Source organism: Neltuma alba, unplaced genomic scaffold, assembly GCF_004799145.2.
Source record: "Neltuma alba isolate B1F8T4 unplaced genomic scaffold, ASM479914v2 tig00011988_pilon, whole genome shotgun sequence".
Classification (NCBI taxonomy): domain Eukaryota; kingdom Viridiplantae; phylum Streptophyta; class Magnoliopsida; order Fabales; family Fabaceae; genus Neltuma; species Neltuma alba.
Window position 1 is genome coordinate 339,578 of NW_021636561.1, and position 144,179 is coordinate 483,756.

A 144,179-nucleotide genomic window follows, 5' to 3' on the forward strand; every position below is an offset into this window, starting at 1 on the left:
TATCGCGAGCCTAGAGATCATACGTCGGGGCATGTGGAACTTCTTCAGGTAAGAAAAACTGAAAAAGCTTAATGCTTTGGATTAATCCGATTTTTTTGAAGTTGAAATGAATGATCAGTGGGTTGCCACAATTCAAAATTCCAGAGTGGAGAATGAGCATTTGAACAACGTGGGCAAGTACCGGGCTTTCAACTCCGTGCCCCTTCCTTTCAACTACGACGAAGCTGAAAGCGAGGACGAGTAATCCGCGACATCAGCGGCGCAGAATTATCACGAGAGATCACGGAAGGGTCACAATCCCCCAAACGCTCGCGCGCGCTCCGCAAAATATGGAATACAGCAAAAAGCATCCAGTTTTTTTTTTTTTTGCCAACTCAAAAAGCCTCCAATTGGGACTTGGGAGATGGTAGTAAGGCACCTATGGATCAACGAGTAGGGCGTTGAATTTGTATTTTAGGATGTTTAAAATTTTGATTTTTTCGAAAAATAACAAACATTTTTCCGATCAAAATATTTAAATAAATTTAAATGGGAATTTACTAATCTGATGCCCACAATTTGACCGTTTAATAATAAGTGGCAACAACAAGCATGTGACAATGGGCGGAAAAAAATTAAGGGGAAATACAATGAAATTCTTAAAAATATATATATAAGGACTAATATAATATTTGGTCCTCCAATTTACAGAAATTATGATTTTAGTTCATCAAATTTCAAATCATAGGTTTTGATCATTTAAGATGCAAAATAACTCGAATTTTTATTAAATTATAAGAACCAGTATTTTAAATGAAAAAAATTTGAAGACTAAAACTGAACATTTAAAACTTGAGGAATCAAAATTAAAATAAGAGTAAGTTTGACTGACAAAAAATTATATCAACTCAAAATATAATTATTAAAAAAGTCTCATTAACTATTAACGAGTGAATCGGCATAAATTTTATTGTCGTTTTCTGTTCTAAAAATTTTTATTTGCTTATTATAGAATTTTTTTGGTAAATACAATTCTTCTTTGAGATCAGACAACGATTTTCCCAAAAATTAAACTTAATTCCTTTTTCATGATTTTTTTAAGAAAAAGCTTATAACATTAAGCATAAGTTTTTAAACTCACATTAGAGGCTGCAATGATGCAGAGATATTTTAATTGACGATGTGACTTGATCTGTTTCTTTGCTGCACGGCTCTTTTGGAATAAAATATTTAGCTCTAACTGTAAACAAAAAATGTCCAAGTATAACAAGAAAAATGTCTTAAGCATTATTTTAAAAAAAATAATAATAAATTTAATTTGTCTTTCTTGCTAATTAAAACCCACTAACCAATAATCTTGATATCGTATAAAAATCAACAGCATAATTATACGTGTTTGGTATTTCTGCCTAGATTACATTTACAGTGATTATTTTCCAAAGGATACGTGAAACTTATGTTTTTAGCCTAATTTAAATTTGCTCTTCTAAATTAACAAATTGTTGATTCTAATAATTTTATTTAATGTCACTTGAATGATTATCCCATTCCATTTTATCCTAAACTCTCAAACCCACTTCATTGATTTCTAGTGGAAACATAATAAATACTATTTTTGATTTTAAATATAAGATTCAATCTGTAATATGTTCATTTTACATTATAAAATCAATCTTACATTTAGATCAAAAGGCAGCTAGTAATAAAATTTTTAACTCGACACTTGGTATTTTGATTTGGTCTTTTGAAAAATTACCTCATTTTTATTTTAAAAAAAATCTTAATGAGTGATAACCAAAGATTTTTTTTTTTTTGGGTGTGGACGTGTTAACCCATGGATAACCTATTTATTTGTTATCAGCATTAATTAGGAGCTACAAATCTTCAACTTTTCCCTCGCGGCGATTTTTGCTGATGCCACCCATCCTTTATAATAAATAACAATTTCCAATTCAGCACTGGTGTAGTAGTTCAGAACTAAGCTTTCTTGTGGTTTTTTTAATTTGACACAAAGCAAAAGTCTATTGAAAGTATCCCAAGCAATGTGTTGGATAAACTACTCCACCTACTAAAACCTTTTCTCTTCCAGGAGAGATAGTGGGAATTACTCAGCCACTCCTCAGTGACCTTGTAGTTTAGTAGCATAAAAATTTTTCTGTAAAAAGAATGTTGCAGATTCGATCTCACCTGCAATGTAATCTCAGGAGGTTAATACCAGCCCTTCTAATTTAAAAGAATTACTCAGCAACTCAGGTGAACTTTATGTTCTTGTATAAATGCAGATAAACATTCTGGATTTAGATTGTTATTCTCAGTGACTAGATTTAATGATATATGAGCTAATAATTTTCAGATTCAATCAATTCCTCTCATTAATGCAGAAAAGATGCTCAACCGTGGTCCCCAATAGTGGACTTTTTCCTATTTATTGGAGCCACCTTGTCAATTTGTCAATGATGGCTCCTTCCAGACAGTGTCCTACTTACTTTATTCATGAAATGAAGAATTTCTGTTTCCGGGAATCACGCAAGAACCAAACAACACAAGGACAAAACTCTCTCTGCCATACAGCACTATATGGATTGGGAAAATTTTTAGCTCAAGAATCTTATAAGATCATGCTTACACTAAATACAAATATAAAATTAAAAATCCATCAAAATGATCTAAGTTACAATGCTGTTCAGGTTATGATTTTGATAACAATTTCTTTGTGGTTACTATTGCAAAATTATTTTAATATTATTGCTTTAGGAGACATTAGTGATAATATGAAATCGTATGGCCCACGTTGGCACATAAGCAGAAGTTTTCTTTTTTATCTTTCCGCCATACCAGACTCACCTTTTACCTCTTATTGGATCTGAAAATCTGTTCATCGCTTATTCGCTTTCTATCCTATGGCAGAAACATTCAACTTGCAAACATGATCTGAAAGAATCTTCCTCCTGTTACTCCGATGAAGCTATTCATATAAGCAGATCTTCCTTTCAGGAACTTTCTTCACGGGGCTTGTCAGTTTGATCATCCAATATTTCCTTTTCCGTTCTAACTCTAATTCCTGTACTCACTCTGTTTTCTGCAAGAGCCAGGGAATCATTATCAGATATCAAATAGTTTGCATTGCTTGCAAAGGCCAAGAATGAAGTTTGGGAAAGAATTTGAAGCACAAATGGTGCCGGAATGGAAGGAAGCATACATGGATTATAATTACTTGAAGACCCTTTTGAAAGATGTCCAACGCTATAAGCAGAGAACCAAGCCACCACCTGCAACTCCAAGAGGCCTAAAGAGAAAGCTAACACTGTACAGGGCCTTCAGTGGTCTCATTCAGAGACATCCCCAGCATACGATCGATCCTCATGAACATGATATTGAGAGCCAACCCATTATGGTGAACTCAGTGCAACGAGATGGATCTGAAAGCTATCAAACTACCTTTCTAATGGCTGCAGAAGAAGGTGGAGAATTTGAGATGATATACTTTAAGAGGCTGGATGATGAGTTTAACAAAGTGGACAACTTTTATAGGTCTAAAGTAGAAGAGGTGATGAAGGAAGCTGCTACGCTAAATAAGCAAATGGAAGCTTTGATTGCTTTCCGCATAAAAGTTGAGAAACCCTCTCACTGCTTCAATAGCTCTGTAGAGATGACTCATCTTGCTTCAGATGTAGCTAATTCAGCAGCTGCATTATCATCTTCTACACCCAGAGGGACTAAATTGCACGGTAAGCTTTGATACATCTTGGTTCCATATAACTCGCTATCCATCCATGTCTTCAAGTGCTATAGCCTATAGGTGCACTGAATTCATAAAATTTAGTGACATACTAGCTAACAATGTTTTCGAAATCAGATTAGTAGCTGCTGGCTCAAAGATTACTGGTTCGATTGTAGTGAGGGCTATAATTAAATTAAATACATCATAAAAAAATATAAGACGATTTATCAATTCATGACTGGTCTTAACCCTTGCCTTTCAGAAACCATTGGACAAGACTAGGGTCTAGTGTGCTGGATTTTCTACTTAAAGTAATTGGTCCAATCCGATTTTAGTAACATTGCTAGTTATGAGAAGAGCCAGCATCTATTCGCAGGCTTGATCATCTTATAGCTTGCAGAACAGTCATGGAAGGTTACTTAACTCATTCGATCTTCTTCAACTTCCTAAATAGGAAGAGTTTCCAAGGCCATGGAGACAATAAATGAGGACAGCCTAGGTCATGGTCAACCAGATGACTCTGAGAGCAAAGATGATCAAATTCAACTTAATGGCCAAAAGTTTCAGACAGACAAGGAAAAAGATAGCAGGGGTACCCAACCAGCTCCTGTGGAAGTCCTTAATCATGTTCGACTGAACAACACCCTTGAGACTCCTCGCTCGACCATTAAAAACCTCCTCAATTACACTACACAAACAGAGCTACAATTCAACAGAAAGAATTTGAAGAAAGTTGAAGAACAACTCAAACAGGCTTTTATCGAATTCTATCAAAAGCTTCGACTTCTAAAGAACTACAGGTTATATCTGCTCGCATTCTTTTTTGTAAATTTGCCAAGTATGCTTTCTTTCATATTTCTTCTTCATAATTATTTGTGTATTTGTTAACTAAGCAGCTTTCTGAACACATTGGCATTTTCAAAGATAATGAAGAAATATGATAAGGTACTCCTCAACCTTTCTACTATAAGCTGGCACAGAAGACAACCAAGGAAAGTTTAATTAGCACTAGCACCTCACCTTGTTACACTATATGATGTAGATTACATCAAGATGGGCAGCAAAAGCTTACGTGAGCATGGTTGACAACTCCTACCTCGGTAGCTCTGACGAGGTGTGACTTTTACAGGGAAGGAAAATCATAAAACTCAATATCATCATATTCTAGAGCATGTCAATAGCAATTAGCAAATTTCTAACCTCCTTACGAGTTATGATTGCTTGACATTCCTATACAGGTCACAAGACTTATGGAGAGGGTGGAGAGAACATTCATTAAGCACTTCTCCAACTCCAATCGTACTAATGGATTGAACCTTCTCAGACCAAAACCAACTAGAGCAAGACATAGAATAACTTTTTCCACGGGTAAGAATCAAGATTTACTGTAGTTCAAAAATCTTCAGCACAAGTACATATATAATCTTTCGTAACTTTCCCCTGCCATTCTCTGCTGTTCAAACTTTCAGGTTTTTTGGCTGGCTGCACAGCAGCGCTAGTTTTAGCACTCGCTCTGATCATCCATGCTCGCAAAATTATGAATCACCCAGGGAGTACTCAGTACATGGAAACCATGTTTCCTCTTTACAGGTAACCTTGTACAAAATACAACGTGGAGCTCATAGCTTAATCCAATGAACAAAAACTTACACGTATGCATTACCATGTAAAAAACATTTCCTGCAGTTTGTTTGGATTCATAGTTCTACACATGCTTACGTATGCTGCTAATATATACTTCTGGAGGCGATACAGAGTGAATCAGTCATTCATTTTTGGTTTCAAGCAAGGATCTGAGTTGAGTGATCTTGATGTTCTCCTCCTAGCTTTTGTGCTTGCAGCATTGGCACTAGCCGGTGTCCTAGCGAACCTTGACATGGAGATGGATCCAAACACAAAAGATTACAAAGCCTTCACTGAACTTATTCCTCTGCTCTTGGTTCTTGTAAGACATATATACTTCCACAGAATTCGTTGCATCTTCATTTAGCTTCCAAGCTTACATGATGACTTCATTTCTTCCTCCCCAGATTGTGATTGCCACTTTATCATGCCCATTCAACATCATGTACCGTTCAAGCCGACTTTTCTTTCTCACATGCCTATTCCACTGTATCTGTGCCCCTCTCTACAAGGTAAAAGATATGGAAGAACACTAAATTAGCAAAGACACCTGGTAATTGAACTCTATATTCTTCTCGGGAAATCCAACCTATGCCATTTCCAATGTTCCTTAGGTCACACTCCCAGATTTCTTTTTGGCGGATCAATTCACTAGCCAGGTTCGTTATATGTTAGAAGTAAGAATGATATCATAGCGCCGTAGCACTTTACATATCCCATTTGATTTCTTCTCGTGCATCCAGGTGCAAGCTCTAAGAAGTTTAGAGTTCTACATTTGCTACTACGGCTGGGGAGATTTCAGGCATAGACAAAACACTTGCAACTCAAGTAGCATATTCAGAACATTTTCCTTCATTGTTGCTGTCATTCCATATTGGTGTCGTTTTCTTCAGGTACCGACTCTCGCATCTCGAACACTTCATACCATGCTAATTAGAACTTTTAAGAGATGGAATAAAGCAGAATTTCATGTTTTTTGGGACCTTCAAAGTAGTTAGCAAAGACTCTGTTTTGGTCGTGGAATGGGCACAGTGCAACAAATCAAATCACAACCAAATTCTTTAAATTGTGTTGTGTTGCAATGCCAATATTTATGCTTCATAGCTCCCAAATAATATTTGTCATTTTCCGAGTAGTGCCTCAGGCGATTCTTTGAAGAGAAAGATGCAATGCAAGGATATAATGCGGTCAAATGCTTCCTCACAATAGCAGCTGTTTGCCTTAGAACAGCTTACAGCTTTGATATAGGAATCAGTTGGAAGGTGCTTGCTTGGGTGTTCTCAATATCTGCGGCAATCGCTTCTACATATTGGGACCTTGTCATAGACTGGGGCCTCCTGCAAAAGAAATCCAATAATCGCTGGTTAAGAGACAAGCTTATAATACCTCATAGAAGCGTGTATTTCACAGCCATGGTATGAAAATTAACATAGAAATCTTCATAAAGAATTCAAAATAATTTTTGCTTCATCTATGCATCGTAATGCTTGGGAATCGCTGACAAATTCTACCATTGCAGGTGCTGAATATCTTGTTGAGATTTGCGTGGTTGCAGACAGTATTGGATTTCAAGGTTAACTTCCTGCATAAACAAGCAATGATTAGCATTATTGCGAGTCTAGAGATCATACGTCGGGGCATATGGAACTTCTTCAGGTATGAAGGAGAGCAATTGTTTGGAGTAAAAAGCCAATTTTGTTGAAGTTAAAATGACTAAGCAGTGAATTGCTGCAATTCAAAATTGCAGAGTGGAGAATGAGCATTTGAACAATGTGGGCAAGTTCAGAGCTTTCAAGTCTGTGCCCCTGCCTTTCAATTACGACGAAGCTGACGACAAGGATGAGTGATTCGGATCCACCATCGACGCGCCCACGTGCAGATAGCATAGTGCGAATGCCTCACTGTGTTCTGGGGAGTTTGCGCGTAATGATTTTTTGGGACCTGATGTAATGTCAACTGTAAAGGTCTTCCTTCTTCTTTTCAAACTTCTTTTTGGGGAAAAAAAAAAAACGCACCTCAATGTGCACAGTTTTTGACAGAATTGTAAAAAGCTCCCAACATATTTACAAAAACTTTTGTAATAACGAACAGTTTGTAATAATAAATCAAGTCTGTGCCCCTGCCTTTCAATTACGACGAAGCTGACGACAAGGATGAGTGATTCGGATCACCATCGACGCGCCCAGGTGCATATAGCATAGTGCGATGCCTCACTGTGTTCTGGGGAGTTTGCGCGTAATGATTTTTTGGGACCTGATGTAATGTCAACTGTAAAGGTCTTCCTTCTTCTTTTCAAACTTCTTTTGGAAGAGGGGAAAAAAAAAAAAAAAGGCACCTCAATGTGTACAGTTTTTGACAGAATTGTAATAAGCTCCCAACATATTTACAAAAACTTTTGTAATAATCGAACAGTTTGTAATAATAAATTTTAAAATAAAAAATGATAACTAGTTTCAGTTACTTGTTTGTTATTAAAATTTTTAATAATTATTTTTTTGAGACCTTATTATAACTTTTCTATAGTTTTTTGTGAATGTGGGCAGTCAATTTAATAATTTTTAGAGTAATATGCTGGCAAAAAAGAATTATACTAAAATTATGTAAATTTTTTCTTTCTATTTTCAGGACCTATGTTTTACTTAAATTTTAATCTCATTAAAAATATTTCATTAAATATAAACATTTTACTAAAGCTTGAAATTAATTAACATAAATTACATTAATCGATTAATTTCCATTATATTAAATTTCTAACTGATTAAATCTTTTTTTTCTTGTCTAAATTTTCTTTTTTGGTCAGATTGTCTAAATTATTTTCAAAATCAATGGATTTGCATGAGTAATTCATTTCAAGTTAAAATATTATATTTTTACATCTTTAATCAAATTTTAGATATCTCCAATGCAAAAATCATGGAGTTGGACTTATAAACACTTCGAATCGTATTTTTAGGTCACTGACTTTTTTAGTAGGAAAGAAAACAAAATTACTGACTTTTTTGCATGCCTAATTCATTTTCATGCATGCCCGGGCCTGGAAAGCAGAGAGCCAAACTTTGAGCATTGCCACCGATCGGAGTTGAGGAGTTTAATTCAAATATATACTCGATCGATTTTTAATATAAAATCTATTTAATTCGTTTGATTAGATTAAAAAAAATTAAATAAGTTAATTAGTTATAAGAAAATATGACATGTTTTTCTTTCTTAATATCCATCTTCCTTCTCTTATTTAATTATAGTTGAGAGAATATCAATAGGAATAATTCAAGAAAACTGATAAATATGAGAAATAATCTACATTTTGGACCAAGATTAACTTAATAATTAAGTTTATATTAAGGACAGGAGGAATAACATATACCTATGGTTCTTAATATAAGACCTTGTTTGATTTTTATTTTGGTTCTAATATAAAATTCTAATCTACTTTGTCTCTCATATTTATGTATTTTTTTTAGGTAGTCCTTTAACAATAATAGTTATAGCCATACACTTGATTAGCAAGGATATTTAAGAAAGATAATACATAGTTATTACAAACAACTAACTTAGCTTCTTTTCTTAATTTTCTCAAATGAGTCAACTAGTTTTTATAATTAGGACTGGAAGTAAATATTAAACCAGAGAACCAAGTGAAAATTACTGGAATATCGTGTGTAGAAAGAAACTAACAACACGAAAACTAGAGTAGAACTTTTCCTTTTATCCTTTACTATATCAAACACGACTTTTACCTCTCATTAGCTGATTTGAAGATATTCTCGTTGCTTTCAGTACTGTGACAGCTCCTCTATCTGAACTTTCAACTTGCAAATATGAAAGTCTTATTTTTCGGTGTGTGAAGCTATTCAATATTCATATAAATAATCTTCCTTTCAGAAGCTTTCTTCACAGGGCTTTCCAATTTGATCAATTAATATTGCCTTTCCATTCTTAATCTACTTCCCGTGCTCAATCTGTTTTCTGCAAGAGCCGGTAAATTATTATTACTAAATATCAAATAGTTTGTGTTGCTTAGAAAGGACAAAAAATGAAGTTTGGGAGAGAATTTGAAGCACAAATGGTGCCAGAATGGAAGGAAGCATACATGAATTATAATTACTTGAAGACCCTTCTGAAAGATGTTCAACGCTACAAGCAGAGAACCAAGCCACCTGCAAGTCGAAGAGGCCTAAGAGAAAAGCTAACACTCTATCGGGCTTTCAGTGGACTCATTCAGAGACAACCCCACCATTCCAACAATCCCAATGAACAAGATATTGAGAGCCAACCCATTATGGTGAGCTCAGTGCAGCTAGACGGATCTGCAAGCTACCAAACTGCTTTTCTGATAGCTGCAGAAGAAGGTGGAGAACTTGAGTTCATATACTTCAAGAGGCTAGATGATGAGTTCAACAGAGTGGACGAGTTTTATAGGTCTAAAGTGGAAGAAGTGATGAAGGAAGCTGCCATGTTAAATAAGCAAATGGAAGCTTTGATTGCTTTCAGGGTACAAGTTGAGAAACCCCCTCAATGGTTCGATAGCTCTGTGGAGATGACTCATCTTGCCTCAGATGTTGCTACTTCAGCAGCCGCATTGGCATCTTCTACACCCAGAGAGGTCTAATTGCACGGTAAGCTTTTTCTTCATCTTGGTTTGAGAAGTTTATAACAAGCAATCTGTCATTCTAAGTCTTCAAGTATTTCATAGCCTACACACTCATTGAATATGTAAAATTATTGACCCGCTAACTAACAATGTTTTCAAATCCTGCTATGATTGAATTAAATATGATTAAATTTATATATGGAAAATAACATTTTTTTATCAGTTCTATTCTAATTTTATCGGTTCTTAAATCATGACTTTGAGAAATCACCGGACTAGACAAGGGCCTAGTTTGCTGATTCTCAACTTAAACTATATGGTCCAATCCGATCTTAGCAAAATTGCTAGTCATGATAACACCAGCATCTATTTGTCGGATTGATCATCTTAGAGCTTGCAGCACAGTCACGGAAGTTTACTTAGCTGATTTAGTCTTCTTAACTTCCTAAGCAGGAAGGGTTCCATGGCCATGGAGACGATCACTGAGAAACAGCAAACGTAATGGTCAACCAGATGGACTCCATGAAAACAAAGATGATGAAATAAAGTCCTCCTCAATCACTCTACACTAATTGAGCTAAAATTCAACAGAAAGAATTTGAAGACAGTTGAAGAACAACTCAAACGAGCTTTCATTGAATTCTACCAAAAGCTTCGACTTCTAAAGAACTACAGGTTATATCCACGGGCAATTTTTTCTTTAACTTCGCCAAGCAGTTTCCTTCATATTTCTTCTTAACTTGTGTCCTTTTTAATTAAATAGCTTTCTGAACACATTGGCATTTTCAAAGATAATGAAGAAATACGATAAGGTACTCTCACCTCTCTAAAACTACAAGTTGGAACAGAACGCAACCCAGGAAATTTATCTTGTCCCTCAACTTCTTTCACTATACATTGCAGATTACATCAAGAAATGCAGCTGAAGCTTATGTGAAAATGGTTGACAACTCCTACCTCGGTAGCTCTGATGAGGTGTGACTTCTATAGGGAATGAAAAACCATAAAATCCAACTTCATCATAATCCAATGCATGTCAATAGAAATTGCCAAACTTCTAACCAAAACTAGACTAGAGCATAGACATAACAATAACCATTAAACAACGGTAAGAAACAAGATTTACTATAGTCCAAAATTTTCAGCACAAGTACATATTTAGTCTTTGATATGCTTCCCCTGACATTTTCGGTCGTTCAAGTTTTCAGGTTTTTTGGCTGGCTGCACAGCAGCACTAGTTTTAGCACTCACTCTGATCATCCATGTCCAAAAAATTATGAATCATCCAGGGAGTACTCAATACATGGAAACCATGTTTCCTCTCTATAGGTAACCTTATTATTCAAAATACTATTTGGCGATATTTTATTTGAAAACCTCACTAATAATTTTTTTTTTTTTAATAAAAACCATACAAGTATTCTTTACCATGGAAACAACATTTCTTGCAGTTTATTTGGATTCATAGTTCTACACATGCTTATGTATGCTGCCAATATATGCCTCTGAAGACGATATAGAGTGAATCAGCCATTCATTTTTGGTTTCAAGAAAGGATCTGAGTTGAGCTACCTTGATGTTCTTCTCCTAGCTTTTGTCCTTGCAACATTGGCACTAGCCAGTGTGCTTGCAAACCTTGACATGGAAATGGATCCAAACACAAAAGACTACAAAGGCTTCACAGAACTTATTCCTCTGATCTTGGTTCTTGTAAGATAATTAAACTTTCACAGAATTCATTGGATCTTCGCTTAGCTTCCAAAATTATATTATGAATTCATTTCTTCCTTTGCAGATTGTCATTGCCATTATATCATGCCCATTCAACATCATGTATCGTTCAAGCCAGCTTTTCTTTCTCACATGGCTGTTCCATTGCATCTACGCTCCTCTCTACAACGTAAAGAATATGGCGAAACAAGCTGCTAACTGAACTCCGTTCTTTTTTGGAAATCCAACTTATTATGCGATTGCCAATGTTCCTTAGGTCAGACTTCCCGATTTCTTTTTGGCGGATCAATTCACTAGCCAGGTTCGTGAGACATAAAAATGATATCATAGTGCCTAAGCACTCTACAAACCCCATTTCATTTCTTTTCTGCGCATTCAGGTGCAAGCTCTGAGAAATTTAGAGTTCTACATTTGTTATTACGGTTGGGGAGATTTCAAGCAAAGACAGAACACTTGCAACTCAAACAGCATATTCAGAACATTTTCCTTCATTGTTGCTGTGATTCCGTACTGGTGTCGTTGTCTTCAGGTACCAAGTCTCTCATCTCTAACACTTCATGCCATTCTAGTCAGGGCTTGTAAGAGATAGAATAAGGCCGAATTCTCGGATTTTGTTGACCTCCAAACAAGAAATCAAAGAAACTTATAAGCAGAAGTCTTGTACCTTTTTGAACAGACAAAATAGCTGATTTGAACCTTAGCGAACAGCCTGAATACAGTATGAATCAGCCTTGGGAATCAGTTGGTATGTGCTTGCTTGGGTGTTCTCAATATGTGCAGCAATCTTTTCTACATATTGGGACATTGTCATAGACTGGGGCCTACTGCAAAAGAATTCCAACAATCGCTGGTTAAGAGACAAACTCATAATGCCTCATAAAAGCGTCTATTTCGCAGCCATGGTATGAAAATTAACATAGAAATCTTCAAGCAGAATTTGAAATGATTTCAATGTTCTTTGAAAGCATTTTACATTTTTGGAATTGCTGACAAATTCTACCATTGCAGGTGCTGAATATCTTGCTGAGATTTGCGTGGTTGGAGACAGTATTGGATTTTGAGGTTAACTTCCTGCATAAACAAGCAATGGTTAGCATAATAGCGAGTCTAGAGATCATTCGGCGGGGCATGTGGAGCTTCTTCAGGTAAGAAAGAGAATAGTCGTTTGGAGTTATCCAAATTTTTCTTAAGATGACTAAGCAGCGAGTGAATTGCTGCAATTCAAAATTGCAGAGTGGAGAATGAGCATTTGAACAACGTGGGAAAGTTCAGAGCTTTCAAGTCTGTGCCACTACCTTTCAACCACGACGAAGCTGAAGACAACGATGAGTGATTCGGATCCGACGTCGACGCACTAATATATCGATACTTGATTGATTTTTACTCGCAACCATCAATCTTATTCTTTTTCTTTCTCCTTTCTGTTTTGTGTAAATTACATTGGGGTTATTCTTAAACAGTAAAAGCAATGATATATAAGAGGAATATAATCGCTAAAAGTTATATATATATATATATATATATCTCTAATTACAATTACATAAAAGGAGTCCAACTTCATTTTAGAATTTGTCACTTTGTGCATGGTCTCTGTTATCAAATTGTGAAATGATTTATGTGAAAGTAAAGGCGAGTTATTGTTTTTTTTCTCTAAAAACAAAAAGATAAGTTATTGTTTATATATATATATATATTTTTTGGTAGAGAAGTTATTGTTTATATATATTCTCACATAGAGTAACAAGTTTAAAATAAAATAATTTTTTTTGGGATCAATACACTTTTTAGTCCTTATAATTTATTTTTATTTTGGTCTTGGATTCTATAATTTTTTTTTTTCCCGTGGCAGTGGCTTGGTCCGCATAATTGAAAATCATATATATTGGTTTTAAGGGGCAAAATGATTCAAATACTTATTAAGATATAGGAAATAACATTTTAAAAAAATGAGGAATATTGTATTAACGTTACTCCGGCCAAAAAAAAAAAAACATTGTATTAACCCTTTTCATATGTATATGATAATCAATTTATATTTTTTTTGTACGTATGAAAATAACAAATTTTTAAATCGAAAAAGTAGTTTATATTTTAAAATAAAACAAACTGTTTATATCTTTTGTATGCAGAATAATAAGGAAAAGAGTATAACTTTTGTTGTCTAAAATTTTAATTTACAAAAGGTGATAAATTCTAAAATAATTTATACGGGAGTAAAACAGGTTGTTATTTAACGGAGCTAAAAAAATTTCATATCAAACAAGTTGCTAGTACAATATTGAAGAAGCAAATTTTAAAACAAAACATGTATATAAAGTTTTTAATTTATTCATATACTCCTTTGGTCATTAATATAAGACCTAATTATTAAGTTGATTTTGATTTTAAATATAAGATCTATTTCTCATATTTATTAATTTTTTCTAAATTACTTTTATAGATACTCCCTCAATCATAATCAAATAGAAAATGGAGGGGGATATTAAAAAAGATGATTATAGTATTTTAAGAAAAACATATCATATTTTTTATAATTAACTAATTTATTTAACTTTTTTAATATAATTAAATTAGTTAAATAGGTCTTATATTAAGAGCAGGAGAAGTATTATCTATTTTCTTTATATACAGTTTTTATTCGTTCTTATGTTACATGTACAATTGGCTTAAAAAAAAAAAAAAAGAAGACTGAAAAAACATAGACTGCACATCCTTATCTTGTTTCATTCTGACTGGAATAGGTTAGGGAGATTTCGGGATAGAATTGTTCTAATCCCCTCTTATTCCATGAACATTCTTATTAAATACTAAGCTTTAAGATTATATTTGGTACGGAGTATTGAAAATGAGAGATAAAAATTGAGATTGGAGCTGAAAATATATGTTAAAAGGATACTTATCATGAGTGATTTTTTATCGTGTGGGATTAAGCAATCCCATATAGATAAGATTGAAGAATACCACATCCCCTCATGGTATTCCCCAATCCCACATATATAGATTTGTCTAATCCCAAATATCATATAATTACTCATACAAAATACTTTTTTAATATAGTTTTATACTTTCAATTTCAATCACTATTCTTCATTTTTAATATTTCGTACTAAACGGGATCTAATTTATTTGAAATTAAAAAAAAAAGTGATTAATTAAATGTAAAAGAGTTGTTGGAAGAACCTTGGAATAAAAATGTGGAGATTTGTTAAACATAATAAACTATTAAATAAAAATAGATTATCTTCAACGCATTCCCACCTTTACTTTAATAAGGCGACAACCCCTTTTATTTTTAGGTAAAAAAACCCTTTTATTTAATCAATTAAAATCACTTTTATTCTCTTATTTTAAACAAACAGCGTGTCAAAATAAAATATACGAAGAGAACGGCCACAAGCAGTACACAAATTTGAAATTTTCATCATTCCCCACCCTCGATAGCGAATGGTGGCGGAGGATAAAAACGTAGGCAATATAATTAGCTTATTTGTACAAAAACAATAAGAAAAAATTAATTTTTTTCTTATAATTTTGACTAAGTATAATTCAATTTTTAATAGGACAACCAAATCCTTATAATTTTGATTTAACTATAACTCAGTTCTTAAACTTTAACTCATTGCAACTTAAAGAGTGTTTGGATAGAATCAAAACTATGGTTTTAAAAGTGTTTTTACGGTATACGAAATAAATATGTAAAGGAGTTTATCTCGATTTACAAAAAAGTGTTTTTCTGAAGCACTTTTGGTACTATCCAGACACCCTTTTAGTTCCTATGGTTTAATTATTTAAAATATTTGCTCTTATATTTTAAAAAAGAGAATTATATATTTTATGAAATTTAGAGACTAAGCTTAAATCGTTAAAACCATAGGAATTAAGTTACACCAAGTTAAAGTTTACAAACTAAATTATAACCAAATTAAAATTATAGAAACTGAGTCAAAGTTTATAATTTAAGTTACAATTAGGTTAAAAATATAGGTATCAAAAATTAATTTTCTCCAAAAAAAAAATAGATGCATTCTAATTCATATGAAAAAAAAGGAGAAAGATCAGTAGCGTATAGTAAAATGTCCCGGGACCTTTTTTTTCCCATTGAATTCATTCCTGGTCCATTTGTTGAGTTGGATTGGCAAATCCCTCCCACATTTCTGGCTCGATGACTTGTTTACAGAGATCTTGACCGGCCTACCTGCCTGGCAATGATCTCCAACTACATGCATACTTGTTTCTGAATAGGGTGACCAAGTCTTATAAATTTCATATGAATACCACTTACTCCATCCTCACTTTTGTATACAGAATCTGAAAGAGATTGGTATGACTTTCACACAGAGAAAGAGAGAGACAGTTTTGTGTGTGCGCATGCACATTGCACTATAAATAATTTTGTTGCAGTCATGAAAGTTTATTTGTCTCGTTTTTATTATTAAATGTTCAGTTAGATTGTTGGATAATTGAAGTCAAAGCGTGTTGCCTAATAATATAATTAAAGGATACTAATCTTCAATTTTTAAATTATAATCAAATCGCCGACCTGTTTATTTTAATGAGCCAAAAAAACCTTCAACTCGGAACCATCGACCAATCATGAATTAATCAATGAATGAAAACAAGTTGTGTTCTTTTGGCTGGGATTCATGCAGCTTCTTGTAAAGAAGGGGTACGATATTGCTTAAATAAAAACCATTATATTGATTAGATATATTCAACTTGCTTTTGATTACGCGTTTAACAAACTCTAGTAGAGCTCAACTCTTACTTCTCATTGTTTCTGAAAATATGTCCGTTGCTTTCTGCTCTATGACAGATTCTTTATCTGAACTTTCAACTTGCAAACATGATCTGAAAGAGTCTTCTTTTGTTTCTGTGGTGAAGCTATGGATATAAATAATCATCCTTTCAGAAACTTTGTTCACAGGGCTTTTGAGCTTAATCATCCAACACTTCTTTTCCCTTCTTACTCTACTTTCTGTGATCAGTCTGTTTTCTGCAAGAGCCAGTGAATTGTTATCAACTATCAAATAGTTCTTGTTGCTTAGAAAGGCCAAAAGATGAAGTTTGGGAAAGAATTTGAGGCACAAATGGTGGCAGAATGGAAGGAAGCATACATGGATTATAATTACTTGAAGACCCTTTTGAAAGATGTCCAACGCTACAAGCAGAGAACCAAGCCACCACCTGCAACTCCAAGGGGCCTAAAGAGAAAGCCAACACTGTACAGGGCTTTCAGTGGACTCATTCAGAGACAATCCTACCATTCCATCAATCCCAATGAACATGATATTGAGAGCCAACCCATTATGGTGAACTCAGTGCAACGAGATGGATCTGAAAGCTATAAAACTACTTTTCTGATGGCTGCAGAAGAAGGTGGAGAATATGAGTTGGTATACTTTAAGAGGCTAGATGATGAGTTTAACAAAGTGGACAAGTTTTACAGGTCTAAAGTGGAAGAAGTGATGAAGGAAGCTGTCATGCTGAATAAGCAAATGGAAGCTTTGATTGCTTTCCGGATAAAAGTTGAGAAACCCTCTCAATGGTTTAATAGCTCTGTCGAGATGACTAATCTTGCTTCAGATATTGCCACTTCAGCAGCTGCATTATCATCTTCTACGCCCAGAGGAGCCAAATTGCACGGTAAGCCTTTATTAACATTGCTAGTTAGGATAAAAGCCAGGATCAATTCAACTGCTTGATCATCTTAAAGATTAACTTGAGCTCGCAGAACGGTCATGGAAGTGTAGTGAACTGATTTAATATTCCTCAACTTCCTAATTTCATAGCCATGGAGACGATCAATGAGGAAAGTATCCACAATAGTCAATCAGATGACTCCACTGAGAACAAAGATGATGAAATTCAACTCAATCGCCTAAAAATTCAAACAGATAAGGAAAAAGATAACAGGGGTACCAAACCAGCCCCTTTGGAAGTCCTCAATCATGTTCGATTGAACAACACCCTTGAGACTCCTCGCTCAACGATAAAAACTTCCTCAATCACTCTACACAAACAGAGCTACAATTCAACAGAAAGAATTTGAAGAAAGTTGAAGAACAACTCAAACGAGCTTTCATTGAATTCTACCAAAGCTTCGACTACTAAAGAACTACAGGTTATATTTGCTGGCATTCTCTTTTGTAACCTCGCCAAGTATTGTTTCTTTTATATTTCTTCTTCATAATCATCTGTGTTCTTGTTAATTAAGCAGCTTTCTAAACACGTTGGCATTTTCAAAGATAATGAAGAAATATGACAAGGTACTCCTCCCATTTCTAAAACTACTGGCACGGAAGACAACCAAGAAACTTAAGTAGCCCCTCACCTTCTCTCACTCCATATCACAGATTACATCAAGAAGAGCAGCAAAAGCTTATGTGAGCATGGTTGACAAATCCTACCTCGGCAGCTCCGACGAGGTGGGACCTTTATAGGGAAAACCATCAAACTCAATATCATCATATTCCAAAACATTTTAATAAAAATTAGCGAACTTTTAACATCCTTAGTTCCTTACCGGTTTTAATTGTTCAACTTTCCTATACAGGTCACCAGGCTCATGGAGAGGGTGGAAAAAACATTTATTAAGCATTTCTCCAACTCTAATCGTGATTACGGATTGAACCTCCTCAGACCAAAACAAAGTAGAGCAAGCCATAGAATAACATTTTCCACGGGTAAGAATCAAGATTTACTGTGGTTCAACAATTTTCGGCACAGGTACATATATAGTCTATGTTATCTTTCCCCTGACATTTTCCTTTGTTCAAATTTTTAGGCTTTTTGGCTGGCTGCACAGCAGCACTAGTTTTAGCGGTTACTCTGGTCATCCATGCTCGCAAAATTCTGAATCACCCAGGGAGTACTAAGTACATGGAGACCATGTTTCCTCTTTATAGGTAACCTTATTATTCAAAATAAAAGTGCTGAGATTTGGTTTCAAAAGCCCATAGTTTCGTCCAACGAACTAAAACTTACACGTATTATTTAACGTGTGAAAAACATTTCCTGCAGTTTGTTTGGATTCATAGTTCTACACATGTTTATGTATGGTGCCAATATATTCTTCTGGAGGCGATACAGAGTGAATCAGACATTTATTTTTGGTTTCAAGAAAGGATCCGACTTGAGCCACCTTGATGCTCTCCTCCTAGCTTTTGCCATTGCTGTATTGGCACTAGCCGGTGTACTTGCGAACCTCGACATGGAGATGGATCCAAAGACAAAGGATTACAAAGCCTACACTGAACTAATTCCTCTTATCTTGGTTATTGTAAGACAATTAAACTTCCACAGAATTCATTGGATCTTCGTTTAGCTTCCAAACTCACGTTATGGATTCATTTCTTCCTTTGCAGATTATGGTTGCCATTTTATCATGCCCATTCAACATCATGTATCGTTCTGGCCGGGTTTTCTTTCTCACATGCCTGTTCCACTGCATCTGCGCTCCTCTCTACAAGGTAAAGAACATAGCGGAACACATATATAATAAGAAAATGCTCCCACTTATTAAACTCTAATCTTCACTAGAAATCTGACTTATGCCATGTCCAATGTTCCTTAGGTCTCGCTCCCAGATTTCTTTTTGGCGGATCAGTTTACTAGCCAGGTTCGTGAGAAATAAAAATGATATGACAGCGCCCCAGCATTTCACATAACTCATTTCATTCCTTTCTATGCATCCAGGTGCAAGCTCTCCGAAGTTTAGAATTCTACATTTGCTACTATGGTTGGGGAGATTTCAAGCAAAGAGAAAACACTTGCAACTCAAGCAGCATATTCACAACATTTTCCTTCATCGTTGCCGCGATTCCATACTGGTGTCGTTTTCTCCAGGTACCAACTCTCTCCCCTCCAACGCTTCATACCATGCTAGTCGGAGCTTTGAAAAGACAGAAGATGGCAGAATGTCCTTCTTCTTTTGACCTTCAAACTAGGAAGCAAGGACGCTTCTAAGAGAAAACCTTTATACCTGTTGAGCAAACACAGTGCAACACATCAACCACAACCGGATTCATTCGGTTGTATTGTGTCAAATGTCAATGTTCAATTTTAATGTTTACTGGCTCCCAAATGATCTTTCTCTTTCTCCGATTAGTGCATCAGGCGACTCTTTGAAGAGAAAGATGCAATGCAAGGATATAATGGGGTGAAATACTTCCTCACAATAGTAGCTGTTTGCCTCAGAACAGCTTACAGCCTTGATAAAGGAAGCACTTGGAAGGTGCTTGCCTGGGTGTTCTCAGTATCTGCAGCAATCGTTTCTACATATTGGGACCTTGTCATGGACTGGGGCCTCCTGCAAAAGAATTCCAAGAATCGCTGGTTAAGAGACAAACTCATAATACCTCATAAAAGCGTATATTTCACAGCCATGGTATGAATTTAACACAGAAATCTTCAAGCAGAATTTGAAATCATTTTTATCTTCTCTATGGATTGTATTCTTGGGAATTGCTGACAAATTGTACCATTGCAGGTGCTGAATATCTTGCTGAGATTTGCATGGTTGCAGACAGTACTGGATTTCAAGGTTGACTTCCTGCATAAACAAGCAATGATAAGCATTATAGCTAGTCTAGAGATCATACGTCGGGGCATATGGAACTTCTTCAGGTAGGACACAGAAAATTTGTTTGGAGTAATCTAATTTTTTAAAGTTAAAATGACTGAGCAGTGAACTGCTGCAATCTAAAATTTCAGAGTGGAGAATGAGCATTTAAACAATGTGGGCAAGTTCAGAGCTTTCAAGTCTGTGCCCTTACCTTTCAACTACGACGATGCTGAAGACAAGGATGAGTAATTCGGATGCAACGTCACGCAAGTATATACGGTCGACTCTGTGGTTTGATGGTTGCAAAGCGTAGAGAAGTAGGGAAAGTGTAATGAAAATTCATGAACTTATTCAAGTCTATTGATTTGCATAAACCCATTTACTGTGTCTAATCATTTTATGTGAGGCTGGTCGTGTTTTAAACCAATCCTAAAAGTTCTGTATATCCTCAATGTCGCCCCCCAGCGTCACGGCTATCTTAACCACTGCCTCGCCCCCTTCTCTGCCGCCCTCTCCATTCTCACGTTTGCCAAGGGCAGAAATGGTCCAATGGAAGTCAAGACCCTTGGAAATGGGCTTGCAGCGCGCCAAAATAACATTTCTCTGACTCCCACGTACCAAACGCGACGGAGGGTTAACAATCTGGGGTTAGTGAGAGCATGAGCGGGACGGATGCAGTAATATTAGGCTTCTCAGAGAGTTTATTCACTTAGCTGGACTTGGGCCTACTTCTCCCTCATACTGGCCCATTTCATGCACAGTCTTTTATGAGGAAGGGCCCATAGAGGATCATAACACTTCGTTACCCAAAATTCAATGGCCTAACAAAAGAGTTAGTTCCTGATGATTTAAATTCCCGCTAAAAAAGTACTAATATTTAGTACCTAAATGTATCTTGAATAAGATTATTTTACACAAGAATATACTTGTGCTTAGGAAAAACCATTATCATAACAAATACTAAAGTATTTTTAACAAAATGCAAAAACAGAAATTAAATAGGATGGGGACTAATTCCCAAACTCTCTGTTTCCACAATTGCCTGAAGATCAAATGGGCAAACATCAAACAATAAGGACTCAGCCATCCTTTTCTTTGCCAATGCGTCAGCAACTCCGTTACAATCAGCGGGAACTTTTTGAAGTTTCACTTCCCAGTCATACTTGAGCAAACTCTGGATTTGTTTAAGGGATAATTAATTTATAGCTCCTTATAGTTTCAACTAATTTTGAATCAAGTCCTTATAGTTTTTTTTCTTTTTATCAGGTCCTTGTATTTATTTTTCTTTTTATCAAGTCCTTATAAGTTCACCTTATTTTTAATTAAGTCCCTGAATTTTTTATTCTTTATTTTATAAATTCTAATAGTACTATTATATAAACATAAAATAGTATATATTATTTAATATTAGTTTATAAATAATAATATTCTAAAGATATTGAATTATTATAATGATTTTAATTTTTTCAGCAAAAAAATTAATTGTGCTAGAAATTTTGCCTGAATTAATTAATTCTGTTACTTTTTTATTACATAATTATTAATTTAATTTTATATTTTATATTTCAGTATTAATCTATTTAATTAAGCTTATATTTAATTAATAAATAAAAATTAAAACTACATGGACCTGATTAAAAATTTAGTGAAATTATAAGGACTTAATTAAAGAAAAATAAATACAAGAACCTAATTAAAAAAAGATAAAAGTATAAAGACCTGTTAAAAAGAAAAAAAACTATAAGGACCTAATTCAAAATTCGTTGAAACTATAAGGACTTGTGGATTAATTAACCCTTTGTTTAAATACCAAACTACTCTTTCCGTCCCTTATTATAAGATTTAATTTTTTAAATATGTTTGTTTCTTTTTATAAGATCTCTTTTGAGTTTGTTTGAACATTTAATGTATTATTACCTATTTTATCACTAGTTTAATACATTTAATACATTCTCTTTCCTCATTTATCTTACTACTCCCTCCGTTCCTTATTATAAGAGACATTTGATGCTTATGATATGTTCCCATATATAAGAGAACTTAAAAGTTGTTTCTATTTTTTTGTATTGATTTCTTATTTTATCCCTATTTATTTTGTCTCCAACTCATACTCTCTCTCTCCCACTTTTCTTTCTTTTAATAATTTAAGTGTTCTCTCTCATACTTTCTCTCCTTATTAATGGGGGCATTGTTGGAAAAAATATTATACTTTTTACATATTAATTGTCCTCAACTAATTTTAACTGTTTTTTTTATCAACGTAATTTGGTTATTTGTCTCTTATAATAAAGAACGGAGGGAGTATTATTCTCCCATGTCTACCCATTTATATTTAGGAGTATATTTGAAAAAAATTACATTTGTTACATATTAATTTTTTTTAACTAATTATAATTATTTTCTTAAACCATGTAGTCTAATTAAAAAGATCTTATAATAAGAAACGGAGGAGTAGAAGCTGTATTGTCAAAGATGCTCTTTTGTCAAGAAATCAATAACATTATTAGCATCCGAGTCATTCATAACCTGTCTGAATCCGCATTGTCAGGTGAAGATTAGGCCCTTGTGAATGGTCCATTCCTCAGCCTCATGAGCACTACAGATGCCGATGTTATGAGTAAAACCAAAAATCCAGCTCCCACTAGCATCATCGACATTGATTTTGTACCAACCCGAAGATGGGCGTACACTGCACATTCATTGCGCCATTTTCTTCATTTTCTTATTTAAGGCAGAAAAAGGAGTTGGCCCACAACTATTACATTCAAGGAAAAAAACAAGAGCCGACAGCTTGTTCCGTTGGAGGGGAGGAAAAATAAACTCATTTCCTCTTGTTTGCTTAGAAATTTTAGAACGGTGAAAAACCAAAATATCTCCTCTTCTTCCCTGTCCTCATTTTAACTCTTTGAAATTGATTTTTTTTTCGGGGAAGGGAGCTAAACTTTTTGACCATTTTGTCTTTATAATTTATTTTGGTAATATTTCATTAATACCCATAAAATATATTATTGTAAAATTTATTTCAAATAAAAAATATATAAGTATAATTAAAATAATATATTTTAATAAAAATCAATTTAAAGCAAAAAAATTATTACAATGAAAAATCATATTAAATTATAAATTAGTTAATTTTTACAAATATATTATTTTATTGATTAAAATATATTTAAAAAATGGAAAGAAAAAACATAACCGAAAAAATTTCATTTTTTCAGAACACATAAAATTTTTTAATTCGATTATTTGAATGTAGTATTATATTAATTAAAGTAAAAAATTATGATACTAATTTTTAAATACACATATTAATATGAAAAAACCAAATATTTGTTGAATTATGTAAATTGAATTAAGATGTAAATTAATTTATATAATATATAAAGATAAAATGATAAATTAAGTTTGCTGTCTCTCCCTTCTTCAAATATCCCCCTTTTAGATAAGGCTAAAACCTTCCTGTTCCCATCCTCACCTGCCCGCCTTTATCCAGTCGCCCCACCTTCCTCTCAAACCAGAAAGGTCCGTACAAAAGATAGGCTTGCCAGGGCATCATCTGCCCCCCTCTATGGAGGTAGGGGCAGTCGGGCAGAATTAAATTGACTTGGTCATCACATTTAGACCATTCCAATATTGACTATTCACTATTTAGGAATGTTTTTGGACGTTCTTTTGGGTATTTTGATTTTCATAATCCCATTATTTTAACTTAATTTTCTTTTTTGGTGACCAATTTGTGTAGAGACTCGTTCATATTCCCCTTTATTCTTTCAATTAGCTTGAATAATATTATCAATGATTATTAGGGTTTCTCTTCTTTACCGTCCTATAATATTATTATATTGAAAATGTTTATAAAATTAATTAGTGGTCATCATTAAATGAAAATGAAGTATTTCAAAAATAAAAAAGGCCTTAATAATTTGAGCTTTTAGCCAACTCGACCTAAATTATTAAAGTCAGGTTTCATTGTTTGAGTTTTTTCTTAAATAAGTCTGACCTAAATACGATTTATCAAAATAAATCCAACTGAAATTACCGGTCTTATGTACCATTTCAACAACATTGCCATTCTAAAATGATTCGCAAGGTGCAAACATGTGATGAATTGAAGGACATAAAAACTAATAATTGATTTAATTACCATTACACCCCCCCCATATACACGAGGGCATAAGAAATTAATTATAATCAAATATAAAGTAAGCATTCCTAATTTATAAATTTTTTTTGAAACCAGCTATGAAAGTATTTCAGAGAAACAAACACACATTTATTACAAAATAACTAATTTATCAATACTAAACTATTATTATTTGTTATTTTCAATTATTTTCATTAATTTCTTACTAACTCATAGTGAATCAAATGATTTGTGATGGCTAATTCGTTCCAAGTTGAGATATTTTAATTTGACCGTTTTGTTTCGTTATCAAATATCTTCAATACAGACACAATGAATTTGGACTTGTGAATCCTTTGAACAATAGGTTCTACTTTACTGACTCAAGATTTCATAATTTCCAAAGCGTTTGCTCGCATTCATTGAGGACAAAAGACTGAGGAAGTCCACCACAATCAGAGAACCAAAACTTTGACGTTCTCCCACAGATTACTTGGAAGGGGTGGAATATTGTTCATATAAAAACCATTATAGCTTGTTGCTTTTGATCACACGACTCTTGAACTTCGCCTGTAATCAACTTGAGATGCAGCTGTTACATTAAGATTCTCCAGTAATGATAAATGTGAGTAGAACTTTTCCTTTTTATCTTTCTGCCTTGTCAAACTTATCCTTTAACTCTCATTGGCTATGAAAGTTTGCTCATTGCTCTCCGTCCCATGACAGCTCGTCTACCTGAACTGCGTGATCAGAAAGAATCTTCTTTTATTACTCTGGTGAAGCTATTCATACAAGTAATCTTCCTTTCAGAAACTGTCTTCACAAGGCTTTACATTTGACCATCCAGTATTTCCTTTCCATTCTAACTCTGCTTCCTGAGCTCAGTCTGTTTTCTGCAAAAGCCAGTAAATTATTATCACATATTAAAAAGTTTGCTTCGCTTAGAAAGGCAAAAGATGAAGTTTGGGAAAGAATTTGAAGCACAAATAGTGCCAGAATGGAAGGAAACATATATGGGTTATAATTACTTGAAGACCCTTTTGAAAGATGTCCAACGCCACAAGCAGAGAAACAAGCCACCTGCAACTCCGGGAGGCCTAAAGAGAAAGCTAACTCTGTACAGGGCTTTCAGTGGTCTCATTCAGAGACATCCCCCCCAATCCATCAGCCCCTCAGAGCAGGATGTTGAGAGCCAACCCATTATGGTGAACTCAGTGCTCAGTGATGGATCTGAGGGCTACCAAACTACATTTCTGAAGGCTGCTGAAGAAGGTGGAGAATATGAATTGGTATTCTTTAGGAGGCTGGATGATGAGTTTAACAAAGTGGACAAGTTTTATAGGTCTAAAGTGGAAGAAGTGATGAAGGAAGCTGCTATGTTAAATAAGCAAATGGAAGCTTTGATTGCTTTCCGGATAAAAGTTGAGAAACCCTCCCAATGGTTCAATAGCTCTGTAGAGATGACTCATCTTGCTTCAGATGTTGCTAGTTCAGCAGCTGCATTATCATCTTCTACGCCCAGAGGGGCCAAATTGCACAGTAAGCTTTTTTTAACATCTTGGTTTCACAATAACTTGCAATCTATCCTTCTATGTCTTCAAGTAGTAGTATTTCGTAGCCAACAAGTGTCTTAAATTCGTAAAATTTAGTGACATGCTAGCTGACGATGTTTTCAAAATCAGATCTGTAGGTACTAACTCAAAGTTAACTGGCGTGATTAAATTGACTCCCCCTCCCATTCAAAAAATATAAGATATATTTTGTTGGAGAATTTTTTTTTTTTTTATAAAATAGATTTCAGTGTAGTCTCATAGTTTTTTTTCCTTCTAATTCTATCCCTAACACATTCTCTCTAACATTACATTTACCTCCGTATATTCTCTTTCCTCTTTTTTTTATTTATTGCTTTTTTTACTTACTTTCTTAGTCAATAAGAGCATATTTATGGGGGGGGAAAATACATGCCTTATATATTTATTATTTTAAATTAATTTTAACTAGTTTCTCGATAAACTTAAATCGATTAAATGACACATATATTAACGGAGAGCAAGTATATGATTAATTTTATATATGAAAATTTATCACAAAAAATAGAAGACTTGTTTTATCAACTCTTGACTGATTTTATCAGTTCTAACGCATGATTTAAGAAGACAATTGGTCCAATCCAATTGTAGCAACATCACTAGTTATGATAAGAAGGAATTAAGGAAAGATCTTTTTATTGGCTTGATCATCTTAGAGCATGGAAGCTTACTTAACTGATTTCAATGTTCTTCAGCTTCATCAACAGGAAGAGTTTCCCTGGGCATGGAGGCGATCAATGAGGATAGCATCCGCCATGGTCAATCAGATGACTCTAACGAGGACAAAGATGATGAAATTCAAGTAAGTGACAAGAAGTTCCAGACAGATAAAGAAAAAGATAACAGACGCACCAGACCAGCTCCTCTGGAAGTCCTTAATCATGTTCGATTCAACAACAGTCTTGAGACTCCTCGCTCAACCATAAAAGGCTTCCTCAATTACTCTGCACAGAAAGAGCTACAATTCAACAGAAAGAATCTGAAGAAAATTGAAGAACAACTCACAAAAGCTTTCATTGAATTCTACCAAAAGCTTCGACTTCTAAGGAACTACAGGTTATACCCTACTCTTTGGCATTCTCTTTTCCCTTTATTTCACCAACTAGATCCCTTCACATTTAATCTCTTCTTCAACTGTGTGCTTGTTAATTAAGCAGCTTTCTGAACACATTGGCGTTTTCAAAGATAATGAAGAAATATGACAAGGTACTCCTCATCTTTCTAAAACTACATGCTGGCACAGAAGACAACCCAGGAAATTTAATTAGCCCCTCACCTTTCATTATACGCTGCAGATTACATCAAGAAGCGCAGCAAAAGCTTACGTGAGTATGGTTGATAACTCCTTCCTGGGCAGCTCTGATGAGGTGAGACTTTTACAGGGAAAGAAAACCATTAAAATTCAACATCAACATATTCCAAAGCTTGTCAACAAAATTTAGAAAACTTTAACCTACTTATGAATTATAATTCCTCAACTTTCCCATCCAGGTCACCAGGCTTATGGAGAAGGTTGAAAAAACATTCATCAAGCATTTCTCCAACTCCAATCGTGATAATGGATTGAACCTTCTCAGACCAAAACCAACTAGAGCAAAGCATAGAATAACATTTTCCACAGGTAGGAATCAGGATTTGCCATAGGTCAAAAGAATTTTCAGTACAAGTACATATTTAGTCTTTGATTTCTTTGCCCTGTCATTTTCTTCTGTTCAAATTTTCAGGTTTTATGGCGGGCTGCACAGCAGCACTAGTTTTATCACTTATTCTGATCATCCGTGCCCGGAAAATTATGGATCACAAAGGGAGTACTCAGTACATGGAAACCATGTTTCCTCTTTATAGGTAACCTTGTTGTACAAAATACAATTTAACGAGATGTTATTTCAAAAGCTCATTGCTCAATCCAATGAACAAAAACTTACACGTATGCATTACCATTTACAAAACATTTCCCGCAGTTTGTTTGGATTCGTAGTTCTGCACATGCTTATGTATGCTGCTGATATATACTTCTGGAGGCGATACAAAGTGAATCAGTCATTCATTTTTGGTTTCAAGAGAGAATCTGAGTTGAGCTGCCTTGATGTTCTCCTCCTAGCTTTTGTCCTTGCAACTGTGGCACTAGCCAGTGTACTTGCGAACCTTGACATGGAGATGGATCCAATGTCAAAAGATTACAAAGCCTTCACAGAACTTGTTCCCCTGATCTTGGTCCTGGTAAGACCATCATACTTTCAAGGAATCCATTGGATCTTCATTTGGCTTCTAAACTTACATGATGACTCCGCTTCTTCCTCTGTAGATTGTGATTGCCATTTTATCATGCCCATTCAACATCATGTATCGTTCAAGCCGGCTTTTCTTTCTCACATGCCTGTTCCACTGCATCTGCGCTCCTCTCTACAAGGTAATATGGTGGAACACTAAATTAGCAAAGACTCCTGCTAACTAAACTCTATTCTTCTCTGGAAGTCCAACTTATACCATTTCCAATTTTCCTTAGGTCACGCTCCCAGATTTCTTTTTGGCGGATCAATTCACTAGCCAGGTTCGTTATAAATTAGAAATAAGAATGATATCGTAGCGTCCTAGCACTTTACATATCCCATTTGATTCCTTTTGATGCATCCAGGTGCAAGCTCTAAGAAGCTTAGAGTTCTACATTTGCTACTACGGTTGGGGAGATTTCAAGCATAGACAAAACACTTGCAGCTCAAGCAGCATATTCAGAACATTTTCCTTCATTGTTGCTGTCATTCCATACTGGTGTCGTTTGCTTCAGGTTCCAACTATCTCGTCTCAAACACTTAATTCCAATTCTGTTGCTCGCAATGCCAATATTTATGCTTACTAGCTCCCAAATGATCTTCCTGTTTTTTCAATAGTGCCTCAGGCGATTGTTTGAAGAGAAAGATGCAATGCAAGGATACAACGGGGTGAAATATTTCCTCACAATAGTAGCTGTTTGCCTCAGAACAGCTTACAACCTTGATAAAAGGATCACTTGGAAGGTGCTTGCCTGGGTGTTCTCAATATCTGCAGCAATCGTTTCTACATATTGGGACCTTGTCATAGATTGGGGCCTCCTGCAAAAGAAATCCAAGAATCGCTGGTTAAGAGACAAACTTGCAATACCTCACAAAAGTGTATATTTCACAGCCATGGTATGAAAATTAACATAGAAATCTTCAAGCAGAATTTGAAATAATTTGCATTTTCTTTATGCATTGCATTTTTGGGAATTGCTGACAAAATTTGCCCATTGTAGGTGCTGAATATCTTGCTGAGATTTGCATGGTTGCAGACAGTACTGGATTTCAAGGTTAACTTCCTGCATAGACAAGCTATGATCAGCATTATTGCGAGCCTGGAGATCATACGTCGGGCCTTATGGAACTTCTTCAGGTATGAAATAGAATAACTGTTTGGATGAATCCAATTTTCTTTTAAAGATAAAATGACAAAGCAGTGAATTATCGCAATTCAAAATTGCAGAGTGGAGAATGAGCATTTGAACAATGTGGGCAAGTTCAGAGCCTTCAAGTCTGTGCCACTACCTTTCAACTACAACGAAGCTGAAGACAAGGACGAGTGATTCAGCTACGCCATCGACACACACATATGTACTAACTACTTTGTCTTTTTTTGGACATGCATAAAAAAAAAAATTTATGCACCTTTTTCTATTTTTCTCATTCAATGGAAACTTATATATTACTACCTCCTATTCTTTCTCAACTGAAGTGCTACTTTACTATTAAATTTATTTCTGAATAGAAGATTTCAATTTATTCTATTTCCTAAATTTATAATTTTATTTTTCAAATTATCTTTATTGATTTACACATATTAATAGTGTTTTCTTCCAAGAGCAATTATGATTGAAAAGGGTATTTGAAAAATTAGTTCATATTCGTTATAAATAACTAACTTAATTAATTTTTTTAATGTAGTCAAATTAGTTAAGTAGGTTTTGAATATATGAAGGTAGTATTAAGAAGGATCTTAAATTTTTAAAATTAATTCAAAAAACCTTAATCCTTTTGAATAAACAAAATAATATATATATGGATTAAAATTCCCTGTAATCATTTTTTGAAAAAAATTCCATCATCCCTTCCTCGGTGCCATCACCGGCAATAGTAGCGCCACCACTGCCAGCGACTTTTCCAGATCTGGTGCCATCATCGTTAGGGACTTCCCAATGTTTAAAAAAGTAAAATTTTATGCAAGCTTTTTTCCGCCAAAATATTTAAAAGTGAAACAACGGAAATTTAATGGTGATGGTAAGATAATTTAGCACAATCACAAAGCGAATTTTCACAATGAACTTTTAACTCAAATAAAAAATGTTTTATGTTGAAATTAACAGAATTTAACATTCAAAGAACGCATATACACACGTCAAAGTTTGAGTAGTTAGCACTTGGAGAACGCAAAATTTTATGTGTATATAAGAGAATGTAGCACCCAGTGAATACAAATTTACAGGTCTAGGTATAAGAATTTAACAAAACAACAATAACAACAAACATTATCTCACTAAGTGAGGTTAGCTACATAGATCGTATAATGCCATTATACTTTATCAACAATCAAGTCTTTAGATATATTGTTGATGAGAAAGTCTCACTCAATAACTTTATTGAGCATTCTTCTTGGTCTTCTTCTATCTCTTCTTATAGGACTCCAAACTGTACGATCTACCCTTCTCACCAACGCCTCCAATGACTTTCTCTACACATGCTCAAATCACCTCAAATGATGTTCAACTATTTTCTCTTCGATAGAGACCATACCTTACTCTAATATTTTCATTTCAAATATTATCTTTTCTTATATGACTATACATCCATCTCAATATCTTCATTTCTGCTACTCCAACTTTACACTCTTGTTTTTCCTTTAAAGCTCAATATTCGCTACCATACAACATACCTGGTCTTATAACAATCCGGTAGAATTTTTTCTTAAGCTTCTCAGGTATATTATTATCGCAAATAACTTCAATAGCCTTCTTCTACTTTCACCATCCAGCTTATATTTTATGAAAAATATCTCTATCAATTTCATTATCCTCATATATAATGAATCTTAGATATTTGAATTTTGATACTTGAGGAATGATTTGATTTCATGTCTTCACCTCCAAATCACTATTGATTTGCCTTCCTCCAAAATTGTAATGCATATTCTATTTTGTTCTTGCTTAAGCAAAAATATTTCGACTCCAAGATCCTTATCTATAACTCCAATTTAGAGTTAATTTCTTCTCTTGATTCAGCCATGAGAATTATGTCATCTGGAAAAAGCATGTATTTAGATATTTCTTCTTGAATAAACTCAATTAAAACATGTAAAACAATATTAAACAAGTAAGGGCTTAAAGAAGACTCTTGGTGCAGACCAACTTTAATAGGGAAGTCCTTTGTTTCACCTGTAAGTATTTTTACACTAATAGTTACCCCCTTATAAATATTTTGTATGGTTTTGATATATGCAACCCACACATCTTTCTTTTTCAAGGCTTTGCAAAGTACTTATCTTGGCATATGATCATAAACTTTTTTCAAGTCAATAAAAATCATACTACCTCCGGTCCTTAATATAAGACCCCGTTTGATTTTTATTTTGGTCATAAATATAAGACCCCAATCCATTTTGTCTCTCATATTTACTCAAATTTTTTCAAGATAGTCCTTCTAATAATTATAGTTCTAGTCAATACACTTGATTAGTAAGGATATTTTAGGAAAGACAACACCTATTTAGGACAAATAACTAACTCAACTTCCTTCTTTAATCTCTTCAAATTAGTCCACTGGCTCTTATAATTAGGACCGGAGATAGTATATAAATCCCTTCTTTTACTTCTATACCTTTCCATTAACCCCTTCAGTAAACAAATTGCTTCTGTTGTGGGTCTCCCCGAAATAAATCCAAATTAATTCTAAAAAATAGAAGTCTTCAACCTCAACCTATGTTCAATCATTTTTTTTCTACAACTTTATCGTATGGCTCATAAGATTTATATCTCTGTAGCTTACAAAGTTTTGAATATTTTCTTTATTATTGTAAATATGAATTGAAGTGTTTTTCTTCCATTCATCCGGCACAGTCTTGGAATAAAAAATTTCTTTAAAAAACTTGGTGAACCACAATTCATCCTTTTATCCTATACTTTAAAGGTTTGAGAATTTAAGCCAGCACAAATTTTCTTGTGTTTAAAGCTGAAATGCAAAACAAAAAATCGAAGTGTGAATTGATAAACTCAGATTGAGATAGACAACCAAAGCACTACCCATTTTATGGTTGTCTTTGAAACAAACAAAGGAATAAGAGCTGTCAAAAAGAAGGAATCAGGGGTTAGGAAAAGCTAGGAAGCATATATCAGGTCGCTCAATCAGCCTAAAAGAAGCGAAGTTCGGGAAGAAGCCATCAAATGTAAGGAGGAAAAGAAGAGGGTAGAGACAAAAACGATATCACTTTGTTGCTCTATTTCTATATATAAATCACTTGTATCATATTCTCACATAATGCATTAAATTAATAAAAGTTCTCACATATGCCCCTATTAAGAAAAGGGTTTGGGAAAAAAATACATGCTGCATATTTCCTCACATAATTTCTTTATTATACTCAATAGAGATAAGATTAAAAAAAAACATTAAATACCCTACAAATAACTTATGTTTGGGAATAATATTTTTTCCCCTACAAGTGACTTGCAAGGGAGAACAAAATTCTAAGGCGGTGGTGAAGGATAAAGGAAAAGACGGCGGGAACTAAGGAAGGAACAAGGAAGGAAGCAAAGCAATGATTAGAGGTTGTGGACAGTCACGTGGTGGAGGAGAACATGGAGGGAGTAAAAAAGATAAGGCACACCAAAGTAGAACAACGGAAGAACTACAGAAGTAGCGAAAGACTGGGGAAAAAGAAAGTGCGACACGGCTCACCAAATGAGGCGAAGTTATTGACGACAGAGGGAAGAAGCGGTGGCACATCAGCAACGAGGGGCGAAGAAGACGAAGGAGAGAAGAAACCTCCAGACAAAGCTCTCATATTAAAACCTTCATTTTAAATACTGGTGAAGTTCAATATGAACTTGATTTGCACGACCAATGCATTCCAATTTAAAAATTTTTTAAATTTACCTTTTTTTTGAATTTGGACTTGTAAATCCTTTGAATAGTAGGTTTTAACTTTGTTGACTCTGAAATCTGAACAACCCATGCCAAGGGCTTGATTGTGTATCCATTCAGAAGGAAAGACTTGGGAAGGCCACAATCATAATAGGAGTTCGACCATAGCAGACTATAATTCTCATTGCTAACAAAGCCACTGCCTTACCACCCAAGACACACACAGAAGAGTTGTGCTCGTTTCGTTGAGATTCATGCTGCTGTTTATAAGGAAGGGGTGGGACACTGTTTATATAAAAGCCACTGTGTTGCTTTTGATCCCATGGTTTGAATTTCACCTGTAATCAACTTGCAATGCCGCTATTACAATAAGCTTCCGTGTCTAAGCTCCAATAAAATTGGAGATGGAGAACAATCGCCGTGTACCATATCAAACAACAGAACCACCAGGTGAAAATTACTAGACACAATCACGCATGCTCTACCAAGCCTGGAAATAGCATGCTGAAACTAACACAACAAAAGGTTAATAAATCCGCTTAATCGTCAAGGCCTCATAAACGCAATAAGAGATGCAAGCATGACAAATGCTGTTACATTGGTAAACATAAGAGGCACGGTTAGAGCAAGTCTCCATCACAAATCTATGCACCATATCACCTCCAATCCTTAATATAAGAGCTAATTTGGCTTTTAATTTGATCCTAAATATAAAACTCCAATCTATTTTGTCTTTCGTATTTATCTATTTTTTTCAAGTAGTTCTTGTAGATGTTTCATCAAATAGTAGTTTTAGCTAATATACATAATTGGCAAGGGTATTCTGAAAAAAACATCACATATTTATTACAAATAACTAACTTAACTAATTTTCTTAATCTCTCCAAATTAGTAAACTAAATCTCATATTACGGACCGGAAGGTAGTACATTGTATCGGGGGAGCAGAAGCATGGATTTTAGTTAGTGTAGAATAGCAAGAACTCAAGAATTTGTGAAAGGCCAGATAGCTTCACATTCCCCGGTAGGTTAGAAGAATACCCAAGATTAACAGCCACAAACACATTGGTCACAACACAGTAGCTAAGTAGCTAACTTGATAAATAGTCTAATTCGCATCCAATTCGAGCATGAAAGAAATGCAGGAGCATCAAAAAAATGATTTCATTTTCTATTAAGCCCCAGATTTGTCTGGGTACATCCATTTCAATGAAATGTATTAGATAAAAGAGCAACAAAACTGTCTAAACTCGAGGTTTTACAGTACAAATATATAAGGATTACACAGAAGCACAATAGCAACAGAAACAAAACAATGCATAACAGAAAACAAATCATAAACTTCATTATCCGGTTCACTTTTTGACAAACATCAGTATTGTAAATGTCAAGACAGAGCCATAGGTGCAAATAGCAAGATTAGTCAAAGCAACCTTGATCATTTCCTTGGAACTCAAGTCTTATTATCCACGACTCCACAATTCTATAGGTATTCCCAAAACACTGCCAAGCACAATGCAGCACACTCACCAACCATTTCACTACTCCATCCCCAACATTGTGTAGGAAAGAAGGGAAAGAGGCCGTCAGAACAGAACGAGACTAAACTTGAGATAAAACTGCTGAATAATATGAATTGGAACCTTGAAGTATAAAATCATTGTTCCAACAAGAGGAACAACAATGTCAAATTCCTAAAGCAAGCTAAACAAATCATCACACCAACTATCCATTTCAGTCTGTAAGCCAATCATCATGGTGAAATTGAAGTAGAGAAAAGCACAAATATGAAAACATTTAACCGATTACACACACATTATAAAATTCAAGGGGAATAAAAATAATAAATTGAAGTAAGTAACATTAATCATTCCAATTATTGGGAACAAAAAATGAGATTAGACTCTTTCTCTCTTTCTCTCGTAATTCATCTTGTTCAATAGCCTCTAGTCCGGCCACAAATCCGGAAAAAACGTGAATGTAAAACGTTCTCCTTTATCATTTTTGTTAAACAAATTACTATGAAAACACAATTTTCATTTCTGAACTAGCGTATTTCGCATGGACCTAAGACATTCTCACTTATCATTAGAAGCCGCTTCTTTCCCAGAATCCTTGGCCTCCTTTGACTGGGAAGCACTCTGATCTGCAGTCTGCTCCGCCGTCCCTGCTTCTTTTTCCAATTCATCGACGAATTGTTTCTCAGCCGCCTTCTCTGCCCTCAAAATAGGCTCGTAGTAGTCTGCATGAGCCTCCATACACAACTTCAATTTCGCAGTTACCTCAACGCACTTATCCACAACATCCTCCTGGTTCTTCTCTGCCTCTTCAATGCACTTCTCCCAATCGATAAAGCTATCTCTGCATCCACCTCCTTTCATGAACAAGCAAAATCCACACTCCCCCTCTTCTTCCTCCTCCTCCTGCTTCTGCTGATCTGACGGAGCATCTTCTGGCTTAGCATCAGCCGGGGAATCTGATTGCTGAGTTGGCGTTTGACTCGGGGGCGAACCGGAGTCAGGATTTAGGGGTTTAGTATCAGGCGGGGACATAGCGTTCAGATAGATTGGAGTTTTACAGGATGGTGAGGATCACGGCGGAGAGATGAGCCGCAAGAGGAGGAGCAGACGGTGCCTGTGTCGCTAGGGCTTCTTCTGATGGAAGGAGGAAGTTGCGTCGCCTGTTTCCGCCCTCCTTCGCTTAAAACCTCCTTAAACCCTTTGAACAGAATTTCGTGAAATTTTTTAATTAAGAAAATGCGTATGTTGCTTGAAAACTAGGTAATCTCAATTTGCGTGGTTCTTATTTAAGTTGATTTCTTATTCCTTATTTCCTTTAGTACTTTTTTGTCATTGATCTTTTCCAATACATAATTCAGAAACCGTACTAAATTTCATTTTATCGAAATTGACTTAAAAGATTAAAAACTTAAAATTATCCTAAAAATGTTTAAATTAATAAATTTATTAATCGCCTTGTCAGTTAATAACATGAAAACTCCCATATATAAAGTTAATTACCTTTTTTTTTTATTTTGTTATTATCATATAGTTTTAAATTTCATTTTATCTAAATCGATTTAAATCTAAGAAAAATCTCAAAGAAATCTATTAGAAGAGGTTGAAAACTCAAAATTATCCTAAGGGTACGTTTAAATTAATAAATTTATCAATGGTATTGTGATCTTGTACGAAAACTTTAATATATAAATTTAATTACCTAAATTTTTTTATTTTGTTATTATCATATGCTTTTTAATAGATCTAGTATTATTTTCTTGGGATTAGTCTATTAATTCACAATTCATATAAAGTTTATCAATGAAACCCATGGTATAAAGTATAACTTATTCACTATTTTTGCATACATGTTTTGTGCTGCAATGTTGCATAAGCCTTTGTAATAACACAAGATACTAATTTATTAATTTTATTGCAAAATATTATATCTCCATAGCGTATATGATGTATACCACATAATAATATTTTTTTAGTTCTTAATATATGACCTAATTAAAAAACTGTTTTTAATCCTAAATAGAAGACATATATCTTATATTTATTATTTTTTTCTAAACCATCCCCTAGTAATACTCCCTCAGTAAAATAGTGAGTTCTTCTTTTATAAGAATGATTGAAGTCGAAGGCTATCCAAGTAAAAGTGTTTTAAAAAAAAACATGATATATTTATTATAATTAACTAATTTAACTAACTTTCTTAATATAATTAAATTCTTCAAATTGGTCTAGAACGGGAAGAGCAATGAATTACTTTAGATGAACAATATCATAAATTATACAGGGCATCATTTCTGGCTTGGATTCTCCACTATTCATCCTTGTTGTTATCTTCCTCATTGTCCTCTCTGTAGTAACTGAAAGGAAGTGGTACTGACTTGAAAGGACGATACTTGCCTACATTGTTCAAGTACTCATTCTCCAACCTGATCAGTTTTCACATTTTCTCAAGTCAGCTCCAACAAGTTGAATTTTAATGGTTTGAAAATTCAATCTTTTGACAAGTCCAGCAGGAGACATTACCTAAAGAAGTTCCAAATGCCACGGCGTATGATTTCCAGGCACCCAATTACTGTTGTCATTGCCACTTTTTGAAGGGGGCGCCATGTCAGTTGAAGCACTGACTGCATCCAGATAAGTCTAAGCAAAACGTCAAGGCCCTGCAAATTTCAGAGAGATCAAATGAATCAGTCTGAAGAACAAAGCATCATTTTTTTTTCCTTCTTTTGGCTTAGTTGAAATTCTTCTTGTTACCATAGCAATGAAGTAGACACATTTATGAGGAAGAAGAAGCTTATCCCTCAAATATGGGTTCCTTGAGTGTCTTCTGAGAAGTCCCCAGTCAACAAAAATATCCCAATATGTGTTCTGTATCACAGTTATGGATGATGTTATTAGAGCCAACACCTTCCAAGTCACTCCTTTCTTCAGTTCAAAGGCCGTCCTACTGAGAAGGGCCAGGATGGTGAAGAGGTAATTCAAGCCATGCCATGCTCTGATGATATCTCCTTCATCATACAATTGACGCAGGCACTGCACAAATTCAATATGCTGTTCAATTTCTGTACTGCAATGGACATAAACGCTTGATCAACAGGTAAACAACATGATTACATTGGAAGAAACTTGTATGCTGCTATTAAATGTTTGCTATCACATTCTTTAGAAAGTAAAACCTTGGATTGTTAAAAGGCATATATGAAGGATAGAATTTGTGGACCTGTGCTAAGCGAAACCAGAAAGGAATGACACCGATGATGAAAGACAGTGTGTTATAGACACCACGACTTTGACATTTTTCTTGTCTTCTTGAGTGTTCTCCCAAGCCATAATAGCATATGTAAAGCTCAAAATTTCTGAAGGCTTGAACCTAAACAAAATAGCAGACTATGGATGCGGTCATTACCATAAGAAATAGATCAGTTTTTAGTTACCAGTAAACACCATGTGAGCATAAGACCTGGCTAGTTATCTGGTCAGCAAAGAAGAAATCCGGAAGCCTAACCTGCAAAAAATCAGAAATTGTGAGTGGCATTTAATCCATTTGCTTATGCCTTTCTTTTTTCTCCCCTATTTAATTACATTACCGGGCGGAAAGGAGCACATATGGAGCGAAATAAACACTTGATGAAGAAGAACCGGCTTGATCGAAATATGATGTCAAAAGGACAGAAAGTTATCAAAAGAACAAGCTGCACATGAAACATAAAAGGAGTTGAACATAATGATGGCACAATAATTTGGTTTTTCGTTAACAGCATGACAAGCAATAAGTCTGAATTTAAGGCTTTACTCTAACCACTCAGGCCTATCACCCCTAAACCATATCAAGAGGCTTGTTGAGTTGTATTTAAAAGCAATAAATAAATTAGGACAGTCAGTTAGATTAGAATATTACCATAAGCAAGCTCAAAGGAACTATTTCTGCTGCCTTCCTATGGCTTTGAGTCTTTGGGTTCATCTCTAGCTGCAGATTTACCAAGAAACCAAGTAACGCAAGCACTGCAAGACCAGTGCTCAGCAGGAAAATTTCTCTGCAACCCAATTCAGTTCCAGGCTTGAACCCAAATATGAATGGATAATTCACTCGATAGCGCCTCCAAAAATATGCATCCACGGCATACATAAGCATGTGTAGTGTGATAAATCCAAACAAACTGCAAGAAATATAGGAACCTCAATCAAAGGCATACACTGGATGCACAATTATCTACTTCTCCCACCAAGAGATAATTCCAATATATAAGCTAACATACATTTGTTACAAATAATCAACTTAATTAATTTTCTTAATAATCATAAATTAGTTACCTAGCTCTCATATAAAGACCAAAGGTAGTAAAAAGAATATCAAGTGATAAAGAGGGGAAGCATATAACACAGAAACAATGTTCCGAAAAAGACATTAATACCTGTACAGTGGGAAAATGTTTTGCATGTAAAATGACCCCTGCTTCTGCTTCATCAAATTTTGAGATATAATTCTCATTAGGGTAGCAGCTAGTAGAGCGACAAAGCATCCGGAAAAGAAGCCTATGAGTAAAAAGGCAAGGTAAATGTCATTCAATGAAAGTCTTCCAAGTGACGCTTCAAGTCAACCATTTTATCTGCTGTATTTGCCAAGCATTTTTGATAGTATTTACCTGTAAGAAATGTTATGCTGTGCTTTTCTCTGTTAGATTTTGGCCTCAATAATTTCCTTCCCTTCTTATGATTGGAGCGTGCAAAGTTTCTGGTGAAAGTAGACTCCACCCTCTCCAACATACAGGTTACCTAAAATCAGATCAAGTGAATCAACAAGTTTACAAAAAAATCAGCATAGCATCACTAAGATGGTTTAAGTGTTTCAATTAGCTTATTTTAAATGATTTTGCACTGTATGAGATAAGTATATGACATGAGTTGTCTCTTAAAGTGTAAAAGAGCCTCTTTTTTTTTTTATTGATTCTCTGATTTCCCAAACACTAATGCCACCAGATTGTATACTAGACTCAAAACTATCAACTAGATATCACCTGAAAGACATGATTAAAAGATATGATAAAATGCCATAATCAGGAACTTTCTGCATGAAATATTTGAATCATAGTCCTCCGGTCCTTAATATAGAACCTAATTCTTGAGTTGATTTTGGTCCTAAATATAAGACTCATTTCTCATATTTATCAATTTTCTCTAAATTACCCCTATGGATACTCCCTCAACCATAATCAATTAAAAGAGAGAGGGGGTAGTAAGAAAGATGATTATGATATTTTAGGAAAAATGTGTCACTTTTCTTATAATTAACTAACTTACCTAACTTCCTTAATCTAATCAAATTAGTTAAATGGGTCTTATATCAAGGACCGAAGGAGTATTACATTTTCTTATGAAGGATATTATAATAATCAGATAATTAGATGAATGAAGTCTGAGGCAGCGGCATAAAAGTCATAATTACGATCAGTACCCTAAATATGATACATAAATGGTTCAAAGTTAAAACAAACCTCATCAGAAGTGCCTATGTAGGAATTATCCACTACTCTCATGAATGCTCTAGACGCTGCCCTTGTTGTTGTCTTCCCAAATTAGCACATAAAAAAATGAAACTAATTAACTAACTAATAAAAATGAAATCAAGTTACAGAAGACCTTATCTGATTTGAGCAATTATTTTGCGAATTCCTCTGGTGCAATTTTGATTTCAGTGAAGAACAAGAAACTAATGGAACTGAAATTTGGAAGGAATCAGGCATGGATGTAACCTTTTCATACTTCTCCATGATCTTGGAAAAAGCTGAGAGGTTCATAAAACTGTTTCATCCATGTTTACAAACACAATCACAACCACGCACTGGTTAAGGGAAAAGAAGGCCATTTTACTCTGATCTATTAGAATGCAACAAGTCCCATCAACTTTCATCACCTGTAATTTTTCAGATTAAGTAGTTTCTGATAGAATTCAACAAACACAAGCCTCAATTGCTTCTCAACTTTTCTCAGATCTTCCTTGCTGAAACTAGATTCCTCTTTCTTGAGATCAGTAAAAACGCTTCTGATTGCTGACGTTGAAGTGTCAATTGTACTATCAATCTTCACTTGGTCCAGGATTTCCAACGGATTTCTTCTGTTATAATTACTCCGTCCTTCCTCCCCATTATGATCAGCATTTCCGTTTGTGACATCCATATCTTTTTGTTGATAATCATGATCCATTTTTTCCGCAGGTGATGAACTCAAATTCTGCATCTCTGCAAATTCAGTTCAAAATGAAACGGCTAGATAATATTCTAATTTTCTCTGTAAATTCATGTCTCTGAACAAAGACTTATATTCATCCATGAAATTCTACGTAATAAAATTCAGAAATTCAGGATCTCAACCAGATGAAACTATTGATAAAAACGCAACCATATATTTTGCATTTACCAATATCAGGGTTTTTCACCGTTGCCCGCAATGCAATTAAAGCCTCCATTTGTTTCTTCAAGAGATCTTCTTCATGCTCTAATGCTTCCACCTGTTCCTTGAAAAAGGAATTAACCTTGTTTAGCTCTTCATCAAGCTTCTGAAAGAGCCTTACCTCAGCTTCTCCTTCTTCATGGCTCTTGCGGAAATTGGTCTTATAGAGTTTCTTTGAAGAACCATCCTGCTGTAATTTCTTGACATCTATAACCTGATGCTCTTCGATATCGCCTTCAATCCTTCCGTGATTGCTATGTTGCAAATGAAGCCCAGAAAACCCTCTTTCAAAACTGAGCACGTGGCGCAAGGATTTGTCAGGTGGTTTCTGATTATTCTGACCCTGCTTACTACTTTTGATTTCTTTTAATATCTTCTTGAGGCCTTCATAGTCCATGTAGTTTCCTGCCCACTCATGCACCATTTGTTCCTTGAAATCTCTCTTAAATGTCATCTCTTTCTCTTCCTCCCTCAGAAACACTGCACCTGTGCTCTTGTGAAATCTGAGAGTGTATATAAAAAGGAAATAATACCCCATGAATGTTTAATTTGAAAATCTTCATGGAAGCATGACAGGTACATAGACAAACACTCAGGAACTAATGCACTATATGTCTGCAAGCTTAGCATGAAGAGGTAAAATAAATATAGATATAGGAGAAATGGCCAAACGGGTGAGTAGTCAGCAGAAGAATGAAGTTGTGAAAGAGAATGCAAGAGCAAACCTGGAAACACTGTGAGTAGACCCGCAACATCAACCGAAAAAATGGAGAGCACAGTATCTGAAGTTGTATATGACCAGAATGTATACATTAACAAGACCTTCTAGAAGTGGTGGAAAAGTACGTACAAGGAGGGGAAGGAAGAGAGAGAATGACTGAATGGGCATCTTAAGCTGGAAGTTAAGTGGTAAACATATCAGAGAGGGGAGAGTGAATCGTGTCCTGTGCCTGTGGTGTCTTCACTTGGCAGGGGGAGGGCGATAGGTGGGGGCAAGGGGAGAGAGGCACGTGGAGCGAAGGGAATGAGGGAGAGGTGTGAATATAAGAACGATGATATATAGTGATGTCATGACTCATCATGATTTAGTATCAGTTTTTATGTGTAGTGGACGCAAGTTCGCTCGGTGTCGGTGATAGCGGCCGCCGTATATGTCATCCAAATATCCAATCCATCCATCCATGCACCGGGTATCTCAGTGCGCTTTTTTTTTTTTTTTTTCCTTTTTTTGGATAAATTTTACAGAATATATCTTTTACAACCATTTTCAGCATAAATATTACATGGGCTTAAAAAAAATCATTTTAAATATTTAATTTAACGTTAAAAGTTTCTTATCACATGTTAAAATCAAATAGAAATAGTTTTACCTAATTTTAATCAAGTCCTTTTAGCCTCTTTTTTTCTCCCCCTTTTTAATCAAGTCCTATATGGTATTACATTATTTTTAACCATGTTCTTATAGTTCTTTTTCTTTTTTCTTTTCAGCCCCTGAAAGTTATAAGGAACTAATTGAAAATTAAGTAAAATTATAGAGACTTGCATATTAGTTTTTCCCATTTTTGACTCAATGAGGCGAATAAACAATTTTATTGATTTTTCCCATTTTGTTTAGGGTTTAGGGGAATAAAAAAATAGGATTAAGTTATAAATTTATCTCTGAAAAGTTTTCACTCAAGAAAATTAGACACCTCAAAAATTTTTGGGTTCAATATTCCCATAACAATTTTTCTCTCTACCTTTAAAAATGTTAGTTTTTTAATACTATGAAGTAAAATTGTTGTGATTTTAAACTTTTATAGATAACATTGAATTAAAAAAAACTTTTGAATACTCAACACTCCTAAACAGAAACTTTTAGAACAAATATATACTTCAACCCAATAAAAATATGAGTCACATTTAATACTCTTTCTATCTTCATGAAAAAGAGGGTATTTCAAATAAAGTGATATGCACATTTATTAGGAAAATTTAATTTGCAATCCCTATAGTTTCATAGGGTTTTTAATTAGACACACACACACACATATATACATATATGTCATGATGCCCTCCTAGTTTTACTTGATTTTAATCAAGTCTCGGAAGTTTTTTTTAAAATTTTATCAAGTCCTTATAATTTTACTTCTTTGTAATTTTTTCCTTCTTATTAGTCACCTGAAATTATAAAAATATAATTAAAATCAGATGGAACTACTACTTTTCGTCCTAATTTTAAGCCTCTTTTGTAGTATATCATATATTTATTGAATTATATGTAATGCCGACACTAATTTCCCAAAGAAATACTGGAATGTGAAACAAATGTCGGCATGGATGAATATAGTCAGGCACGGACTGTCACGATCCAATTATAAAAGGAATGATGTCAGTACATATAATTAATGCGTTACAAGAAAGAAATATAACAAATATAGTCAGCCTTCCCTCGTCCGCCACGTGGATTTAAGCCTTTCTCTAACCCTTTGAACCAAAGAAACTTGTTTGCTTCCATTGTTTCCCGCATTCAACGTACTCACTACTCCTCACTCACTCTTCCTTTCCAGTCCAACCCTCCATCGAACCTCCCTCTACCTATTCTTCTTCTCTGTATCTTTCGCATTTCCCTTCCTTTTCTCTCTTCAATGTTAATTGCCGTGTTTGAATTCGATTGAACGATGTTGCAGCAAGCCCGGCCGTCCGTCTTCTCTTCCATTATGACTTCCTATCAATTATCGACAAAAATCATCGCCATTTGCTTGATATCTCTTCCGCTTTTCGTCGCATTCAGACTCTCCCTTCCCTTCTCATCATTCTGGAATCAAACCCTGAGTTTGGCCGACGCAAGAGTTCTGGACAAAGTGTCTCGGAATGATTCCTCCCTGGCTCAAGGTACGATTCCTCCCTGGAATTATCGTTAGTTATATTTGTTAGTTTAATGCTGGTGTCTCAGTTTGAGTAAAGTAAAATGGTGCTGCATAAGTGGTTAGAATTTTCATTATTGATTGTCTTGGGGTACAAATTCATCATCCTGGTGGAATCCCATCGTCTTTTACATATATAAATCAGTGCCCGTATTAATTTTTGAATTCATGATGCTTGAGAATGAATGATCGGTGACTCTTCTTTGTTTCCGTGAATAGTAGAACTGTGCATATGAAGAACAGAGACTTGAGAATGCTAAGCAAGAAACATTGGAAAGAGCGTCATCGTAAACAATAATTACTGTTATTCAGACCCCATTACTTTAGTCAAAAGTTATATATGATTGAAATTATGTCGTACACTATGGAACTTTTTTCACCATAGTTTCGCTTGCTTTAAGACTCTGCATTCAATTGTCTATCTGCTAATTTTCTCTTCCGGCAATCTTTTCGTGGCCCTAGAGGATCAGCATAATCTGTTTAATTATTAATTTTCTGTTGGCTTTTTTTTTTTTGAATCTACAGGCTCAGAAGATGGTTACTCTCAGTCCACTAACGTGTCAGAAGACAAATTTCTTGGTGGACTTCTTCCTCCTGGGTTTAATGAAGGCTCTTGCGTAAGCAGGTACCAATCCTGGCTATATCACAAGAAACCTTCACCCCATAAACCTTCTGCTTATCTTCTCTCCAGGCTTCGCGCTTATGAAGATCTCCATAAACGCTGTGGACCCTACACCAAATCCTATAACAAGACCATAAAACAGCTTAGGTCCAGAAACATTGTCAGCTCTGCAGAATCTTCAGAGTGTAAATATGTTGTCTGGGTATCTTTTAGTGGCTTGGGGAACAGAATCTTAACAGTAGCATCGGCTTTTCTATATGCCATCCTTACAAACAGAGTTCTGCTCATTGACCCAGGAAAAGACATGCCTGATCTTTTTTGTGAGCCATTTCCAGAAACCTCGTGGTTACTACCCACTAATTTTCCCCTTAAACGCAGGTTTGACAAGTTTAATCAGAAGACTCCGAATTCTTATGGAAACATGCTCAAGAGAAACAAACTAAACGCTTCATCTGAATTGTTTCCCTCATATTTATATCTTCATCTGGTTCATGATTATGATGACCATGATAGACTTATATTCTGTGATCAACACCAAACACCCATGAACAGAGTTCCTTGGTTAATTATGAAATCTGACAACTACTTTGTTCCATCACTCTTCTTGTCCCCTTCTTTTGATCAAGAACTAAGTAGATTATTCCCCGACAAAGCAACTGTTTTCCACCACCTGAGTAGGTATCTTTTTCACCCCAGTAACCAAGTTTGGGGCCTAATCACTAGATATTATTGGACCTACTTAGCAAAAGCAGATGAGACAATCGGTATACAGATTCGAGTCTTTGAATCTTCATCAGGGCCATATCAGCATGTAATGGACCAAATCCTGGCTTGTACATTGAAGCAGAATCTGCTGCCTGAAGTTGATCAGCAAGAATCTTCTGTCGATCCATCAGTAAAACCAAAATCAAAAGCTGTTTTGATGACATCTTTAAGTGCTGGGTACTTTGAGAATCTGAGAAACATGTATTGGGAACATCCCACAGTGACTGGAGATTTGATTGGGATTTATCAGCCAAGCCATGAAGAATATCAGCAGACAGAGAAGCAATCACACGATAGAAAGGCATGGGCTGAAATGTACCTTCTGAGTCTAACAGATGTTTTAATCACAAGTGCATGGTCAACATTTGGGTATGTGGCTCAAGGCCTTGGAGGGTTGAAGCCACTGATTCTCTTCAAACCAGAGAATCGCACTGTACCAGATCCACCTTGTGGTCGTGTCATTTCAATGGAGCCATGTTTTCATGCTCCACCAAATTATGATTGCAAGGCAAAGACAGGGGCTGATCCTGGCAATCTTGTTCCTCATGTGAGGCATTGTGAAGATATGAGCTGGGGCCTCAAGTTAGTTGACAGACATGATGATATTTAACTCGATTTAACTCAATTTTGTAGCATGATCAATCTTAGCTATTTGGTTAGGCAATTTGCCAGAAAAGAGAGGAGTGACAGTTTTTCAAGTGTATTATGTGATCAATTTTTTAATAAAGTTAATATGAGAATAACCTTTTGGAAAATTGAAAAAGTCAACATGCTTGTTTTTCAGAAGTAAAAACCGAATGTTATTCTTTATTAAGGAATTAGACTTGGAATAATACTTAGGTATTGCCTTTAAAAGTTACACACACGGTTTAGGAAAGTGGAGGAGTATTTATTGAATATTACGTCGGATGCTTACACTGCAAATTTTATCTTATATTTAAAATTTATCATAAACTAGATTTTATATTTAGGATTGAAAGTGATATTAAAATTCAGATGCCCACAAGTTTTTAAAATAATATATGTAATGAGCATAAGTCCATGAAGGAATCACACTCCAAAAGCTAATTGTTGGAGCTGGAGTGCTTAAGGCCTCATAAAAGACCCTGCTTAAGGTAATCTTTCTAATATGCATGGGGCTCATGATAATGCAGCCCCCAAGAGCCTATTCCCCAACAGCTCCACATTACGGCGCCCTACTCAACCTCCAACTGGTTAGCCCATCCGATCAAAATCCTCAGTGGGTAGCCCTCTACTAACTCCTCCTGTTGGCTTTCACGCTAAAAGTATATCTAAGTAAAATGAAGCGTGACACGAAATTACTGCCATACATTATAAGGCCATTTTATTTTTATACGATTCATATGTGTACTTTGTGGCTTTCACACTTCAGAAGTTGTGATGATGGGCTGTGTTTCGTGAGAGTATGAGCATATTGCTTTCCAACTGTAAATCCCAATTTAGTGAGACCAAAGTGCTTATTGCAAAAATTATTTTGGATGTGGATTGATAAATGTATATATTACAGCCCTCATGACCAGAATAATCCCCCTTTCATTTATGGGTCAACTTTGTACTTGAAAGGCTGCATGTGCTGGCCCAATAATTCATCGGCCTCCTAGATGTAAGATTCATAACATCGTAAATATGCAATCAACTCTTGCCCTAAAAACCCCTCGTTCCTGGATTCAATTGGCAAAAAAGTGCGGACACTTTCATAAATGGAGTAGGCTTGATCCCTAACTGGTTAGGGTGTTGGGGAGGCATATTCACAGCTTATTGAAGCTGAAAAATTCCTACTTATTGGGCTTTAAAAAAAAAAAAAGCTTAGTTGTCATGTTCCTATGCCCATAGGGGACAGGTCTTAGTGGATCATAAGTTAATTTTTCTGTCCTTGGATGCCGGGTGAGTCCGACCCTTTTCTTAAAATTTTTGTACAAAAAAAAAAAAACTCTTGCCTTAAGATTGTTAAAACTCCAAGCTGGTGGAGTATTGGTTTCGTAGCGACGCGCTTAACTTAATTAGTTGCATTTGCCCATCTAATGAGTTCAGAGGAAGAGATTACTACTACACATGGAAGCCCTCCACTAACGCCATTTACTCTGTCCAATCCTTAATATAAAAATTATTTAAATTAATTTGATTAGATTCAAAAAATTAGTTAAGTTAGTTATTTATAATAAATAAGTGTTGTTTTCCCTAAAATATCTTTGCTAATCATGTGCCTTAGTTAAAATCATCATTTGATAAAATCTTTAAAATATGTAATTACTACAAGGAGTACCTTTAAAAAAAATGAATAAATATGAAAAATAAAATGAATTGAGGTCTTATATTTAGAACCAAATTGAATGTTAAACTAGCTCTAATATTAAGGATTGTAACTAAATTGTTGATTGGGCTAAGTAGTACTCACTACCCTAAAATACTTTTAAATAACATTTAGTATTCTAAGTTAAGGAAGTGTTTTAATAAAGACCAAACTATAGTTTTAAAAGTGATTTTATGAAATACAAAGTAAATATGTGAGAAGAGTTTTATCTTGGCTTACATGAAAATATTTTTAAAAGGCACTTTCAAGGAAAACCAAACACCTCCTAAGTTTTAGTGTATTTAGCATCCTAAATTATGTTTCGTTAATACCTAGCATCCTAAAATAATTTTTTGTGTGTACTAACATATTTATTCAATAAGACTGGCATCCTAAGTTTATGACACTTATTATTGTTGAGAAAATTACTTTAAGAACAACAGTGCACCAAAAAATTAGTTTAAAATATATACTAGGTGCTACTAATGGCTTTTACTTAAATCACTGTCATATTCTCTTGTTTTTATACTAAATCCGTGGCTAATATAAAATTAACATTAAATGCTAATTTAAATAAATGGGGAATAGAGGAACCAAACTAGAAAAAATTGGGATAAATCCCTCATTACAAATTTAATTAGCAAATGGTCCCTAAGATGATTAATTGCACAAGAAAATATTAGTTGCACTCAAAGGAAATTAAGTTGCACAAAGAGAAGATGATTTGCACAAAACGTTATTTGGACATAAAGAATTAATTTACACATAATAAAGATAACTTGCACATAAAAGAATTTTATTTGCACAAAAAGAAATTGAGTTGCAGATTGCACAAAATAAGATTATTGCATACAAGGGAAGATAAGTTACACAAAGTCTTTAAATCCTATTTGTTAATTAAATTTTTAATAATGACGGGTTTATTCTCCATTTTTCCAACAAAATAGTGAGAGAAAAAATATTACGAAATCCAGTAATTATGGAAGAAACAGAAAAATATTTGATTGGAACTCCTTCCCTGGTGCCCAGTCATCAGCATCAATGTATGAAAAACAAAGCCAAAAAAAAAAAAAGCCCCGGGGGTGGGAAGGACGCCATCGTATCCTCAAATTGAATATAATGCGCTCAATTAAACAATCTACGTAAATGAATAGCACGTATGTATATGTCAACAATCTTTAAAAGATTCAACCAAACTTCATAACTTTCATATAAAGTTGAACCTACTTCTACACGTTGTTCTGACACCACTCTTCTATCTCTGCCCAAGGGAAGCTTATATTTAAGAAACCACACAAAGATAATCTAATTAAAGATGAGTTCGAACCACCTTTTCCGATTCCCTATCCTTGTCCATGACATTTGCAGGGGCCCCTTAGAAAAAATGAACTTAAAAAGTAAATCTATAGTTAAGTTAAAAATATCTAATGCATCTATCTAAGAATTAGAAATATTAAGAGGAAATACATAATTGATGTTTTATTATACTAAAAAAACCATAGAGAATACTCCTTTCATTCTATTTATAAGATAGAAAGAGTGGGGTTTTTTTTTTCTTTTTACAAGTCACTTTATTAAATTTTTAACATGAATGTACTATTTTTTATTTATTATAGTATAAATAGTTTTTTTAAGATGAATATATTAAATAGAGACAAAGTTAAAAAGTTATTATATTTTAATAAAAAATTAATATAGTTTAAAATTTTTTTATTGATGTGAAAAATACTGAAAGTGGCTAATAATAAATAATACGAGAAGATTACATTTGAATACCAAACTATTGTAAATTATTCACAAATATGAATGATAAATCATTTCATCTCTCAACCTCTATGGCAAATATGGTGTTCCAATAATGCTTCTCCTAAAAACTGGCGTTGAAGATTCCCATGTTTAATTTCTGGCGGTGAATTCTCAACTATCACATCATCGTCATTGTGAAGGCCTTCCATGTGTCAGTAAAGTTCTCGTTATATCCTCTTCCTCCTCATGCTCCCACCACCGCCATAATATCGTCGTCTCCCACGAGCTTCGCACGTTATGTTTCCCCATGCTTCATTATTGTCTGTGATGGTAGTGGAGGAAGAAGAAAGTAAGCATTTTGATTGCTAAGACCAAAGTTGAAATTTCTACCGGTCACGTCGGAGCTGGGGAAGCTCAGCGTACGCCGACGCCGGGGGCGTTGGTGGCGAGCATCATAACGTACATACAATGATGCATTTTGATTATTTATTGAAGTGATTTTGATCGATTTGTTTATATACCGTAAGAGACGGGCTAGCTTTCTCTTTCCATTGTTCATCTCGCTTGATGAGGATGGAAGAAGTGGGCTTCTGTTTTTCAGGAAGAGGCCGGCAAATACAGGCAAATAATATATACATGTCTTATTATATTGTAAAATTAAAACGAAGTGTATGTTTTGAAAGCGATTAAAAAAAGAAAGTGGACATCATCCTGGAGATCTTCCAACCCATATAGAGTTCTACATTAATACAATGATATATTAGCTCCGGTCTTAGTTATAAGAGTTAGTTGACTAATTTGAGAATATTAAAAAATAAATTAAGTTAGTTATTTATAATAAATAGGTATTGTCTTTTTTAAAATATCTTTGTTAATCAAGTGTATTGGCTAGAACTATTATTGTTAGAAGGACTACCTTAGGAAAAAATACATAAATATGATAAACAAAATGGATTTGAGTCTTATATTTAGAACCAAAATAAAAGTCAAATAAAATATTATATTAAGAACAGAAGGTAGTGTGTGTGTGTATGAGTGTTGTTGCTTCATAGAGTCCCTTAAACTGAATGGCTTAGGCCAAAGAAAATCAATTGTTAGCATTTCAAGAATGAAACTGTCTTCTATTATGATGTATATAATATGCATATAATTATAATTGTATTCTTTTATTATTTTTATGTTTTTTATATCGTTATGCATAATTTCTTTTCTTAATCATCAACTTTTTTTTTTCAAACATTATTTATTAATTAATGTTAAAGGTAAAAACCTAAACTAATATATACACTACCTCCAATCCTAAATAAGAGAGCTACAGATAACTAATTCATGGATATTAAAAAAAATTAATTAAGTTAATCATCTATAATAATAAATATGTATTAATTGGTTTCCCCATATATACCCTATCTGATTACCTCATCAATGACCCCCCGGGCCAAATATATGCTTCAAGAGAGATGGCTGGAGAAAAAATTATTAAACATGGGAGACAGATTAATATATATACTCTGTGTGTGTGTGTAGTGTGTATATATATACACGAGGAAAAAGCAACAGGGCCCCTTGCATGGGGTGATAATATTCACACACGCTGAGGATTAACTTAGCAAGTGGGATGTGCAATTGAAGTGAGTTCGTTGCAAAATTATAAAAAGATTTATAATGGAAGATGACATATGGTTTATGTCAATAAATCTAAGCATTAATAAAACGGCGTAATTATCACGTACGTGTGCCCCGGCATTCCACATATTTGCCCTTGTATGTGGCCAATTCCTTAGAGGTAGCGTATTAAAAAAAAAAAAACATGTATAAGGATAAAAAGATTTTATTACCCCTAGATTTATTTTTACAACATACTACTTTCAATCCTTAATATAAGAACTATTTTGACTTTTAAATGAGTTTTAAATATAAGACTCTAATATGTTTTGTCTCTCATATTTGTTTATTTTTTTAAGGTAGTCCTTGTAGTAGTTGCACATGTTAAATGTTTCATTAAATGACATCTGATTAGTAAGGGTATTTTAAAAAAGACAACATCTATTTATTACAAATGACTAAATTAACTAATTTTCTTAATCTACTCAGATTAATCAACTGGTTCTTATATTAAGGAGTGGAGCTAATACTTTTCTATTAAAATGAAAGTATGCATAACTAATACAAATATAATGATTTAATTTAAGAAGTTGAGAAAGATCTACATAGATCAAGCTTCTTTTAATCATGCAGTCATACATGAAAACCAGAAAAAAAAAAAAAACAGTTACACAAAGGGATCAAACCATATATAAGATTTACTCATGCACTTTATGTATACACACATGCACACACTTTTTTTTTTAGCAATCTCTTTGGATCTACAACCTCCAATCCTTAATATAAGATCTTATTTGACTTTTATTTTGGTTCTAAATATAAGACCCTAATCTACTTTGTTTCTCATATTTATGCAATTTTTTTAAGGTAATCCTTCTAATAATTATAGTTCTAACTAACATACTTGATTAATAAGAATATTTTAGGAAAGACAACACCTATTTATTACAAATAACTAATTTAACTTATTTTTTTATCTCTTTAAATTATTCAACTAGTTCTTATATTTAGGACTGAAAGTAGTATATTATAAGAGGGAATACCAGCAGGCGTTGGTCCTAGTGAAGGAATTTTAGCCGCTTAAGAACGACGTGTCAAATTCAAGTTTGTATAAATAAATAAAATGCCTTTGACAGAGCTACCCTCAATTGGAACCGATAATACTTAAATCTGCCCTTGGGAATGCTTTCTTGCCACTTTGCAAAGTATGTATTCTCTGCAACATTCGAGTCTCCTAGAATTTAAGCGGGTTTCATTTATATTCCTCAAATCTTCTATAGTTGTAATCAGACAAACCTTACCTCGCTAATTTATACCTCTTCTCTCCCATTTTGCCACGATTTACCATTCTGCACACAATTCACATCATTTCATTCAGTGCCCTTTGCGTGTTTGTTTGTCTTTTCTATTGCCTGTCCATCGATCAGAACCCTTTTCTCTTGCAATTAAAACAAAGGGGGGCTTTGATTCCTCATTATTACCATATCGATCGCCTCCCGTCTCTTGAGGATTCTCCGTGCCTACCCAAAAATAAAGAAGCTCTGATGAAACATCAGAGAAATTGATTGAATTGGTGTGTCAGCAGAATCTTACTATATATATAAATATATATATATATATAATCCTCAATTGGCGTACGTCTTTCTCTCAACTGAGCAATGTCCACCGGTTCAAAAAATGAGCAATGTTCCCCCATATATGCGAGGCCGACAATAATATTATACAACACATATATACAGACGCCATAAAGGATTCTACCAAACTTCTCAACTCCCCCGAGTTCCTTATCTTTCATTCTCAAGGGCTTATATATACATATGTGTGTGTGTGTATGCTTAAAAGAGATGCTACGGCCGGTTCATGTAATATATTTAGACATCATTCATATTTTATAAAGCTATACTATAAAATAAAGGCCAAATTATACATAAGCCCCTTAATTTTAGCCTTTTTGCGTATAACCTTCTCATCTTTAAAAGTTTAAAAATCACACATTCAACTTTCATAATTTGACTTTTAATCCCCTATTGTTAAAATGACCATTAAATCTAACGGAGTAAATGCCACATCAAATTGTATGTTTTAAATTATGTGGCAAATGATATGTAATTTTCATTACTTTTTTTATTTATTTATTTTGGCTTAAAACTGAAGGGCAGTTTTGTAATTCAAAATTCTAAGAATAGTAATCACTAATAATTCCCATCGTCTTTATCCCAGTTTCACTCGCTTAAGTCATCCCTAGTTCCCTACCCTATCAACTCGATTCATCTTCTTGCCATGATCTTCATTCAAAAATTTATTCTTGTGCATTCCAGCTTTTGTGATCTTCTTAAATCCTAGTAATACCAATTTTTTATACTTCTAATTTCAGGATCTTGTTATTATGCTCAATCATCCCTGAAACAATTCTCTCATAATCTGCAAAATGGCGGGATTTTTGTACAAATGCGGCAACCGCAAATATGAAGATTTTCCAACACATCAAGAGGAATAACAAATGATTCGAGAAGAGAAGAACGGTGTGGCAAAAGAAGATCAAAGTGAACCACATGCAAAGTTCCAAACAACGTCATCCTTGATTGGAGGGAACTCGGAGATCACGGAGATGTACATTCTGACTATGATGAAAGTGATGAGATGGGAAGCATCAATGAATTAGACGATGACCAACTTAGAAGACACCCGTGAGGGTTCAGATTTAAAGGAAGAATGTGATAAGCATGATTTTGGAATGGAGAAGATAAATAAAACGTTGAAAAGGGGAGGACTTGCGACTTGCTGAGAGACCGGAAGAACAAGATGATAATGAGACAGGGAATTAGGGATTATAATGGGTAGAATCACAAAAGCATCCTTTAGTGTAATTATGATTTTTAAGCCAAGATAAATAAATAAAGTAATAACAATTACATGTCATCTACCATATAATTTAGAATAGTTTGATGTGGCATCTAAACTGTTAGATTTAACAGCCATTTAACGATAAGGAGGTTAAATGTCAAATTACAAAAGTTAAAGGTGTGATTTTTAAAATTTTAAAGATGAGGGAGATTATATCCAAGAGAGCTAAAACTAAGGGAGGTTAAGCGTGTTTTGGCCTAAAATAAAAACACATCATTTCATTAGAAAGCTAAACCTATAGCTGATAAAGCTTTGATTCAGATAAATCAAGTGATTCACTCAACTAATTAAACCCTCCACTTAAAACGACAGATTAATTGTCATTTATAATAATAGTAATGATTTATATAGCCAAAAGGGTAAGTAAACTAAGGAAAGTATTTAAGGAGGAATTCTGTATAAAACATGCATGGTGTGACATCATGATCGATACTAATATTTTCGTGTCTTTATTGATTACTGCTAATTCAAAGCGAGTGTAGTTTAATTAACAAAACAGCTCCATCATTTATGCGTCACATGACACAGGGAAATTGCAGGTGATCAGGGAAAATCATTCACCAAGTTGAGTATGGTTTCCCAATAATGCTTCTCCTCAAAGCTGGTGCTTCCTTCTTCCTCGATATTTGATACTCCCAGGTTTTGTTGTGGTGAGATCTCATTGAATCCATACGCCAACTCATCGTCATTTTGCAGGCCTACCATGGAATTATTACAGTTATACCCTCTTGATCTGAATCCTTCCACGGCCACCATAATGTCGTCGTCTCTCATCAAGCTTCCCACAGAGTTTTCCCAATATGACGCACCATCACTCGCTTCTTTCATGATTATTCCTCTGTCCCCTCCGGCGTTGGAAGAAGGAAGTAATAAGCTTTGATTGATAAGTCCAAAGTTGGGTATAATTGTGTCCGGGAAGCTTAATGTCGACGTCGGCGACTTTAGGTCGTCCTCGGTGGCGAGCATCATGGCATACATGCTATGCATTTTGGGGATGTTATCAGCAGTAGTTGTCGGAGATGGAGACTGCGACGTCAGCGTCCATGAATTCTGCCATGCCTTGAGGACGTCGAGGCAGGGAGTTGGTGACGGCAGAGGTGTGATCTTGTTGAGCACGAGTCGAGTGGGAGAAGCTTGGGAACAGAAGGAGCCGATAAGCTCGTTGATCCGGAGCCGCAGCTTGGATTCTCTGACCAGTCTGGATTCGGCTTGGAGCCGAGCAGTCTCCCACTGAGCCATATGGTTGAGGTTGGCTGCGTCCTTGGACCGGCCGTGTACGGCGTCGTTTATGGGTTTGTGAGTGGTGGGGTCTATTCCCATTCTGGTGAGCCTCTTCTTGAGGTGGGTGTTCCAGTGGTTCTTGATCTCATTGTCTGTTCTTTTTGACAAATGAAGTGCTATAGCCGACCATCTTGTACGTGCAATATAAACATCAAATTCATTCAGGAACAATATTTATAAAAAGTTGTGTGCGCATGTGTAGGGAAACAGCATGTCATGTTTAATTTTTTTTTTTATTTAAGGAAAACTCTAGATCGAATGGAATCATTATGGTTGACCAGCTGAGCAATCATCAACCCAAACACATGAATTTGTTAACAAGAGTTTTGAGACTTACCTGTTTCCAAGAAGAGCATGAAGTTGAATAATGGTTTGGTCTTCTTGCGAGCTGAAGTTGCCTCGTTTGATGTCAGGTCTTAGGTAATTAGTCCATCTCAGTCTGCAGCTCTTCCCACATCTTCGGAGTCCTTTTTTGGTCGTCGAAAAAATGAAACACACATAATTCATTCCTCTTTCCTAAATTATACATACATGCGTGTCTGCGGATGAAACAAGATATCATAATATAGTGGAGCTATATGAAGTGGCGGGATTATACGTACCAGCTTTTGCAGGCAAGGAAGACCAATTTCCATGGCCATGTTGTTGAATGTAAGCCATGAGCTTCTGGTCTTCCTCAGGAGTCCATGGTCCTTTCTTTAAGGTTGCCTTCTCCCCTCGCGACGACTTCACCATTTTAATTTCCACCTGGGAAATGCTTGCTGCAGGGAGAGAGCGAGAGAAGTAGAACTATATATAAACACCAGAGGCGGAGCAAGCTAATAAGAAACAGATCGATCAGGTAAGTCGAAAGGGAGCAACTGGCAGCGAAGATTGAGGTTACATAAGCATAGATCGTATATATAAGTGTGGTCTCTGAAAAATGCTGAAGAGAAGGACACAGGGAGGAAAGAGATGGATGGACAGAACACAGAAGACAAGAAGAGACAAGAGATGGAGCTAAAGCAAGTTGAAAAGATGCAGAAGAAAGATCCAAGTTATAAATAGCAGATCTTCTATATATATATGACGTAATAAATGATGTTTATAATAATCATATTAGACAGAAGAAAAAGAATCCATCCGACTGATGATTCACCATACTCATATTTAAAAGACAACATTATTGTACATCTACATTTCTTAGTAAGTTTTCATATCTTATAATTTTGGCATACACATGTGTTATGTAGCAGTTCATGGTTTTGTCTCTTTTATATGGTCTAGGGCATCCCTATGATCACCTTACTCAGAAGACCTAGTGCCCTTGTAACTTTTTGAATCTTAATTTGAACTTTTAAAAGCATGCATGTGGTCGATCTAATCAAAGAAGTACTCGCCTCAGTACTGCCAAATAAATAATCATAAGAAATGAATGTACGTGGGTGACAGTATCAAGAAAGTCGAGACATATACTTTTTCAGCATCTTATAGTTTGGAAATAATCATGCAAAAAAGGAAAATTAAGGAACAAAATAAAAGATTAATCTGTCCCAGTGATATGAATATTTAATATATATATATATATGATATACTAATTTCCCTCATCAGTTTTATATTTGCACACACACTATATATATATCATCTTGTGTAAAGCTTCAGTACGTATTATCGTTTGAATTTATTTTAGGATACAATATGAACAATTTAAAGAGATAGAGCATGATGATCACTTGAATATTACTGGTAGAGATAAGTAGCTTTATAAGCTTAACTGCGTTATTAATTACTACATATATATATATATATATATACATGATAACTGTACTAGCTCTGCATAGCTCTTTATGTTTCCTCTGTTTGTGTGTGTTCTTATTACTTTGAACTGAATATATATATCTAAAGCCTGGCTTGTAGATATATACAATGAATATAAATGCCCGTACAAAATTGGCAAATCAGAATTAATTGTATTGATAACAAGCATGTGATTGCAATCAAACATATTTACGTCACTGTGTTTACTTTTCTCATCAAATTTACAGAGCTTCAGTTTAATGCTCGCGTAAGTGCTTGCCATATAAAACAAGCCTGAAGTTTTTCTCTTTCACCTACCTATGCATGTACTGTCTCATAAACTTCAAACTTTTCTTCCCGTAGGAGCCAACATTTTTAAGGGGACTAGGGGAAAAAATAATGTTCACTAAAAAGACAGTGTGTGTGTGTGTGTGTGTATGAAGGAATCGAATTTTAGTTATCCATTTTCCTTCAAGTGACTCCCACGCACTAGAATTCTACCAATATTTCAGTACTGCTCTTATATAATAAGGTAATATTTTGAGGGGAGGGTACATTTCCTATGTATTTTTTAGTTTTAGCTAATTTTAATAATTTTCTTAAACCACACAATTTTATTGTTTGGATTTTATAATTAGAAATGGAAAGAGTATTAAATAAGGGTAAAGTTAAAAGATTATTAAACTTTAAGATAAAATTAATGAGGTTTAAGGTTTTTTTAATTTCAATAAAAAATGCTAAAAGTGATTTATAAATAGAAACGGAGGGGTATTTACCAACCATAAAAACCCTGGAGATGGAGAAACAAAAAAGTCTAGGTGAATTAATGGGAAAAATATATTAAAGTATATATGTGACGCTTTCTTTTAATTGCATTCTTTTATTATTTTTACGTTATATAATTATAATTGCATTCTTTTATTATTTTTATGTTTTTTATATCGTTATGCATAATTTCTTTTCTTAATCATCAACTTGTTTTTCGAACATTATTTATCAATTAATGTTAAAGATAAAAACCTAAACTAATATATGCACTACCTCCAATCCTAAATAAGAGAGCTATAGATAACTAATTTATGGATATTTAAAAAATTAATTAAGTTAATCATCTATAATGATAAATATGTATTAATTGGTTTCTCCATATATACCCTATCTGTGTAACACCCCAAATTTTCTGATTTAGGATGAGCAGAAAAGAGAAAGTTCATTAAAATTATTTAATAGCTCAAGCACAATTAGGAAAAATTATGGAATATTGATTTTTCAAGGTTTAGAAATATTTTGAAAAAGTTCATTCCCCAAAAAGTGGCTTAAATGATTTTAATGCTATTTTCATAGCAAAATGGGTTATTGTCTTAGAAAATACTTAGAGGTTTCTAATTAACTAGAAAATTTTAGGGAAATTATCTTATGAGGTAAAGAAGTTATTTGAGGCATAAAATCCTTAAAATGAGTTAAGGATTAATTTCTGGAATTAAGAGTTATTTTCTTGGAAAATTCAAGAAAAATAGTTATGAGTTAATTTTTGACCCAAAATGTTTAGGGAAATTATTTTATGGATCAAAGAAGCTAGTCGAAAAGAAAGATCCATATGAAACATAGTGGAGTAATTTTTGGGTTTATCTATTTATCTCAGAATTATAGAGGAAGCATGAAAATGAAAGAAAGCAATGAGCGTAAGGGCAAAATGGACATTTCGTTTGTTTTTACTTCCTCATCACACGTGTACTGCCTCACCGCTTAACATAAGATACACTCTTCCTCCTGATTTTTTCATTGGGCCACTCGAAGGAAAAGAGAGAGAGACGGAGAGCGAGGGAGGGAGAGCACGGGAAAAAGCAGTACCGGAGTTGGTGATCGGAGGTAGTGATCGGTGGCCAGATTCCTGCATGCAAACGGAGTTTCAGATTCAGGTGAGCCCCCTGATCATCATTCTACTCTTCGTTCTTTGGTTTGCTGTGTGTTTGAAGAGTTAATGATGAAAGAAGTTTGGGTTCTAGTGAGAGAAAGTGAGTAAAAGGATACAAGTTTCAGTGAGCTGGTGTTTTTTATGGCCGATTGAAGTATATGGTGCTGGTTTTTGAGCTTGCATGTGCTATTTTTCTTCTCTGTTTATGTCAACCGAAAACAGAGGTTAAAGGGAGGAGAAGGACGCTTCTTTTATATATATATATATATATATATATAGATATATAGATATATGCATGTGCTGCGGGATCATGAAGGTGTTTATATGTGATAGGTTGCTCTGTTTCTTGAATCCGAGACAGGGGAGTGGGTTTTGTGCTCGCATGTTGTTTTCGGTTGTGGTTCTTAGCTTCTAACACAGGAGCTAATAGCTTGAGATAATGATGTCTGGTTTTTGGTGGTTGGATGTTATATGAATGAGGTATATAGGTTTGTTCTGGGATTGCATGTCGTCTAGCTTTATTGTGCGTGAAGTTTCTAAGTTCATGACCCCTGATTCTGGTAAGCCGAGACAAGCTCTAAAGGTTGGAAAGTTTCTGGTTTTTGTTGGTTATGAGATAGGAAAGAAAATGATACACGTTTGTCTATGTGCGCCTCGGTCAAGTTTGTGGGAACTGAATTTACATAGTTAAGTGGCGTTGGGTTCACTGGTTGAGAGGAGACCGAACTGACATATATGTATATAGTTTCGGTACATGTGTGTGTTTGTTGCTGTCGTGAGACTTGAATTCATGGAGCTAGGGGAAATAATCAATGGTTAGATGATGACTGGTTTGGAGAGGAGACTGAATTGATGTATATATATGTATATAGTCTCACATTATATAGTAATATATGACTTACGTGGGAATTTACAGTGGTTATATTTTATATATAAGGGCCGTGGGATTATAATGGAAGGAAAGGTAATTGAGGAGGAATGTTAAAGTTTGAAGGAATTAAATGGGTAGATGTTTGAAGTTAGAAATGAATTAATAAAATGTGAAGTGATTTTCATGAATTTAAGATATGGAGAAGTAAGGAAATAGATTAGTTGTAATAGAATAGATATAATGGGAAGTTTTAAAGATTGAAGAAGATCTAGGACGTTAAGTGAGCTATTTAATTTATGAATTTCCAGTTGGATCAAGCGTTAATCTATCCTTACCAATATGATAGGTTTTGATATCTGCAAAAGCCCACCAAGAAGCAGAAAGAAAGGAGAACGGTAAGGTTTGATTTGGAGGGATGCGGACCAGGTAGTAGTTCTTTCCTACCTTACACTTGTGTATGATTGCTGCATGTCTGTTTGTGCCATATTACTTTTCTAAAGCATGAGAACATGTAATCCTTAATTCCTTGCATGGATTTTTAGCCGTGACCACGTGCAGCTGATAAACATGGGGCAGTGATTGCCAATTATTTGCGCGGCAGTGATTGCCAATTATATGCGCGGCAGTGATTGCCAATTATTTGCGCGGCAGTGATTGCCAATTATATGCGCGGCAGTGATTGCCAATTATTTGCGCGGCAGTGATTGCCAATTATATGCACGGCAGTGATTGCCAATTATATGCGCGGCAGTGATTGCCAATTATTTGCGCGGCAGTGATTGCCAATTATATGCGCGGCAGTGATTGCCAATTATTAGCGCATTATTTATTCAGCTTGTCTAATAGACATGGGGCAGTGATTGCCAGGTATTTGCACATTATTTATTCAGCTTTTCTATCTGTCATTGCGCATAAATGCTTAATTGCATTAGCTTGCAAGGTTATGTTCCACTTTGGCTTGTTTTGCATGCTTTATGTGATCTGCACATTTGTTTGATGGAAATTACTACTACGGGGATTCGTTCGAATCTCACCCTCCAATTTATGATGAACAGTGAAAGCTAGTAGCCCGAAGGACAAGGAGGTTGTTTAAGAAGAAGGTGGGCTGGTTGAAGAGCAGAGATACCTGTTATAATTCTGTAAATTGTATAGTATGAAATTATTTTAGGTGATAATAGATTAAGTTGAAAGCAGGGTTGATATTAGATCATTCATTAGTTATCTGAAGGTTTGAAATATTTGATCAACGGATTCCAATGTTAAAGGGGAAAAAAAAAAATTTCCTGTCTTTTCCCAGGATGGAAACCTGGTGTTAGTGATTCACAGGCGTTAAAATGATCCTATTAGTATATAAAAGTGAGGTGTTGCAATCTGATCATTACCTCATCAATGAAATCCCCCCCCCCCAAAATATATGCTTCAAGAGAGATGGCAGGAGAAAAAATTATTAAACTTGGGAGACAGACTAATGTACGTATATATTTATACACACACTGTATACACGTGCGAGGAAAAAGCAACAGGGCCGCTTGCATGGGTTGATAATATTCACACACGCTGAGGATTAACCTAGCGATTTGGATGTGAAATTGAAGTGAGTTCGTTGCAAAATTATAAAAAGATTCATAATGGAAGATGACATATAAGCATCAATAAAACAGTGTAATTATCACGTACGTGTGCCCTTGCATTCAATATATGTTTGCCCTTGTATGTGGCCGATTCCTCAGGGATAGCGTATTAAAATAAACGTGTGTAATTAAAGATGAAAAGATTTTATTACTCCTAGCTTTATTTTTACGACATACTACGTCTTGTTCTTAATATAAGAGTTAGTTTGACTTTTAATTTAGTTTTAAATATAAGACACCAATCGACTTTGTTTTTTATATTTATTTATTTTTTCAGGGTAGTCCTTATAGTAGTTACACATACTAAATATTTCATTAAATGACATTTGATTAGTAGGGGTATTTTAGGAAAGGTAACACCAATTTATTACAAATAACTAACATAACTAATTTTCTTAATCTACTCAAATTAGTCAACTAGTTCTTATACTACTTCCGGTCCTTAATATAAAACCTTCTTTGAATTTTATTTTGGTCATAAATATAAAACCCCAATCCACTTTATCTCTTATATTTATGTATTTTTTTTTAAGGTAATCCTTCTAATAATGTTATTTCTAGCCAATACACTTGATTAGTATGAGTATTTTAAGAAAGACAACACATGTTTATTACAAATAACTTACTGAACGTATTTCCTTAATTTCTTCGAATTAATCAACTAGCTCTTATATTTAGGACCAGAGGTAGTACTTTTCTATTAAAATGAAAGTATGCATGAACTAATACAAATATAATGATTTAACTTAAGAAGTTTAGAAAGATCTACAATGGTCAAGTTTCTTTTAATCATGCAGTCATACGTGTAAACCAGAAAAAAACAGTTACACAAAAGGATTAAAACTATATATAAGATTTACTTATGCTCTTTATGTATACACATATGCACACAGCTTATTTTAGCAATCTCTTTTGGTCTATATTATAAGAAGGAATACCAGCAGGCATTGGTCCTAGTGAAGGAATTTTAGCAGCTTAAGAACGACGTCTCAAATTCAAGTTTGCATAAATAAATAAAACGCCTTTGACAGAGCTGCCTCAATTGGAACCGATAATACTTAAATCTGCCCTTGGGAATGCTTTCTTGCTACTTTACGAACTATATATTTTCTGCAACATTTGAGGCTCTTAGAATTTAAGTGGGTTTCATTTATATTCCTCAAATCTTCCATAGTTGTAATCAGATAAACCTTACCTCGTTAATTTATACCTCTTCTCTCCCATTTTCCCACGATTTACTATTCCGCACACAATTCACATCATTTCATTCTGTGCCCTGGGAGTGTGTGCTTGTCTTTTCTATTGTCTGTCCATCGATCTGAGCGCTTTTCTCTCTTGCAGTTAAAACAAAGGGGGGCTTTGATTCCTTATTATTACCATATGGATCGCCTCCCGTCTCTTGAGGATTCTCCGTGCCTACCCAAAATAAATAAGCCCTGGTGAAACATCAGAGAAATTGACCGAATTGGTATGTCAGCAGAATCTTACTCTACACACACACACACAATCTTTAAAGTTAACTTGCCTTTAATTTGTTGCTTTGGGGTTACTCTAAAAATTAACTGAATTAATGCAATATAGTGCAAAACTCGGGTCATTTCACTTTGAGGAGCCGAAAACGAAATTAAACCCTAGTAAATAAATGCAAGTAACCTAAACTATAAAAAGGATTTTGATTTTGAGGAATTGCTAACTAAATGCCTTGAATTAAACTGAAATTAAAATACATTTTTTTGTTTTTTTTATATAAAAAATGATTGAAATAAATGAAGATGAAAGAAATGAAAATGAGACACACAAGTAACAATGATAATAATCAATCCTCCAATTCAACAACGCAGGCAATCCTCACTCCAAAAGATACGGGAGTTAAAACAATGAATTAAGAATTATAATCAAGCTTTTAATCCAACAACCGAGCCACCTCGAATTGCCACAAAATATTTTCCCAAAATCCTAATTTACTAACTGCAACCAGAATAGTAAAATAGAATTAAGAATGCTAAAAACCAATGCTTAATTAAAATTCTTAAATCCAAAATAATAGAATTAAAGCTAGCAAGAAACAATATAATCCAAGATTCCAAGCCACCTCAGAAAATCACAATATATTAACTCCAAAATCAATACAAATGTCATAACCACAACATCATAATTGAAATCAAAGCTATAAACAACCCAATGTCAAATGCTAAACAATAATTCAGTCACAATAATCTCCAAATATAATCAAATTAAGCAATACAATTATCCCAACAATCAGAAAAACTATCCTAAGACCTAGGAATTGTTAAACAATTATTGAGTAAGAAATTAAAGCAATTAAAACTCCCCTTTGAAGATCCAAGCTCCTGCTATTGTTATTGAATTGGAGAATTAGAGGATCTTAGCCACGGTTTGCCATGAGAAATGCCATATTCAGAATTTTGCTACAGGATCCCATGGAAGAACACTGTTCACGCTGAATCTGTCGTGCTCGTGCTGTTCGTTATGCTGGTTCTGTCGTGTGTGCGTGTTTCGTGTGCGCCTCCTCTTCTGCCAAATGAAGATTATTATTCAAATACTGCTAGCCGCCCCTGTTTTCCTCACGTCTCCTCTGCTCGTTCGTGGGTCTTGTGTTCGTTGCCGCCGCCCAGCTCCAGCTTCTTGTGTTTGAAGAAGAATTATAGTATATTAGGTTGGGGGAGCAAAACGCTTTTTTTTTTTAAATTATTTTTTATCTTTTTTTTTCTTTTCTTTTTTTTTAATTTTTCAAAATCTTCTAAAAACCTGCAAGCAAAAATTCAAAGATAAGGTAGCATTAATTGTCCTAAAAAAAATCAATTAGTCACAATTAAACCAAAATATGACAATTTTGCCCCTATAAAATAATAATTCAAAATAAAATATATTAAATAATTAACAATCAATTAAGGCAAAAGGGGACCAATTAAGTTGACAAAACCCATATAAAAAATATCAAAATATATAAAAATAATTGAGTTTGTCAATCCTCAACTGGCATACTTCTTTCTCTCAACTGAGCAATGTCCATCAGTTCAAAAAAATGGGCAATGTTCCCACATATATGCTAGGTCGACAATCATATTACACAACACTGATATAGAGACGCCATAAAGGATTCTACCAAACTTCTTAACTCCCCCGAGTTCCTCATCTTTCATTCTCAAGGGCTTCTATAAGCGAGATGCTACGGCCGGTTCATGGTAATATGTTTACACATCATTCATATTTCATAAAGCTATACTTTAAAATAAAGACACATCATTTAATCAGAAAGCTAAGCCTATAGCTGACAAAGCTTTGATTCAGGTAACTCACTTGGTTCACCCAACTAATTAACCCCTCCGCTTAAAACGACAGATTAATTGTCATTTACAATAATAGTAATGATTTATATGGCCAAAAGGGTAAGTAAACTAAAGAGATTATTTCAGAAGAAATTCTGCATAAAAGATGCATGGTATGACATCATGATCGATACTAATACTTTTGTGCCCTTAGTGATTACTAATTCCGAGCGAGTCTAGTTTAATCAACAATACAGCTCCATCATTATGCGTCACATGACACAGGGAAATTGCAGGTGATCAGGGAAAATCATTCCCCAAGTTGAGTATGGTTTCCCAATAATGCTTCTCCTCAAAGTTGGTGCTTCCTTCTTCTCCGACGTTTAAGACTCCCAGGTTTTGTTGTGGTGAGATCTCATTGAATCCATACACCAACACACCGTCATTGTGCAGGTCTACCATGGAATCATCACAGTTATAACCTTTTGATCTGAATCCTTCCACGGCCACCATAATGTCGTCGTCTCTCATCAAGCTTCCCGCTGAGTTTTCCCAATATGACGCACCATCACTCGCTTCTTTCATGATTATTCCACTGTCCCCACCGGCGTTGGAAGACGGAAGTAATAAGCTTTGATTGATAAGTCCAAAGTTGGTTATATTACTAGTGTTGGAGTTGAGGAAAATTGTGTCTGCGAAGCTTAAAGTCGACGTCGGCGGCTTTAGGTCGGCCTCGGTGGCGAGCATCATGGCATACATGCTGTGCGTTTTGGGGATGTTATCAGCAGTAGTTGTCGGAGTTGAAGATTGCGACGTCGGCGACCATGAATTCTGCCATGCCTTTAGGACGTCGAGGCAGGGAGTTGGTGACGGCAGAGGTGTGATCTTGTTGAGCAAGAGTCGAGTGGGCCAAGGTTGGGAAGAGAAGGAGCCGATAAGCCGGTTGATCTGGAGCCGAAGCTTGGATTCGCTGACCAGTCTGGATTCGGCTTGGAGCCGGGCAGTCTCCCACTGAGCCATATGGTTGAGGTTGGCTGCGTCCATGGACTGGCCGTGTAAGGCGTCGTTTATGGGTTTGTGAGTGGCGGGGTCTATTCCCATTCTGGTGAGCCTCTTCTTGAGGTGGGTGTTCCAGTGGTTCTTGATCTCATTGTCTGTTCTTTTTGGCAAATGAAGTGCTATAGCCGACCATCTTGTACGTGCAATATAAACATCAAAAAACGATTCAGGAATAATATTTATCAAAAGTTGTGTGTGTCTTTCGCTAAACACATCATGTCATGTTTACTTTCTAAGGGAACTCAGCTGGATCGAATTGAATCATTGTGGTTGACCAGCTGAGCAATCATCAACCCAAACACATGAATTTGTTAACAAGAGTTTTGAGACATACCTGTTTCCCAGAAGAGCATGAAGTTGAATAATGGTTTGGTCTTCTTGCGAGCTGAAGTTGCCTCGTTTGATGTCAGGTCTTAGGTAATTAGTCCATCTCAGTCTGCAGCTCTTCCCACATCTTCGGAGTCCTTTTTTGGTCGTCGAAAACATGAAACACACATAATTCATTCCTCTTTCCTAAATTATACATACATGCGTGTCTGCGGATGAAACAAGATATCATAATATAGTGTGGAGCTATATGAAGTGGCGGGATTATACGTACCAGCTTTTGCAGGCAAGAAAGACCAATTTCCATGGCCATGTTGTTGAATGTAAGCCATGAGCTTCTGGTCTTCCTCAGGAGTCCATGGCCCTTTCTTTAAGGTTGCCTTCTCGCAGCGCGACGACTTCACCATTTTAATTTCCACCTGGGAAATGCTTGCTGGGGAGAGACAGCGAGAGAAGTAGAGAATTATATAAACACCAGAGACGGAGCAAGCTAATAAGAAACAGATCGATCAGGTAAGTTGAAAGGAAGCAACTGGCAGCGAAAATTGAGGTTACATAAACATAGATCGTATATATCAATGTGGTCTCTGAAAAATGCTGAAGAGAAGGACAGAGGGAGGAAAAAGTTGGATTGACAGAAAACAGAAGACAAGAAGAGACAAGAGATGGAGCTATAAAGCAAGTTGAAAAGATGCAGAAGAAAGATCCAAGTTATAAATAGCAGATCTTCTATATATATATATATATGTATATATGACGTAATAAATGATGTTTATAATAATCATATTAGACAGAAGAAAAAGAATCCATCTGACTGATGATTCACCATACTCATATTTAAAAGACAACGTTATTGTACATCTACATTTCTTAGTAAGGTTTCATATCCTATAATTTTGGCATACATATGTGTTATCCAGCAGTTCATGGTTTTGTCTCTTTTGTATTGTCTAGGGCATCCCTATGATAACCTTACTCAGAAGATCTAGTACCCTTGTAACTTTCTGAATTTTAAATTGAACTTTTAAAAACTTGCATGTGGTCGATCTAATCAAAGAAGCACTCGCCTCAGTACTGCCAAATAAATAATCATAAGAAACAAATGTACGTGGGTGACAATATCAAGAAAGTCGAGATATATACTTGTTCAGCATCTTATAGATTGGAAAGAATCATGCAAAAAAGGAAAATTAAGGAACAAAGTAAAAGATTAATCTGTCCCAGTGATATGAATATTTAATATACACATATATATATGATATACTAATTTCCCTTATAAGTTTTCTATTTGCGCACACACACACACACACTATATATATATATATATATCATCTTTTGTAAAGCTTCACTATGTATTATCGTTTGAATTTATTTTAGGATACGATATCAACAATTTAAAGAGATATAGCATGATGATCACTTGAATAATTTATTATTGGTAGAGATAAGTAGCTTTATAAGCTTAACTGCGTTATTAATTACTACATATATACGATAAATGTACTAGCTCTGCATATAGCTCTTTATGTTTCCTCTGTGTGTGTGTGTGTGTTCTTATTATTTTGAACTAAAATATATATATATATATATATATATATACACACTTCTAAAGCCTGGCTTGTAGATATATACAATGAATATAAAAGCCCGTACAAAATTGGCAAATCAGAATTAATTGTATTGATAACAAGCATGTGATTCCAATCAAACATATTTACGTCTCTGTGTTTACTTTTCTCATCAAATTTACAGAGCTTCAGTTTAATGCTTGAGTAAGTGCTTGCCATATAAAACAAGCCTGAAGTTTTTCTCTTTCACTTACGTATGCATGTACTGTCTCATAAACTTCAAACTTTTCTTCCCGTAGGAGCCAACATTGTTAAGAGGACTAGGGGAAAAAATAATGTTCACTAAAACAACGACAACAACACGCACACAAAGGAATCGAATTTTAGTTATCCTTTTTCCTCCAAGTGACTCCCACGCACTAGAATTCTACCAATATTTCACTACTGCTCTTATATAATAAGTTCATATTCCCCCAGGGGACGGTGTATTTCCTACGTCTTTTTTTTAACTTTTAGCTAATTTTAATAATTTTCTTAAACCGCACAATTTCATTGTGTGGATTTTATAATAAGGGATGGAAGGAGTATTAAATGAGGGTAAAGTTAAAAAATTATTAGGTTTTAAGATAAAATCAGTGAGATTTACGGTTTTTCTTTATTTTCAATAAAATATGCTAAAAATGATTTATAAATAGAAATGGAGGGGTATTTACCAACCATGAAAACCCTGGAGGTGAAGAAACAAAAAAGTCTAAGTGAATTGATGGGAAAAATATATTAAAGTATACATTTGCCGCTTTCTTTTAATTGAGTTACGCACACACTACGTTGGCAGATAAAGAATTCTTTTAAAACAATTTTGCTGGTCATTCCATTCTACTGGACCCAATTCCATTGGTTAGCTTATAATGTATTGGTCATCCTCCAATGATACTTGGTCCCCACAAATACAGTAGAAACACCGAACATCTGCATCCAAGAAGCGGCCCGTTGCGTCCGTCTTCTGAGGAGATGTTTGAATAAAAACCAAACTATAATTTTAAAAGTGTTTTTATAATATACGAAGTAAATATGTGAAGGAGATTGTCTCGTTTTATGAAAAAGTACTTTTTAAAAGCACTTATTAATATTGCCAAACACCCCCTGAATCTATTTTTGATTTCCGTTATCTGACTTTCTGTTGGAGTCCATCATAGGCTTCACTAGGATTTTTTTCCCCCCAAACACAAGTATCATTTTTATTAGAGACAGTCATGTTTAAAATATTATCAAATACTAAATATAGGCACATTTTTTCATGAGGATTCTAATCTTGATTTACCATGTTATGAAAAACTGGCCATTTTCACTAAACTTAACTCTCGTTAGTTCATTGAGATAGTTGGATGCATTAAACATGGCTATACTTCCAGATCTTTTTTTTTTTTTTTTTGCCATCTAGACTTACAGATCTTGGACGCAGTGCTCGGACCTGATTATAAACTTGTAAGGCCGAGAGGGGGGGTTTGTGGAATTGATGCCCAGATGACTATTATATCCCCATTAATAATTTCATTGGTGGGCTTCACAAACTGACCTAACAAAGTTGGGCCTGAACAAACTTTGACAAAACTGAGCCCACTGACAGAGAAACACAATTCGGCCCTAAGAACTCAAAAAATATACTCGAAAGTAACACCCACAACTCCAAAACAAGTAAAATTGTTAACCAAGTAATTACGAGTCTGTTTGTTTTTGTTCTTTGTTTTTTTATTTTCAAAACAATTTTATAAAATTATTTCTTAAAACAATTTTTGAAAACAAAAAACAAAAAGATTTGTTTGAATAATAATTTTAAAAATCATGTTTGAAAAAGAAATCATAAAAAATTACACTTGGTAGGTGGTAGTTATCGCTAGTAATGATAAGCGGTAGATAGTAGGTAAGAAGAGAAGAAGATTTCTCAAAATTTTTCAAAATAAAAAATAAAAAACACAAAAACAAAAACAAGAAAATATGTGAAAGTTGTTTTGACTTTTTAGTTTTTAAAAACATGGTATTGTTTTTTGTTTTTTAAAACAAGTAACTAAAAACAAATTACCAAACAAGTTTTTTTGTTTTTATGTTTTTAAAAACAAAAAATTGTTTTCAAAACAAGAAACCAAACAGACCCTAAAACTTGAAGAGAACTTGCCCTTAAGTCCCTGGCTATATGAATTAGAATTTTAAGAGAACTTCTTTTTAGATTCCTAACTATATGCATTAGTCATTAAAAAAAAAACAAGTTACACAAAAAATTGATCATACTTTTATAATGTAAACATATTCCATCAAGAATACATAAACAACACATAAATGCTTGTCAAAAAATTTCTCATTCGTAACTTCCAAAATAATTTAATACAATTTAATATTTGAATAAAGAAAATTCCTAATCCACTGTAAAAATGTGCTCAAGTTTAATACCCAATAATGTCTTAAGTAGGATTACTTCTAATAAAAGAATACATGTGTCCAGTAAAAAAAATATGTAATACTTTTTAAAATAATATCAAATATTTTATAGAAAGGATTAAAATTTAAAATATTTTATAAAACATGCTCTATGTATGAAATTAGAGCGATGGGTTTGAACCTAACACCACGATGGACGACGACAAATATAATGAAAGAAGACACATGGGGCCATAAAATATCACATCAACCTTCTTCGAAAGAATTAATGGGCAAGCAATAACTGCGTAAGGCTACTGTTCTTTTCCCTTCTCACCCTCAAAGCCATGAGCTAAGTAGAATCTGGAAAGCTCTATGTTACTAGACTAACAGTCTAATAATTTTATAAATGGAATCAAATTCAAAAAAACATTCTAATATAGGATTACCAAGCGGAATCAGACGAGAGAGAGGTGAAAGAAAAAATGAGAGGAAGAAAAAGTGAAGAAGAAAATGAAACGGACTGCTTCTTCCTCTTCACCTCAGGCGCCTATTAATAATCACACCAATATTCCTTCAGATCTCTTGCTCTAGCAACTCTCGTCTCTCTCCTACTCCTTCCTCTTTGCCGTGACTTCTCACAAATACATGAGCTTGGATTCCTTCAATACACCAAATCTGGGTTTCCATGCGTCTCGTGAAATAACCAAATCCATGAGCTCCACGTATGAGTCTGAACTTGACCTCCCAATACCTAAGTTATCACAGACTGCGACATTGGAGGAGGATCCATTTGAGGATGAAGATGCATAATACTACCTCGGTCCTAATTATAAGACCCAGTTAATTTATTTGAGGAGATTAAAGAAGTAAGTTAAGTTAGTTATTTGTAATAAATAAGTGTTGTCATTCCTAAAATATCCTTGCTAATTAAGTGTATTGGCTAGAACTATTATTATTAGAAAGACTATCTTGAAAAAAAATATATAAATATAAGAGAAATAATATATTAGGGTCTTATAACTAGGACTAAATAAAAAGTTAAATAGGGTTTTATATTAAGGGTGTGTTTGGATAGAAACCAAACCATGGTTTCAGAAGTGCTTTTACGGATTACGAAGTAAATATGTGGAGGAGATTATCTCGTTTTGCGGAAAAGTGCTTCTGAAACCACGGTTTGGGGATACCCAAACAGGCCCTAAATATAGGATGTAGTAACATCTTTTATTTGTTACAATGCTTTAGTTAGATGGTTGATTGGGGGAAGTGTTAAGCTGCTCATTGCATGGTTTGTTATTCTTGTCTTGTATTTGTGTTTTTTGTTGCTTTTATTTGGCAGGTTACGTTTTGCTGTTCCTGGTTGGCTGCTTCAAATTCTCACTGCTCTTCTTCAAGCCTGTGGTTCGTCCAGGTGCAATTCTTAGGCATCGTTCAAACATCACTGATGCGGACGTCGTGGAGTACTGGGTTATCCTTATCTCAATGCTTCGAGGTGTCAAATCACATCCAGTCAACATTAATGTTCTTTGTTTCCTTGTATCATTGTTCATATTGCGTGGGGAAAATTACAATAAGAGGCCATCGAATTAAATATAAAAATATTTTTTAAAATTATCAAATTATTCTAAAATTCTAAAGAACCTCCTTACAAAATATTTTATTTGTTTAATTATCAAATTATATTTAATTTTTTTAATTTTGTATTGATAACTGAAAAAGCAATCATTAACAACTTAAAGTGTAATAATTAAGAACTATCACGAAAGGTATTGACAACACATTTTCTTAACACGTCACAAAAATATAATACATGAGTTGTCAATAGCTATTAATTCTTATACCTTAAATTGTTAATAACTGCACTTTTAGTTGTCAATGTATATTTTTTTGTAAAAGAAAAAAAAGATAAAGACAATTTAATAATTAAACAAATAAAATCTTTTATTATAAGATTTTTTAAAATTTCAGAATAATTTTATTATTTTAAAAGATTTTTTATATTTAATTCTTTTGAGTATGGCGTGATTATAATTTTTCTTATTTTGTGGGGCTTTTTCACTCTGGGTGTCAGCCGTTACAGGGAGAGACTTTTTGGTACGTACCGACATTTTATCTGGTTGAATGAAATTGTCATTTTGCGGGGAAAAAACTACTCACAGCCTCTGTGATCCTCGCGAGGGAAACGTATTAATGAACGTACGGACCTGAATGAGCAAATTAATGAAGGTACTGGAAAATCTGATCACGTATTGGCCATATGTTTTCCCGCTCTTGCATGTTTATTTTAAAAGCTCTTCTAAAATTTTTTATCCTTTTATAAATTTTTTTAATAATTTTAATGAGTATTAAATATCTTTTCTTTTCACTGTGTTTTGGAATATAGGCAAAATCAATGGGCGGAAGTTGAGTAATAATATAATAATAAGGGAGAATTTAAAATAGGTCTCAAAGCATGAATTTAATCACCTTAAAGTCCTAATAACAAGTGATTGAAGTGAGTAGCATAAACCAATTATTATTTCCTATATTGAAATTTGTTACTAGATGCTCTTCAGTTATTAACAGACTTTAGAATAATTAAATCCCTTTCTTAAAACTTAACTGCAATTCCCTCTGATGACTATCACAAGAGGCAAAATGGTAGGCTGCAAAGAGAGCGAGACAAGGTTAATATTTACCATTATACACGCAAACACATATTTTATACATACACACTTTAATTTTATACAAAATTTTAATTTAATTTAATAATTTGGTAAAATATTTTTTTTAATTTTGTAACTTTAAAACCGTTAATCAAGTTTAATATCTTAATATTTATGAATATTTTTGTCCGTGTTTAAAATTTTAATGTTAATGTCATTTGTTAATGAAATTAATGATGTTAGAATTAAAAGATAATAAATATATTGTTATAAAACTAAAGAATAGAAATAAAATTGTGTGTGAAGTCAAACAATTTATAGATGCATCTTTTATCAATTAAAATTTATCCCCATCTACAACAAACAATCCCAATTTCTACACGTATATTTTTGGGAAATTTTGTCAAACATGTATCAAAGACAGAGCTAGTTTCGGTTTTGATGAGCACCATAAACTCATCAGATCTAGAACATCCATTTCTTATTTGGATGGTATGGATTTATTTATTTTTATTTGTATTTATTTAAAATAAGTATTTGAATATGTATAGAATCTAAAATAGATACAATCTCTTAACTAATATTCTTTTTAAAAAAATAGTTTTCTTAAAAATAATTAATTAAAGATTTTAAATTTAAACCATTCAAATTAAATATAGATGATCCGGATCTAAGGAACTTACCGAAACTGATTCTAGTATCAAAAGACATTTATGCAAGCAAGAAAGAATTGTAGGCGTAAAGAACTTTTTTTTTTTATACTTCTCCGGTCTTTAATATAAAAACTATTTAATTAATTTGATTAGATTAAGGAAATTAGGTAAGTTAGTTAGTTATAAGAAATATGACATGTTTTTCTTAAAATACTGTAATCATCTTCTTTAATATCCTTTATTCCTTTTCTATTTGATTATGGTTGATGGAGTATTTATAGAGATAATTTAGAAAAAAATTAATAAATATAACAAATATATCTTATATTTAGAATCAAAATCAACTCAATAATTAACAATTAGGATAAGAGGAGTGTGTGTATATAAAAGCATGTAGGGGTCCGCCATATTCGTTTGCTTGAATTTGACTAGATTCCCTCCCACCGAACAGTTCTCACTGGCGGGCTGCTGGGCAAACTCAGTGGAGCCGCTGGTGGTAAACAAACGAAACTTATCGAGGGAATCAAATGAAGCCCAAAAGGTATCGCCAGAGCAAGCTTAGCCATCACATCATTCAGAGTCCCTTTTTAGTTGAACGTGTTGAAGATCAACAAGCCAATCATGTTGTACCACATTGCATGGCTTTCTGGGATCAAATTCCAATTATCATGAAGACTGTAATTTCCGTCATTGATCAACACAATTACATCCAAAGAATCATTTCTCGAGCAAAGCCGTCTATGATTCCCATCCCATGCCCTTCTAAGGCCCAATAAGACGCGTTCAAAGTTCTGTGGTTAAAGGATTTTCATTTTGTATATTAAACATGAAAACCCAAATTGAATTTCCTTTATGATCATTTAAAAAAGGCAACATCCATCAATCACTGGAAGCGTGCATGCTGACAATGATGACGATGACAGGAAACAAATACGCCTACAGGGCCATGAATTATCCCACCAACCTTCACAACTCACTTCTGTCTCCTATCTATCAATCATGTCTCCTGTCTTTCATACAAGATTTAATTAAAAATCATATTTAATCTTATTATAAAATTTTAATTTATTTTATTTTTATATTTATTTGTTTTAAAGTAATTTTTATAGCAATTATATATGTTAAAAAGATTATATCAAATAATAATTTTAATGCATATATATGATCAAGAAGGATAATTTGGAAAAAAAACACACTGATTAATTAGAAATAATCAAATAACTAATTTACATAGATATGGAGAGCCCACCTTAGAGTTCGGGTCTTCGTTCAATACTCATCACTGTAATACAATCTAAACTATTCAAAATCTAATATAGATGTTTTAGATTTAAAACTTTTAATATAAAATTTTTTCAATGATAAATTCATTTTTTAAAGATAAGTTAGTTATGATATTATATTTATTTTAAATTTTGTATCTATTGAAACAAAAAGTTGATGAAAATATATAAAAAAAATTAAATTCAATCTGAACCATAAAAAATAAATCTAAAATGACCTAAATTGCAATGAGCACTCCATGCTCATCATTGTGGTGAGCATGGAATGTGCTCCAATCTCGTTTTTACAAAAACTGGGTTTTGATTAGGCTAGCAGCTTAAATTAGAGATACTTATTATTTGTATTAAGGACTCGTTTGCAATGGTTTATAATCATATTTTTAATTATAATTTATGAAGTAAGAAATAAGTATATGAGAAAAGTTTCGTTTTGACTTACATAAAACATGCTTATAAATACTTATATTAGCCAACCCAAACTAGCACGAAGGTAGCTTGGGCCCAAAGAATAATGTAAGGAGCTGATTAGGCTAGCAGCTTGAATTAGAGTTTTACAAATAATGTAATTACTTAGATAGTTTTCAAATGAATGTATAACAAGTTTCAATGCAGAAAACGTTAACAAGTATGATTGCTAATGTGGGTTATCCGGTTGCAGATTGAAAAGGCCCGTTAGCAAACCTGAATCCACTATTTTTGTTAGCGGACCCACCTGATATTATAATGCAATATTTTTCGTTATTAAATTAACATTGATTATTAACAAGTTTATAGAAAAGGATGTCATTGCTTCTTTTTTAATATTTCTGAGACGGCGTTGAGCACAAAAATTTTCAAATACCAATAACTTCTTTACCAATACTTTCAACTCAAAAATAACCCTTAAATCTTTTTAGGAACAATATCTAATTCTGATCCTCGGATTATACCTGGTGTACATTACAGCCTCTGCATGAGGGAAATTAGGTCATCTGTTCTTCCTTCAGCCTAAGCCGTGCCGCCGCAGGCGCTGTTGCTGCTGGTGGGCCCCAATATAGGTCCGCCATTGAAATTATGTGTCTGTGTCTTTCTGGTATTCTGGTATTGTGGGGTCTTGGCTGTGAAGCTGAGTTATTGCCGGTAGTGTGGCTGTTAGGCTTAGCTGCCGGCTTCGTACGTTGTAATAACAGCTTCAAGATCTAAGGATGCTCCCCCCACATGTTTCCGAACATTGCAACCTGTGGTTGTGCGGTTGTAATAGCTCCTACATATGACAGAAACATGTAGCGTTAAATTTTCTGGGATAATCATGGACCAACGATTGCTGCCCAACATTGCAGTATAATCTTAAGTCGTGAATGCAAATAATTCAGATTTTTGGGTAGGAAGTTGTTAATTGTTAAAAGATGGTCCTAAATAATTTTCTTTTTCAGTTAGATCTGAGTCTGCAAAAGGATTAAGAATAAGTTAATGAGAACCACATGCCAAGTAATATTGAGAAGTGAGTTTCGTTGAAAAATACATTTAGCAGAATCGACAGGATTATGTCGTTTGATTTTTCACGGGGATAGGTCATCATAAATTAATAATGTTATTTATTGAACCTCACATTTAATAATATTTGATTATGATTTATTAAGTAACAAGTTTTATTAATTATAATGTGCTGTGTTGATAAGCTCCATTGAAAGACACGTTGAAAATGCATAATAGGTAATAGGTAATATTAATAATTACCTATTAACAGGATCTGTAAAAGAGATTACATCAAATGATAATTTCAATTCATGTGATTAACAAGAACATTTAGGAAAAAATACCAATCCATTAGAAACACTAATTTACCTAATTTACTCAGCATTCATAACGTAAATTAGCTATCTAACTTTAACATTAAGTATTGAAGGTAATATACCACTGTAGTTTTTCCTAGTTGGACTTCGAATCCACATGTGATAAGTCAGGTTGTTTTAATTAAGATTTGTATATGATTAGAATAACGGGAAAGAATATTTTCTAACATAAAGAATATGCATTAGAACGTTTCTTGAAATATAAGAAATTACACATTCTTAATATATTACCACTCTCACACACTATTAATAGGATGAGGTGACTCTCACTGTGTTTTCCATGCCTATTTCTCTTGTTCCCTTACTTTGGTGTATCCAAAGTTATCAAATTCATGAGTTTAGGCAAATTCATGACAGAGATGTAAACTCAAATCGCGAACTTGTATCGTAAACACATAAGAGCTCACCCCTATTAATGATAGATGACTATTAAAAATACATAACTGAATAATTAAAATACAAAAACGACAACAATTTAGTTTAAATGTATTTAAAACTGAAATCAATAAAATTAAATCCATCAATGTTCATAGTTTATCATTCTCAACATAGAAATTTTCATGAAGTTCGTGTATAAAGTCATTAAACATAATAAAAATAATTATAGATTAATATATAGTCATCCTGAAAAAATTATTAATCAAGACATTTACGTATTCAAACATCATCTAACTCGCACTGAGTTTCATTAATGCCTCCTGTCTCTTAACGATGTCATTTTTTTTTTTGTTGCTATATCTAAGTATTCTTCTATTGGAGGCAATATTATTCGAGACACTATTAGGCACTAAATATGAACACTTCTCTCAACGGGAATTTAAATCTTGATTTGTCACTTTATGAGGAATTGGTCCCTTTTATAAGACCCAACCCGGTTGGTCTCCATGACCTCATTTGAACGAAATGGAGGGAAATTCCTGACACTGGACCGCAAAGTTTAGGTGATCCGACTTGGATTCGTGCCCACCCGGTACATTCAATCCCCTCCTCATTTTTATTTTTCTGATCTTACCCACAAAGCCTTCCATGATTATGCGTCATTGAAGTTGTTTCCTCAGGTCTCTATATATGTATGATCCACATCACGGGGGCTCATAATTTTAACTCTCTTTTTCAGTCACTTTTATCCAACGCAAGATCCAAATCAATTATATGGTTCCCAGAGAGCCGTATAGGACTGTGAAAGGGACCAATAATCCGGCCAAATATTAATTTAATTTATCTGACATGATTTTTAGGCTATTTTAAACGTAACTAATGCAAAATTTTAAGATCTTTCAGCGAGGATTTAGCCACCAAGCTGATTTATTAAGATAATGTATATAAAGCAACTATCAAAGTAAAAAAAAACCATGTTAAAAATTATTTACTATATTACTAGCGGAATTTATTTACAGTATTTTATTAAGGTCACTTACAATAATCTTTTTGCAATTTTAACACTTGGGAAAGTACAAGAAAGAGGGTTATGTTTTATATCATTTACTACGCTAATTACGGCATTTATAACACTTCCCCCCCATGTTACCATTTTATTAATAATACCATTTTCAACAATTTTTTTACAATCTCAATATTTGAGAAAATACAAGTAAAATGGGTCACGTATTACCTCTTAACTTTTTCTTTATTTATGCGAATTAATTAAATGTCACATATAAATAGCAACATATAAGTTTAATTTTTTGTCTAACAATTCTCTCAGGTTAAAAAACTATTTAAAACAAGCTTCATGCTCTGTTTCCATTTGCAACGGTGGTGGTAGTGGAAGAAGAGGAAGGAAGTGAACTTTGATGGATCAGTCCAAAGGTAGTGTTACCGTTGGAGTTGGTAGCCAGGGACGTTGTCTGGAGAGCTGAGGGCAGTTGCATCCTTGACGGCGTCGGCTTGTGGTTGGTAGGGTTCATAAAAATGGTGAGTGATGAATATGAAATGTGCTTCCCTTTAAAAGTGGTTGTTTTAGAAGTTCTTGATCTCCTAGGCCGTTCTCTTGTACGCGGATTGTAAAACCATATTATTTTATGTTATATCCCGTATCTTATTTACTGTCCGTTTAATTTTTATTTTGATTCTAAATATAAGATTTTATTTATTTTGTTTCTCACATTTGTCTATTTTTTTAAGATAATCCTTACAATAATAGTAGTTCTAACAAATACAATAAACTAGTAAAGATATTTTAGAAAAGACCATCTATTTTCTCAAATAAGTGGATTGTAAAACGATATTTTATGTTATATTCCTAATCTTATTCACTACCTCTGCCCTTAATATAAGAGCTCTTTTTATGTTTATTTTGGTCCTAAATATAAAACATTAATCTACTTTGTCTTTCATATTTATCTATTTTTTTAAGATAGTCCTTGTAACAATGATAGTTCTAGCCAATATAATTGATTAGCAAGGATATATATATTTTAGAAAAGATAACATCTATTTATTACAAATAACTAACTTAACTAGTTTTCTTAATTTACTTAAATTAGTCAATTAGCTCTTATATTAAGAACCTGAGGTAGTATAATGCATTCAATGCTCAAAAAATTTATGATACTGAATGTAACTGAAAAATAGCATCGAGGTCCTAGAAATACCAGAAAAATAAGGCTGGGGTCTCAATACATCATCTATAAAATCACAATGTTAAATGTATTTAAAAAATAAGACCAGAGTATTGAATGCACGTTTACTCATTTTACAAACACATGCGCACACTAATTAATGTCAAAGGAAAATTAAATTGAAAAGCCTGGAGAAAATAATATTTATTAGAAAATTATAAAAATTGTAATTATTTAGAAGACTAAATATCACAATATAAATTTAAAAATATCAAATTCTTTTGGCGATAAAAAAAAATTGTAATTTTCACTGCTCATACCACGTGGCTTGCCCATGAATTACCAGTTGCTACAAAGCAAAAGGGAATGTTAAAAAAGCACAATGTCAAAGCCACAAAACACGATCGAAAACCCATAATTATGAAAGTTATTGTAACAGATTTGAACTATACATTGATAAGGATAAAAAGATCTGGATTAAATCTCAGTCATGAAGACGAGATCATATAGGAGAAAAGGGAAATCCAAATTGCTTCAGAAATCCACTAAACATACAAAGCCAAATCCTACAACATCAGAGGGAGGAGGGGGGGGGGGAAATTAAAATAATTTTAAATTTTGATTTATAACAATATTGCCGTGGTGATTACTGATAATTGATAATATGTGGGCAAGCATGGTTATATGAACGGTAAATAATCAATTGGTTTTAGTATTTGTAACTTTATTTCTTAGTACTTGTTTTTTTTAAAGATAATTACAATTTTTATTATCCTTTATGATAAATATTATTTTTCTAGATCATTCGCTCTAATATAAACCTAATTTTTGCTCCATAAATATCATTCTAACATATTTGGGGAATATTAGTGTTGATTGATTGGAGTGAAATGTTGATTTTAAAACGAAGAGGTCCCTAATATTGTTATTAAAGCAAGTAGATGGATTTAAAAAAATTTGCCGCATTATTACTATACATAAAAGCTCAACTATTTTTCTAAAATCTACTACTTCCAGTTTTTAATATAAAAGTTATTTGGCTAATTTAAGTAAATTGAAACAATTAGTTAATTAAGTTAATTATTTATAATAAATAAGTATTTTCTTTCTTAAAATACTCTTTCTAATCATATGTATTAGTTAGAACGATTATCTGATAAAACCTTTAACAAATACCACTATTACAAAGATTACATTGAAAAATGAATAAATATGGGAGACACAGAAAATTAAATTCCTATATTTAGAACCAAATTGAATGTCAAACTAGCCTTTATATTAAGCACCAGATATAGTATCATGTTTATTAGCTGAAAAGTGATTACCCTAATTTTAAGTTTTTAACCGTACAAATTTTTTTTAATGTTTATTATTGGAAGAAAGATAATAAAATACCCTTAAAAATTGTTAAAGGACAAATTAGTATGGGTGAATTTCAAAATTTTAATTCAGACCTGTTGTACGAGGGATTCGAACCCTCGATAGTTCTTTGTTTCGAACTATACCGGTTTTCAAGATCGGAGCTATCAACCACTCAGCCATCTCTCCAGAAGATGATTTCTATTTTATCGTTATTCCACCGAATAGAACATGACCATATGAGTTGATACCCTTCCTGTACCATTTTGGAATTTTCAAATCATGCTAAATTACACAAATGCCCTTCATATTTTTTTAAAAATATTGCCACCTCATTACCCTTAGTTTGTTTCTAGCTGCCAGAGTTCCGGTCCCAGCGACTCCATCAGTGGCCAGTCGCTGTCAATAGTTAAACAATAGTAGTCACTAAATTTTTAAAAATAAAAATAGTCAATCATAATACTAGAGTAGTCAGTAGTTAAATAAAAATAGTTATTAGAATTCTAAAAACAAATGTAATTAATAACTAGAACGGAGTAGTCAATACATATAAAAGAATAGTCACTGGACTTTTAAAAAAGTAGTTAAAATTTGAATTAGAGTAGCTAATAACTATATAAAAATAGTCATCAGGAATAAGAATAATATTCTCATTTCACAATTATTTTAAAATTAAAAAATAATACAAATAGTCTTATTTAAAATTTTGAAATTCACCTATGCTAATTTGTTCTTTAACATTTTTGAGAATATTTTGGTGTTTTTTTATTCCTTAAAAAATATTTCAGTGTATACAGAATTCAAAATAAAATTAATTTATGAGTTGTCAATTTCTTGGTAAGAAAACATTATTTAAAAATCATAATTAAAACCGTACGTGGTGGCCCCATTAAAGTTTGAATTTTCGCAATTAGAAAACGTGCTCGGTTACGAGAGACAACATAAAGAAAAATAAAATTAAAAACTAGCAACACGTGCTCCAATCAACTCGGACCGTATCACGCACGATCCAGATTGGATAAAGAAAAATAAAAGAAAAGCTGTTTTTCACCTTTATTTCTATTTTTTATTTTTTATAACGTGCGTAATAAAAGCAAAATATTGCATATAATAATTATGGATTTGGCCCCCCATAGTTCCTATATATATGTATAAAAAAAATTGTAGGAGTTAATGTTTAATAAATTAATACCGAAGCGGTCCATCAGGGGACAATTTATACTAGGCTTTGGATTATTACCTTTTTTTTTTTTTTTACCATCTGGATTATTACTTATTGGACTTATCATTTTAATTTTATGACATATAATAAATTAACAAAATAAAATAGATAGCAAAAGATAAATTCTCTCAATTTATTATAAATGCCATCATATTTAAAACAGTACATTTTACGTAAAACGAAATAAAACTTTTCTCATATACTAACGTTGTATTTCGTAAATTACAGTTAAAAAATTCCTTATAAATCATTTTAAACAGGTCTTAAAACGGGTAAGGGGTTACGATGACTTTTTTAATTGAAGTCAGGAAAAGCTGTCATATTGTTTAGCCCGCAGCTTGAGTTAATTATTATTATTATTCAACTGAATGCTCTGTTAGGGGGTGAATACTTGCATATAAACAGAAATAATAGCTATCTATAAATTATATTATAAAATAAATTTTATATTTAAAATCGAGAAGTAATAATCACCGTACTGATAGTTGATAGCAAACGCGTGAGACATTGATTGCAATATACTATTTCTAATCCTTAATATAAGATCTTGTTTGATTTTTATTTCGATTTTAAATATAAGACTCCAATCTATTTTGTAATACATATATATTGATTTATTTTTTCTCAAAATAATCCTTTTAACAATAATAATTATAACAAATAAACGTGATCAGCAAGAATATTTTAAAAAAGATAATACATATTTATTATAAATAATTAACTTAATTTATTTTTTTAATCTACTGAAATTAATCAACTAGTTTAGTGGAGATTAGTATTTAAATCTGGGTTTGCTTTTCGCACACGGCACATCAGAGCTCGTGGTTTAATGTATGAGTAAACAGTGGTAGTAATACCGCTGTAAGTTAGGATACCCTGTATAACATGCGTTGCCCCACTACATTACTCTATGAAACAACAATAATATTAACACGCACCCCCGCCCCTCTTCCAGTCAGTTTCTGTCAACTCATTAAGATTTGCTTTTCTTTTCTGACAGCAGTAATAATTTTTTCTGAAACAATTTGCTGGTCCCGTCGAATTTTAGATTCCTACTTTCCTTCATATAGTTATTTTAAGGAAAAACTTAAATCACTACCACTAAAAAAAAAAAAAGGGACTAAATCAACCATATCAACATCTCGTGGTGATGCCTGTCAATGGAATAAAGTTTGGCCTGTCACTCTTTGATGAGTACTCATATCTGAACTGTCCAAATCCAACCCGAATGATTTAAGATTTAAACATGTTAATTTATTATTTTTAATAAAAAAATTATTTTTGAAAAAATATTATTTTATTTTAAATTTTATACTAATTAAAATAACTATTTTTAAAATAAAATTGAAAAAATAAATCTGAACTGTAAAGATTTAATGAGCACACTTATTACTCTTGATAAGTACCCAAACTCATTTCAATAAAACCTTGTTATGAAGTAGTACTAGGGAAAAATAGTCACAGTTGAAAACAACGTCACATTAGTATAAAGCCCAGAGTAATAACTAATAAAAATTTTCTAAACGATGATTTTTAAACATGTAAAGAAGGCTTTTGCAAAATGAAACCGGCGAAGGAGTTTATAGCAGGATGAAACTGAAGCTTTTTCCAAGAAACCCATGACATTTATCCTCTTTTTTTAAAATGTTTTTTTGTAATCACAAGATCCTAAATAATACTACCTTTAGTATTTAACATAACAGTTAGTTCGACATTTAATTAAGTCTTAAATATAAGACTTCAATCCACTTACCTCTTATTTATCCAATTTTCTCAAGGTAGTCCTTGTAATAGTTACACATATTAAATGTTTTATTAAATAATAGTTCTAGTTAATATACGTGATTAACAAGGATATTTTAAGAAAGACAATACATATTTATTACAAATAACTAATTTAACTAGTTTTTTTAATCTATTCAAATTAGTCAACTAGCTTTTATTAAGAACTGAAGGTGGTAGTATTAACTCTATCTTAAAATTTATATAGTAAGTTTTTAACTTTACCCCTATTTAATATACATACATATGTGTTTAAGAAAATAATAATTTACAAAACAATAAATTAGGGATATAATAGTACTTCTCCGTTCCTTAATATAGGACCCAATTCTTGAGTTGGTTTTGGTCCTAAATATAAGATCCATTTATCATATTTATCAATTTTCTCTAAATTACCCTTATGAATACTCTCTCAACTATAATCAAATAGAAGAGGAGAAGGGTATTAAGAAAGATTATTATGGTATTTTAGGAATAATATGTCATTTTTTTCATAATTAACTAACTTATCTAACTTCCTTAATCTAATCAAATTAGTTAAATGGGTCTTATATTAAGGACCGGAGGAGTACATTATAATAAATAATATTCTCTCTCTGCTATATAAATAACCAGCATACCAAATTACTCCTCCGGTCCTTAATATAGGACCCAATTCTTAAGTTAGTTTTGGTCCTAAATATAAGACCCATTTTTCATATTTATCAATTTTCTCTTAATTACCCTTATGAATACTCCCTCAAGTATAATCAAATAGAAGAGGGAGAGGAGGTATTATAAAAGATGTTTATGGTGTTTTAGGGAAAATGTGTCACTTTTCTTATAATTAACTAACTTACCTAACTTCCTTAATCTAATCAAATTATTTAAATGAGTCTTATATTAAGGACCGGAGGAGTAGTTCACAAGGATTGATTTGCTAAAACTTACCAAAATTTTTCAGAAAAACAAAGGAACTGATAATTGCTAATTTGAGTAGTTAAGTATTGGTTTGATTGCCGATTGCTTCTATTGGCTTAATATTGTTGAAATTTTATGGTGTCTTACTTTTATGAAAGTCCATCGCAATTTTTTTTTCAAAAAAAAAAAAAGAACGAGCGAGGAAACACCTTAAATATGTAACTTTAATAAATTAACAGCAAGTAAACTTGAGAATAGCTAATTTGATGGACTTTTATGTCAATGATTTGTTAGTTAATAATACAATAGACTGTACTTGGATCGATGTAAGGAGAACAAGCAAGGAATATAAGATTGGGCGATTGACAATCAAAGTTTCTGAACTTGTTAATGGGAACATGCTTATAATAAAAGTAGGATGTATTCTAAATGAAAGTCAATTATTGGGTTGGAACCATTTGTTAATAAGAATGAGTAGAATGACACAAGTTTTACAAAGTTACTTAGATTTTTGAAACATATGTTTTCGGATACAAACCAACTTAGCCTCCAAAACATATCTATCATGCCAAGGAATTTTTATGCTTGATAGATATGGAGTACACAAATATATGATTGCCCTAATAACCTTTTTTTTTTTTTGCCAACGATTACCCTAAGAACTACAGTTATATATAATAATGAGTATGAAGGATAACTTAACTGTCTCTCTAAAATGTGGAATGTCAAAATACAAATTATGAGATTATTCAAAATGGATTTACTGCCAAATTAGAAGGGATCATTAATTGCTCCTAAAGTATCTTATAATTTCTCTCAAATTATATATTAATTCCTTTTTAATTAGGGAAGAATTTATTCTCATTATATCTAAACAACTAATTAAATCATGAAGTCAATGTTTTAAAGTCATAAAGAATCTTTAGAACTATCGCTAATCTAAACATCTGTGTCTATTTCTTTAGATTTAAATTCTCTTTTTACCTCCAAGTTCATTAAGATCCCTATAGTTTTGATTTAATGGTGTCCAGTAAAATCAATGTAAAGCACAAAAAGAAAAAAAGATAGAATTTTAAAAAAATTAAAATATCTATAAATAGAAATCAGTAAGAGTCAAAAACAAATAACAAATTCGTTAAACTAAATAGCACTATCTGGAAAAGAAACAAATACTGAAGAGAATTATGATTGGATACCTTTAGAATCAAATTAAACCTCTTTATTCAGGCATACTAATCAGCAGAAGACTAAATACTTCCAGGGGATGGGGGTGAACTGACGAGGTTAAGAATGGCTTCCCAATCATCCCCCACTCCCAGGTTTTGTCGTGGTGCCATCTCATTAAATCCGTACACCAACACATCGTCATTATGGTTGCACCGTGTTGATCTGAATGCTTCCAAGGCTGCGATAATATTGTCTTCGCCCCCCAGACCTCGCACCTTGTCTCCACATGCTTCGTTCATAAGGACTCCATTGTCATTTGCGACGACGGTGGGGGAAGGAAGTGAACTTTGATTGATCAGCCCCAGGGAAGTATTACCATCGGTACATTTGGAGTTGGCAGGGACCGTGTCCGCAAAGCTCAACGTGGACGCCGGCGACTCCAGGTCGTCGGTGGCGAGCATCATGACGTACATGCTATGCATTCTGTGGGTGTTCTCTTTTGAGGGATTCGACGGGGCGGTCGACAATGAATTCTGCCATACCTTGAGCACGTCGAGGCAGGGAGTTGGCGATGGGCGAGGGGTGACATTGTTAAGGACGAGCCGTGTGTGAGAAGAGGAGGAGCCGAGCTGGTTCTGGATCTGAAGCTCAGAATATTCTTTGAGTTGCCTGGCTTCGGCTTGGAGCCGAGCAGTCTCCCACTGAGCCATATGGCTGAGGTTGGTGGCGCCGTTGATGCGCTTGTGTGTGTTGGGGTCGATACCCATTCTGGCCAGCCTCTTCTTAAGGCAGGTGTTCCAGTAGTTCTTGATCTCGTTGTCTGTTCTCTTTGGCAAGTGATGTGCTATCACCGACCATCTGCACGTACATGCATTTATATTATAAAATATATGCCAAGAAACCATTCAGGAATCATATTAATATATTTAGGAATCAAATGATTGAATGGAACTTACTTGTTTCCAAGAAGAGCATGAAGTTGAATAATGGTTTGATCTTCCTGCGAGCTGAAGTTGCCTCGTTTGATGTCAGGTCTTAGATAATTAATCCATCTCAGTCTGCAGCTCTTCCCACATCTGCGGAGTCCTATCCTTATCCAAACTAAAAACTCATTACTCATATCTTCCTTATCAGATAAGTCTCCAATATTGTACTTATTACTATAATGTACCATGTCAATATAAGAAGCAGCCACCAGAATTTAAGAGGTGGTTCTCAGATTAGAACGGATTCGTGAACAGTATGTGTGTGCATGTGAGGAACAAGAGCTAGTAGAGTGATTACCAGCTCTTGCAGGCAAGGAAGACCAGCTTCCATGGCCGTGTAGTTGAATGTAAGACGTGAGCTTCTGGTCTTCGTCGGGAGTCCATGGCCCTTTCTTTAACTCTACTTGTTTCTCGCAGCAGGATGACGACTTCGCCATTGCAATCCCGAGAAATGCGAGCGAGAGAACTATGGGGACAAAACAAAAGAGCGAGGAGCTTTGAAACAGTTCATAAAGTAAACTGAAAGGAAGCAAACCGGGAAGAAGATTGATGTTGTGTGTGAGCGTGTGTGTGTGTTCTCTCTTCGGATCTCTGAAAAATGCTGGAGAGAAATAGTTGGGGTGTGACAGAGTCTAATGTTTATATATATCTTTTACTTGTTAACTTTTGGCTTTTGTGGGACTTGATTCAGTATTTTGAGCATAATTCAGTATTAATGTGAGATTTGAGTGCAGCGGTAATTTGGGAATTAAAGTGGCTTAAATGCTATATTTTAATTAATAATTGTTATTCCCATTATTCTTAAGTTGTGATCACATGATATTGTTTTTTGTGAATTTAATTGTGTAGGTGATAATGTGCCCAACTTGGATCAACTGGTTAAGGACAATTGTTTTCCTCCGTCACCTCCGTCTCTGAATCTCTTCCAATTTAACCGTCGCTTTCCATCTTCCCTTCGTCACATCACCTTCTCCACACACTTGCTTCGAGACGCAACGGCTGAGATCTTGGATTGCTTCGGTGTGGCTATCTTCGTTTCCTCCATGCGTGGCTGAGCTCCGAGTTCCCTGGTAGTGAAAGGGAGTTCCATTCTTCGTAGTCTTAGTTTTACCTTCGCTTGTATCTGAATTGTGATTTCTAGTTGGAGGGTCTGATTCCAGATTTTCAACTCAATGCTTCTGTGTTATCGGATAAAATATGTATGTAAATTGGGAATCAAAATTAATGTCCCGCTATCTAACCTGTACTCTGATTCCAATAACATATACTGCGTCTGATCCTAATTCTCAGACCTCATTTATAGTTTACAAACGAGGTCTTATAATTAGAACTAGAGATAGTACTTCCTCTTGTTTATCATATCCATATGAATAGTATGTGCGTGCATCTGAAGAACAAGGGGTATTAGAGTATTTGCAAGGCTTAAAAAAAATACTTCTTCGGTTTTTAATGTATAATCTAATTAAAGAGTTGATATTAATTTTATATACAAGATTTATTTTATATGTTTATCAATTTTTTTCAAATTAATCCTATTGATATTCTTCCAATAATAATCAAGCATAAGAGGAAGGAAGAGAATTAAGAAATATGCTTAGGATGTCTTAAAAAAAATCATATTAATTAATTGAACAAACATTCTTAATCTACTCAAATTATTTAATTAGGTCTTATACCAGAGGAATATAAATCATAGTTGAAGACCATAAATTTTAGAAATTAAAAAAATATCAAATCCCTTCAACGAAATTGAAATTTCTTGAATTGATAAAAATGCCCCCTCCCGTTGAATTTTCAAGTACCTCCCTCCCCCTTTTATTTACGGTATTCGTGCTAATTTTTTTTTCCTGGTAATCATCTTTTTAATGTTTTTTTGCCTGACTTTATTTTCTTAGTACTCATCTCAAATTTTTCAGTGTGATGTATCCCTATTTTATAATATATTTTTATGTATAATTAAGGGATTTTATAATGTTTGAAGGGTTTAAAATGCAATAGATACTTATATTTTGATCTAAGAAAATTATATGAATTAATTGCTTAAAAGTACATTTTTTATTATATTTTTATAATTTCCCTTTTGAAAAGTATCTCTGCTTTGATTCTAGAAAATAATCTGTCAAGCAAAACATGGACCCCTTGGAAAACTACATTTGTGCAGCCACATGGCATTACAAGAGGTTTTTTCTAATTATCTAATTAGAAATTATCCAAAATATATAATCAGAATATCTCTTATCTTCCACCATAAATTAAAGAGTTTGAATAATTAATTTCTTTTATGGATAATTTCCTTGTCGTATTTTGAATTTGAATAAATATTTTATTCATATTCTATTATCCATTTAATTTTCCAAATACCCACATTATCATTTTTATCCTCTTTCTAAACCCTAACCCTAATTCATCCTACCACCATATCCTTATTCAAATTTGAAATATTATCTTTTTATCCAATATCATTTAAATTCAAAAGCTCTTTTACTATGATTGTCATGAAGATCACACCAAATCAAGAGAATTCAAATTCAAAGTTCTATCAAGATTACAAGATAAAAGAAGATAAAAGATCAAGTTAGAAGATTCAAGGGTTTCCTCATCCGACTAGGATGGGTTTAAAAACTATAAAAGGAGATCAAGGGAGCCTTGGAGAAGCAACAGAGCCATCTACACTACACAAGCACAAGCATACACTTCGCTTTCTCTTGTGTCCATATGTTTCACTGTCTTCTTTTCATTATTTTCTTTTTATCATTATGGTGTTATCTAGCCATATATGTGGCTAGTCTTCTTTGTTCCTGAGGATAAGATAACGTGACTTGAGTTTCTATTTATATTAAGGAATTTGTTAGTTTTCTTATTTCAATCCACTAGTACGTTGCGTTTATGAATTTCCTAGGTTATGATTTTTATTTCTTTTGTAGACTGATATTTGATTTGTGTTTCAACTGAACAATTATATTTTGAAGCTTTTAATGAATATATTTTTAGTTTTTTCATGATTCTATGAGTGTTTATTTTTATAGATTTCTATTTTGATTTGCACAAGTAGTTCATGCTTTAGGGTTTTTGATAGATAACTCTCTTTATGAACAAGATATAATTGTTTAATTGAATTCACAACTAAGTGGTTTTTAAGTGATCAATTGAAAGGTGATTATATACTAGTTTTCTAGGTATAATTATTAATTAATTAATCACGACTTAGATGTTATCTAGAGTTTTTCCTTTTGACTTAGTAATTGTTTTTATACAAACTTCTCACCTTTTTGAATTGTGATAGCCACTCATCAACGTCCTTGGGAAGTACTTTATTCTGATAAAGTCTTCGTTACTTTCGCTTCTTTTTACTTACTGTTATTTTCTTTTTATTTTTGTCAATTTATTTTCTTAAACAAATCAATCAATTTTCTTTCCTACTCCTTCCTTCTCTACATCACATTTTTCTTAATTAAAAAGGTTTTTTAAAATTTTAACAATACTTCTCATAGAGAGAGATACAACCTAGGTTGACCTCTATACTATATAGGATTAATTTAGTTAATTAATTCGAGAGCTTACACTACAGGGCGATCATAGTGCTTTTTCTCATATTTACTTTTTGGTGTATTTGAATATTCAACTTTTGAGAAAGTTATATATTAGAAATATTAGTTTCAATCTTTAATATAAGAGCTAGTTATGGGTTAGTTGAGTTTAGTTTTAAATATAAGATCTCAATTAATTTTATCCTCTAATTTTTGCAAAATATATACATATGTTAAGGAAATTTGCATCAAGGAACAATTTCAATACAAATGATTTAAGAAGGTATTTTAGAAAATTAAGACATGTTTTTGAAAAATAATTAATTTAATTAGTTTTTTTAATCTACCCAATTTAACTGAGTAAATCTTATATTAAGGAAATGAGGTGGTATCAAAATAAGTGAATAAGTAATGACATATGAGAACTACGAATCAGCGAAACGTTAGATACTGGTTGAGATTAATAAATAAAATAAATACACAAAAATACCCCTATGGAATCACCAACATGGCTCAATAGCAACATTGGGAAGCTAAATTACAAATCTAAAAATGTGCCCTTATAAATTGCCAGAGTTTGTATATCTTCAAATTAAAGCTCGATCGATTGCAAATTTTGAAGGTTCAGTGGAAAAATCCCAAGAATTAAGTTGAAAATTTTTAGAAACTTAGACGTGAAATTTTTTATCAATTTACTATATATTTGCAATTAATTAATTCTCCATCATTCATAATTGAGTTTCAAATATTTGCAGAATTGATCTGTGCAGACTGTGCTGCAGAATCTACAAAGATTTTATCCATTTACTTTTTTAAGGAAAATCTCCAAAAAAAATTTGTTAAGTTTGGTTTGAATATCCATATTAAATATAATAATTAAAGTTCAATTCCTCTCAGTGCAAGGTCCAAAAAAAAAAAATCCTCTCCGTGTTTCTTGAAAAGCTTTGACCTTTGAAAATAAAAATTTTAAATAACTCTAAAAATGAAAGATATGACAGATGACTTTGGATGAGTGAAAAAAAAAAACACATAAGAAAGGGGAGACTTCTATACTTTGCGATGGATTGACAGAACCCAGAAGACAAGAAGGGACAAGAGACGGAGCTAAAGCAAGTTGAAAGGAAGCAGAAGAAAGATCCAAGTTATAAATACCAGATCTTCCATATATATACATATATGTATGAGGTAATTCAGTAATGTGTATCATACTCATTTGTAAATGAAAATAGGCAGAAGAAAAAGAATCTATCTGACTGATGATTCACCATGCTCATACTGAAAATACAACATTATTGTACATTTAAATTTCTTGGAAAGGTTTTACTCCTCCCATCCTTAATATAGGACCCAATTATTAAGTTGGTTTTGGTCCTAAATATAAGACCAATTTCTCATATTTATCAATTTTCTCTAAATTACCCCTATAGATACTTCCTCAATCATAATCAAGTAGAAGAGGAAGAGGGGGTATTAAGAAAGTTGATTATAGTATTTTAGGAAAAACGTGTTACATTTCTTATAATTAACTAGCTTATCTAATTTTTTTAATTTAATCAAATTAGTTAAATGAGTTTTATATTAAAAACTGAAAGAGTATATATTATAATTTTGGCATACGTAAGTGTTATAGAGCAGCTCAGTCATGGTTTTGTCCCTTTTATATGGGTTGGGGCATCCCTGATAAACCCTATTGGTACGGTAGGTGGTGACTTTTTGAATTTTGGCCTTTTAAGAACATGCATGTGGTCGATCTAATCAAATTAAAGAAGTACTCACCTCAGTACTGCCAAACAAATAATCATAAGAAATCAATTTGGGTGACAATATGCAGCAAGAAAGTCGTATGTATATACCTGTATTATCTTAGATTTGAAATAAGCATGCGGGAAAAAAAATTAAGGGGAACAAAGCAGTGACAGATTAATTTATCCGACGCTAAAAAAAGGGGAAAGATTAATTTGCCCCTGTGATATGATTTATATGAATATGTAATACACACGCACACATTTATATATGCGTGTGTGAGGGAGAGGGTGGGATTTATTAATTCCCTTATAAATTTTGAAGCAGTGAAACTATATATATAGACTTCAAGTCCTAAATATAAAATTTATTTTGTAGTGTAATTTACACTATAAAATTAGTTTTATAGTTAGGATCATCAGCTTTGTAATCCTTCAGATTATTGTTATTTGAATTTTACTATATAATATCAACAATTTAAATAGTACGATGATCAATAGGTAGAGATAAGTAGCACTTTAAGTTTAACAGATCTATTATTTACTACACATGATGGCCGTATTAGCACTGCATAGCTCATTTTAAACTGAACATATATATAACTCCGATATTAAATACAAGAGCTAGTTTTTTTAGCTCATTATATTTCATATATTTTTTTATTAATTTATATTACAAAATAGGTTTTATATTTGATATACATATGTGTGATGTAGATACAATGAATAAAAAACCGTACGAATTGGGCAAACAGAATTAATTGTATTGATGACAAGCATTTGATTCCAATCAAACATATATTTATTACGTCTGTGTGTTTGTTGACTTATCTCATCAAATTTTACAGAGCTTCGGTTTAATGCTTGGGTAAATACATGCCAGAAGTAATTTTTCCCTTTCACTTGCGTATGCATATGTAGTGTTTCATAATTCACAAACTTCAAAGTTTTCTTCCCATATGAGCAAATATTATTAAGAGAACTATAAGAAAAAATAATGTTAGCTAAAAATTAAAGACAAAAATAAAAAATGTTATGAAGGGAATTAGGATGTCCATCTCCCCTCAACTAGCTCTAATTATTCTCCCAATATTCCAATACTCTACACGCTTCATGCGCTTTTATTTATTATCCATTATTTGTTATTTAACATGGATGAGACTTTTGATGCATAAATGTATGTTTATACATAGAGCATGTCTTTTGTAATGAGATACTATTTGAAAATATAAAAAAAAAAAAAAATTCTTTCTCTTGCCTCAATTGACCTCCCTTCCCTATACTTTTGTCCCTCTCTAGCCTTGAATAACTAATTTATAGACATGGAAGAAAATTAATTACGTTGGTTATGTATGGAAAAAAAATACTCATTTTAATTATTTGCACTGGAAACTAGAATATCCTTTTAATATAATGCAATCAACGAGGAAGTTTAAGGACCAAAACAAACATCTAGCTCTTATATTTGAGATTCGATGGAGTAGTTTTTTCCATTAAAAACAATGTTTTACAGAATAAACTTTTTCCCGTCACCAATATCACTATCTAAATACAGAAGAGTAGAAAGCCACAGCATTTACCAACCATAAACCCCAAAGAAGGAGAAAAACAAACACGCGTGGGTGGATTAGACAGTTATACGCTGTTGATATAGCAGGTAAAGAATTCTTTTAAGAGAATTTTGCTTGTCATTTGGGTAATATTTTGGTCATCCTTTAAAGTGCATTATTAGTGTCATATATCCTTGATGATGAGAAGCCCTAGTGCCACAAAAACGAAGCTTCAAAAGCAACTTCTTAATCAGGATTTGCGGACTACAAAATAACTATGTGAAGAGGATTCTGTCTTAACTTATATGAATATACTTATAAATACTTAATATAAGCAGCTCCAAATAAATATTTAAAGACCATATTCGACCAAGAATCAGACTAGACCTTTGTTTTTTATTCAATGATAGTAAGGCCCAATATGCCTTCTAGGCCATATAGGTTTCCCTCTTTGGACATGCCCAACCTCTGTATTCTAGAAGTGGTCCATTAGGTCTTTCTTTGATTATCTGGGCCTTGAAACTTCTAGGTTTCCGGTGGATCCCATCAGAGTCTTCTATTGAATGTTTTTTTTTCAACTTTTTTAAAGATAGTTTTTTTTAATCATATTAGTTAGGAGTGTTCAACATAAAATTTGTTTTATGTGTAAATTTTTGTCTCAAAATTTTATAATCGCAGCAATTTTGTATTAAAAAAAATACTTCTAAGTGCTTAACACTCATGAAAAGTAATTTTCCAGACAAATTTACATTTTATCGTAACCTTACCCTCATTTATTATATGTACTGATTTACAAAATATTAAATGGAAAGTAAGATGATATATTTATATAATAACTTAATGAAATTACTTATATTAAGCGGAGAAAAATATAGTCTCTCTACCTAAGAACAGAAATGCTAAATATGGCCAAAATTTCGCATTAGGCACGTGGATACGATTATAAATTAATATTCTTCGGATCCTGAATATAAGATCCATTTTGTAGTATAAATTACACTAGAAAATGAGTCTTGTATTTAGGACCGGAAGAGTATTTCCTTTTATCCTCAATACAAAGCTCACTGTGCAATGCAAAAGGTATTGCAAAGTCACATAAAAATGCTTGCAGATTATCCGAGTCCCTTGCTCTTGATTCTCTAGCCAGGTGGCTGAACCTGATTGGTGCAAAACACACTGGTGATCGGATTGAAAGCAGTCACTATTGTTTATCTTCAAAGCTTAGCTAATTATGCATCATTAGATGACAAAGCAAATCCTAGTAAGCCGGTTGATGGGGTTTGGAGAAGCACCCGCCGGGGACTAATAGGATTTAGAGCCTTTCAGATATCACGGAAAGACCAAATAATTAAAAGTGTCAAAATAATTTTTTTTTTAAAATTATTCAAACAATCATAGCGTGTTTTAGTATAAAATATAAAAAAAACATAACAACCAGCTTTTTTCATAAATATGAACATTAAGCCTCATTTTTTAAATTTTTTCTCCAGTGCAACCCACTTGGGACAAAACATTTTATCCAAAGTTAGGGTAAATTTAAAATAAAAAATATGTGATTTCAACCATAAGAAAATAGTTTGACGAAAAACTACCTAATTTATTCTTATTTAAGGGCATCTGGTTTGGGCTAGTCTTTCAAGTGCCCCTTGAAAGTCGAACATCCATGAATTTTGGTACCGGATGCGCAGCGCTATACTTAGGGTTCAATTCCCCCGCTCCCTCCAAAAACAAAAAGAGGGGGAAATACTCGGATGTTTTTGCCGTTGTCCTCTTTTTTCTTTTTTTTTTTACCTTCACAATCTCAGTTGCTGTCTTTTTTCGGTTTTTTCTTTTTGTGAGAATCTCAGTTGCTTTCTTTCTCACCTCAGTAACATTAATAGTACTGGATCACTGATGAGATTAGATTTAATAGAAGAAACTAATTCGTGACAATATAACGAGTAAAGGTTCAGATTTTTACTTGAGAGGTGACAACATTTAGTATCTGAAAGTGCTTTAGATAAGATTGCTTTTAGTAGGAAAATACTCCAAAAAAGTGTTGGGCCTAAATGAGCCCAATTACCTAGGCACGTAGATAGGGCCCGAGTTAAGCCCGTCAAGCAGCCCAAGAGGAAAGAGATGAACCACCATCAAAGGTTAGTATTCCGGAAAATACGCCAATACCCAGAAATGCAAAGATTATTCCCATGTTTTGACTTTCAGAGTCGAAGCCACAACGTGCCACTGGTTTTTTAAACATCATTATCCCTAAAAGCCCATAGAATTATTGGCACGTGAGCGCCTTAAACACATCAATTTATTACCACCTTTCTTTTCAATTTCATCACGACTCTATCATTCCATACTAATATTATTCTCTCAGCTTTTATCCATGCGCAGAGCAGCCAATAGATGGTCCAGGTTGTTTGATCTAATGATAATAAGCACCTCTTTTGAATTTTTCTTAAGTGTAAGATTACGGATTCAACTATTTATGAATATGTTGGATATGTGAGTTCATAAAACCGCATTTAACTCCCTAATCTTATTTTGTTTAATGTTCCAACATTCTAATTTTATTTATAGTTCAGTCATCATTCATGATGTTGCTAATATAATAGAGTTATGCTCTAAATTTGTGATATATTGTATTAGGTTTGAATGTTTTGTTTTGGTTCCATAATATGATAGGAAAACGATATAATGCTATGACTTTGTTATAAAATAGGATTAAGGTGTAAATTTACTCATAAAGTGTTCATAAATGTACACCTGGAATTATAAATTTTACTTGGGTACAAAAATGCACTTGAATTAATAGAACGAAAAAGCCTCAGTTGTTAATTTAACTTAACGTTATTTTTCCAAATGGATATAAATTTAGCGACTTTTAATAAATTTAGAGAAAAAATTTGTACATTATATGCTTCTTTTTTCGCGTGAAAAATAGCAAAGAAATGATTGTTTAAATTACAGGAAAACCATTTGCAAAAATGGGAAAAACAGCTCCAAATACATCCATAGAATTTGAACAACTTGGGTAAAAATACATACTCCCTTTGTTCCTTATTATAAGAGACATTTGATGCTTATGGCATATTCCTATATATAAAAGACACTTAAAAGTTGTCTCTATTTTTTTGTGTTGATTTTCTATCTTACCCATATTTATTGTATCCAACTCACACTCTCTTTCGCTCTCACTTCTCTTTCTTTCAATAATTTAATTATTCTCTCTCATGCTCTCTCTTTATTAATGAGGGTATTTTTAAAAAAAATTTATATTTTTTATATATTGATTGTTTTTAACTAATTTTAATTATTTTTTTTATCAACTTAAGGAACGGAGGAGTACGTTAACTCACAAAATTTTTAATAATATTTTAATAAACCATTTCCTTCATCATTACCACCTGCCAAGAAATAAATAATCGTCCTCCAGGCGTATCACGACAGAAGAATCAATAATTGTCCGGCAGGTCAGTTCAGATGCAGGGATAGCAAATGCAAAGGCTGCTCCATGACAAGATATAGGGTGAGAAAAATAAATATGTACACATTAAAAAAGGAATAACAAAGGAAAAAAATAATGAAACGAATTTAGATGATGATGATGCGAAGATAGATTTTTTTTTGCTTCTGCTAAAATATCCTCTTTTTAAAAGAAATAATTATTATTTATAGTTTATTTTCATTTCTAAGAAATATCTAGAGTTTTTTTTTTTCAATTTATCATTTTGTCATCATCTAATTACTCATTTTAATGCATTCATAATCATAGGTCAAGCGTCATTTTTCTTCCGCTCACACTTTCCTTCTACCACATTTTTTCTTCTTCATAATTTTTTTTGTTAAGGACAAATATATTTTTATTAGAGATATTTAAATTTTAGTTTGTTACATTATGTAGGACTAGTCTATTAATACGATACTCTTTATTCTAATACTTTTTTTTATTGTCTCTCTCATACTCATTCTCCCTGTAAATAATAATTTTTTAAAAAATCACAGTTTTTAATATATTTATTATCTCTAATTATTTTTGAGTAACTTTTTAATTAAGATGATCCGGTTAATGAAAAGAAGAAGTCTAGTAGATTCCCCATTTCGCTCTTGCTCTCACCTGACCATTAAAGATGTTTCAGTCCTCAAGGCTTCGATGGTCCCCAGGTGGCTTATATATTAATGAACGAAGAGATGAATTATTGTACATATTAATGAATGCACTGAAAATTCTGACCCTCATCATTACCATTTCTTCAAAACAATGGAAGACTTGAATTTTTCATTTTTATGAATTTTCTTTTCCAGAAAGGCATTAATAATAACTTGCGAAGTAGTAATGGTAAAAGGAGGGAGATGATGAGATAATTTAGATGAGGGAGATACCTTATTTTATTTAAAATAATCTTAAGATAGGTAATAATAAGAAAATCCAATTAAATCCTAATTAATCTGGCCCTCTAGGTTATATTCTAAATAATTTTATTGAAGGGTCGTAAATGTTTAAAATAAGCCTCAGTATGTCGTGCCCTATATTCCAGTTTTCTTTTTTTTGGGAAAAAAGATCAGTCGAATAAAATGAGAAAATTTAAATAATACAATGAAAAGTATGAACTACGTACTGCTACATCTAAATGAGAGAACAGTTGACAAAAAGAGATGATGTCCTTCAGGATAATCTCATTAGTTTTGTGTCTGCGGATGCTAATCAAGCTGAGCAAATTGTTTGATAGAGGCCAAGACTTGAAGTGATTGATTACTTGATAAGAAGAAGGGAGAATTGATGACCCAATAGAAGGAGGACCGAAAACACTTATAAATCCTATATTTCCAGTTCTGCACTCTCATATTGCTTTATTTTTTTTTTGGTGTCTTTTTATAATTTTGATTCCATTATATTGGCGAGAACCCTTGTTTGGCAATAAAAGGGGCTATAGCCACGTATGATTCCCAACGGTCGAGTGCCATCTCTTCAGCATCCTCACTTGCCCCAGAATAATCATGATTGTCCTACTTGTCTACGTGACAGAAGAATCCTTAAATAATACTACGGGGGTGCTTGGATAGAAACCAAACCATAGTTTCAGAAGTGCTTGTACAGTTTACGAAGTAAATATGTGGATGAGTTTGTCTCATTTTGCTAAAAAGTGCTTCTGAAACTATGGTTTGGAGGTTGCCAAACACCCCCATCTCTAAGTCGGATATAAGAGTTAATTGAATGTTAAATTTAATTATAAACATAATATTTTTCAGGAAAATTTGGTAAAAAATCACTGTTTAAAAATTTGATTGGCTAAAAAAAATAAATTTAAACGTGTGAAATTATGATCCGTGAGTATAAAATTTATTTCGCCATGTGCAATATATTTTTCGCTATATATAAATAACTTCTGTCTTGATATTGTTGCACATCATTATATTGATGATATGCTACATACAACAACAAAAAATTACACTCTCTCAAATATAGATCTTTTTAACCAATTAAATTTTCAAACAAAAACTTTTAACTAAATTTCCTGCTTTTTAATTTATTTTATTTTTCATACTTATTATTCAATTTTCAATACTATCTCTATGAATTATACGTACCAAGGGAGTTTGCATAATTTTAAAATAAATAACTAATTTAAATAATTTTTTAAATTAAATTAGTCAAGTAGACATTATATTAAGAATTAGAGGTAGTATATGTTGTCATTGATGCTACCTCCCCCTCCTCCAACCCAAAACGCGTAATTTTATGATCTAGTTTATAGGAACTGTTAACATATTTTATTATAATTAGGAAAACTTTTAAATTTTATTAATCATGTTTTAAAATTTAATAAATTTTAATTTTATCCACATTTAATATATATACATTTTTAAAAAAATAATTTACAGAACAATATGTATTTTAAAAAAAATAATTTCCGGAACAATACTCGAGGAGTATCACTCTCAAAACCCAAATTAAAAACAAAGAAAGGAAAAGAAAATTGACATAAGAAGGGGAGAAAAAATAGGAAGGGGAAAAAAAAGGCACATCTACTCATTTTTAAGTTGGTATTCAATGTGTGCTAACTATTTTATGTCTGCCTTATCTTTATGTACCTTTGTTTTGTCATTTAATATAATTGGCTATGTTATTAGAAAAAAATTGAATGGGATTCATCTGCATGCCATAAAATATTGCACCAAACTTCATAATTTGCTATAAAAGATGACTCCTTACGCTCCTATTGTTTTACCCCCGGAAATCGAAAGCCTTCTTTTATCTGCTGCTCCCATCATTGCGTCTCATTAAAGTTGTTTCCCTGCCCTAAGGTTTCTACACGTGCTCCGTACTTATGCATGGCAAGATTTAATAATTTTAACTCCTTTTTTTCCCCAATAAAAGATCCAAATTAATTATGCAGTTCCCAGAGAGCCGTATAAGATGCTGATAAGCAGTGAACTACCTCCACTATTTAATATAAGACTTCATTTAATTTTGTTTTATTCATAAGTATAAGACCTCAATCCACTTCGTTTCTTATATTTATGCATTTTGTCCAAGTTAGTCCTTTTAAATATGATGGTTCTAACTTCTAACCAATACACTTGATTAATAAGGGTATTTTAGAAAAACACAACACATACCTATTACGAATAACTAACTTAACTAACTTTTTTAATCTACTTAAATTAGTCAATTAGCTCTTATATTTAGAACTAGAGGTAATACTAGAATATCACTATAAGTAATCTGTTTAATCCGGATAAGTCTAGTTCATTATCACATAGGATCATGGACCTTTTTCGGGGAAATTAATATAAGTTTGATTATATATAAAACTACCTAATTGTCCATTGTAATTATACGTGTAATATATGAAACTATTTTTAGTTTTTTATTTGAGTGAAAACTTTAGAGGAGGATGAATTGAAAAACTATTGTATTAGTTTTGTAAATTTTTAAGTTTTAGTTGACATTATGATATTGATAGTCTTCATTTTTTTTTTGAACTAAGGGTATTGAGAGAAGTTCTATTAAAAAAAAAAACTAATACTCCAGGTGTTGAACCGCATGGAAAAGATTATATTCTTTTTCGAATACACGCGTTAATCCTTATAGAACATATTTCTTAACAGTATACCCTGTAACAATTAATATTATTAAAAGAAATATTTAAAATTAAAATTGACTAAGTCATGTTAAAGATCAACTATATTAATATTACAATACAGATTGAATAGGTTATCCGTATTATTACTTACAAATAAAATGTTAAAATCGCTTGATTATAAAATCTTAATCAGTGATTTCGCAGTTCAAAAAGCTAAAAGAATAATATTATAAATGATGAGTAACATCACTCTTGGCTCTTTCAAAAATCCCTCGACATCTGAAGAAACTTGCAAACTTTTGAATTAAGTTGTAGGAAGCCCTGGCGCCTCATTTGTAAAAGAGCAAACTTCTTACTTGTTTTACATATGATTTCCCAATTGGTTCATCAACAATTGTTCACGTTATGACAACTTTATATTTGATTATTAAAAAAATTAATTATTATAGTTTCACCGGATGTATGACTCAAATCTTATAATTCAACTTGTTGCGACTCAATTTTTTTAGTTTCACTAAATTTATAACTCAATTCTTATTAGTATCACATCTAATGGAAATGATGCATGTGGATCTCATGCTGTCATTTTTCTTCTTTTCTGTACCGTCTTCTTCCCCAACTCCACCAATGTTCATCCGCTACAAACTAAACTTTTTCGGGTGAAATGGCTATATAGGGTGGGATTGCAACCTTTGCTTGTCAATTTCATGAATAATGAAGATGGTACAAATCTTTTGGAGTTCAGAGGCTTTATCATCATGTCGTGACTCGTGAGGAAGGAAGGAATAAGTATATAGAGATGAAAGAGTAAAGGAAATGCCAGGCAAATATGAATATTTTATTCAATAATTAAGTTTGAATACAATTGAGAAATTCTAGGATTATTTATAGAGCCCTAAAATAAGGGAAAAATAGTAATTCAAATTTAAACTTAAAATCAATAACCAAATAAATCCTCATTCTAATGAACAAATATCCTTTCAAATAACCTTAATGGATAACTCCATATATATATATATATATATATAAATAAAACTCCAATTATATTAACCAGTGTCTCATATTTAGGAATTATATATATAAGAAAGAGTAACTTGTGAATACATATAAAAAGGCGTAATAACATAAAACACAGGTTATCATGAAGCTAAACCTAGACTCACAATAATATGCTTATTCCGACGAGTCAATTCAGACAGCGCAACCTTCTCAAATTAAAACTACTTCAAACATGCATGGCTAATTATGGTCCAACACTAATCGGCAAAACTCTAAATATTTCTCATGGCAAAAAAAAAAAAAAGGTCTAAATATTCCTCAACGTACGGGTTTCACAACACTGGGAAAGCAGGTGATGGGTGCGAACCTTTGATCAGGTCAACAATGGCTTCCCAGTCATCTCCAACACCCGACAGTCCCAAGTTTTGTTGCGGCGATGGAGACATCTCATTATGTCCACACACCAAGACGTCGTCGTTAAGGAGACCTTCCATGGAATTACAGTTATACCCTGTTGATCCGAATGCTTCCACGGCCGCCATAATATTGCAGTCGTCTCCCAAGCATCGCACCTCGTTTCCCCATGCTTCGCTGTCGCTTTGCCCAGTCATGGTTCCACCATCATTTGCGACGGTGGTGGTGGAGGAGGAAGGAATTAAAATTTGATTGATCAGCCCAAAGGTAGTATTACTGTTGGTACATTCGGAGTTATTGAGAGGGGCGGTGTCCGGGAAGCTCAACGTGGACGACGGTGACTCGAAGTCGTCGGTGGCGAGCATCATAGCGTACATGCTATGCGTTTTGGGGGTCTTCTCTGTTGAGGGCTTCGACGTGGCGGACGACCATGAATTCTGCCATGCCTTGAGCACGTCGAGGCAGGGAGGTGGCGATGGGCGAGGTGTGACCTTGTTGAGGACGAGCCGAGTCACTGAAGGCTGGTGGGAAGAGGAGGAGGAGCCGAGCTGGTTCTGGAGCTGAAGTTTGGAATGCTCTTTGGCAAATGATGAGCTATCACCGACCATCTTGAAGGTGCATGATAAAATAAACCCCATGAAAACTATATTTAGTAATCATAATATTTTTGAAGAAAGAAAGTGTACTATAATAGAAAGGTAAATATGATATTGTCATGACGTGTTTACTTCTTTATTAGGAAACTACTCCTGATTAACATGCATGGAATGATTACGGTTGACGCTTATAATTACCTGTTTCCAAGAAGAGCGTGAAGTTGAATAATGATTTGATCTTCCTTCAAACTGAACTTGCCTCGTTTTATATCAGGTCTTAAGTAATTAGTCCACCTCAATCTGCAGCTCTTCCCACATCTCCGAAGCCCTGCAAATTAGTCGTTACACACACACGCGCAAAAATTCTTCTAGCTGAGCCTTTTCTATGCAGAATTCCTCACCAGGAAGACATTAAGAATACAGATTATTTAGGAGTGTGAGTACATATCAGGTGTTTAAAGAACTGAAGAGATCGAAAATGAAGAGTCAAAAGTGAGTATATGGGAGCTATTCACATCTCCTGACTCCTTTGTGGTCACCAAAACGTACAAAGTATTCTACATCTTCTTTAACAGATAGATAAAATGTTTAATTATCTACTTATTATCATGTACCATCGTTATGCTGTAAATAAAAAAAAAAGTAGTCTTTCAGGTAGTGAAATTTTATTATATTGATACTCGTAACAGTCGGATGATAAAAAGAAGTTAGCAATAGGATATTTCGAGGCGCATGTCTGTGTGTGAAACAAGAGATAGGGAAATCAGTTAATTACCAGCTTTTGCTGGCAAGGAAGACCAGCTTCCTTGGCCACGTTGATGAATATAAGCCACCAGCTTCTGGTCTTCTTCAGGAGTCCATGGTCCTTTCTTTAACCCTCCTAGTTTCTCACAGCACGACGATGACTTCACCATTATATAGTTTCCAGGAAATGCCAGAAGAAACTAGAACGATGTATAAGCACAAGAGAAAGAGCGGGCTATGAAACAGATATTAAGCAAGGTGAAAGAAAGCTGCAGGTCGGGGAGATTGAGATTACATATACATATATATATAGGATATATTCACTTTTAGATCCTTCGAAAAATATGCTAGAGAGAGAGAGAGAGCTAAGAGACGATCAGAGAGTGGAGTTAGCTGGAGAAAGGAAATACAGGTAGATGAAGAAAGTCATAGATATGACCTAAACTTATATTGTCCTTCCTTTCTATTTCATTTTAACTACTATCAAAACTTCCTTTTAAATTTGAGAAGTTATATACACTTCTCTAAAATTCAAAAGGTATGTTCATAGAAACCAACCCCTCTTTATTTTCAAGATTATATTTTTATCCATTCAAATGTTAACTGACAATTAAATTATATAATTTCCACCCCTTTTGAAATAATTTTTATTGAAAGATTATTTGAATACCCGTCATATAAAAAATAATTTTAATACATTTATTTTACACTTTTGTTAATTTTATAACTTAAAAAACTTTAAATGATGAATTTATTTAAACATATGAATGTAGTAATTTTTTTTAAACACAAATGTATTTCAAACACATCCGTACAGAAAGAGACTTAGTGAATTAATTTTTTGCCAACAAATTATTAATGAGTTAATTAGCAATTTAATTATAATAAAAAATAAATTAGTCGATATAATTAATGCTAAGATCACTTTTGTTTGCTGAAACCCAAGGAGTATGGTTTAGTCACTGTTTGAAATTCAATTCAGACATGACCTGCGAGAGAGACCATACACATATAGGGACTCAGAGGGTTTGGTACACCCCATTAAAATTTTGACTTTTGATTACTAAAAAAAACGTGTTGGATTACCGACCAAGGAAAAAAAAAAGAAAAATGTGGGCAAATCGAATGAGGTGCACTGCAAAATTATTAAGAAAAAGAAAGAATGTTGGAGAGAATAATTAAGAGGGAAGGAGTGGAATAGCATGGAGAAGAAAGAAATCAGAACCGTACATAAATTTGAAACCAGAGTAAATGTATTGATATCAAACCCCTGATTCCAATAAAATTTATATTTACTTGTGTTCGCTCTTCTCATCAAATTTACAGGGCTTCAGTTTAAAGCATGAGTAAATACTCGCAATATCACATGTTGGAAGTATTTAGGCTTTAACAAAAGGGCTAAAAGGTATTAACAAGTTGTTATAAGGAGAAAAATACAAATTTGAATATTGATAAGTGTATTTGTTGGGAGGGCTATTCCAATCTGAAAAGGATTAGCTTTAAGTCTAATATAATTTAGGGATACTCTAGTTCTACCTGAAAAATGGCTAAACGGTATTTTGTGCCCAAAAAGTATTATCTTAAAAGAAATTTGTACTCTGAAGAATCACTTGAATCACTGTAACACAATGTTTTAAATTGGTACCCTACTACTATATGCTTCGCCAATTTTAACATATCCTAAATGTTGATCGGTTGGGCATGTAACGCGTACTACTAGCAGTTTCCGGATCAACCAAAAAGCATTATTATGTTATCGGAGGCAATGTTTTGTTAAAAAAAAAATGATGCTTACATTATATTTTTTATGTCTGTTTTACTCAGTTGTGTTCTATTTTTTTATATGTATTTATAATTTAATGATAGTATTTAAAAAAAAGGAAATATGGTTATTAGAAATCTTAACATAATAAATATAAAAAATTTGATCTAAGTACTGTTCTTAAAAAATGGATCAATTCAATTCCTTATGGAACCGTCTTCTGCAAACTATTAGCCGAGATAAATCTTTTTTGTTATGAATATAATAATATCTTTGTGATGTCCATGTATCGCCATTATCTCTAATATCTCTATATCTCAATATCTCCATTATTTTTATATTCCACAATTATTTTCTATTATTATGTAATTTGTAGATTCTGTTACAGATGTAAAGCTGTGTTTATAAATAGAGACTATGTATCATGTATTCAATACCTTGAATGGAATGAGAAATACTTCTCTCTTCTATTCTCTTTTATTTTCTTCTCTTATTTTTTTACTCTTTCTATAGTTTTATAACACTTTCTATGATATCTAATTAACTTCAAACCTTCGTTGGAAAACCGAAAATATCACAACATTACCTCCCCCCCCCCCCCCCACCCTCCTAAGAAAAAGAAAACGAGGAAGAAGTTAATAGTTAATACCCCATTCCCCCATCTGCCTCAAAAACGGCTTGCCGTTAGAAGAAAAAGAATGAGTCCTAATAGGAAACTATTTGGGCCAGCAAATATATTGGACCCAAATGGACTCATTCTTCTGATCTTATAAATCATACACACTTAGGCCACGATTAATCAACATCTGCATTCGAGAAGTGGCCCATTGGGTCAGTCTGTGATCATTCGGTCTTTGAAACTTGGATCCGGTCCTAATAACTCGGGTCATCCAAATCCCGCCACTCGAACAAATTGAACACCACCGCGGTGTAGAATGGATTCAAAGATTAGGAGCCAACGGGCAACAAAATGATTTTTGCAAGCCTTTTGTCGCTTCTTAAAAATATATTAGAAGTAACTTATAAATAGAATTAGATAAGCAAAAGTTTAAAAAGACATTTAGAAACTCTTAAAATAATTATTTTTACATTTTACAAAGTGAAACTCTACGAAATAAAGAAGAACGAACATGATAAAACTCTCACTTATCAAGGACAAACAACAAATCCCACTTGAAATTTAAGAGAGAATTTATGTTAACCTATCATTAGCTAAGGATCACATTGTCCCACACCCTTGATCCATCCATGGAGACCCTCCATATATACTACTTGGTTATTAATCAAACTTGCACAAAATCTTAACTGACTAAATTTAATATTTCGAACAAACTCTTTCCACATATTTATTTTGCAGAGCGTTTTCTAAGCTAATCCATATGATTATATATTTATAGCAGTAGTAGTTATAATAATGTATCCGTAGATAAGGCCAATCTGTAGACAGAACTAATAAAAGATTATACCAAACTTCAGAATGAAGTTGTAATGAAAACTGTGAACTCCTGCAACTACTGTTCTCAATTCTCACCCTCAAGCCTTCGCTATATCATCTGCTGCTTCCATTATAAATGATGTTTTAATGCTCAAAGGCTTCCATAGTCTGATGAAGTGGCCACAGAGACGCAATTAATTAGCGGGCGCTGCCCCCTCACCCACACACACAAATGTTATAAACTTGATCGATCGTATGCAGCAATAATATAAATATTCAAATACTTTTAGTTAGGATCAATTTAACTATTATGTGACCAGATTTTTATGCCCCTTATTTATTCTTTTTCACCTCTTTTTTAAGAATTTGAGTTATTTTTATGCCCCCTCTTCATCGACATCAAATCCACCACCCTCGTTTCTAGATTTGTCTCTCAATTATGTTAGGGATTATACATACATACATACATACAAAAAAATGAAAGAGTAAGTTGTGAACGCATAGAAAAGGCTATAATAATACAAGACACATCAGGTTATCATGGAGCTAAACCTGGACTCACTCATGCCGATGAGTTAATTCGGACAACACAAGCTTCTCAAATCAAAACTACAGCATGACTAATTATGGTGCAATCATCAAAAAGTCTGAAGATAATATTTCTAATTCTAACGTGTCTCACAACATCATTGGGAAAGCAGGTGATCGGGGAGAGCCATTGATAATGTCACCAATGGCTTCCCAATCATCCCCAACATTTGACACTCCCAAGTTTTGTGGCGTGATGGAGACATCGCATTAAATCCATACGCATACACATCGTCATTGCGGAGACCTTCCATGGTATTAACAGTTATAACCTGTTGATCTGAATGCTTCCACGGCAGCCATAATATTGCCGTCGTCTCCCAGGCTTCGCACTTCGTTTCCCATGCTTCACCGTCGTCGCTGCTTGCTCCTTTCATGATTCCACTGTCATTCGCGACGGTGGTGGAGGAAGAAGGAAGTAGACTTTGATGGATCAGTCCAAAAGTAGTATTCCTTTTCGTCCGCTTGGAGTTAGGAGGGACGGTGTCCGGGAAGCTCAGCGTCGACACCAGCGACTCGAGGTCGTCGGTGGCAAGCATCATGGCGTACATGCTATGCATTTTGGGAGTGTTCTCTGTTGAGGGATTCGACGTGGCGGACGAGCATGAATTCTGCCATGCCTTAAGCACGTCCAGGCACGGAGGGGGTGATGGGCGAGGTGTGACCTTGTTGAGGACGAGCCGTGTCTGAGAAGAGGAGGAGGAGCCGAGCTGGCTTTGGATCTGAAGCTCCGAATATTCTTTGATTTGCCTGGCTTCGGCTTGCAGCCGAGCAGTCTCCCACTGAGCCATATGGCTGAGGTTGGCTCCGCCCTTGACGGAGTCGTTTATGGGCTTGTGGGTGGTAGGGTTGATACCCATTCTGGTGAGCCTTTTCTTAAGGCGGGTGTTCTAGTAGTTCTTGATCTCATTGTCTGTTCTATTTGGCAATTGATGTGCTATCACCTACCATCTGTAAGTGCGTTGGAGCGAAACATAATAATATTTTTGAAATGAGAATAACATGTAGGCAAAATATATATCCTGCCATGTGGTTAATTTCTTTTTTAGTTGAAGTATTTTTGGGAGCTACCTGTTTCCGAGAAGAGAATGAAGTTGAATAATGGTTTGATCTTCCTGCGAGCTGAAGTTGCCTCGTTGGATGTCAGGTCTGAGATAATTAATCCATCTCAGTCTGCAGCTCTTCCCACACCTCCGGAGTCCTTTTCCTCATGAAAACCTAAAACGCATCACTCATCTTCCTTACCAGATAAGTCTCTAATCATCTACTTACTATTATCATCTACCATTTTATTATGAAAATAAGCCACCAGAAATTGCGAGGTGGTTTTTAGAACAGATTTTGCAGGCAGAAGACCAGCTTCCATGGCCGTGTAGTTGAATGTAAGACGTGAGCTTCTGGTCTTCCTCAGGAGTCCATGGCCCTTTCTTCAACCCTGCTGGTTTCTCGCTGCACGATGATGACCTTGACCATTTTAATCTCCGCGAAATACGAACGAGAGAGAATAGAAACAATAACAAGAATATATTCCCCTTGGGGTCTCCGGAAAAATACTGAAATAGATAGTTGGAGTGTCAGAAGAGAAAAAGGGTTCCGTAAAATGCTCTAGAGAGAGAGAGAGAGAGAGAGAGAGCAAAAAGCTAGCCAGAAAACACAGACGAAGGAAAGGAAGCAAGTTTTAAATTAAGGAGGGGATGAAAGAATATAACGAAACGCATAAATAAATGAACGGAAGAGAGATGCTGGAAGACGTGAAAGAGGCTCGACATTGACATTTCTAAGTATGGAATAACATGGTTTTGTCACTTTCGTTTCCGTTGGCCCGCGACGCCGGACCATACCTACGGGCACAGTAGCTTTGGTGCTCCTAAATTGAAAAAAAAAAAAATAGAAAAAAGGTGGTCCAAAATGCGGCAGACTTGTTTTTTTTTCTCTGGAGAAATAAAAAGGTACGACATAACAAGAGAGAAGGAGGGGGGGAGAAAATTTTAATGAGTTCGTTTTAAAAAATTAAAGAAGTGGGAGTATGTTAGAAGTAATTTGGTCCCACCGTCAATCTACACTAGTTGGAAAAACTTGCAAGCATGACAAATTTTGATGTCTACGCAGGACAATTTGTGAAATTCCACCTGCAGTTTAACAGCATTTATTATATTCTAACTCTCTTCATCGTTTTTAATTCCCCGTTAAATTTTACTATTTCCAACCGAATGCTCCTGTATTATTCGATAAATCCGTACATAAATTGAAAAATCAGAATTAATGTGCTGACAACAGACCTGTGATTCCAATAATTTAAAATTTAATTACCTCTCTGTTTGCCTTTCTCGTCCAATATTCTCAGAGCTTCGGTTTAATGCACGAGTAAATACGTCCAGCGGTAAAACATGCTGGAAGTTTCTTTCCAGTTGTATGTATACCGTCTAATATAAAGAGGAAAAAAAAGGACAGTTATATAAAGATATTAATTAAATAAGCTGACAAAATAACCAGTACTTGCATCCATCCAATGAACTTCACCAAGAACCCCATTCAACAAAAACTTCGTAACTTAAGTGTCTGTAACATCCAATTAAAGGAACAAGTAATCGTTAGTTTTATTTAAAAACAAAAATATAACAAACTTTACACTAAATGTGACGCTGACAAAATTAGTATAGAAAATTTCCCTTCTGTCCTCATTTTAGTGTAATTTATACGAGGAACTAAATTTTATATTTAGCACAGGAGATAGTATTACCTATGTTAAAAGATCTTTTAAACTGGTGTTAAAGTCCTACATCTGCCAGTGAAAACCCACATCATTTTATCTCCCCCCCCCCCCCCCACATAAAAAAAAAAAGAACATAAGATGATTCAGATCCGTTTTAGGATAATCCACCCTCTCCCTGGAGGGATCCTCCCTCACTTCCCAAAGATAAATAAGCTGAAGAGGCAATAAAGAATCACTGATTGGTGAAATCACTATTATAAGCATTTGTAAGTATATTTTATGTAAGTCAAGATAAAACTCCTCTCACATATTTACCTGATATTCTATAAATCATTATTAAAAAATTGTTTATAAACCATTTCAAATGGGATTGATCAATATATTCATCAATCTCAAGCCCCCTAAAATCAAAAAGTTATTAAAAGTTGCTGTTAAAGAATAAATGCAATATATTAATTGATTAATTCATACAGGGATGCTAGCTGACAATATCAATATACAAGACCGCTGGGATACCATACGCAGGGCTATCAAAGAATGTACTGCTTCTGGTCCTTAAAATAAGACTTTGCTTGACTTTTATTTTGGTTATAAATATAAAATTTCAATCCACTTTGTCTCTCATATTTATGCATTTTTTCTCAAGATAGTCCTTCTAATAATAGTAGTTCTAACCAATACACTTGATTAGTAAGGATATTTCAAGAAAAACAACACCTATTTATTATAAACAACTAACTTAACTTGTTTTCTTAATATCTTCAAATTAGTCAACTAGCTTTTATAATTAGGAATGGAGATAGTACCAACCTCCGTAACTTCATATAAAAACATTACCCCCTTCTACTGTTGTTCTCATCCTCAAGCCTTTATGTATACACCAGCAACAATTAAAGCAAATTTAAAGAAAATACGCACCTTTGAAAAGTAAAAGTTAAAAGAAGAGATAAAATCATAAAATGTAAATACCTTTGATAAAGGCTAAGAGTTATGCTAGGTGTCAAAAAAAATTATAGAAATTGATGAAATATATAGGAGTAGGCCCCTTTTTTTCATATGTAAAGAAGCAAGCATCAACAGTTTGAGATTCTAAGTAAAACTAAACCCATGAGATAAGATTGCAAAATAGTAGTAAATAGGAAGCTTCCTCCTATAAAATCTTCTTCAGTAATACTATCTCTGGTCCTAAATATAAGAGCTAATTGACTAATTTGAATAGATTAAGCAAATAAATTGAGTTAGTTATTTGTAATAACAAGGTATTATTTTTCCTAAAATATCCTTGCTAATTAAGTTTATTGGTTAGAACTATCATTATTAAAAGAACTACATTGGAAAAAAAATGAATAAATATGAAAGATAAAGTGAATTGGAAGTCTTATATTTAGGATTAAAATAAAAATCAAAAGAGATCTTATATTAAGGACTAGAGGTATTATTTTATTTTAAAAGTTGGAACATCAATTATATATTTTTCACATGCCATCAATATCAAATCATAAAATTTCGCTTCCAAATCACTTAAATCACAAATTTAACATTCTTAATTGTTTTTATTGGTAAATGTGAATAAGTTAAAAATCTCTTATAATAAAAATTAGAGGGAGTGCTTTTTTTCATAAGTATTTTGTCTTGTATTTTTCCAATGATATAGAAAAGTGTGTAAAGGGTAAATAATTAACATGATGAGTACAATAATTTTTTTAAAAATAATTAATTTAACTAATTTTATAATTTATATGAGGTAATTGTCTACTATATTTAGACAGGAGAGAATATCATTCATTCTTCTTGTATAGTCTCTGCCCAAGGAAGCTAATCGATTATAAGGAAGAATCATTAATTAATACTCCTTCAGTATTTAATATAAAACTTAATTATTGAGTTAAATTTGGTTCTAAATATTAGACGTAGTTATTATATTCATCAGCTTTTCTAAATTACTCATTTGGATATTTTCTCAATCATAATCAAGCAAGAAAGGAGGAAGATTAAGAAAAAAAAACTCATATTTTTTAATACTTATATTAATTAAGTTACTTAATTTTTCTAATCTAATTAAATTGGTTGAATATGTCTTACATAAAGAACTGAAGGAAGGAGTATGTTTTTGCCAACTATTAATTAATATTAATCATTCACGCATTATTCGTATATAATGCTAATAAATTAAAGTACAAGAGACACTCATTAGTAAGACTGCAAATTACTAGTCACTAATCTTATTTGAGGTACGCACGTTCCATATACTGACATACTGCAAGTTCAGAAAGATTCGACTCCATATTATATCACTTTCCAATATTTAGTAATCATTTTACATATAATTAACTCAGACAGCAGAACATATATCCCAAGAAATTTATAGAAAAAGTCACATGCAACATATTTATATGCCATTATCATGTTCTACCTCCTCTTTTCCAGTATTATTTGACATTCTTTTGAGTAGACAGCACTAAATAATATTAACCCCGCGTCCTACACAGTGCTACAGTTGCATCATTTCCTTCTATCATGTTATTATTACTGTTTTGGTTGTCAATATAAGAGTTAGAAAAAATATTATTTTAATTTTAAATATAAATTTTAATTCTTTTTTTAATTTAGAATTTTTTTTCAAAATATCCTGATGATTCATGGTAAAAAAAAATGTTCATTAAAGAATAGTTACAATACATGATTATAAATGATATATTAAAAAAATTAACATGCATTTATAATTAATTTAACTAATGTTTTAAATATACACATATAAATTAATTATCTAATTTTTACATTAAAAGTTAGAAAGAGTAATTTGATAATCAAAAGGGCCGCGATTCCCAACCTGCTTAAGGGTGTGTTTGGATGACTTCAAACCGTGGTTTGGAAAAGTGATTCTGGAGAATAGATTCTGTGGAGAATAGATTCTGAGAAAAAGTGATTCTGAGAAGTGAGAGTGTTTGGATAGTTATTACCAGAAGTGCTTTTTACATGTGGAAATTACCAAAAAGGGTATAAGTTAATATGATAATTATATAAGGGATAGATTTTATGATTTATTTTGATTTGAAGAAATAAAATTGTTAATGAAATAATTTTTACTAACATAATTAATAATATATAAGATAATATAATTAATACATAATTAATATGTGTACATATATTTATAAAACATAATATTAAATATGTTTATAGAAAAATGATTTTTTTTATAACAAAAAATATTAATTTTGTTTAAAGATTGTAAACGTGAAATCCCATAACATTTTTTCACAACTACTTTTTGTAATAACATACTACATGTATAATAACCTCTGATGTTTAATACAATTAATTAATTAATTGTCACCACACATATATATTCATAAAATATAAGAGTGAAAAATATTTTTAGAGAAGATGAATTATTTTGTTGCAAACAGAAAGTCAGTATTTTTCATGAAGATTATAAACATAAAATGGGATGATATTGTTTGATAAAATAGAATAAACACGTCTTAAAATAATTTATTAATTATTCAAGTAAGTAATAATTAGCTTGAGAATATAAGGCATAATATTAATAAGAGAAATATAAATAAAGAAGTGTCATAATCATTAAGATGATGCATCGATACAAAGCATTTGTAATAGGTTTTGTTTTTAACTACATATTACAATCTATGATAAAAGGAAATAAATAAGACATGACTACTATCCTCGTATTGAATTAACAAGTTCGTCTCTTATGCTGTCACGAACCTGAGCCATGTAAGATGAAGATTGAATTGATGAATGTATACGTGAAAATCTAACCCCATCATCATCATCTTCTGCATAAGTACGTTCTTCTTCCAACTGAACGAATCCAGGATCAGTAATAGATATCGTTCTAATAAAATTATGTATAGCCATCGTTGCACAAACGATTTTAACTTGTGTTTCAAAATCATAAGATGGCATGTTTTGTAAGATTGCGAACTTTTTTTTCCAAACTCCGAAAGTTCTTTCAATTGTACTCCTTAAATTGAATGGAAATAATTAAAGATCTCATTGTCATTTTCAAACCCAGATGTCCTTCGAAAATCAGGCAAATGGTAACGCTCCCGTCTGTATGGGCCGAGATATCCATTCGGTGTTGGGTATCCAGCATCCACCAAATAATATTTTCCTATATAAAAAATGAAATTATTGTAAATTATGTTTCTATTGTTAAGCTAAATATAAAAAAAATATAGGAAATAAAAAAATACCTTCAGGTGGATGGGGAAAGTTCATTGAAGGAGTTGTGAGGGCATGATCAAATATCCGAGCATCATGTGCGCTACCTTCCCATCCGGCCAAGACAAAAGTAAAACACATGTCCCAATCACAAACCGCGATGACATTTTGTGACACTGTTCCTTTCCTAGAGATAAATTTAGTTTGATTTGTTGCACTGACAACGCAGGAAACATGTGTGCCATCAATTGCTCCAATAGCATGTTTAAAAAAAGGCCAGTATTTACCAAACCGAATTTTTGTATGAACATGCCGGAATGTTGGATCTTTTGGTTTGATATTAGACATGGCAAGTCTACAGCATGCCATTAGGACATTATGAAAATGTCTGCTAATTGTCTCCCCTGAATGTTGAAATCTTTCTTGCTGCATTCTGCTACTAAGTGCATGCCCAACGGTATGTAAAAACATTGCAACTGATTCATGTATCCCTATATTTTTAGTTTCTTTTAGACCATGTTGTTGCAATTGTTCCACCAGACTTAAGAACACATCCCGTTTCATCCTAAACATGTTATAACAACGATTGGAGTTGCCATCTAAAACATCCCTTACCTATATGCAGCCTGTATAAGCACTTGTATGCCGAGGCTCCTTACACAAGTTCAAAGTAGCGTATGCACCAACCAATGCTGCAACTTTGTTAACCCTTTTTTTCCGTCCCTTAGCATGCTCTTCCACATGTTTAGTTTCATCATCCATATTCGTTTTATCCTGTGCACATACACATAAAGTTTAGAATTCCTACGTAGAAATTACGAAACATTTATAAAAGTTACAGAGTTGTCTGAGTCATATAACAATCCACTGGTCACATAAAACATACACATATGGAACTGTCTAATATAATAAACAAGTCATAAATCCCTAGTATAATGCTCTAAAATGGGTAGAAGTTGTTCCTTCTGATCCTTCAAAGCTGCATACATTTCTCGTGCCTCCGGCCATTCCATAAGGAGTTGTGTGCACCGTCTAAAGAAATCAGGATCTCTGACAACTTCAGGAACTATTTTCAGGTGAGACAGGACTCCCCTAATTGAAATCTCATAAGCACGCGCTTCTTCTTCCAACCTTCTAGCTTCTGCTCGTGAAATGACCTCATTTCCACGCTCGGCCTCAGAAATATTTGTTTCAGCAATCTTGCTAATTGCATCCGCTATTTTCATAGAGGGAGATGTGCGTTTCTTCTTGACTTCACTCTTCCTTCTGACCCCCAGTGAGCTACTAGGTCGACTCCTACCTCTGCTTGTACCCCCACCACTGGTATCCTGCCTCAATTCAGTGTTGCCTCCACTACCTCCACTATTATCATTGAAGTTCACTGTGTTAAATTCCCCACTTATACCAGTTGGTGCACCTAAAATTTCATCACTATCTCCGGACCCTTCTTCCAAATCTTCATTCGGTGTTCCTTCACTTGGAAGTGTCATGGAAGAAGGTGCCCATGCTTGTGGTCCAGTTGCAGCCACACTTCCAAATAGTTGAGTCAATTCATCCCTAAATTGAAGTCCTCTTTCTCTGAATTTTTCGTAGTTTGGAACTTCCTGCACATTAGACACCAATAATATCATAAAATATTCCAAAAAACAGTAAATATACACAAAACATTAACAAGTAGAGAAAATGTAAGATCAAAAGGTTCAATAATTACCCTTATTTTTCTCTCCCACCAATCATCAGTTGCACTGACAGTATTCCTTTCAGTATCCCATCCCAATCCTGTCTCACGAAGCAGCCTATCCCATGTCTGCCACTCCTTTCGTAGGGAATCATATTTATTCTTAAATTGACCTTTTTCATACACTCTTCCATTTTGGCAGTAAAGTTATCACCAAGAATATCCCAAGCTTTCTTTGTTAAGCTAGTACCTTTTCTTTCCCCTTGTTGCACAAGTTCAATGCAGAGGTCAATAAACACTTTTGTGGTTCGTAGGTCCCAGGAAGCTTTCACCGTATTCTTACCCATTATGCTATAGCACAATTATAACTCTTCAGTCATCCCAGGTTAATCAACTCAAAATCAATTGAAATAACAAAAATCATATTGTCTACTGTAATAGGTGAAAAAGTTGATCACATTTTAAATTTCAATTCCTTCCTACCAAACCAAGTGTGACAAAAATTAACAAACACAAGAAAATTCTAATTTTACATGGTTGGAAAAAATACACCCCCTCCTTTCTAAACTTCATTATCTGTTTTTACTTCAAAATACTAAAACTTTTAAAACGTCCAAAATAACATGTTAATTAAATAACATTATAAAGCACATTATTGTTTTTAAAAAATAACATGTTGCACAAGCCTTTCATAATATTTTTTAAAAATTATATCCTTATTAGATTTGTCAACCGAAAATTAAAAAAAACTACCAACATAAACCTCTGACCAAAATACAAATCACTTCCTTCAATATATATACATGGATTTCAGTTGTGATTTCATTTTTCCTCACTCTCAAAAGTTGGCCATAAATTTATCAAAATCCTTAATACAACAATACAGAACAATACAATTCTTATCTCATCCCAAATCAGATCAACTCTTAACAAATAATGTTCATTATCACAAGTACTATCCACGGCAAAAAAAAAAAAAACCAAAGTCTCGACTTCACAGCTTCTTCTCCGGGGGAAATCTGGACAGAAAAACGATCCCAAGCAACAACAGGAAAAACAAATTGCATTGAATTTATATAACAATTGCCATACTTTCTCATCCATATACGTCCCCTGCCTCCAGAACCAGACATTGATTACCAGAATTTGTTCCCTCTTCGTTTCATAAAATCAGAACCAATTTACCAAACGAACATACCATTTATAATCCCCAGCACAAGAAGCTCAATTAAAGAAATCCAAAAACACGATAAACCCTGAAACAATCCATGGCAAAAACGAACAAGATCTTGGGCAATAATCCCCAGAAAAACCATTGATCAAAATCTGCCGAATGACGCAAAGGAAGACCAAGGAATATCCAGACAACAATTATGACAGAGTATGGAATTACAGACGGCATCGCTTGGATCCACTAGGCATACAAACCTGAAATCAAAGGCCACGGTTCAAAAATGGAACCGAGAGGAAGCTTGCAATTGAAGAGGATATACAGCCAAATCATTCCAATTCAACATACCACAGTCAAAATACTAATAGCCATGGTTCTAAAAAAATTCATATCACTTACAACCGGATGACAGACCAAACAGAGGAGGGACCGAACCAGAACCACCGAACCAGAATCATAAGCAAGAAGCTGATAGATCAATGAATGGAGGAAATACGAACAAAATTTTGGGCAATCACCAGAGAGAGCTCACCGGGCGAACTGAAGAACGAAGATTGGAGACAGAGGATGGATGGATCGGACTATCCAACGCTTCCTTTGGTTTTGGCGAGCCGAGAAACGCACGACCACCCCTGTTTTCGCGAGGCCAGGACGATCTCACCGGTGTCGAGTTTCAGAGCAGCGACGGTGAACACTCGAGCTGGCGAAGAGGCGAGCTGGCGATGAAGCACGGCCGAAGACGCGACCCGATGATGAAGCGGCGAAGAGACGAGCTGATGATAAGGGCCGAAGGGTCGAGCTTCGAGCTGAGTCCAATCGTTCGGCGAAGAGGAGGAGTGTCGGCCAGCGAAGAAGAGAAGGATCTGGGAAATTGCCTACCGGAGCCGTCCCAAATTTTTTCCAGAAGCGAATAATAGCTTCTGCTGAGGGTCGACCTTGAGCTGAGAGCAATGTTCGAGCTGAGTAGCAAGCTAATAACACGATGAATTCAAGAGGAGGAGTGTCGGCCAGCGAAGAGAAGAGAAGGATGTCTGGGGTGTTTTTGGAATGACCATTAGGCGTGCCCGATTTTTTTCCACAAGCGACAATTATCAGCTTCTGGTGAAACCATGGTTTCCATGGTTTCAGATGAAACCAAGGTTTGTAATTTTTTAGATGCTGTTTGGGTAGTATTTTCCCCAAACCATGGTTTGGGGTGCTACCCAAACAGACCCTAAGGATCCGAGGGAGCTGCCCAAAAATAAATAAGCAGAACAGACACCACATCCTTCACAGTGCCACAGTCACATCCCGCGCAGTTTAAGACCCCACCCACGTACGTGCTGCTAATAATAATATTTTTTTATATTTAATATAAGATTTAATTGATTAATTTAAATAGTTTAAAATTTTATTAAATTACTTAATTTTAGCATATGTTATATTATCTCTCTAAAATATTTATATACATTATTAAATTATATATCAATTTATAAGTTAAACAAATTAATTTAAAAAATAATAAATACAGTTATTTTAAAGTAATTTATTAACTTTTTTAATCTTTCTAAATTAGTCAGCTTAATTTTATACTAAAGACTAATAATAATAAAACCGATATGTATATATAGTGCCATAAATGAGTGTACCAAACTTCATTAGTTGAGATTAAAGACATATTAGCCTTCTTTACTCGAAAACCATATTCGCCTTTACCACTGTTGTTTTCATCCTCGAATCTCAAGCCTGCTTTATGATATGATCTGCTTCTTATTTAATGAAGAACTGTCACCCTCATTATTTTTTGGAATCACAAAGGTATTTTTAAATTATATTCTAAATTTAAGATTAATCTTTTTGGGATTTAAAACATATTAAAGGATTTTCACTTTTCCTAACAAATACTACATTTTTCCATATGTGAATTTATGTTTTTTTATTTACACCTCAACCAAAAATTTATTTGTCCCATCCTTATATTATTATTTTCTGTGTATATCGATTAAAATCGTTTTCATAAGTGCTCGGATCCGGAGACTTCTGTATGATTCGTATTCCCCAAAAAAATATAGAGTCTGTTTGGATTGACGATAGAAAAAATAAATTAATTTTAATTTGGTAAAAGTTAGATTGGATAATATGATTTATATTTGAATTGGTTTTTATAAAAGTTAGTTTGTAAAGTAAAAAAATTATTTGGATTATGATTAAATAAGTAAGTTCAGTTTGTAGAATGACCAAAATGATTATGACTTTTATTAAATAATAAAAAATGGTTAAAAATATAAAATTACAAAATACAATAATTTTAAATGATTATAATATGAAGAAGTTATATTTAATGAATAAAATATATTTAAATTAGAAATAATAGTAATGTGAAAATTTTTGAGCTAAATAATTTTACATAATTAATTAGATGACATACCCTTCACAATTTATGTAAATATAAAATAAAAATAATATTAAAAAGTAAACATATTATAAAAATTGTGAAAAATTATTTTTATTTAAGAAAGTATTAAAAATAAATAACTAAAATTGATTGGGAAGCACAAATAATATATCAAGGGACACATAAGAACAATATAAATATAAGGACAAAAATCCTTTAAAATTCTAAAAACCTACTTTTGCTTAAATCATAAGTAAGTTTTAGGTACTTTTACAATTTTACTTAAAAAATTAGCTTTTAATCTATAAGTTAGATTAATTAAAAGTTATTACAAATAATTTTTAAATTTACAGACTGACTTATTATGCACATAAACTACTTTTTCTCTCTTCAAACGCTGCACCAAACAGGGCCACAGAGGATCCAACTTTAATCGCTGCCTCTGGTCCCGCTTCTCCTCAGCCACACATCAATCTTACGAAAGACCCAACTTTTTCTCGTACATTTTTACAAGTCTGTCCCGTGATTTTATTTTATTTTTCCTAAGTTCACAGTATATTGGCTAGACAAGTTAAAAAAAAAAAAAGCCTCTTTTTTTTTCCTTAATAAGAACTGTATAATTAACTGGAAAAAAAAAATCAGAAAACACAAGACAGCCAACAATCCTAACCTTTATTTTTTTAAAAAAAGTATCTTGACCATAGGGATCTGTTTGGTTTCTTATTCTAAGAACCCTTTTTTGGTTTTGAGAAAAATTAAAAAAGAATTTGTTTGAAAAATGTTTTTTGGTCACGTGTTTTGAAAGAAAATTAATCTGGAAAACAAAAAATCAGAACATCTTTTTAGTGTTTTCTTATATTTTTTTTGTCTACTGAATTAGAAAATAGGTAAACAAAATATTATTTTTTTCATTAAGGAAAATTATATAAACATAGAAAATTACACCTGAAAATTCATCACATCATGCTATTAAATATGGGAAGCCATCAGTTATAGATAATGAATATAAAGATTTACTCATATTTAAAACTACTAGTATTTTAAAGTATTATTGACAACAAATAATATTTCGCCCCTCGTTCAAACAATTTTTTTGGCCAAGAAACAAAGTTAAGGTTTGATATGAAGAATACTTCGTAACCACAATTTACAAAACTAATAAAATAGCATGACACATCATTTCATCATAAAGCGAAACGGACGCGCATTCAGATGAGTTAATTTGAACACCAATCTTTTCAATAATAAAGCGAGAGAAAAAAATCCCAGGTTGATGCTAATTTATTGTTCTGACATATTTTCCCTTTTTTTATTGTTCTGTAATTATAATTATAGTAAAAAGGGTCAATAATCTCCCAGCAGCAATTGGCTAATACGTTAGTGAATTAGAATTTGTGCGGATACCAAAAAGAAAAATTCTTGAAAAAGTGATGCAGAACGGAGAATATATAAGGGAAAGTGGATAAGAGGGAAGAGAAGAGAAGGAGGAGAGGGAATATATAGAGAAAGGAGATCAAAGAGAAAACTTACAACATGTGGTAAAAGTTAAAACCTATTCATAAACCCTTAACTCTTAGTTTCTAACCCTAAAGGTTAAAAATAAATATTTTAAAAACCTAAAAATTAAATGCAAATATTTTAAAAAAATTTAAAAGAAAACAATAATTGTTATGATCTTAAAAAGATAAAATAACGGAAAGACTATGAGAATTAACACAAAATATATTCAAACATTCTTCTTCTTCCTTTTCTTGGTTCCATATATAGGAAAGGTATCTCCAATTGAGTTTGACAAGGCTTGAATTAATGTATTTCAAATAGGTAAACGAAGAAAAAGAATGCAATTAAACTAATTAAGGCAAATATTTTTTTAAAAAAGTCCATATAAAATGCATGCTTATGCATGGCACACTCCTTCAAAGGAAAAGCGAAATGAAATAAAATAAACAAAACGCTACTTTATTGTCTCTTTATTTTTAATCAATATTCATATCAACTCTTAGATATTTCGAACTCCGTATAACCAGGAGATCACAGCTCAGGAAAACAGGGTGCTGATAAGGGCAAACCATTGACCAACTCGAGAATGGCTTCCCAATCTTGCCTCTCTTCCTCAAAGTTGTCGCTTCCTCCATTCCCGACACTTAAGACACCAAACACATCGTCATGATGAAGACCTTCCTGCACGGAATTACAGTCATACCCTGTTGATCTGAATGTTTCCACCGCCGCCATAATTTCGCCGCCTGTGACAGGGGAAGACGAGGAAGGAAGTGAACTTTGACTGATCAGCCCAAAGGTAGTATTACCATCAGTACGTTTGGAGTTGGTAGGGACGGTGTCCGGGAAGCTCAAAGTGGACGCCGGCGACTCGAGGTCGTCGGCGGCGAGCATCATGGCGTACATGCTACGCATTATGGGAGTGTTCTCAGTTGACGTTGACGACCAAGAATTCTGCCATGCCTTGAGCACGTCGAGGCAGGGAGGTGGCGATGGGCGAGGTGTGACCTTGTTGAGCACGAGCCGAGTGAGTAGAGGCTGGGAGGAGGAGGAGGAGCCGAGCTGGTTCTGGAGCTGCATCTTTGAGTGTTCTTTGACTTGCTGCCTGGCTTCAGCCTCGAGCCGAGCAGTCTCCCACTGAGCCATATGGCTGAGGTTGGCAGCGTCCTTGACGACGTCGTTCAGTGGCTTGTGGGTTGTTGGGTTTATACCCATTCTGGTGAGCCTCCTTTTCAGGCAGGTGTTCCAGTAATTCTTGATCTCATTGTCTGTTGTCTTTGGCAAGTGATGTGCTATCACCGACCATCTTGTAGGTGCATTTATAAAATAGTATTCAGGAATCAAATAATTGAACTTTTTTGAGAAAATTAAAGTGGGACCGCTGTGGAACTTACTTGTTTCCGAGAAGGGCATGAAGTTGAATAATGGTTTGATCTTCCTGCGAGCTGAAGTTGCCTCGTTTGATGTCAGGTCTTAGATAATTAATCCATCTCAGTCTGCAGCTCTTCCCACACCTCCGGAGTCCTTTTCCTCATCAAAACTTAAAACGCATCACTCATCTTCCTTTCCAGATAAGTCTCTAATCATCTACTTACTATTATCATCTACCATTTTATCATGAAAATAAGCCACCAGAAATTGCGAGGTGGTTTTTAGAACAGATTAATCAGAGTATCTCTGTGCATGTGGGGAAGAAGAGGGAGTAGAGTAATTACCAGCTTTTGCAGGCAAGGAAGACCAGCTTCCATGGCCGTGTAGTTGAATGTAAGACATGAGCTTCTGGTCTTCCTCGGGAGTCCATGGCCCTTTCTTCAACCCTGCTGGTTTCTCGCTGCACGATGATGACTTCACCATTTTAATCTCCGGGAATAGAGAATAGAAACAATAACAAGAATATATTCCCGTTGGGATCTCCGGAAAAATACTGAAATAGATCGTTGGAGTGTCAGAAGAGAAAAAGGGTTCCGTAAAATGGTCTAGAGAGAGAAAGAGAGCAAAAAGCTAGCCAGAAAACACAGACGAAGGAAAAGAAGCAAGTTTTAAATTAAGGAGGGGATGAAAGAATATAACGAAAGGCATAAATAAATGACGGAAGAGAGATGCTGGAAGACGTGAAAGGGGCTCGACATTAACATTTCTAAGTATGGGATAACATGGTTTTGTCACTTTCGTTTCCGTTGGCCTGCGACGCCGGACCATACCTACGGGCACAGTAGGTTTTGTACTCCTAAATTAAAAAAAAAACACAAAAAGAGAAAAAAGGTGGTCCAAAATAAAACGTAGGACATATATAACAAGAGAGATATTCCTCCGCTCCTTAATATAGGATCCAATTCTTGAATTGGTTTTGGTCCTAAATATAAGACCCATTTCTCATATTTATCAATTTTCTTTAAATTACCCCTATGGATACCCCCTCAACTATAGTCAAGTAGAAGAGGAAGATGAGGTATTAAGAAAGATGATTGTAGTGTTTTAGGAAAAATGTGTCATTTTTCTTATAATTAATTAACTTATCTAACTTCCTTAATCTAATCAAATTAATTAAATGAGTTTTATATTAAGGACCGGAGGAGTACATCTTACAAGAGAGATGTTATCATCGGATGAAAAAGTACGAAACAAAAGCTATTTTTCTCCTTTGTTTTTAACTAAGGAACCGAGTAAAACGTAAAAGCCAAATATTTTGTATTACCTTTCAGTTCTTAGGACAAAATGGTTTGTAGTTCAAATTATATTTTTTCAATCAGGTCGTCCCGGCCGCTACGACGTATAAAACTTATAGTTCTATTTATAGAGCAGGGAGAAAAAATTTTTTTGATCCTATTTATAGGTCAAAGAGAGAAACTTTTTATATGCATGTATAATTTGTCCTCCATTTATTATTGTGCTGACTTTATTCTCATAAGGTATAATATATATTAAATAAGAATAAAATTAAAAAGATATTAAATTTTAAATGAGAGTTAATAGAATTTAGAGTCTGTTTGGTACGAGAAAAATGGAGAGAAGGAGAGAGAAGATGAAATTTTAATGAGCTCGTTTTAAAAAAGTAAAGCAGTGGGGCTAAAAATTTTAATTTTTCTTGGTCTCTATGAAACATGTTGGAAATGATTTATAAATAGAATTATATGAATAAGTTTGGTCCCACCGTCAATCTACAGTGGTTGGAAAAACTTGCAAGTATGATAAATTTTGATGTGTACGTAAGACAATTTGTAAAATGCCACCTGCAGTTTAACAGCATTTATTTTCATCGTTTTTAACTCCCCGTTAAATTCTATTATTTCCAACCGAATGCTCCTCTATTATTCGATAAATCCGTACACAAATTGAAAAATCAGAATTAATGCGCTGACAACAGACCTGTGATTCCAATAAATTAAAATTTAATTACCTCTCTGTGCCTTTCTCGTCCAATATTCTCAGAGCTTCGGTTTAATGCACAAGTAAATACGTCCAGCAGCAAAACATGCTGGAACTTTCTTTCCAGTTGTATATATACCGTCTAATATAAAGGGAAAAAACGACAATTATATAAAGATATTAATTAATAAAGTTGACAAAATACCTATTACTTGCATCCATCCAATGAACTTTGCCAAGAACCCCATTCAACAAAAACTTCGCAACTTATTTTAAGTGTCTGTAACATCAAAAGGAACAAGTAATCGTTAGTTTTATTTAAAAACAAAAATATAACAAACTTTAAACTAAATGTGACCGTGACAAAATTGGTATGGAAAATTTCCCTTCTGTCATAATTTGTAGTGTAATTTATACTAGGAACTAAATTTTATATTTAACACGGGAGATAGTATTACGTATGTTAAAAGATCTTTTAAACTGGTGTAAAAGGCCTGCATCTGCCAGTAAAAACCCACATCATTTCATCCCCCGGGGCAAAAAAAAAAAAAAGAACCAAAACCCTGGTCTTCTGTACATTTAATTCTATGGATAAGATGATTCAGATCCATTTTCGGATAATCTACCCTCTCTCTGGAGGGATCCTCCCTCACTTCCCAAAGATAAATAAACTGAAGAAGCAATGAAGACGCTACAAAAAAATTGACTTTCAGCGGCGACAAAAGTCGCCGTCGAAAGTTTTTTGCGGCGACTTAAGTCGTTGCCGTAGCAGTCGTGGCTGAAAACTTTCAGTAGCGACTAAAAAGGTCGTCGCTAAAAGATACTTTCAGCGGCGACTTTTAGAAGTTTCAGCGGCGACTAGTGTCGCCGCTGAAAACACTTTCAGCGGCGACATTTGTCGCCGCCAAAAAGTCTTTCAGCGGCGACAAAAAAGTCACCGCAGAAAACACTTTCGGCGGCGACACTCTTGTCGCCACTGAAAGACTTTTCAGCGGTGACAAATGTCGCCGCCAAAAGTGTTTTTGCGGTGACTTTTTGTCGCCGCTGAAAGTAATGCCTAAGAAGAATTGGCTTTACCAATGCCACGTCATCGTCGTCGGTGCCACGTCATTGTCTCCGGCCGCCACGTCATCACTGTCGACCTCCACGTCATCGCCATCGGCGGCCACATCATCACCGTCGACCGCCACATCATCACTAGCCACCTCCACGTCATTGCCACATCACTCCTCCTCGCCACGTCATCGTCCAAATATTTTCACCTTAAATGTGTCTTCTTCCAGGTTCGAACTCGTGACCGCCTCCTTTCGTGTCCAACCTTCTTGCCGCTGAGCTAGATTGAATTTGTTTATTAATATTGTAAAATAAAATATATATTATTATATTATACTTTCAGCGGCGACAAAAAAAGTCGCCGCTAAAGGTCCACTTTCAATGGCGACTAAAAAAGTCACCGCTGAAGGTCCACTTTCAGCGGCGACAAAAAAAGTCGCCGCTGAAAGTCTTGGTTTCAATGGCGAACTTTCAGCGGCGACTAAAAAAGTCACCGTTGAAGGTCCACTTTCAGCGGCGACACTTTTGTCGTCGCTGAAAGTCTTGGTTTCAATGGCGAACTTTCAGCGGCAACTAAAAAAGTCACCGCTGAAAGTCTACTTTCGGCGGCGACAAAAAAAGTCGCCGCTGAAGGTCCACTTTCAGCGGCGATACTTTTGTCACCGCTGAAAGTCTTGGTTTCAATGGCGAACTTTCAGCGGCGACAAAAAAAGTCGTCACTGAAAGTCTTAGTTTCAGCGGCGACTTTTTTTGTCGCCGCCGAAAGTCGTCGCCTAAAGTCTGTTTTTTTGTAGTGAGAATCACTGATTGGTGAAATCCCTATTATAAGTACTTATAAACATGTTTCACATAAGTTAAAATAAAACTCCTCTCACATATTTATCTCATATACTATAAATTAAATCATGATTAAAAATTTATTTATAAACCATTTCAAATGGGATTGATCAATATATTCATCAGTCTCAATGTAACATCCCAAAATTATTTAGGTTTTAGAGTTAGTTAGTTAATATATATATATATATGAATTACATATATACATATAATAATTGGAAAGTGTAGATTTTCTTTTATTATTTAAAAGGCATCTCAAAAAAAGAAGAAGAAGAAGAAGAATTAAATTGGAAAAGATAAGTTGTTACGTGTAGTTATGGTAAAATACATATAATCATAATAATTATATAAAAAAAAAGTTAAAACGGTTTTACACACACACATATATATATATATATATATAAACGGTTTTTTACATGCACGCACACACACACATATATAAATCAAACATCTTGATATCTTTGATGTTAGTTTGAACAGCAATTTAAATAGGAAAAATAAATAATAATAATATGAAATAGATTGAAATTCAAATTTTGAATCTGTTATATGAATTTTAATAAAATATATATTTATAATTATATATATTTTAAAAAAACTTTTGATTGATTCTGGCAGATTTCATATAAGTCGGTTATCTGCTTAAGTTTAATGAAATTTCAATAATAATATCAATAAGGTAAAACAATTAATTAATTAATTAAATGAAGATTTATTAATTTTAAAAATATAATAACATAACCCTACTTCCTACCTACTCATTCTTTATCTCTTAGACGCCACTCAGTTTCTTCTTTAGCTTTTCCACTACCGTAGACTTGTGGTTTTCAGAAAGCGTTACTCCTTCTTCTACTCTAAACATTCCATCTCCACAAATCAAAATAGATTCAAGGTAAACTTTTCCATTCTTGTTTCTCTTCTCTTTTTAGATTACCTTTCTCATAATTCTTCTTTACCTCATTCTTTTCGTCCTTTCTCCTTAGTCCACCGTAGGCCTTCTTGTCACCATCATCTCCAAGACATACATATATTTGTTAAGGTGTGTACCTACTTTTCTTTTCCTTTTTCATCTATCTCTCCTTTCTCACATTTGACCACTACTATCCATGAATACGCACATATACATTAATAGGAAAAGGGATGAGAATGATTTCACACCATTGACTATTGTGTTAAGACTTAATGTTTTCCTTCATTTAGCCGTCTTTTTCCCTTGCTCTCTTTCTTGTATCATGTGTTTTTGTTTCAGATTCTGCCTCTTCGTAAGACGATGTACACATATATGCCTGATAGAAATATGAATAAATATAGTGCCTCTGTATATATATATATATATATATATATATATATATATATATTACCATCCTTCACTCCGTTTTCAGTGTTCCTCCCCTCTAGTCATAGGTGTGTATACTCGTGTGTGTGTACACAAGACTTTCAGCAACATAGATAAAACAAATGTACCGCTGTTAGTGTTAAAAGATGGGATAAATAAAGGAATATATATATTAAGGACGCATAAATGGTAGGAATCGGTGGAGTTGTTCAATTCCTGGTTGAGTGTTTCCTTAAATCATTTATATATAGAATTATATATATATTCGCCTAATAGGTTAAAATAAATAAATAATGGGAAATTGTGTAAACCAAATATATGCGTGAAATCGATGGGTAGTTATGGATAACTATGAATTTAAAAAGTCTCTTGACAGCTTTAAAATAATACTTAAAATCAATAATATGTAAGCGCTTTGGAATCAGAAAAATTTAAGAAGACTTAGTTATGGGCCTGTGGCGTAAACAGCTTTTAGAAAAGGAAAAAAAATCGTAGAGTAGTTTTATTAAGATAAACTTGAATAGCTCAAATTATAATTTGACTTGGTATTTGTGTAATTTTGTAGACTCTCACTGAGAGCCTTATTGCTTGGAATTTTGTTTCACTACTGACGAGCAAAAGGAGTCAGGTAACTTGGGGTTTTTATATGTGTATGCAATCTTTATCCATCATGATTAAATTTGTATTGACTCTATTGACTTAATTGGTACAAATAAATAGATAAGACTAAAGAGGTGAAAGAATAAAATTGTATTATCTTCTATGTTATTTGAATTCCCCTTTAAGCATGAATGTATCTTGGTTATTTTCATAAAAATTTATGGTAATTCGTTTTCTTTCAAGCATGCTTGCATATACTGGTTTTGTTATATATTCATGACATGCATACGCGGTTGGACTTGGGAGCTTGTGATATTGATATATGTGACAAATTGTGACCGTGTGGTTTGCCTCCGCTTAGCGCAAAGTGGTTGGCCTTTTTAGGGCCCCGTTCCTTAATACTTACCTGGCCAGGTTTGTAGAGGGAGAACATGGGACAATGATACCTTCTGGTTCTTTTAAGGAGGGGAGCCATAGTCTAGACTTGGGCTCCGTATCTCTGGCCAGATACATCCTAAGTACTGGAGTAGTTTTTGTCAGTCCAGTGTGTGGGCCAGACTGTGTATAAGCCTATGGTTCCAGTCAGAGGAATAAGGTTGGATGGAGCAATAAGGGAGGAAGCATCCATTGCATATGACCATGGTACATTATTAAATTAGTTACATATTTTGCTAATGATTATTTAAGCTGTTGCAATATCTGTTTGCCTAGCTAATATGAAAATGTTTGGGTAATGGTTGTATCTACATAGTTGAACTTTGGGTTACTGAGACGTTTGTGCTCACCCCAATTACTTAACATTTCCAGGTGACAATCCTTATAGGGAGCAAGGGAAGGTACCGGAGGAGTGAGCGAGTAGCTCTTACACTTCTCAAATACATGCTGAATTAATTTGATTCTTTACTATTTGCCATGACCCTGGTATATCAAATCATTATTTTGTTAATTCCTTGAATAGATAGATTTTAGCGCTTTATTTCATGTTTTATCCACAATTTATGTTATGTTAGACTTTGAGACTGCAAGCTTAGATATTTATGCTCGAATTATATTATGGGTTTAATTGCTCATGTTTATTTATAGTGGTTAACAGGTTGAGTCTTTCAATGTAAACTTTATTATTGAGACCTTAAGATCAAACTAGTTTTTACATGGTGTTTTAAGTAGCTTAGAAAATTGGGTGTTACACTCAAGCCCCATAAAATTAAAAAGTTGTTAAAAGTTGCTGTCAACGAATAAAAGCAATATATTAATTGATTAATTCCCACGGGGATGCTGGCTGACAATATCAATATACAAGATCGATGGGATACCATACTCAGGGCTATAAAAGAATGTCCCAAACTCCATAATTTCATATAAAAACATTACCCCCTTCTACTGATGTTTTCATCCTCAAGCCTTTATGTATATACCAGCAACAATTAAAACAAATTTAAAGAAAAGACGCATCTTTGAAGAGTAAAAGTTAAAAGAAGAGATAAAATCATAAAATGTAAATACCATTGATAAAGGGGAAGAGTTATGCTAGGTGTCAAAAAATATTAGAGAAATTGATGAAATATAGAGGAGTAGGCCGCTTTTTTTCATATTTGCTGGTAAAAAAAAAGGCCCTTTTTTCATATTTAAAGAAACAAGCATTAACAGTTTAAGATTCTAAGTAAAACTAAACTCATGAGATAAGATTACAAAATAGCAGTAGATAGAAAGCTTCATCCTATATAATCCTCTTCAGTAATACTACCTTCGGTCCTAAATATAAAAACCAATTGACTAATTTGAGTAGATTAAGTAAATAAGTAAAGCTAGTTATTTGTAATAAATAGGTATTATTTTTCCTAAAATATCCTTGCTAATTAAATTTATTAGCTAAAATTATCATTATTAAAAAGACTATATTAGAAAAAAATAAATAAATATGAGAGACAAAGTAAATTAAGATCTTATATTTATGATTGAAATAAAATTCAAAGAAGATCTTATATTATAGACTAGAGGTACTATTTCATTTTTAAAGTTGGAACATCAATTATATATTTTTCACATGCCATCAATATCAAATCATTAAAGTTCGCTTCCAAATCACTTAAATAACAAATTTAACATTTTTAATTATTTTTATTAGTAAATATGAATGAGTTAAAAATCTCTTATAATAAAGGTTAGAGGGAGTTCTTCTTTTTCATAAATATTTTGTCTTGTCTTTTTCCAATGATATAGAAAAGTGTGTAAAGGGTAAATAGTTAACATGATGAGTACAATAATTCTTTTTAAATAATTAACTTAATTAATTTTATAATTTATATGAAGTACTTATCTACTATATTTTAGACAGGAGAGAATATCATTCTTCTTGTATAGTCTTAAGATGTCATTTAATTTCCTCAAATAATTAATGAAGAAGAACTCTGGATGGAATACATGGCATCCTCAAATGTTTTCCCTGTCACCTGTAAGTATGTCTCTGCCCAAGGAAGCTAATCGATTATAAGAAAGAATCATTAATTAATACTCCTCAGAATTTAACATATGACTTAGTTATTGAGTTAAATTTGGTTCTAAATATTAGACATAGCTATTGTATTTATTAGTTTTTTCTAAATTATTTCTATGGATACTTCCTCAATCATAATCAAGCCGGAGAAGAAGGAGATTAAGAAAAAACGTGTCATGTTTTTTATAATTAACTAACTTACTTAACTTTTTTAATCTAATCAAATTGGTTAAATATGTCTTACATAAAGAACTGGAGGAAGAAGACTGTTTTTGCCGACTATTAATTAATATTTGTCATTCACGCATCATTCGTGTGTAATCCTAATAAATTAAAGTACAAGAGACGCTCATGAGTAAGACTGCAAAGTACTTGAGTCACTAATCTTCTTTGAGGTACGCACGTTCTATAATGCCATACTGCAAGTTCAGAGAGATTCGACTCCATATAACTTTACAATATTTAGTAATCATTTTACATATGATTAACTCAGACAGCAGAACATGTCTCACAAGGAATTTATAGAAAAAGTCACATGCAGCATATTAATATGCCATTATCATGTTCTACCCACTCTTTTCCAGTATTATTTAATATTCTTTTGAGCAGACAGCATTAAATAATATTAAGGGAGTGTTTGGATAAGATCAAAACCATGGTTTCAGAAGTGCTTTTACGGTATACGAAGCAAATATGTAGAGGAGATTATCTCGATTTGCGAAAAAGTACTTCTGAAAAGTGATTTTAAGGGCATCCAAACACCCCCTAACCCAACGTCCTACACAGTGCTACAGTTGCCTCATGTCCTTCTATCATGTTGTTATTACTGCGTTCGTTGTAAATGTAAGAGTTAGAAAAAAAATTTAATTCTTTTTGTTTTTTAAATTTAGAATTTTTTTTTCAAAATATCCTGATGATTCATGGTAAAAAAATGTTCACTAAAGAATAGTTACAATACATGATTAGAAAAAAAAATAAAAATGAAGAACTGTCACCCTCATTATTTTTGGAATTACAAAGGTATTTTTAAATTATATTCTGAGCTTAAGATTAATCTCTTTGAAACTTAAGACACATGAAAGGATTTTAACTTCTTCCAACAAATACTACATTTTTTTTAATATTTAAATTTTTGTTTTTCTATTTACACCTCAACCAAAAACTTATTTTTCCCGTCCTTATATTATTATTTTCTGTGTACATCAATTAAAATCATTTTCATAAGTGCTTAGATCGGGAGACTTCTGTGTACATGCATTTATATTATAAAATATATGCCAAGCAACCATTAAGGAATCATATTAATATATTTAGGAATCAAATGATTGAATGGAACTTACTTGTTTCCACTTTCCAAGAAGAGCATGAAGTTGAATAATGGTTTGATCTTCCTGCGAGCTGAAGTTGCCTCTGGTCTTCGTGCATGTGAGGAACAAGAGCTAGTAGAGTGATTACCAGCTCTTGCAGGCAAGGAAGACCAGCTTCCATGGCTGTGTAGTTGAATGTAAGACGTGAGCTTCTGGTCTTCGTCGGGAGTCCATGGCCCTTTCTTTAACTCTACTTGTTTCTCGCAGCAGGATGACGACTTCGCCATTGCAATCCCGAGAAATGCGAGCGAGAGAACTATAAGGACAAAACAAAAGAGCGAGGAGCTTTGAAACAGTTCATAAAGTAAACTGAAAGGAAGCAAACCGGGAAGAAGATTGATGTTGTGTGTGAGCGTGTGTGTGTGTTCTCTCTTCGGATCTCTGAAAAATGCTGGAGAGAAATAGTTGGGGTGTGACAGAGTCTAATGTTTATATATATCTTTTACTTGTTATTTGTTAACTTTTGGCTTTTGTGGGACTTGATTCAGTATTTTGAGCATAATTCAGTATTAATGTGAGATTTGAGTGCAGCGGTAATTTGGGAATTAAAGTGGCTTAAATGCTATATTTTAATTAATAATTGTTATTCCCATTATTCTTAAGTTGTGATCCCATGATATTGTTTTTGTGAATTTAATTGTGTAGGTGATAATGTGCCCAACTTGGATCAACTGGTTAAGGACAATTGTTTTCCTCCGTCACCTCCGTCTCTGAATCTCTTTCAACTTCCGTCTTGATATTGTTGCACATCATTATATTGATGATATGTTACATACAACAGCAAAAAATTACACTCTCTCAAATATAGATCTTTTTAACAAATTAAATTTTCAAACAAAAACTTTTAACTAAATTTCCTGCTTTTTAATTTATTTTATTTTTCATACTTATTATTCAATTTTCAATACTATCTCTATGAATTATACGTACCAAGGGAGTTTGCATAATTTTAAAATAAATTACTAATTTAACTAATTTTTTAAATTAAATTAGTCAAGTAGATATTATATTAAGAATTAGAGGTAGTATATGCTGTCATTGATGCTACCTCCCCCTCCTCCAACCCAAAACGCGTAATTTTATGATCTAGTTTATAGGAACTGTTAAAATATTTTATTATAATTAGGAAAACTTTTAAATTTTACTAATCATGTTTTAAAATTTAATAAATTTTAATTTTATCCACATTTAATATATATACATTTTTAAAAAAATAATTTACAGAACAATATGTATTTTAAAAAAAATAATTTCCGGAACAATACTCGAGGAGTATCACTCTCAAAACCCAAATTAAAAACAAAGAAAGGAAAAGAAAATTGAAATAAGAAGGGGAGAAAAAATAGGAAGGGGAAAAAAAAGGCAGTATCTACTCATTTTTAAGTTGGTATTCAATGTGTGCTAACTATTTTATGTCTGCCTTATCTTTATGTACCTTTGTTTTGTCATTTAATATAATTGGCTATGTTATTAGAAAAAAATTGAATGGGATTCATCTGCATGCCATAAAATATTGCACCAAACTTCATAATTTGCTATAAAAGATGACTCCTTACGCTCCTATTGTTTTACCCCCGGAAAAGGAAAGCCTGCTTTTATCTGCTGCTCCCATCATTGCGTCTCATTAAAGTTGTTTCCCTGCCCTAAGTTTTCTACACGTGCTCCGTACTTATGCATGGCAAGATTTAATAATTTTAACTCCTTTTTTTCCCCAATAAAAGATCCAAATTAATTATGCAGTTCCCGGAGAGCCATATAGGATGCTGATAAGCAGTGAACTACCTCCGCTATTTAATATAAGACTTCATTTAACTTTGTTTTATTCATAAATATAATACCTCAATCCACTTCGTTTCTTATATTTATGCATTTTGTCCAAGTTAGTCCTTCTAAATATGATGGTTCTAACCAATACACTTGATTAATAAGGGTATTTTAGAAAAACACAACACATACCTATTACGAATAACTAACTTAACTAACTTTTTTAATCTACTCAAATTAGTCAATTAGCTCTTATATTTAGAACTAGAGGTAATACTAGAATATCACTATAAGTAATCTGTTTAATCCGGATAAGTCTAGTTCATTATCACATAGGATCATGGACCTTTTTCGGGGAAATTAATATAAGTTTGATTATATATAAAACTACCTAATTGTCCATTGTAATTATACGTGTAATATATGAAACTATTTTTAGTTTTTTATTTGAGTGAAAACTTTAGAGGAGGATGAATTGAAAAACTATTGTATTAGTTTTGTAAATTTTTAAGTTTTAGTTGACATTATGATATTGATAGTCTTCATTTTTTTTTTTTGAACTAAGGGTATTGAGAGAAGTTCTATTAAAAAAAAAAACTAATACTCCAGGTGTTGAACCGCATGGAAAAGATTATATTCTTTTTCGAATACACGCGTTAATCCTTATAGAACATATTTCTTAACAGTATACCTGTAACAATTAATATTATTAAAAGAAATATTTAAAATTAAAATTGATTAAGTCATGTTAAAGATCAACTATATTAATATTACAATACAGATTGAATAGGTTATCCGTATTATTAATTACAAATAAAATGTTAAAATCGCTTGATTATAAAATCTTAATCAGTGATTTCGCAGTTCAAAAAGCTAAAAGAATAATATTATAAATGATGAGTAACATCACTCTTGGCTCTTTCAAAAATCCCTCGACATCTGAAGAAACTTGCAAACTTTTGAATTAAGTTGTAGGAAGCCCTGGCTCCTCATTTGTAAAAGAGCAAACTTCTTACTTGTTTTACATATGATTTCCCAATTGGTTCATCAACAATTGTTCACGTTATGACAACTTTATATTTGATTATTAAAAAAATTAATTATTATAGTTTCACCGGATGTATGACTCAAATCTTATAATTCAACTTGTTGCGACTCAATTTTTATAGTTTCACTAAATTTATAACTCAATTCTTATTAGTATCACATCTAATGGAAATGATGCATGTGGATCTCATGCTGTCATTTTTCTTCTTTTCTGTACCGTCTTCTTCCCCAACTCCACCAATGTTCATCCGCTACAAACTAAACTTTTTCGGGTGAAATGGCTATATAGGGTGGGATTGCAACCTTTGCTTGTCAATTTCATGAATAATGAAGATGGTACAAATCTTTTGGAGTTCAGAGGCTTTATCATCATGTCGTGACTCGTGAGGAAGGAAGGAATAAGTATATAGAGATGAAAGAGTAAAGGAAATGCCAGGCAAATATGAATATTTTATTCAATAATTAAGTTTGAATACAATTGAGAAATTCTAGGATTATTTATAGAGCCCTAAAATAAGGGAAAAATAGTAATTCAAATTTAAACTTAAAATCAATAACCAAATAAATCCTCATTCTAATGAACAAATAACCTTAAATATTTCTCATGGCTAATTATGGTCCAACACTAATCAGCAAAACTCTAAATATTTCTCATGCCAAAAAAAAAAAAGGTCTAAATATTCCTCAACGTACGGATTTCACAACACTGGGAAAGCAGGTGATGGGTGCGAACCTTTGATCAGGTCAACAATGGCTTCCCAGTCATCTCCAACACCCGACAGTCCCAAGTTTTGTTGCGGCGATGGAGACATCTCATTATGTCCACACACCAAGACGTCGTCGTTAAGGAGACCTTCCATGGAATTACAGTTATACCCTGTTGATCCGAATGCTTCCACGGCCGCCATAATATTGCAGTCGTCTCCCAAGCATCGCACCTCGTTTCCCCATGCTTCGCTGTCGCTTTGCCCAGTCATGGTTCCACCATCATTTGCGACGGTGGTGGTGGAGGAGGAAGGAATTAAAATTTGATTGATCAGCCCAAAGGTAGTATTACTGTTGGTACATTCGGAGTTATTGAGAGGGGCGGTGTCCGGGAAGCTCAACGTGGACGACGGTGACTCGAAGTCGTCGGTGGCGAGCATCATAGCGTACATGCTATGCGTTTTGGGGGTCTTCTCTGTTGAGGGCTTCGACGTGGCGGACGACCATGAATTCTGCCATGCCTTGAGCACGTCGAGGCAGGGAGGTGGCGATGGGCGAGGTGTGACCTTGTTGAGGACGAGCCGAGTCACTGAAGGCTGGTGGGAAGAGGAGGAGGAGCCGAGCTGGTTCTGGAGCTGAAGTTTGGAATGCTCTTTGACTTGTCTGGCTTCGGCTTGGAGCCGAGCAGTCTCCCACTGAGCCATATGGCAGAGGTTGGCGGCTTCGTTGATGGGCTTGTGGGTGTTGGGGTCGATACCCATTCTGGTGAGCCTCTTCTTAAGGCGGGTGTTCCAGTGGTTCTTGATCTCGTTGTCTGTTCTCTTTGGCAAATGATGAGCTATCACCGACCATCTTGAAGGTGCATGATAAAATAAACCCCATGAAAACTATATTTAGTAATCATAATATTTTTGAAGAAAGAAAGTGTACTATAATAGAAAGGTAAATATGATATTGTCATGACGTGTTTACTTCTTTATTAGGAAACTACTCCTGATTAACATGCATGGAATGATTACGGTTGACGCTTATAATTACCTGTTTCCAAGAAGAGCGTGAAGTTGAATAATGATTTGATCTTCCTTCAAACTGAACTTGCCTCGTTTTATATCAGGTCTTAAGTAATTAGTCCACCTCAATCTGCAGCTCTTCCCACATCTCCGAAGCCCTGCAAATTAGTCGTTACACACACACGCGCAAAAATTCTTCTAGCTGAGCCTTTTCTATGCAGAATTCCTCACCAGGAAGACATTAAGAATACAGATTATTTAGGAGTGTGAGTACATATCAGGTGTTTAAAGAACTGAAGAGATCGAAAATGAAGAGTCAAAAGTGAGTATATGGGAGCTATTCACATCTCCTGACTCCTTTGTGGTCACCAAAACGTATAAAGTATTCTACATCTTCTTTAACAGATAGATAAAATGTTTAATTATCTACTTATTATCATGTACCATCGTTATGCTGTAAATAAAAAAAAAAGTAGTCTTTCAGGTAGTGAAATTTTATTATATTGATACCTCGTAACAGTCGGATGATAAAAAGAAGTTAGCAATAGGATATTTCGAGGCGCATGTCTGTGTGTGAAACAAGAGATAGGGAAATCAGTTAATTACCAGCTTTTGCTGGCAAGGAAGACCAGCTTCCTTGGCCACGTTGATGAATATAAGCCACCAGCTTCTGGTCTTCTTCAGGAGTCCATGGTCCTTTCTTTAACCCTCCTAGTTTCTCACAGCACGACGATGACTTCACCATTATATAGTTTCCAGGAAATGCCAGAAGAAACTAGAACGATGTATAAGCACAAGAGAAAGAGCGGGCTATGAAACAGATATTAAGCAAGGTGAAAGAAAGCTGCAGGTCGGGGAGATTGAGATTACATATACATATATATATATAGGATATATTCACTTTTAGATCCTTCGAAAAATATGCTAGAGAGAGAGAGAGAGCTAAGAGACGATCAGAGAGTGGAGTTAGCTGGAGAAAGTAAATACAGGTAGATGAAGAAAGTCATAGATATGACCTAAACTTATATTGTCCTTCCTTTCTATTTCATTTTAACTCTATCAAAACTTCCTTTTAAATTTGAGAAGTTATATACACTTCTCTAAAATTCAAAAGGTATGTTCATAGAAACCAACCCCTCTTTATTTTCAAGATTATATTTTTATCCATTCAAATGTTAACTGACAATTAAATTACATAATTTCCACCCCTTTTGAAATAATTTTTATTGAAAGATTATTTGAATACCCGTCATATAAAAAATAATTTTAATACATTTATTTTAGACTTTTGTTAATTTTATAACTTAAAAAATGGGAAAATTGCAAAAAAGACTTTGAAATTGCAAAAACGCAGATAGGGACCCTTGACAACTTCACTTTGGGTTTTGACAACTTCATGACATATTATTATTGTCAAAACCCAAAGTGAAGTTGTTAAGGGTCCCTATCTGTGTTTTTGGAATTTCAATGTCTTTTTTTGTGCCCAAAAAGTATTATCTTTAAGTCTAATATAATTTAGGGATATTCTAGTTCTACCTGAAGAATGGCTAAACGGTATTTTGTGCCCAAAAAGTATTATCTTAAAAGAAATTTGTACTCTGAAGAATCACTTGAATCACTGTAACACAATGTTCTAAAATTGGTACCCTACTACTATATGCTTCGCCAATTTTAACATATCCTAAATGTTGATCGGTTGGGCATGTAACGCGTACTACTAGCAGTTTGCGGCTCAACAAAAAAGCATTATTATATTATTGGAGACAATGTTTTGTTAAAAAAAATGATGCTTACATTATATTTTTTATGTCTGTTTTACTCAATTGTGTTCTATTTTTTTTATATGTATTTATAATTTAATGATGATATTTAAAAAAAGGAAATATGGTGATTAGAAATCTTAACATAATAAATATAAAAAATTTGATCTAAGTACTGTTCTTAAAAAATGGATCAATTCAATTCCTTATCTATAGGAACCGTCTTCTGGAAACTATTAGCGGAGATAAATCTTCTTTCTATTATGAATATAATAATATCTTTGTGAATGTCTATATATCTGTCATTATCTCTAATATCTCCTATAATCTAGAGATAGAGAGCAAAAAGCTAGCCAGAAAACACAGACGAAGGAAAGGAAGCAAGTTTTAAATTAAGGAGGAGATGAAAGAATATAACGAAAAACGTAAACAAATGAACGGAAGAGAGACGCTGGAAGACGTAAAAGAGGCTCGACATTAACATTTCTAAGTATGGGATAACATGGTTTTGTCACTTTCGTTTCCGTTGGCCTGCGAGGCCGGACCATACCAACAGGCACAGTAGCTTTGGTGCTCCTAAATTTAAAAAAGAAAAAAGAAAAAAGAAAAAGGTGGTCCAAAATGCTGCTGACTTGTTTTTTTTTCTCTGGAGAAATAAAAACGTACGACTTAACAAGAGAGAAGGAGAGGGGGGAGAAAATTTTAATGAGTTCGTTTTAAAAAATTAAAGAAGTGGGGGGTTAAAAATTATAATTTTTCTTGTTCTTTATAAAATATATTGGAAGTAACTTATAAATATGATTAGACGAATAAGTTTGGTTCCACCGTCAATTTACACTAGTTGGAAAAACTTGCAAGCATGATAAATTTTGATGTCTACGTAGGACAATTTGTGAAATGCCACCTGAAGTTTAACAGCATTTATTATATTCTAACTCTCTTCATCGTTTTTAATTCCCCGTTAAATTTTACTATTTCGAACCGAATGCTCCTGTATTATTCGATAAATCCGTACACAAATTGAAAAATCAGAATTAATGTGCTGACGACAGACCTGTGATTCCAATAATTTAAAATTTAATTACCTCTCTGTTTGCCTTTCTCGTATAATATTCTCAGAGCTTCGGTTTAATGCACGAGTAAATATGTCCAGCGGTAAAACATGCTGGAAGTTTCTTTCCAGTTGTATGTATACCGTCTAATATAAAGAGAGAGAGAAAAAAGGAAAGTTATATAAAGATATTAATTAAATTAGCTGACAAAATAACCAGTGCTTGCATCCATCCAATGAACTTCACCCAGAACCCCATTCAACAAAAACTTCGTAACTTAAGTGTCTGTAGCATCCAATTAAAGGAACAAGTAATCGTTAGTTTTATTTAAAAACAAAATATAACAAACTTTACACTAAATGTGACGCTGACAAAATTAGTATAGAAAATTTCCCTTCTGTCCTCATTTTAGTGTAATTTATACGAGGAACTAAATTTTATATTTAGCACAGGAGACAGTATTACCTATGTTAAAGATCTTTTAAACTGGTGTTAAAGTCCTACATCTGCCAGTGAAAACCCACATCATTTTATCTCCCCCCCCCCCCACATAAAAAAAAGAAAAAGAACATAAGATGATTCAGATCCGTTTCAGGATAATCCACCCTCTCCCTGGAGGGATCCTCCTCACTTCCCAAAGATAAATAAGCTGAAGAGGCAATAAAGAACCACTGATTGGTGAAATCACTATTATAAGCATTTGTAAGTATATTTTATGTAAGTCAAGATAAAACTCCTCTCACATATTTACCTCATATTCTATAAATTATGATTAAAAAATTGTTTATAAACCATTTCAAATGGGATTGATCAATATATTCATCAATTTCAAGCCCCCTAAAATGTCATTTTTCTTATAAGAAAGATGAGGTATTAAGAAAGATGATTATGGTATTTTAGGAAAAATGTGTCATTTTTGTTATAATTAATTAACTTATCTAACTTCCTTAATCTAATCAAATTAGTTAAATGGGTCTTATATGAAGGACCGGAGGAGTACATCTTACAAGAGAGATGTTATCATCGGATGAAAAAGTACGAAACAAAAGCTATTTTTCTCCTTTGTTTTTAAATAAGGAACCGAGTAAAACGTAAAAGCCAAATATTTTGTATTACCTTTCAGTTCTTAGGACAAAATGGTTTGTAGTTCAAATTATATTTTTTCAATCAGGTCGTCCCGGCCGCTACGACGTATAAAACTTATAGTTCTATTTATAGAGCAGGGAGAAAAAAAATTTTTAATCCTATTTATAGGTCAAAGAGAGAACTTTTTATATGCATGTATAATTTGTCCTCCATTTATATTGTGCTGACTTTATTCTCATAAGGTATAATATATATTAAATAAGAATAAAATTAAAAAGATATTAAATTTTAAATGAGAGTTAATAGAATTTAGAGTCTGTTTGGTACGAGAAAAATGGAGAGAAGGAGAGAGAAGATAAAATTTTAATGAGTTCGTTTTAAAAAAGTAAAGCAGTGGGGTTGAAAATGATAAAACATTTGGAATTTTTCTTGGTCTCTATAAAACATGTTGGAATGATTTATAAATAGAATTATATGAATAAGTTTGGTCCCACCGTCAATCTACAGTGGTTGGAAAAACTTGCAAGTATGATAAATTTTGATGTCTACGTAAGACAATTTGTAAAATGCCACCTGCAGTTTAACAGCATTTATTTTCATCGTTTTTAACTCCCCGTTAAATTCTATTATTTCCAACCGAATGCTCCTCTATTATTCGATAAATCCGTACACAAATTGAAAAATCAGAATTAATGCGCTGACAACAGACCTGTGATTCCAATAAATTAAAATTTAATTACCTCTCTGTGCCATTCTCGTCCAATATTCTCAGAGCTTCGGTTTAATGCACAAGTAAATACGTCCAGCAGCAAACATGCTGGAACTTTCTTTCCAGTTGTATATATACCGTCTAATATAAAGAAAAAAAACGACAATTATATAAAGATATTAATTAATTAAGTTGACAAATACCTATTACGTGCATCCATCCAATGAACTTTGCCAAGAACCCCATTCAACAAAACTTCGCAACTTATTTTAAGTGTCTGTAACATCAAAAGGAACAAGTAATCGTTAGTTTTATTTAAAAACAAAATATAACAAACTTTAAACTAAATGTGACCGTGACAAAATTGGTATGGAAAATTTCCCTTCTGTTTATACTAGGAACTAAATTTTATGTTTAACACGGGAGATAGTATTACGTATGTTAAAAGATCTTTCAAACTGGCGTAAAAGACCTGCATCTGCCAGTAAAAACCCACATCATTTCATTCCCCCCCCGGGGGCAAAAAAAAAAACAGAACCAAAACCCTGGTCTTCTGTACATTTAATTCTATGGATAAGATGATTCAGATCCGTTTTCGGATAATCTACCCTCTCTCTGGAGGGATCCTCCCTCACTTCCCAAAGATAAATAAACTGAAGAAGCAATGAAGAATCACTGATTGGTGAAATCCCTATTATAAGTACTTATAAACATGTTTCACATAAGTTAAAATAAAACTCCTCTCACATATTTATCTCATATACTATAAATTAAATCATGATTAAACCATTTCAAATGGGATTGATCAATATATTCATCAGTCTCAATGTAACATCCCAAAATTATTTAGGTTTTAGAGTTAGTTAGTTAATATATATATATATATATATGAATTACATATATACATATAATAATTAGAAGTGTAGATTTTCTTTTATTATTTAAAAGGCATCTCAAAAAAAAAAAAAGGAAGAAAAGAAGAATTAAATTGGAAAAGATAAGTTGTTACGTGTAGTTATGGTAAAATACATATAATCATAATAATTATATAAAAAAAAGTTAAAACGGTTTTACATATATATATATATATATATATATATAAACGGTTTTTTACATGCACGCACACACACACATATATAAATCAAACATCTTGATATCTTTGATGTTAGTTTGAACAGCAATTTAAATAGGAAAATAAATAATAATAATATGAAATAGATTGAAATTCAATTTTGAATCTGTTATATGAATTTTAATAAAATATATATTTATAATTATATATATTTTAAAAAAACTTTTGATTGATTCCGGCAGATTTCATATAAGTCGGTTATCTGCTTAAGTTTAATGAAATTTCAATAATAATATCAATAAGGTAAACAATTAATTAATTAATTAAATGAAGATTTATTAATTTTAAAATATAATAACATAACCCTACTTCCTACCTACTCATTCTTTATCTCTTAGACGCCACTCAGTTTCTTCTTTAGCTTTTCCACTACCGTAGACTTGTGGTTTTCAGAAAGCGTTACTCCTTCTTCTACTCTAAACATTCCATCTCCACAAATCAAAATAGATTCAAGGTAAACTTTTCCATTCTTGTTTCTCTTCTCTTTTTAGATTACCTTTCTCATAATTCTTCTTTACCTCATTCTTTTCGTCCTTTCTCCTTAGTCCACCGTAGGCCTTCTTGTCACCATCATCTCCAAGACATACATATATTTGTTAAGGTGTGTACCTACTTTTCTTTTCCTTTTTCATCTATCTCTCCTTTCTCACATTTGACCACTACTATCCATGAATACACACATATACATTAATAGGAAAAGGGATGAGAATGATTTCACACCATTGACTATTGTGTTAAGACTTAATGTTTTCCTTCATTTAGCCGTCTTTTTCCCTTGCTCTCTTTCTTGTATCATGTGTTTTTGTTTCAGATTCTGCCTCTTCGTAAGACGATGTACACATATATGCCTGATAGAAATATGAATAAATATAGTGCCTCTGTATATATATATATATATATATTACCATCCTTCACTCCGTTTTCAGTGTTCCTCCCCTCTAGTCATAGGTGTGTATACTCGTCTGTGTGTACACAAGACTTTCAGCAACATAGATAAAACAAATGTACCGCTGTTAGTGTTAAAAGATGGGATAAATAAAGGAATATATATATTAAGGACGCATAAATGGTAGGAATCGGTGGAGTTGTTCAATTCCTAGTTGAGTGTTTTCTTAAATCATTTATATATAGAATTATATATATATATTCGCATAATAGGTTAAAATAAATAAATAATGGGAAATTGTGTAAACCAAATATATGCATGAAATCGATGGGTAGTTATGGATAACTATGAATTTAAAAGTCTCTTGACAGCTTTAAAATAATACTTAAAATCAATAATATGTAAGCGCTTTGAATCAGAAAATTTTTTAGGGTGTGTTTGGATAGAATCAAACCTGGTTTCAGAAGTGCTTTAACGGATTACGAGTAAATATGTGGAGGAGATTATCTCATTTTGCGGAAAAGTGCTTCTGAAACCACGGTTTTAGGATACCCAAACAGAAGAAGACTTAGTTATGGGCTTGTGGCGTAAACAGCTTTTAGAAAAGGAAAAAAAATCGTAGAGTAGTTTTATTAAGATAAACTTGAATAGCTCAAATTATAATTTGACTTGGTATTTGTGTAATTTTGTAGACTCTCACTGAGAGCCTTATTGCTTGGAATTTTGTTTCACTACTGACGAGCAAAAGGAGTAAGGTAACTTGGGTTTTTCTATGTGTATACAATCTTTATCCATCATGATTAATTTGTATTGACTCTATTGACTTAATTGGTACAAATAAATATATAAGACTAAAGAGGTGAAAGAATAAAATTGTATTATCTTCTATGTTATTTGAATTCCCCTTTAAGCATGAATGTATCTTGGTTATTTTCATGAAAATTTATGGTAATTCGTTTTCTTTCAAGCATGCTTGCATATACTGGTTTTGTTATATATTCATGACATGCATACCGGTTGGACTTGGGAGCTTGTGATATTGATATATTGACAAATTGTGACCGCGTGGTTTGCCTCCACTTAGCGCAAAGTGGTTGGCCTTTTTAGGGCCCCGTTCCTTAATACTTACCTGGCCAGGTTTGTAGAGGGGGAACGTGGGACAGTGATAACTTCTGGTTCTTTTAAGGAGGGGAGCCATAGTCTAGGCTTGGGCTCCGTATCTTTGGCCAGATACATCCTAAGTACTGGAGTAACTTTGGTCAGTCCAGTGTGTGGGCCAGACTGTGTATAAGCCTATGGTTCCAGTCAGCGGAATAAGGTTGGATGGAGTAATAAGGGAGGAAGCATCAATTGCATATGAATATGGTACATTATTAAATTAGTTATATATTTTGCTAATGATTATTTAAGCTGTTGCAATATCTGTTTGCCTAGCTAATATGAAAATATTTGGGTAATGGTTGTATCTACGTAGTTGAACTTTGGGTTACTGAGACGTTTGTGCTCACCTCAATTAC

General features: G+C 33.4%; 12 protein-coding genes and 3 pseudogenes across 18 annotated transcripts in view; 6 read left to right on the forward strand and 9 right to left on the reverse strand.

Moving 5' to 3' along the window:
* Positions 1-244, forward strand: part of LOC114720573 (phosphate transporter PHO1 homolog 3) — a 4,178-nt gene extending 3,934 nt beyond the window's left edge. For all 4 annotated transcript variants that reach the window (XM_028906232.1, XM_028906233.1, XM_028906234.1 and 1 more), the window contains exons 12-13: positions 1-48; positions 145-244. The exon at positions 1-48 is cut by the window's left edge and continues 89 nt beyond it. In XM_028906232.1, the coding sequence (XP_028762065.1) occupies positions 1-48; positions 145-244 (148 nt within the window). The remainder of the gene's footprint in view (positions 49-144) is intronic.
* Positions 245-2,821: 2,577 nt separating this feature from the next.
* Positions 2,822-7,492, forward strand: LOC114720541 (phosphate transporter PHO1 homolog 3-like). 4 transcript variants are annotated; one of them, XM_028906189.1, is made up of 14 exons: positions 3,122-3,707; positions 4,155-4,500; positions 4,597-4,645; positions 4,743-4,814; positions 4,939-5,068; positions 5,170-5,290; positions 5,387-5,645; positions 5,731-5,835; positions 5,938-5,982; positions 6,067-6,216; positions 6,460-6,738; positions 6,843-6,979; positions 7,071-7,161; positions 7,476-7,492. In XM_028906189.1, the coding sequence occupies exons 1-14, from the start codon at positions 3,122-3,124 to the stop codon at positions 7,482-7,484; spliced, it is 2,379 nt and encodes a 792-aa protein (XP_028762022.1). In that variant the 3' UTR covers positions 7,485-7,492. The 4 variants fall into 4 exon arrangements, with proteins under 4 accessions (XP_028762023.1, XP_028762022.1, XP_028762021.1 ...); XM_028906188.1 differs by lacking the exon at positions 7,476-7,492 and having other exon boundaries at positions 7,071-7,314; XM_028906191.1 differs by lacking the exon at positions 7,476-7,492 and having other exon boundaries at positions 3,593-3,707; positions 3,963-4,500; positions 7,071-7,170.
* Positions 7,493-9,356: 1,864 nt separating this feature from the next.
* LOC114720503 (phosphate transporter PHO1 homolog 3-like) lies at positions 9,357-12,978 on the forward strand (annotated as a pseudogene).
* Positions 12,979-16,514: 3,536 nt separating this feature from the next.
* Positions 16,515-20,477, forward strand: LOC114720542 (phosphate transporter PHO1 homolog 3-like; annotated as a pseudogene).
* A 4,354-nt stretch (positions 20,478-24,831) lies between these two features.
* Positions 24,832-29,540, forward strand: LOC114720543 (phosphate transporter PHO1 homolog 3). Its single transcript, XM_028906192.1, has 14 exons — positions 24,832-24,956; positions 25,058-25,870; positions 26,628-26,976; positions 27,078-27,126; positions 27,216-27,287; positions 27,412-27,541; positions 27,645-27,765; positions 27,882-28,140; positions 28,226-28,330; positions 28,427-28,471; positions 28,556-28,705; positions 28,809-29,087; positions 29,192-29,328; positions 29,419-29,540. Exons 2-14 carry the CDS (start codon positions 25,288-25,290, stop codon positions 29,516-29,518), a joined length of 2,379 nt encoding a protein of 792 aa, XP_028762025.1. The 5' UTR covers positions 24,832-24,956; positions 25,058-25,287; the 3' UTR covers positions 29,519-29,540.
* A 5,343-nt stretch (positions 29,541-34,883) lies between these two features.
* LOC114720577 (uncharacterized) lies at positions 34,884-35,764 on the reverse strand. Its single transcript, XM_028906239.1, has one exon. The coding sequence runs from the start codon at positions 35,614-35,616 to the stop codon at positions 35,143-35,145; it is 474 nt and encodes a 157-aa protein (XP_028762072.1). The 5' UTR covers positions 35,617-35,764; the 3' UTR covers positions 34,884-35,142.
* A 1,128-nt stretch (positions 35,765-36,892) lies between these two features.
* LOC114720576 (phosphate transporter PHO1 homolog 10-like) lies at positions 36,893-41,482 on the reverse strand. Its single transcript, XM_028906238.1, has 13 exons — positions 40,996-41,482; positions 40,493-40,817; positions 40,332-40,380; positions 40,074-40,145; positions 39,225-39,354; positions 38,994-39,114; positions 38,480-38,738; positions 38,184-38,273; positions 38,042-38,086; positions 37,802-37,951; positions 37,336-37,614; positions 37,105-37,241; positions 36,893-37,007 (listed from the first exon to the last, which is right to left on the reverse strand). The coding sequence occupies exons 1-13, from the start codon at positions 41,480-41,482 to the stop codon at positions 36,893-36,895; spliced, it is 2,259 nt and encodes a 752-aa protein (XP_028762071.1).
* Positions 41,483-43,698: 2,216 nt separating this feature from the next.
* Positions 43,699-45,968, forward strand: LOC114720575 (galactoside 2-alpha-L-fucosyltransferase-like). Its single transcript, XM_028906237.1, has 2 exons — positions 43,699-43,902; positions 44,460-45,968. The coding sequence occupies exons 1-2, from the start codon at positions 43,728-43,730 to the stop codon at positions 45,929-45,931; spliced, it is 1,647 nt and encodes a 548-aa protein (XP_028762070.1). The 5' UTR covers positions 43,699-43,727; the 3' UTR covers positions 45,932-45,968.
* An 8,462-nt stretch (positions 45,969-54,430) lies between these two features.
* LOC114720505 (transcription factor MYB106-like) lies at positions 54,431-55,903 on the reverse strand. Its single transcript, XM_028906150.1, has 4 exons — positions 55,771-55,903; positions 55,506-55,635; positions 55,004-55,298; positions 54,431-54,937 (listed from the first exon to the last, which is right to left on the reverse strand). The coding sequence occupies exons 1-4, from the start codon at positions 55,901-55,903 to the stop codon at positions 54,431-54,433; spliced, it is 1,065 nt and encodes a 354-aa protein (XP_028761983.1).
* Positions 55,904-64,951: 9,048 nt separating this feature from the next.
* On the reverse strand, positions 64,952-66,444 carry LOC114720506 (transcription factor MYB106-like). The gene is made up of 3 exons (XM_028906151.1): positions 66,312-66,444; positions 66,045-66,174; positions 64,952-65,843 (listed from the first exon to the last, which is right to left on the reverse strand). Exons 1-3 carry the CDS (start codon positions 66,442-66,444, stop codon positions 64,952-64,954), a joined length of 1,155 nt encoding a protein of 384 aa, XP_028761984.1.
* A 19,057-nt stretch (positions 66,445-85,501) lies between these two features.
* Positions 85,502-86,844, reverse strand: LOC114720507 (transcription factor MYB106-like). The gene is made up of 4 exons (XM_028906152.1): positions 86,706-86,844; positions 86,378-86,507; positions 86,021-86,279; positions 85,502-85,954 (listed from the first exon to the last, which is right to left on the reverse strand). The coding sequence occupies exons 1-4, from the start codon at positions 86,842-86,844 to the stop codon at positions 85,502-85,504; spliced, it is 981 nt and encodes a 326-aa protein (XP_028761985.1).
* A 14,786-nt stretch (positions 86,845-101,630) lies between these two features.
* On the reverse strand, positions 101,631-116,815 carry LOC114720508 (transcription factor MYB106-like; annotated as a pseudogene).
* LOC114720568 (transcription factor MYB16-like) lies at positions 102,503-103,222 on the reverse strand. The gene is made up of 2 exons (XM_028906226.1): positions 103,084-103,222; positions 102,503-102,636 (listed from the first exon to the last, which is right to left on the reverse strand). Exons 1-2 carry the CDS (start codon positions 103,220-103,222, stop codon positions 102,503-102,505), a joined length of 273 nt encoding a protein of 90 aa, XP_028762059.1.
* Positions 116,816-120,989: 4,174 nt separating the features above from the next.
* LOC114720510 (transcription factor MYB106-like) lies at positions 120,990-122,312 on the reverse strand. Its single transcript, XM_028906153.1, has 4 exons — positions 122,174-122,312; positions 121,853-121,982; positions 121,493-121,764; positions 120,990-121,411 (listed from the first exon to the last, which is right to left on the reverse strand). The coding sequence occupies exons 1-4, from the start codon at positions 122,310-122,312 to the stop codon at positions 120,990-120,992; spliced, it is 963 nt and encodes a 320-aa protein (XP_028761986.1).
* Positions 122,313-135,020: 12,708 nt separating this feature from the next.
* LOC114720511 (transcription factor MYB41-like) lies at positions 135,021-136,782 on the reverse strand. Its single transcript, XM_028906154.1, has 3 exons — positions 136,644-136,782; positions 136,066-136,195; positions 135,021-135,879 (listed from the first exon to the last, which is right to left on the reverse strand). Exons 1-3 carry the CDS (start codon positions 136,780-136,782, stop codon positions 135,021-135,023), a joined length of 1,128 nt encoding a protein of 375 aa, XP_028761987.1.
* Positions 136,783-144,179: the final 7,397 nt, after the last annotated feature.

What these genes read in the sequence shown, in the direction of transcription:
- LOC114720510 (XM_028906153.1), bottom strand. Translation starts at nt 122,312, where the DNA reads ATGGTGAAGTCATCATCGTGCAGCGAGAAACCAGCAGGGTTGAAGAAA. An exon ending in CATGCCCTTCTCGGAAACAA is followed by an intron (nt 121,765 to 121,852) that starts GTAAGTTCCACA and finishes TGCACCTACAAG; the next exon opens with ATGGTCGGTGATAGCACATC. An exon ending in CTCCTCCTCCTCCCAGCCTC is followed by an intron (nt 121,412 to 121,492) that starts TACTCACTCGGC and finishes AGGCATGGCAGA; the next exon opens with ATTCTTGGTCGTCAACGTCA.
- LOC114720568 (XM_028906226.1), bottom strand. Translation starts at nt 103,222, where the DNA reads ATGGTGAAGTCATCGTCGTGCTGTGAGAAACTAGGAGGGTTAAAGAAA. An exon ending in TTCCTTGCCAGCAAAAGCTG is followed by an intron (nt 102,637 to 103,083) that starts GTAATTAACTGA and finishes ACTAATTTGCAG; the next exon opens with GGCTTCGGAGATGTGGGAAG.
- LOC114720505 (XM_028906150.1), bottom strand. Translation starts at nt 55,903, where the DNA reads ATGGTGAAGTCGTCGCGAGGGGAGAAGGCAACCTTAAAGAAAGGACCA. An exon ending in TTCCTTGCCTGCAAAAGCTG is followed by an intron (nt 55,636 to 55,770) that starts GTACGTATAATC and finishes CGACCAAAAAAG; the next exon opens with GACTCCGAAGATGTGGGAAG. An exon ending in CATGCTCTTCTTGGAAACAG is followed by an intron (nt 55,299 to 55,505) that starts GTAAGTCTCAAA and finishes TGCACGTACAAG; the next exon opens with ATGGTCGGCTATAGCACTTC.
- LOC114720577 (XM_028906239.1), bottom strand. Translation starts at nt 35,616, where the DNA reads ATGTCCCCGCCTGATACTAAACCCCTAAATCCTGACTCCGGTTCGCCC.
- LOC114720543 (XM_028906192.1), top strand. Translation starts at nt 25,288, where the DNA reads ATGAAGTTTGGGAAAGAATTTGAAGCACAAATAGTGCCAGAATGGAAG. An exon ending in TCTGCGCTCCTCTCTACAAG is followed by an intron (nt 28,331 to 28,426) that starts GTAATATGGTGG and finishes AATTTTCCTTAG; the next exon opens with GTCACGCTCCCAGATTTCTT. An exon ending in GTGTATATTTCACAGCCATG is followed by an intron (nt 29,088 to 29,191) that starts GTATGAAAATTA and finishes TGCCCATTGTAG; the next exon opens with GTGCTGAATATCTTGCTGAG.
- LOC114720507 (XM_028906152.1), bottom strand. Translation starts at nt 86,844, where the DNA reads ATGGCGAAGTCGTCATCCTGCTGCGAGAAACAAGTAGAGTTAAAGAAA. An exon ending in CATGCTCTTCTTGGAAACAA is followed by an intron (nt 86,280 to 86,377) that starts GTAAGTTCCATT and finishes ATGTACGTGCAG; the next exon opens with ATGGTCGGTGATAGCACATC. An exon ending in CCTCTTCTCACACACGGCTC is followed by an intron (nt 85,955 to 86,020) that starts GTCCTTAACAAT and finishes AAGGTATGGCAG; the next exon opens with AATTCATTGTCGACCGCCCC.
- LOC114720576 (XM_028906238.1), bottom strand. Translation starts at nt 41,482, where the DNA reads ATGACATTTAAGAGAGATTTCAAGGAACAAATGGTGCATGAGTGGGCA. An exon ending in ACATAGGCACTTCTGATGAG is followed by an intron (nt 39,355 to 40,073) that starts GTTTGTTTTAAC and finishes ATCTGATTTTAG; the next exon opens with GTAACCTGTATGTTGGAGAG. An exon ending in CTGACCAGATAACTAGCCAG is followed by an intron (nt 37,952 to 38,041) that starts GTCTTATGCTCA and finishes TATTTTGTTTAG; the next exon opens with GTTCAAGCCTTCAGAAATTT.
- LOC114720575 (XM_028906237.1), top strand. Translation starts at nt 43,728, where the DNA reads ATGACTTCCTATCAATTATCGACAAAAATCATCGCCATTTGCTTGATA. An exon ending in TGATTCCTCCCTGGCTCAAG is followed by an intron (nt 43,903 to 44,459) that starts GTACGATTCCTC and finishes TTGAATCTACAG; the next exon opens with GCTCAGAAGATGGTTACTCT.
- LOC114720511 (XM_028906154.1), bottom strand. Translation starts at nt 136,782, where the DNA reads ATGGTGAAGTCATCGTCGTGCTGTGAGAAACTAGGAGGGTTAAAGAAA. An exon ending in TTCCTTGCCAGCAAAAGCTG is followed by an intron (nt 136,196 to 136,643) that starts GTAATTAACTGA and finishes ACTAATTTGCAG; the next exon opens with GGCTTCGGAGATGTGGGAAG. An exon ending in CACGCTCTTCTTGGAAACAG is followed by an intron (nt 135,880 to 136,065) that starts GTAATTATAAGC and finishes TGCACCTTCAAG; the next exon opens with ATGGTCGGTGATAGCTCATC.
- LOC114720506 (XM_028906151.1), bottom strand. Translation starts at nt 66,444, where the DNA reads ATGGTGAAGTCGTCGCGCTGCGAGAAGGCAACCTTAAAGAAAGGGCCA. An exon ending in TTTCTTGCCTGCAAAAGCTG is followed by an intron (nt 66,175 to 66,311) that starts GTACGTATAATC and finishes CGACCAAAAAAG; the next exon opens with GACTCCGAAGATGTGGGAAG. An exon ending in CATGCTCTTCTGGGAAACAG is followed by an intron (nt 65,844 to 66,044) that starts GTATGTCTCAAA and finishes TGCACGTACAAG; the next exon opens with ATGGTCGGCTATAGCACTTC.
- LOC114720541 (XM_028906189.1), top strand. Translation starts at nt 3,122, where the DNA reads ATGAAGTTTGGGAAAGAATTTGAAGCACAAATGGTGCCGGAATGGAAG. An exon ending in TCTGTGCCCCTCTCTACAAG is followed by an intron (nt 5,836 to 5,937) that starts GTAAAAGATATG and finishes AATGTTCCTTAG; the next exon opens with GTCACACTCCCAGATTTCTT. An exon ending in CGGATCAATTCACTAGCCAG is followed by an intron (nt 5,983 to 6,066) that starts GTTCGTTATATG and finishes TCGTGCATCCAG; the next exon opens with GTGCAAGCTCTAAGAAGTTT.